The sequence below is a fragment of the Oncorhynchus gorbuscha genome, linkage group LG13, assembly GCF_021184085.1.
Source record: "Oncorhynchus gorbuscha isolate QuinsamMale2020 ecotype Even-year linkage group LG13, OgorEven_v1.0, whole genome shotgun sequence".
NCBI lineage: Eukaryota > Metazoa > Chordata > Actinopteri > Salmoniformes > Salmonidae > Oncorhynchus > Oncorhynchus gorbuscha.
Genome location: NC_060185.1, coordinates 49144031 through 49276324, shown reverse-complemented (window position 1 = coordinate 49276324; position 132294 = coordinate 49144031). Strand labels below are relative to the sequence as shown.

The window sequence follows — 132294 nt, the reverse complement described above, 5'->3', positions numbered from 1 at the left end:
GTTTGCCACCCATAATTTTTTTACAGACACCCGTTTGCTTTTTCATCAAATCAAAAGTTATTCAAGTTGAGAGTTCAGGCCATTTGATGTGCTACTACTGTACCACATATCAAATGTAGCAGAACTGGTTTGAATTGTGTAGAATTAGCTTTAAAAATGCTAAATGCTTTCAGACTCATTGCAAAATGTGTAGAATAATATGTGATTAGTTATTAAACTGCAAATGTTCTCTATGCCCCATGGCAATATGTGTAGAATATCAGTAAATGGGCTTTAAAACAGCAACATTTTCTCTCGGCCTCATGGCACAATATGTAGAGTAGCATGAGTTTAGCTATAAAATTGCACATTTTTCTCTGGTGAAATTAGTAGAATTGTAGGAAGTGAACTGTTTCCTCCCCCCAAAAAGAGCACTGCTCTTTCCTGTGGTATGCCACTGCTCCCTCCGCTAAAGCTACTGACTGCCTTTCCAAACTGCCTTTCCAAACTGCCTTTCCAAACTGCCTTTCCAACCAGACGTATGAAGTTGTGAAAGACCATCAACCGCGGCCTGCTAGATCACTAGATTTGTTTTGGATTTCAAAGCGACTTTGATATTCTTGTTTGTAAAGAAAAACACTATACAAAATACAATAATATTATTATTATTATAACCTGGAAGGTATAGAGACTCACTGGGCACACACTGAATCAATGTTGTTTCCACATCATTTCAATGAAATTACGTTGAACCAACGTGGAATAGACGTTGAATTGAGGTCTGTGCCCATTGGGGAGCAATAGTAATTGCATATTTTTTTAAGTCAATAACTACGCCATGGCTGATTGGTCAAAGCCTATGGGGAAATGAATGTTTTTTGCGGGATAAATGCCACAAATAAGGTCCGTGGTAAACACAGGCCTAGGAGATCTTATACATTTTCTTCTATGAAATCATCTTAATCCGCTAACATAACGTTTTGGGAATTCTGAAGCATTTATGTCATCAAAACAAGCACCTAAGCGCATAAAGGCTTCATAAATCATGAAGTCATGTTAACTGGCTGATATTATCTCACATAGAACAAAATGTATCTTCTAAGCCCGTGTTAAGCTCAGACTTTACTTTCTGCGTTTATCTAAAAAGCCCCATTCTGGTAGCCTGTCAGGGCAATTCCTTTGATAACTGCAGCCAAAGAGAGAAACATCTAGTATGATTTTCCCCAGCTACTTCAGAGAGCTTCTTGGGCCATTGGACATTGACCCTTAGGGCTGTAACACTGACTGTGTCTCCCTCACTTAGTTTGCCATTACAAATCTTAAGGTTAAACGGAGGCATGGAAGTCATGACCTTTTATAATGAGGTGTTTGATTCTGTTCTGCAGTCATGAACAGGCCCAACTGGACAGACATGCACTTCTGGAAAAGTGGGATAGCTGTGGTCAGATGGGATCAATCCATCTGCAGAAGCTCATGACTTACTTTCCCTTTAACCAAAAAGCCCTTGGTCAAGGGAAGTGTCTAGCCTCTATGCACCACAAGGAGTGATGTCCTCTGTTCCAAGTTACAGAAAACAGATGCCTACCTTTCACTGGAGGTTGACATATTAATCGCTGATGGTCATTATAATTACTCCATGGGGAGTCATTGCCAGGAGTCCTTGATGGAATTTCCTGGAGTGGAACACCATCTCTGTTAAACACATCACCTTAACGTAAACTAGGTAACACGAAGCATGCTGCACAGAGAGCAAAAGAGTATTGTCCCTCAAGTCAGGATATCAATCTTTGATTTTGCTTTGTTCTCGATCGAAAGTGTCCAATCAGCAATAAGGTATGATATCTATGTAGAAAACTAGAACTTCTCATTCCTGTAAAAAATATTTTAAAAAATAAAAATATTTTGATTTTGAAAATCAGTCTGGAAATAGCCACCAAAATAAAATATAACAATCATTCTGGTGTTATTAGAACACAGGATGTTCCCCCTGAAAATGCAGATCGTATTTGAAATCAGATGAAATGTGAGTCATACTCGGAGGATCATGGCCTTTTTATCAATAAAAGACAGACAAGGGGCTCCCCATGTAATAACACTTAGAAAACTGCTGTTTGAAAATCGCACTTTGGTTCATGTTCTTTTCAACATAAATTCCCTGTAAGATCAATAAGTCAATGGATTGATTTCAGATGAGAATTCCCCATAGACTCTATAATTGTACTTAAAACCCTTCTCAAACTCTCAAAGGCTTTCCTTTGCAATGTCACAGAATTACGCATTAAGGGTGCGATTCAATCCATATTGCCAAAGTTCAGCGCTATATCATGCCTGAAATTTAAAGGTAATTTCCAATTGACCCGACATATGCAGCATTTACCATGAATGCAGTCTCCTCAAACGCAGAAACACAGCCTTTACATTTCCAGCGCTCTGTAGGGCGGATCTTCAGTGCTACAGATTGAATCAAGCCCTTAGTCTTTGTATCTCTCAACACACCCCCAAGCTGAGGAGGTCAGAGGTCAAAGGATGATCACTGTTTCACAATATCATTTATCAGGAGGAAAGGGAAAGATGTCGACTGAGGCTCTCAGGTGAGGGTCAGGGTTACTGACAGATAAGGTGGGCAATTACCCCCCCCCCCCCTAATTAGAATTTGAGAAAGACTTGAGTTCTGAGGAAGAAAGAAAAAAGGAAAGACAATGAAAGAACAAGAAAATACTCATGTCGAAGTGTGTGTATACTGCTACGTATCAGTCTGGTTCATCTCAGTTCATCACTCCCTGTTCTGTTCGTCCATCCTATTTCCATCTGGTTAATCAAGTAACACTTTTAATTACAACCTCAGTGAGGGCCAGGACTGCTGTTCATTAGTGCTCTGCTTCAGATAAAGATTCATCACTGTCAAGACTCTGGTGAATCACAGATAACCAGGGTGATAGGCTTCCTGTCCGTGGAACAGAACAGGGCGCTGTTCCAAAACTAGAGCAAAGCATCCTTCCATGCTTCTGATTCTCTGTAGCCCAGTTGGTAAAGCTTGCAATGCCAAGATAGTGGGTTCAATTCCTGGGACCACCTATATGGATACACACATCTGCTAATTGGCATATAATATATTGCATTATTCATAATCGACTTGTCATGACTAAATTGACAAAAGTATTGTGATACATTAGCAATGACTTCAATGAAGGAAGGACGCATTTAGAAAATATTGTCACACTGCCGGAACGACCCCGGCACGGCATTTCAGATACAGATTTGTTTATAGGACCGTTTTATTATGTTAATGATGTTCCTGAGATGTAAAACACTTCTCCAGACATCGCAAGATGTAATCATCAGTAATGACCTGCGCCAAATGTGTATCTGGAATGCTACTGTCTCAAAAGACAGGCCTGCTGGTTTTACAGTCTTGAGCCCACATAATACAAAACCATGAGTGATTACATGAGGAATCAGCTATGTGACTAGCCTGCACAAAATGACATTCACCTCGCCCGACAAAAGTATTTGTGATAACGGTGACGATGATGAAAGACCATGAAGACAGGCAGAGGGCTTTTTGATGGTATCAGAGCGCCTGTTTCTGTATTGGCTCTTAGTGATGAATAAATCTATTGTAATCCCAGGAAATATCATCTTGCAAATGAAGGACCATCTTCAACCACTTAGTGGAATCCCATTACCGGAGAATATGACATATGGAATTTGTTGCGTCATTATGAATAAACTGTTTTTGGCTTGTAATCTTGCTCACATCCTCTTACACGTGCGCGCGCCCGCACACAAACACTGTGGTGAAATGAAGCATCTACAGTTTAATTTGCCAGTAAAGCTGCTCTACTTTTTATACGTGTTCAAGTTGTTTTTCTTCCGGTAAGTATTTGCTAAAGGAGCAGGCTTTATTTTTTTGCAGAGTCTACAGTATGTCTTGGTTATGGTTTCCTGCCCTCATTCAGATGATAGTCCCTCTGGTGAGGGATGCTGGGGTCCGTGCCAACTCTATACTGTCAGTTGTCGTTCGATGACCTCTTTTCTTTTTTTGTAGGTTATATGCTGCGTCGTTGTTATTCCGCAACTACCGTTCCTATATGCTCTGCCTGCTTCTGATACGATCTTTCGAGATGTAATATGGGGAAGTGAAGTTTTATGAATACTTTATGACTGCATATGTGTACTTACTGTAAAACCATAGAAGTTGATCTAGTCAATAAACCAACCGTTTTTTTTCTATATATTTCTAAGAATCGTAAACGTTCATGTCAACTCCCAGATGCAATTGTTTTGTGTGTTGACTGACTGGCATGTTCAAAGCAGCTATGTTGTCTAAATCCCAACTAAACCATTTTCCTATTTATCTTGTCTTGTTTTATACTTTGTCTGTAAACACACAGGCAATGTCTTAAAGCTCTGTGAATTCTACAAGACATACAGTATAGCCAGGGTAGCAGGGTAGCCTAGTAGGCAGGGTAGCCTAGTGGTTAGAGCATTGGACTAGTAACCGAAAGGTTGCAAGTTCAAATCCCCGGGCTGACAAGGTACAAAATCTGTTGTTCTGCACCTGAACAGGCAGTTAACACACTGTTCCTAGGCCATCATTGAAAATAAGAATTTGTTCTTAACTGACTTGCCTAGTAAAATATATCTATTTTTTTAATAAAATAAATTAATAAGACAAACACTGCCGGTCAAAAGTTATTGAACACCTACTCATTCAAGGGATTTGCTTTATTTTGTACTATTTGCTACATTGTAGAATAATAGTGAAGAAAAACTATGAACGAACACATATGGAATCATGTAGTAACCAAAAAAAGGGAACGAGGGAACGAACCTAATAAGACCAGCAGGGGGAAACGAACAGAAGGGAAAGCATAATGACAAGACAATATAAGACAAAACATGACAGTACCCCCCCACTCACCGAGCGCCTCCTGGCGCACTCGAGGAGGAATCCTGGCGGCAACGGAGGAAATCATCAATCAGCGAACGGTCCAGCACGTCCCTAGATGGAACCCAACTCCTCTCCTCAGGACCGTAACCCTCCCAATCCACTAAGTATTGGTGACCACGTCCCCGAGAACGCATGTCCATGATCCTACGTACCTTGTAAATAGGTGCGCCCTCGACAAGGACGGGGGGGGGGGACGAACGGGGGTGCGAAGAAAGGGCTTGACACAGGAGACATGGAAGACAGGATGGACGCGACGAAGATGTCGCGGAAGAAGCAGTCGCACAGCGACAGGATTGACGACCTGGGAGACACGGAACGGACCAATGAACCGCGGAGTCAACTTACGAGAAGCTGTCGTAAGGGGAAGGTTACGAGTGGAAAGCCACACTCTCTGGCCGCAACAATACCTAGGACTCTTAATCCTACGTTTATTGGCGGCTCTCACAGTCTGCGCCCTGTAACGGCAAAGTGCAGACCTCACCCTCCTCCAGGTGCGCTCACAACGTTGGACAAACGCCTGAGCGGAGGGAACGCTGGACTCGGCGAGCTGGGATGAGAACAGAGGAGGCTGGTAACCCAGACTACTCTGAAACGGAGATAGCCCGGTAGCAGACGAAGGAAGCGAGTTGTGAGCGTATTCTGCCCAGGGGAGCTGTTCTGCCCAAGACGCAGGGTTTCTAAAAGAAAGGCTGCGTAGTATGCGACCAATCGTCTGATTGGCCCTTTCTGCTTGACCGTTAGACTGGGGATGAAAACCGGAAGAGAGACTGACGGAAGCACCAATCAAACGACAGAACTCCCTCCAAAACTGTGACGTGAATTGCGGACCTCTGTCTGAAACGGCGTCTAACGGGAGGCCATGAATTCTGAACACATTCTCGATGATGATTTGTGCCGTCTCCTTAGCGGAAGGAAGCTTAGCGAGGGGAATGAAATGTGCCGCCTTAGAGAACCTATCGACAACCGTAAGAATCACAGTCTTCCCCGCAGACAAAGGCAGACCGGTAATGAAGTCTAAGGTGATGTGAGACCATGGTCGAGAAGGAATGGGAAGCGGTCTGAGACGACCGGCAGGGGGAGAGTTACCTGACTTAGTCTGCGCGCAGTCCGAACAAGCAGCCACGAAACGGCGCGTGTCACGCTCCTGAGTAGGTCACCAAAAGTGCTGGCGAATAGAAGCAAGAGTACCTCGAACGCCGGGATGGCCAGCTAACTTGGCAGAGTGAGCCCACTGAAGAACAGCCAGACGAGTAGAAACAGGAACGAAAAGAAGGTTACTAGGACAAGCGCGCGGCGACGCAGTGTGAGTGAGTGCTTGCTTAACCTGTCTCTCAATTCCCCAGACTGTCAACCCGACAACACGCCCATAAGGAAGAATCCCCTCGGGATCAGTAGAAGCCACAGAAGAACTAAAGAGACAGGATAAGGCATCAGGCTTGGTGTTCTTATTACCCGGGCGATTAGAAATCACAAACTCGAAACGAGCGAAAAACAACGCCCAACGAGCTTGACGTGCATTAAGTCGTTTGGCAGAACGGATGTACTCAAGGTTCTTATGGTCAGTCCAAACGACAAAAGGAACGGTCGCCCCCTCCAACCACTGTCGCCATTCGCCTAGGGCTAAGCGGATGGCGAGCAGTTCGCGGTTACCCACATCATAGTTGCGTTCCGATGGCGACAGGCGATGAGAAAAATAAGCGCAAGGATGAACCTTATCGTCAGACTGGAAGCGCTGGGATAGAATGGCTCCCACGCCCACCTCTGAAGCGTCAACCTCGACAATGAATTGTTTAGTGACGTCAGGAGTAACGAGGATAGGAGCGGACGTAAAACGCTTCTTGAGGAGATCAAAAGCTCCCTAGGCGGAACCGGACCACTTAAAGCACGTCTTGACAGAAGTAAGAGCTGTGAGAGGGGCAGCAACTTGACCGAAATTACGAATGAAACGCCGATATAAATTAGCAAACCGAGAAAACGCTGCAACTCGATACGTGACCTTGGAACGGGCCAATCACTGACAGCCTGGACCTTAGCGGGATCCATCTGAATGCCTTCAGCGGAAATAACAGAACCGAGAAAAGTGACGGAGGAGACATGAAAGGCGCACTTCTCAGCCTTCACGTAGAGACAATTCTCTAAAAGGCGCTGGAGTACACGTCGAACGTGCTGAACATGAATCTCGAGTGACGGTGAAAAAATCAGAATATCGTCAAGGTAGACAAAAACAAAGATGTTCAGCATGTCTCTCAGTACATCATTAACTAATGCCTGAAAAACAGCTGGAGCATTAGCGAGACCAAACGGCAGAACCCGGTACTCAAAATGCCCTAACGGAGTGTTAAACGCCGTTTTCCACTCGTCCCCCTCTCTGATGCGCACGAGATGGTAAGCATTACGAAGGTCCAACTTAGTAAAGAACCTGGCTCCCTGCAGAATCTCGAAGGCTGATGACATAAGGGGAAGCGGATAACGATTCTTAACCGTTATGTCATTCAGCCCTCGATAATCACGCAGGGGCGCAGAGTACCGTCCTTCTTCTTAACAAAAAAAAACCCCGCTCCGGCAGGAGAGGAAGAAGGCACTACGGTGCCGGCGTCAAGAGAAACAGACAAATAATCCTCGAGAGCCTTACGTTCGGGAGCCGACAGAGAGTATAGTCTACCCCGAGGGGGAGTGGTCCCCGGAAGGAGATCAATACTACAATCATACGACCGGTGAGGAGGAAGGGAGTTGGCTCTGGACCGACTGAAGACCGTGCGCAGATCATGATATTCCTCCGGCACTCCTGTCAAATCACCAGGTTCCTCCTGAGAAGAGGGGACAGAAGAAACAGGAGGGATAGTAGACATTAAACACTTCACATGACAAGAAACGTTCCAGGATAGGATAGAATTACTAGACCAATTAATAGAAGGATTATGACATACTAGCCAGGGATGACCCAAAACAACAGGTGTAAAAGGTGAACGAAAAATCAAAAAGGAAATAGTCTCACTGTGGTTACCAGATACTGTGAGGGTTAAAGGTAGTGTCTCATATCTGATACTGGGGAGATGACTACCATCTAAGGCGAACATGGGCGTGGGCTTCCTAACTCTCTGAGAGGAATGTCATGTTTCCGAGCCCATGCTTCGTCCATAAAACAACCCTCAGCCCCAGAGTCTATCAAGGCACTGCATGAAGCAGCCGAACCTGTCCAGCGTAGATGGACCGACATAGTAGTACAGGATCTTGATGGAGAGACCTGAGTAGTAGCGCTCACCAGTAGCCCTCCGCTTACTGATGAGCTCTGGCCTTTACTGGACATGAATTGACAAAATGTCCAGAAAAACCACAATAGAGGCACAGGCGGTTGGTGATCCTCCGTTCCCTCTCCTTAGTCGAGATGCGAATACCTCCCAGCTGCATGGGCTCAGTCTCTGAGCCGGAGGGGGAGATGGTTGCGATGCGGAGAGGGGGAACACCGTTAACGCGAGCTCTCTTCCACGAGCTCGGTGACGAAGATCTACCCGTCGTTCTATGCGGATGGCGAGTGCAATCAAAGAGTCCACACTGGAAGGAACCTCCCGGGAGAGAATCTCATCCTTAACCTCTGTGTGGAGTCCCTCCAGAAAACGAGCGAGCAGCGCCGGCTCGTTCCAGTCACTAGAGGCAGCAAGAGTGCGAAACTCTATAGAGTAATCCGTTATGGATCGATCACCTTGACATAGGGAAGCCAGGGCCCTAGAAGCCTCCCTACCAAAAACTGAACGATCAAAAACCCGTATCATCTCCTCTTTAAAGTTCAGGTAATTGTTAGAACAATCAGCCCTTGCCTCCCAGATAGCTGTGCCCCACTCTCGAGCCCGGCCAGTAAGGAGTGATATGACGTAAGCAACCCGAGCTCTCTCTCTTGAGTATGTGTTGGGTTGGAGAGAGAACACAATATCACACTGGGTGAGAAAGGAGCGGCACTCAGTGGGCTGCCCGGAGTAACAAGGTGGGTTATTAACCCTAGGTTCCGGAGACTCGGCAGACCAGGAAGTAGCTGGTGGCACGAGACGAAGACTCTGGAACTGTCCAGAGAGGTCGGAAACCTGAGCGGCCAGGGTCTCAACGGCATGACGAGCAGCAGACAATTCCTGCTCGTGTCTGCCGAGCATAGCTCGCTGGGTCCATTCTTGGTCGGATCCTTCTGTTATGCAGGTGAATGAGGACCCAAAAGCGACTTAGCGAAAACAGAGTCTTTATTCCAGTAAAACTCAAGACGAAAACAAAACATGAAAAAACTTAATTCCACTCGTAGTGACGAGGACAGACTGGAGACTCGACCATTGACTGCAGGTTGCCTCGGGAAGGCACCGACCGTAGCAGACTAAGGCACCTGCTACACGCAGCATCTGAAGGAGACAAGACACGACAGGGCGAGACAATGACACAGCACAGCGAACATAATACAAGGATCCGACAGGACAGAAACGGAAAACAAGGGGAGAAATAGGGACTCTAATCAGAGGACAAGATAGGGGACAGGTGTGAAAAGACTAAATGAGTGAGTAGGAGAATGAGGAACAGCTGGGAGCAGGAACGGAACGATAGAGAGAGGAGAGAGAGGGAGGGGGAGAGAGAGGGATAGAAAAAGGGAACGAACCTAATAAGACCAGCAGGGGGAAACGAACAGAAGGGAAAGCATAATGACAAGACAATATAAGACAAAACATGACACAGTCAATACGGAACATTTCAAGAACTTTGAACTTTCAAGTGCAGTCGCAAAAACTATCAAGCGCTATGAAGAAACTGGCTCTCATGAGGACCGCCACAGGAATGGAAGACCCAGAGTTACCTCTGCTGCAGAGGATACGTTAATTAGAGTTACCAGCCTCAGAAATTGCATCCCAAATAAATGCTTCACAGAGTTCAAGTAACAGACACATCTCAACATCAACTGTTCAGAGGAGACTGCGTGAATCAGGCCTTCGTGGTCGAATGGCTGCAAAGACACTTGGGCGAAGAAACACGAGCAGTGGACATTAGACCAGTGGAAATTTGTCCTTTGGCCTGGAGTCCAAATTTGAGATTTTTGGTTCCAACCGCCGTGTCTTTGTGAGACACAGCGTAGGAGAATGGATGATCTCCGCATATGTGGTTCCCACCGTGAAGCATGAAGTGTGATGGTGTGGGGGTGCTTTGCTGGTGACACTGTCAGGGATTTAGAATTCAATGCACACTATCATTTGTTTTTCAACAGGACAATGACCCAACACACCTCCAGGCTGTGTAAGGGCTATTTTACCAAGGAGAGTGATGTAGTGCTGCATCAGATGACCTGGCCTCCACATTCCCCCGACCTCAACCAAATTGAGATGGTTTTGGATAAGTCGGACCGCAGAGTGAAGGAAAAGCAGCCAACAAGTGCTCAGCATATGTGGGAACTCCTTCAAGACTGTATGTAAAAGCATTCCAGATGAAGCTGGTTGAGAGAATGCCAAGAGTGTGCAAAGCTGTCATCAAGGCAAATGGTGGCTATTTGAAGAATCACAAATATAAACAATATTTTGATTTGTTTAACACATTTTTGGTTAATACATGATTCCATGTGTGTTACTTCATAGTTTTGATGTCTTCACTATTATTCTAAAATGTAGAAAATACTAAAAATAAAGAAATACCTTGAATGAGTAGGTGTTCTTAAACTTTTGACCGGTAGTGTACATGCGGAAAATAATTCACACAATAGGGAAGTTACACACGTTATATATACTCTTAATCTTTATTTAGCATTTTAATATTTTTACATAGGAACATGTACAGCAACATATATATATATATATATATATATATATATATATATATATATATATATATATATATATAACATGTCTAACATATATTCACATTTGTTACAATTGATCCCAATACTGCAAGAACATATCTGACACCATATATTCTCAAGTGCAAGAAGCCAGACTGGAACACACACTGGGCATGTGGCACATCATAGCTCAGGAAACAAAATCACTACAACACACCGCAAAACACAACACAAATCACATACACAAACATCCAACACAACAGCACAAAACATCCATACAACTGAGAGAACACATAGAAACGTACACAAAAAGGACATACCACCAGCAAACACAGGACTCTTCATGCAATCACTATCAGAGGCTGCGTTTACACAGGCAGCCAGATTCTGATCTTTTTTTATTTTTTATTTTTAGTAATTGGCCTATTTAACAATCAGATCAGCTCTAAAAAAAAAAGTTGTATTTTTTAAAATCTGATGTATGTGAAAATATCAGAATTGGGCTGCCTGTGTAACCGTAGCCATAGTGACGGAGGAGAAAGAGGACAGAAAAAGCAACAACTTCAAACATAGTTTTGTGAGCTTTTTCAACGACAGAACTACAGACACAGGAGCAGTTCATATATTGACTACATTCAAACAGACTCATACAGATGTAGGATCTTCATTTGATCACTACACTGCATTAAATGCATATGACCATCATGATGTACATAAATTCACTGAAAACACACGGGTTATATTAACAGTATTGCACTTTTCATGTAGCCTCTTTTTGTTTTACCAGCTAATAGCCTATAACCACCGATCAAGAAACAATATGGACTAAACGTTCAAATCATTTTGCTACAGGATTATTTTGCTGTGACAATATAGGTCAAATGAATTAGCTTGATAAGAATGAGATAATAGGTACCCTCTTGAGTGAGTGCACTAAGGAATGTCCATACACTATATTGTACAACAGAATAGCGCCATAGACACTGGTCTCTCACAATGAGCCCAGAATACGCCCTAGATTTGATTACCCACAACAGCGTATTGATGACGGAAAGTGTTGGACGCAAAAGTTTGGAAACTGAGACATGGATTTAAGACATGTCACATGCACATGCATAGGATCCATGATCCTTTCATCCTTAAAAGAAGATAGAGAGATTGGCCCTCATTAAAACTTGACCATAGATTCAGGGGACATGCGTGAAGAAGAGGCCGTCACATTGTAGGAAAGGTGACCTGATGTGACCTAGCCTGGTACGAACCATTCTGATCTCACGCGCTGACAATCTGTTTCGCGACACGGATCCGTGCACGTCAGCTCACGAGATCAGGATGGTTCGTACGAGGCTAGCTGGGACCTGCATCCCGCACATCAATTATGTGACCGATCAGAGAGACATTTTAAAGGGCAAAGAAGTTGTCAATATAACACAGCATAACAAAATCACATCTTTCTCATTCCTGCATGTTGATTGACTACACTGTTGTGAATGTCATTTGAAGATAATGACCTGAATGACTTGGGCATACGCAAAGGCATATTGTCTGTTTTGTACATTTACAAGATGTGAAATCATTCAGGAAGTGAGGAAATCTAAATTCCACAAGGTAGTAATAGTGGACACCACCATACCGTCTTTGGTAAGCTAACAAAATTATTAGAAGATATTTTAACAGGAACATTCTCTCCCTAGCTTGGAAATGGAGTTCAGTGATACCTGGACAGAAGACCTAGTGCAATGTTTTCACGGGCTTCACCGGGTGTGTATATACTCTGCCTTCAGAAACTGTTCATACCCATTGACTTTTCCACATTTTGTTGACTCAGCCTGAATTTAAAACGGATTATGTTTTTAGAAATGTTTACAAATTCATTACAAATGAAAAGCTGAAATGTCTCGAGTCAGTAAGTATTCAACCCCTTTGTTATGGCAAGCCTAAATAAATTCAGGAGTAAAAATGTGCTTAACAAGTCAAATAATATGTTTAATGGTAAAGAATTGTCCCTGTGCCCAAGAAAGCAAAGGTAACCTGCCTAAATGACTACGGCCCCATATCACTTATGTCAGTAGCCATGAAGTGCTTAGACATGCTGGTTATGGCTCACATCAACACCATCATCCCAGAAACACTTGACCCACTCCAATTTGCATACCGCCCCAACATATCCACAGATGATGCAAATCTCTATTGCACTCAACACTGCCCTTTCCCACCTGGACAAAAGGAACTCCTACGTGAGAATGCTGTTCATTGACTACGGCTCAGCGTTCAACACCATAGTTCCCTCAAAGCTCATCACTAAGGTAAGGACCTTGGGACTAAACACCTCCCTCTGCAACTGGATCCTGGACTTCCTGATGGGCAGCCCCTAGGTGGTAAGGGTAGGCAACAACACATCTGCCACGCTGATCCTCAACACTGGTGCCCCTCAGGGGTGCGTGCTTAGTCCCCTCCTGCACTCCCTGTTCACCCATGACTACGTGGCCAAGCACGACTCCAACACTATCATTAAGTTTGCCGATGACAAAACGGTGGTAGGCCTGATCACCGACAACGATGAGACAGCCTATAGAGAGGAGATCAGAAATCTGGAAGTGTGGTGCCAGGACAACAACATCTCCCTCAATGTGATCAAGACAAAAGGAGATGATCGTGGACTACAGGAAAAGGAGGGCCAAGCACGCCCCAATTCTCATCGACGGGGCTGTAGTGGAGCAGGTTTAGAGCTTCAAGTTCCTGGGTGTCCACATCACCAACAAACTATCATGATCCAAACACACCAAGACAGTCGTTAAGAGGGCACGACAACACCTATTGAAAAGATTTGGCATGGGTCCTCAGAGCCTCAAAAAGTTATACAGCTGCACCATCGAGAGCATCCTTACTGGTTGCATCACCGCCTGGTATGGCAAACGGCTTGTCCTCCGACCGCAAGGCACTACAGAGGATAGTGCGTACTGCCCAGTACATCACCGGTGCCAAGCTTCCTGCCATTCAGGATCTCTATACCAGGCAGTGTCAGAGGAAGGCCCTTAAAAATTGCCAAAGACTCCAGCTACCCTTTCTGCTACCGCACGGTGAGCGGTACCAGAGCACCTAGTCAAGGTCCAAAAGGCTTCTTAACAGATTCTATCCCCAAGCCATAAGACTGCTGAACAGCTAATCAAATGGCTACTCTGACTATTTACATTGAGTCGCCCCCCCCTTTTCTTACGCTGCTGCTACTCTCCGTTTATTATGTATGCATAGTCACTTTACCTCTACCTACATATACATATTACCTAAATTAACCTGAACCCTGGCATATTGACTCAGTACTGGTACCTCCTGTGTATAGCCTCGTTATTCTTATTTTATTGTTGCTCTTTTATTTTTTACTTTATTTAGTAAATATTTTTCTTAAAACGGCATTGTTGGTTAAGGGCTTGTAAGTAAATATTCGGTGCATGTGACAAATAACATTTATTCCATTTTGATGGACTCACCCGTGCAATAATAGTGGTTAACATGGTTTTTACCCTACACTTACAAGTATCTGTAAGGTCCCTCAGTTGAGCAGTGAATTTCAAACACAGATCCTACCACAAAGACCAAAGGTTTTCCAATGCCTCGCAAAGAAGGGCACCTATTGGTAGATGGGTTAAAGAAAAGCTGACATTAAATATCCCTTTGAGCACGATGAAGTTATTAATTACACTTTACATGGTGTATCAACACCCAGTCAGAGAGGAAGGAAACCACTCAGGGATTTCACCATGAGACCAATGGTGACTTTAAAACAGTTAGAGTTTAATGGCTGTGATAGGAGAACACTGAGTTTGGATCAACAAAATTGTGGTTACTCCACAATACTAGAATGGACAGAATAAAAATATTCCAAATAATGCATCCTGTTTGCAACATGGCACTAAAGTAAAACTGCAAAACATGTGGCAAAGAAATTGATTTTATGTCTTGAATATAAAGCGTTATGTTTGGGGCAAATCCAACACAACACATCACTGAGTACAACTCTTCATATTTTCAAGCATGGCAGTGGTTGCATCATGTTATGGGTATACTTGTCATCGGCAAGGACTAGGGATTTTTTTAGGATAGAAACGGAATAGAGTTAAGCACAGGCAAAATCCTAAAGGAAAACCTGGTTCAGTCTGCTTTCCAACAGACACTGGGAGACAAATTCACCTTTCAGTAGGATAATAACCTAAAAACAAGGCCAAATATACTGTACATTGGAGTATCTTACCAAGATGACATTGCATGTTCCTGATTGGCTTAGTTACAGTTTTGACTTAAATCGGATAGAAAATCTATGGCAAGACTTGAAAATATCTGTATAGCAATGACAGAGCTTGAAGGATTAAAAAAAAGTATAACGTGCAAATATTGTACAATCCAGGTTTGCAAAGCTCACAGCTGTAATCGCTCAGAAAGGTGATTATAACATGTATTGACTCAGGGGGTGTGAATACTTACGTAAATAAGATATTCCTGTATTTCATTTTCAAAACATTTACAAACATTTCTAAAAACATATTTTCACTTCATCATTATGGGGTATTGTGTGTAATGGGTGAGGAAAAAAATATATCTAATCCATTTTGAATTCAGGCTGTAACACAACAAAACGTGGAATAAGTCAAGGGGTGGCAGGTAGCCTAGTGGTTAGAGTGTTGGACTTGTAACCGAAAGATTGCAAGATCGAGTCCCTGAGCTGACAAGGTAAAAATCTGTCGTTCTGCCCCTGAACAAGGCAGCTAACCCACTGTTCCTAGGCCATTACTGAAAATAAGAATTTGTTATTAACTGAATTGCTTAAAGGTAAAAATAAAGTATGAATCCTTTCTGAAGGTACTGTATGTCGACAGAGTCCTTTGCTGTTCCAGGGCTGGTTGTCCATAATGAATCCCTTAGTGGTTTCCTGCATACATCCATTTCAGTTGCTTGGAGTTTTTTTTGTTTTCAGTGTGTTTGGAGGCATAATCGCTCACTTTGCAGTCTTTTTACATGGCACTCACATGTATGAAACATGTAGCTCATGCATTGGGTATAGTCATGCATCGGGTATACTCATGCATCGGGTATACTATATGTATCCTAGTCAACAGTGGATAAGGTACTAATAATCAAAAAAGTTAATTCTCCAAACCCTAAATCCCGAACCCCTTCCCCCAAATGTCTGCTCTCCCACATCCATCCATCCCTAAATCCCATTCTCTTTCCTGCCCCGAGTCCCACCCCCACATAAGAGGCTGGAGTATAGCTTGGGCTGCAAGGAAACAGAGGGCAAGGGTTTGGGAGACTCCCTGTGGTCGTCAGGGGTTAAGGAGAAGGTGCAGTGGGCCGTGTTCTTCACCGCTCCCCCCGTGAAGCGGCAGCGCAGCAGCGAGCGGAGATGGCGGAACACGGACTTGCGGAAGATGATGAAGACCCAGGGGTCCACGATGGGGTTGAGGGCCTGGAAACGGAACGCCAGCAGGTTCTCCTGGTCGTCACCCACTGGCTCGATGGCATTGGCAAAACCGGCAATCTGAGGAGGAGAGACATAGAGAGAGAGTTAGATATTGAGGAGTTTAGTTTATTAGGATCCCAATTAGCTATTGCACATGCAGCAGCTACTCCTACTCGTCAAAATAAAATGTAAAAGAAGTTTTATGTGGAGATACACAGCAGAAAAATACAGTGCTGGATACTAAGCGGTGGGGGAAGAGAGTGACGGGAGAAAGAGAGGAGTAAGGACAAGATACTTTATAAAATCCCATCACATGCCAGTAGACAGGACAGTGCAGAACGAGCCAGGCAGACACAGACAGACAGACATCCTGGCCACAGAGAGCAGCTGGCACCAAAAGCATTTCAGCCACCTCATTCCTTTCCTCTGTCTTCAATCCCCTTATTTCCTGTGATATATTCAATAAACAGCCCCATAATTGATTACGTGGCCTGATTGAGTGGTGTCGTGTCACAGCGTAAATGTTTCCCTGTTGCTAAGGCCTGGGAGTGAAAAGTAATAACCCAAAAGACGGAGTGGGAGCAGCCCAGGGACCATTACAGGTCTGAGCCGTGCCAAATCAGCATGCAGGAGGGAGTAGGAGCAGCACCGCGCTCTCTCATCTCCACCATAGGCTAACTAGCCAAAACAGACAATGTCCTGTAACGCACTGACGGACATTATAAAAAGGCGGAGAACATTGTGCAGACACTGTCTGTGTCTGTGTTGGCCAATTGCCACAACCACAGTGAACTAATGTCTCTGTATAAATTTAGCAATGCCTTTAATGGAAGTGAATCCCCACATTGCACAACTGATGTCAAAATAGTCACACACACACACATTATTTTATATCCCCGTGGGGACCTAAAATTAATTTCCACCCAAAATCCTATTTTCCCTAACCCTTAACCTAACACTTAACCCTAACCTTAACCCGCAACCCTAACCACTAACCCTTTACCCGCATCCTAATTTTAACCATAACCCTAAACTTAACCCCAAAGCATCCTAATCAAGAGGACTAATGATGGATGTAGGGGACCACAGATATTGTAATTCATTCCATTCATAGGAGTGGAGGATTAATTATAAACACCGAATGTTTTCTCTGATTCAGCCGTTCCCTGATTCAGCCGTTCCCCGATTCAGCCGTTCCCAGATTCAGCCGTTCCCTGATTCAGCCGTTCCCCGATTCAGCCGTTCCCCGATTCAGCCGTTCCCAGATTCAGCCGTTCCCAGATTCAGCCGTTCCCCGATTCAGCCGTTCCCCGATTCAGCTGTTCCCTGATTCAGCTGCTGGTCCTAGCTTTTGGCTCACTTATTCATTCACAGTGAAAGGATGGCCTAGGGGTGAAATACGTGTCATCCAGCGTGGCGCACTGAGGGATAGTGAAATAAATCTACCATTGCTGCCATTACTGTAGCCCCAGGCTGAGTTAGAGGACGTATATGTTATATGGGCTCCTCTCGGAGTCTGAACTGCGGCAGTAAGGGTCAGACACAGTTCATAAGACAGTTGAGAGGCCCTAAACTGTACAGGCTGACCATTGTGGTCCTCTGTAGCTCAGTTGCTTCAGCATGGTACTTTGCTATGCCAGGATAGTGGGCTTGATTACCGGGACCACCCATATGTAAAATATGTATGCACGCATGACTAAGTCAGTACGTCAGTAAGTGTCTGCTGAATGGCATATATTACTAACGCGCGACCCACGTGACCACACAGCGAGCTGTGACTTCGAGAGCTGGTGAAAGCCAGACTAATATATTACAAGGCCTCTAAGAATTATGGTTACAAACTAGGAACCTGTTGAACAGTGATAGATGAATACATAATATGGTTTCATGGTGACGGTGTCCAGGTGGGATGTCACACATTTGTAACCTTTATTTAGGTGGGGAGTCCCATTGAGAACAAGGTCTCTTTTTTTGAGGAAGCCCTGCATTATAAGACCAAGCAATTATACATTCAAGGCAGGAGCCTAGGAAACATACATAGAAGAATATGTATATATTTTTAAACACAATCATAGAAAATAAAAGAAAATGCAGGAAATGTGATTTGGATGTGTACTGTGAAAAAAGCCTAAGATGGTGTTTGTTGTTACGTGTTGCCAAAACATCTCACAAAAACACTGCTACTGTTGCCACCTTCTCCTTGCCACCTTGCCACATATGGTCCTCTGGGAAGATCTGGTATCCTTTAAGAGGGACACAAATCACGGGCACTGTCACTGAGTGTGGGTTTGGAACGCAGGATAGATGAGAGGCATCAGCCGCTCGTTAAACATGCTTCATACTGATGAATGTGTGTGGTTTATAAGGCTCTGTGACAGGCTGCAGTGGCAGCACAGTCTGGGGGGGATCCATCAGTTGGAAAAGGCATATACAAGAATCATAAAACACATGCACCCACACCTAAGGGTGCATCTACCTGGGTACAGTCTGTACCAGAGCAGGGCAACATGGACCCATTATAGGCCATTTGGTGCTGTTGATGGCCTTTGCTATCAGGAAACAGGCCCCATAATGGAAGTCCATAGTGGCCTATTAGTCTCCATTTGGCTCCTGGAGGACTGTTGCGCCCCTTCTCCTTCAGATCCTGTTTCAACGGGATGATAAAGTTATGTGTCTGTTCATCTCAGAGACAGCAAAGCAGTGGATCCCAAAGAGAGAGAGAGAAAGAACCATTTGCTGTTTTCATGTATCTTTGTGACCAAAGTCTTGATGATACGGTGTTAATTTGCCGTCTAATGCTGACTACAGGTGTTCCTGGGAGTGATAAGACAGAGTGTCGAGTGACTTTCAAGTGTTTTAAAAATCAAATCAAATTTAAAGTTGTTACATACACATATTTAACTAAATGTTATTGCGGGTATAGCAGGGTGAACAGGCCGTGGCTCGGGTGGTTCATGTACTTGATTATCTTTTTGGCCATCCTGTGACATCGGGTCATCTATGTCTCCTGGAGTGTGGGTAGTTTGCCCCCGGTGATGCTTTGGGCAGACCGCACCACCCTCTGGAGAGCCCTGCGGTTGCCGTACCAGGCGGTGATACAGCCTGGTTGAAGAGGCGCTGTTGCACCTTCTTCACCACACTGTCTGTGTGGGTAGGCCATTTCAGATCGTCAGTGATGTATACACTGTGGAACTTGAAGCTTTCCACCTTCTCCATTGCGTTCCCGTCGAAGTGGATAGGTGCGTGCTCCCTCTGCTGTTTTCTGAAGTTCACGATCAGCTCCTTTGTTTTGTTGACGTTGAGTGAGAGGTTATTTTCCTGGCACCACTCTCTCACGGCCCTCACCTCCTCCCTGTAGATGGTCTCATCATCGTTGTTAATCAGGCCTACTACTGTTGTGTTGTCTGCAAACTTGATGATTGAGTTGGAGGTGTGTGTGGCCACGCAGTCATGGGTGAATGGAGTGCAGGAGGGGGCTGAGCACACATCCTTGTGGGGCCCCTGTGTTGAGGATCAGCAAAGTGTAGGTGTTTCCTACCTTCACCACCTGGGGGTCGGCCCATCAGAAAGTCCAGGACCCAATTGCACAGGGCGGGGTTCAGACCCAGGGCCCCAAGCTTAATGATGAGCTTGGAGGGTACTATGGTGTTGAATGCTGAGCTAAAGTCAATTAACAGCATTCTTACACATGTATTCCTCTTGTCCAGATGGAATAGGGCAGTGTGCAGTGCGATGGCATCGTTTGCGGATATATTGGGGCGTAAAGCTAATTGAAGTGGGTCTAGGGTGTCAGGTAAGGTAAAGGTTATATGATCCTTAACTAGTCTCTTAAAGCACATCATGATGACAGAAGTGAGTGCTATTTGGCGATAGTCATTTAGTTCAGTTACCTTTGCTTTCTTGGGTACAGGAACAATGGTGGACATCTTGAAGCAAGTGGGGACAGCAGACTGGAATAGAGAGAGATTGAATATGTCCGTAAACACTCCAGCCAGCTGGTCTGCGCATGCTCTGTGGATGTGGCTACAGATATCGCCTGGGCCAGCAGCCTTGCGAGGGTTAACATGCTTAAATGTCTTACTCACATCGGCCAAGGAGCGCCCACAGTGCTTGGTAGCGAGCCACTTCGGGGGCACTGTGTTATCCTCAAAGCAGGCAAAGAAGGTTTTTAGCTTGTCCGGAAGCAAGACCTCAGTGTCCACGACGTGGCTGGATTTCCCTTTGTAGTCCGTGTTCGTCTGTAGACCCTGACACATACGTCTCAAGTCTGAGCCGTTGAATTGCGACTCCACTTTGTCTCTGTACTGGCGTTTTGCCTGTTTGATTGCCTTAAGTGGGGAATAACTACACTCTTTGTATTCCGCCATATTCCCAGTCAATTTGCCATGGTTAAATACGGTGGTTCACACTTTCAGTTTTGCGCGAATGCTGCCATCTATCAACGGTTTCTGGTTTGGGTAGGTTTTAATAATAACAGTGGATACAACATCTCCTGTGTATTTGTCAATGTTATTCTCAGAGGCGACCTGGAACATATCCCATCAAAACAATCTTGATGCATGGATTTCGATTGGTCAGACCAGCGTTGAATAGACCTTAGCATGTGTACTTTGAGTTTCTGCCTAAATGAAGGGAGGAGCAAAATGGAGTCGTGATCAGAGTGGCCGAAGGGAGGGCCTTGTAGGAATTTCTAAAATTTAAGTAGACAGTGGTCCAATATTTTACCAGTGTGAGTACTGCAGTCAATGTGTTGGTAGAACCTTGGTAGCGTTTTCTTCATATTTGCTTTGTTAAAATTCCCAGCTACAATAAATGCAGCCTCAGGTTTCCAGTTTGTATAAAGTCCAGTGTAGTTCTTTGAGGGCCGTCGTGGTATCGGCTCGAGGGGGAATATACATGGCTGTGACAATAACCAAAGAGAATTCTCTTGGGAGGTAATACGGTCGACATTTGATTGTTAGGTATTCTAGGTCAGGTGAACAAAAGGATTTGAGTTTCTGTATGTTATCACAATCACACCATGAGTGGTTAATCATGAAACATACACCCCCGCCTTTCTTCTTCCCGGAGACTTCTATATTTCTGTCTGTGCGATATACTGAGAATCCAGATGGCTTAATGGACGGGGACAGTATATCCCGAGAGAGCCATGTTTACGTGAAACAGAGAATGTTACCATCCCTGGTCTCTCTCTGGAAGGAGATTGTGGCCCGGAGCTAGTCTACAACATTAGCGAGTAATATACTCGGAAGCGATGGATGGTGTGCACGCCTCCTGAGTCAGACTAGAAGTCCACTCCGAATGCGGCTTCTCCACCGGCTGTGTTTTGGAGCAGCCTTTGGAATAAGTTAAATCATCCTTGGGGGGTAACGATCAAGGATCCAATTCGGGAAAGTCATATTCCTGGTTGTAATGCTGGTGAGTTAACGCCGCTCTGATATCCAAAAGATATTTCCGGCTGTATATAATAACCCCCTAAAGATTTTGGACTAATAATGTAAGAAATATAAAAAAATATACAAAAAAATAAATACCGCAAAGTTGCTTAGGAGCTAGAAACAGAGCTGCCATATCTGTCTGTGCCATGAACAGGTGAGGCTATAAACCAAGGTATAGTGCATTCAGAAAGTATTCAGACCCCTAGACTTTTTCACATTTTTTACGTGACAGCTTTATTCTAAAGTTGATTTTTAAAAATGTTCTCAATCTACACACAATACCCAATAATTATGAAGCAAAAACAGGTCTTTATAAAAAATTGAAAACTGAAATATCACGTTTAAATAAGTATTCAGACCCTTTACTCAGTACTTTGTTGAAGCACCTTTGGCAGCGATTACAGCCTTGAGTCTTCTTTGGTATGACGCTACAAGCTTGGCACAACTGTATTCGGGAAGTTTCTCCCATTCTTCTCTGAAGATCCTCTCAAGCTCTGTCAAGTTGGATGAGGAGCATCGCGTGTTCGATCGGTTTCAAGTCCGGGCTCTGACTGGGTCACTCAATGACATTCAGAGACCACAAAGTCACTCCTGCATTTTCTTGGTTGTGCTCTTAGGGTCGTTGTCCTTTTGGATGGTGAATCTTCACCCCAGTATGAGGTCCTGAGTGCTCTGCAGGAGGTTTTCATCAAGGATGTCTGTACTTTGCTCCGTTCATCTTTTCCTCGATCCCAGTCCCTTGCCTCTGAAAAACATCCCAACAGCATGATGCTGTCACCACCATGCTTCACCGTAGGGATAGTGCCAGATTTCCTCCAGACGGGAAGCTTGGCATTCAGGCTAAAGAGTTCAATATGGTTTCATCAGACCAGATAATCTAGTTTCTGATGGTCTGAGAGTCCTTTAAGTGCCTTTTGGTAAACTCCAAGCGGGCTGTCATGTACCTTTTACTGAGGAGTGGCTTCTGTCTGGCCAACCTAGCATAAAGGCCTGATTGGTGGAGTGCTGCAAAGATGGTTGTCCTTCTGGAAGGTTCTCCCAACTCCACAGAGGACCTCTGGAGCTCTGTCAGAGTGACCATTGGGTTTTTGGTCACCTCCCTGACCAAGGCCCTTCTCCTCCGATTGTTCAGTTTGGCTGGGCGGCTAGCTCTAGGAAGAGTCTTGGTGGTTCCAAACTTCTTCAATTTAAGAATGACAGAGACCACTGTGTTCTTGAGGACCTTCAATGCTGCAGACATGTTTTGGTATCCTTCCCCAGATCTGTGCCTCCACACAATCCTGTCTTGGAGCTCTACGAACAATTCTTTCGACCTCATGGCTTGGTTTTTGCTCTGCCATGCACTGTCAACTGTGGGACCTTATATAGACAGGTGTGTGCCTTTCCAAATCATGTCCAATCAATTTAATTTACCACAGGTGGACTCCAAGTTGTAGAAACATCCAAGGATGATCAATGGAAACAGGATGCACCGGAGCTCAATTTTGAGTCTCATAGCAAAGGGTCTGAATACTTATGTAAATAAAGTATCTGTTTTTATTTGTAATAAATGTGCAAAAATATCTAAAAAAACGTTTTTTCTTTGTTATTATGGGGTATTGTGTGTAGATTGATGAAAATGAGATATATGTTTAAATACATTTTAGAATAAAGCCGTAATGTAACAAAATGTGGAAAAGGTCAAGGTTTTTGAATACTTTTCGAATGCACTGTATGTCACCACGGTGTAACTGTCAGCAGTCTCCAGATCTTTGGCTTTAACTCAGTGGGCAAATGCAGCAGACAACCAGAAAACCAGGTTTGATACCCAGTTAGTCTCATCTCTGTCTCCATCTTTCCTTACTCGTTAGACGTATCAGTCACCACCAATGTTCCCTCAAAACAATATTGGCACTGAGCTATTTTCAGGTCTTCTGAGCGCAAACTTGAATGTTGTGAAAACTTCCAGCTCGTGTTTACTGTGAACACTTAGGCTGTACCCACTTTAAGTTACAGTTTTAACAGTGGCCAAGTAAGCTACTGTGGCTATTTGATCATAATGCAGGCCTACCAGAGGGGCCTACCATCAAAAACTATGGAGAAAATACATCCCATAACATTTTAACATGGACATTTTCACACCTAGTCCCGCTCTGGTGCATGAGGGCGCCAGACTGCCCTTCATTACGCACACCTGTCACCATCATTACGCGCAGCAGCGCTCATTGGACTCACTCGAACGCCTTCCCTTTGTTGATTGCCCCATCTATAACTGTCTGCTCCATCGTTTGCTCTCTGTGTCTGCATTAATGTCATTATGTGTTCTTGTCCAGACGCTGTCCTGTTCCGTTCCATGTCAGTTGATAATTAAAATGTTCACTCCCTGTACCTGCTTCTCATCTCTACCAGCGGCGATCCTTACAGAAATCGCTGTTCTATCATTCAGCCAATGTGTGGTGTTCAATATAGGCCTACATTCCATGAGGGGCTTGACATGAACCTGTTTATCCACTTTATCCGACTTAACTTCCATGGGACGAAGTTAAGTTGCGCGTAACTTAGATGCCATATTGGTCGTCACAATGTATTTGATCTCTATTAGATCTGTGACTCTCCTCTTCCTCAGCCTGTTATTATGGTCCATCCTCTGAATGCAGGCTGAAAGGTTACAAACATGGGCTAACCTGTGTGTCAGTGTCAAGACAAATGTGCATGTGCATTCTATCCTGTCAAGCCCCCAAAATGAGAACGTTCCTATTCAGTGGACATTAATCTATGGGGGTCCATAGGGGTCTTTCTATACTGTCTATTCTCGGAAGCCTGATTGCTTGAGAGTTTTTAAATCTACTTAGTACTGAGAAATTGGTGTGGGTGGGTGTTGAAGGTAGCTAGACTTCATATGATAAATACCCTTTTTAACCCTATTCCCCATAGCAAAATCATTACGGAGGAAAACGTCTGTCTGATGTCTAGCTCCCAGACAAATGTGCATGTGCATTCTATCAGTATCTGTCAATTAATTAAGTCTGTCCACCAAAATTAGAACCAGTCTACACAATCCTTTTGCCATCTGTCTGGGGAATCTATCTGTCTGTCTGGGGAATCTGTCTGTCTGTCTGGGGAACCTGTCTGTCTGTCTGTCTGTCTGTCTGGGGAATCTATCTGTTTGTCTGGGGAATCTATCTGTCTGTCTGTCTGTCTGTCAGTCTGTCTGTCTGTCTGTCTGTCTGTCTGTCTGTCTGTCTGTCTGTCTGTCTGTCTGTCTGTCTGTCTGTCTGTCTGTCTGTCTGTCTGTCTGTCTGTCTGTCTGTCTGTCTGTCTGTCTGTCTGTCTGTCTGTCTGTCTGTCTGTCTGGTCTGTCTGTCTGTCTGGGGAATCTGTCTGTCTGTCTGGGGAATCTGTCTGTCTGTCTGGGGAGTCTGCCTGTCTGTCTGGGGAATCTAGTCTGTCTGTCTGGGGAATCTGTCTGTCTGTCTGTCTGTCTGTCTGTCTGTCTGTCTGTCTGTCTGTCTGTCTGTCTGTCTGGAGAGTCTGTCTGTCTGGGGAATCTGTCTGTCTGTCTGTCTGTCTGTCAGTCTGTCTGTCTGTCTGTCTGTCTGTCTGTCTGTCTGTCTGTCTGTCTGTCTGTCTGTCTGTCTGTCTGTCTGTCTGTCTGTCTGTCTGTCTGTCTGTCTGTCTGTCTGTCTGTCTGTCTGTCTGTCTGTCTGTCTGGGGAATCTGTCTGTCTGTCTGGGGAATCTGTCTGTCTGTCTGGGGAGTCTGTCTGTCTGTCTGTCTGTCTGTCTGTCTGTCTGTCTGTCTGTCTGTCTGTCTGTCTGTCTGTCTGTCTGTCTGTCTGTCTGTCTGTCTGTCTGTCTGTGGAATCTATCTGTCTGTCTGGGGAATCTGTCTGTCTGTCTGTCTGTCTGTCTGTCTGTCTGTCTGTCTGTCTGTCTGTCTGTCTGTCTGTCTGTCTGTCTGTCTGTCTGTCTGTCTGTCTGTCTGTCTGTCTGTCTGTCTGTCTGTCTGTCTGTCTGTCTGTCTGTCTGTCTGTTAGAAAGGCCAAACGCTATAGAGAGAGTTCAATGCATCCATTAAGACTTGCTCAGCAGGCTTCTGTTTATTGACTGGTAACAATAGGGAGAGTTATTACCCGGAAGGCTTAATACCCAGGTGGGGACTGGATCTGCTGTGTATGCACCAGCAACGAACTAAAGATGTATCTAAGTATCCAACTACAATATACATAGATTACCTGTTGTATACAGCCTCTAATGCACCTTTACTGGAAAGAGTATTATGCTCTGAGGGGCACAGTTATAAAGTAAGCACAATATTGATCAGGCAGGCGCCAGTACAAACATCCCATCAGTGCCTGTGGTCTGATCACAACTCTACTTAGCCTGGCAACAATGCAGATACTGGGCATTGCAGACCAGAGCTAATACAAGGTGGTTATCTCCTCTGTCAGAGGACAACTTCAGAAAGAGGGAGAGAGGGAGATTGAGAGCGTTCTCCTTCAGCTCATCACAGATGATTATGACTCACCCACTTAAGAAACAGCAATGAAGCTACATTCTCATCCTGTGCTTTCTTGGCAACTATCTGCATATTGTTGCTAAATATCTGATAATTATCATTGTATGGTAATCATAGTTAAGCAGTCTTTATAACAGATGCCTATTGAAGTAACAAAGAACATATGTTTTCCAGTAAATTTGACACTTCTCTGACTTTATAGACCCATGTTTTCTCCCATCACATTGTTTTTGAAAACATCTACTTAAGTCTTGTTTTTCGAGCCCTGGGAACATGTATGCACACACACACACACACGCGCACGCGCACGCACACGCACGCACGCACACACACACACACGCACACACACACACACACACACACACACACACACACACACACACACACACACACACACACACACACACACACACACACACACACACACACACACACACACACACACACACACACACACACACGGACACAGATGTGATATAGTGAGTGGTGTGGCAGCTTGGCTTTGACATCTTTCCACCCACTCAGAATAACCCCTTTTAATTGCGTTTCTCTTCGTTCAGTTCCCTCGCTCGTTCTTCTCCCCCTCTCTGTTTCATTCTCCATCGCTCCCCTCCTTACAAGTCTCTCCATCCTCTTATGTTCTCCTGTTTTCCATTGTTGCCATTATGATGATCTCCTCTCACAAGCTCAGCCCTCTTTCTCTTCCCCTCTCCTTCCACTCCCACTTTCTCTCACCTCAGTCCTCTTGCACTCTCCCTTTCAGAAAGCCAGAAAGCTCCTGTTCAGGTTCCAAGTCCTCTTTTGTTACCACTAAGGGCAACAGAGGACAGGGGTTGTAAAACATTTTTTTTAAAGACTTGACGTGAAGAAGCATGTGGCTCTATATACAGTACATACACTGGCTGACCCATAAACAGATAAACAAATAGATTGAAAAGTGCCGAATCTGCTATGTACCAGCCAGCACATTATCTGTTGATAGAAACCACATTAAAAGAGGAAGTGGAACCACTTTCTGGTTGCCAAAGAGGAAGACTGGGTGTTTTACAATAACAACATATTGGCCACGTTGCAATGTCAGTAGGGATGACATGCCAGCAACAAACGCTGACACTACACATCCAAGTATATCTGACCAAATTATGAAAAGACAATAATTGTACTTTTGAATTACGCAAAGTCAGTGTGGAAAAGGTGAAAAAATTATTGTTGTCTATCAACAATGACCAGCCACCAGGGTCTGACAATCTGGATGGAAAATTACTTAGAATAATAGCGGTCGATATTGCCACATCTTCAATTTAAGCCTACGAGAAAGTGTGTGCCTTCAAGCCTGGAGGGAAGCTAAAGTCATTCAACTACCCAAGACTGGTAAAAGCCCCCTTTATTGGCTCAAATAGCCAACCAAACAGCCTGTTACCAACCCTTAGTAAACTTCTGAAGAAATTGTTTGACCAGATAATGTTATTTCACAGTAAATAAATTGACACCTGACTTTCAGCACACATATAGGGAAGGACACTAAACAAGCACAGCACTTACACAAATGACTGATGACTGGCTGAGAGAAATGGATTGGCTTTGAGTAATTGATGATACAATTATTGTGGGGACTGTCTTGGACTCCAGTGCAGCTTTTGACATTATCGATCATAGTTGGCTGCTGGAAAAACGTATGTGTTATGGCTTTACACCCCCTGCTATAATGTGGATAAAGAGTTACTTGTCTAACAGAACACAGAGGGTGTTCTTTAATGAAAGCCTATCAAACATAATCCAGGTAGAATCAGGAATTCCCCAGGATAGCTCTTTAGGCTTGCTTTTTTCAATCTTTACTAACAACATGACACTGGCTTTGAGTAAGGTCAGTGTGTCTGAAATGAAATGATTGCAACACTTAACAATGAGCTGCAGATAGTTTCGGAATGGGTAGCAAGGAATAAGTTAGTCCTAAATATTTCCAAAACTAAAAGCATTGTATTTGGGACAAATCATTCACTAAATCCTACACCTCAACTACGTCTCGTAATGAATAATGTGAGAATTGAGCAAGTTGGAGGTGACTAAACTGCTTGGAGTAACCCTGGATTGTAAACTGTCATAGTCAAAAAATATTGATACAACTGTAGCTAAGATGGGGAGAAGTCTGTCCATAATAAAGTGCTGCTCTACCTTCTTAACACTCTCAACAAGGCAGGTCCTACAGGCCCTGGTTTTGTCGCACCTGGACTACTGTTCAGTCGTGTGGTCAGGTGCCACAAAGAGGGACTTTGGAAAATTGCAGTTGGCTCAGAACCCGGGCAGAACGGCTTGCCCTTAAAAGTACACGGAGAGCTAACATTAAATGACATGCATGTCAATCTCTCATGGCTTGAAGTGGAAGAGAGATTGACTTCATCATTACTTGTTTTTGTAAGAGGTGTTGACAAGCTGAATGTACCGGACACCCATGCATACCCCAAAAGACATGTCACCAGAGGTCTCTTCACAGTCCAAGTCCAGAACAGACTATGGAAGGTGCACAGTACTAAATAGAGCCATGACTACATGGAACTCTATTCCACATCAGGTAATTGATGCAAGCATTAGAATCAGAGATTTAAAAAAGCAGGTAAAAATACACCTTATGGAATAACTGTTAAGAGACACACACAAAAGGTGCAGACACACACATACGCGCACATTGTGATATTGTTGTATGGTGGTAATGAACATTTTGTGTTGTGGATATGTGGTGGTGTAGGGATGTTATATGCTATTCCGTTTTATCTTTAGCTCATTCAGTACATACATAGAGCGACTTACAACTTGGGAGGTTTCAGCAATAGGCTGGGTAGGTGTTTACCATTGGATCTTCTCAGGGGATTTTCAGATCTAATGACCAGAGCAACTTTCAACTTTCATAAATTACTCATTCCTAATTCTATGACGCCATGGTATAGTGGACAAATATTCATAATGATGAATATTTTACAAAACCACAAGCATTGGGACGAGGAGATGGTCATCGCCGACTTCAATATCATAAGGTTATCTTTTAAAATACAACATTCATGACTGAAGAACTAAGCGATCATATTTAATCATCGTCATCAAAATGCATGGTAATAATTATACTGCTATTATTCACTTAGCATTAATGTGAAAAAATTATGGATGATTTCACAGTAATTTTATGGTTTTAATTCCCCATTGAGCTCTGACCACACATACGGGATTGGTTTGGATACAGAGTGACGGGATAGCCAGTGCCATGTCGGCCAAGACTCTTTTACTCACGGGACGATAATGGGAGAAAGCTGAGGCCCAAATCACATCCAGAAGGAAGGAGGGAAGTGTGGCAAAGAGTCACAAAGGATGTGGGAAATGGGGCAGAGATCATAGCCCATCTTCTCCAGCTATACAGGGTGGGACTGGGACATACAGACACAGACCGGAAGGGACAAGAACTGACCTGGATTGACCAAGACATCCCAACAGAGGAAAATCAGGAGAAAATATTTTAACACAAGGAGGAAGCTTTCCCAATAAAAACACTCATGTTTGTTTTGTGATTGAAAATGCTTTCTCCAGTTTTGTGCCAAAATTAGACCAGAAGAAACCTGGTAGGAAATAGCAGAAAGGGGAGAATATTTGAGGGGTCACAGAGGAACAACAGACCTCCTCCAGAGTGACTTCCTCTGTAGCCTAGAATCTATAGATAGAAATCAGAACCACAGGGTTTGTTGACTGTCACTCTGATGTACAACTGTGATTACCTAGCTGGTAAACTTAGCAAAAAAAGAAATGTCTTTACATGTGCTTAGCAGGCTTCTGTTGTTGGTGAGGACCTGCCTTACAACAGGCCTACAAGCCCTCAGTCCAGCCTCTGTCTTTCAAAGATAATTTGCCAGCAGCATACCACCCTGCATACCACTGTTGACTTGCTTCTGAAGCTAAGCAGGGTTGGTCCTGGTCTGTTCCTGGATGGGAGACCAGATGCTGCTGGAAGTGGTGTTGGAGGGCCAGTAGGAGACACTCTTTCCTCGGGTCTAAAAATGAAATAAAAAAATATCCCAATGCCCCAGGACAGTGATTGGGGACACTGTCCTGTGCAGGGTACTGTCTTTTGGATGGGATGTTAAACTGGTGTCCTGACTCTCTAAGGTTATTAAAGATCCCATGGCACTTATCGTAGGGGTGTTAACCCTGGTGTCCTGGCTAAATTCCCAAACTGGCCCGCAAACCATCACGGTCACCTAATAATCCCCAGTTTACAATTGGCTCATTAATCCCCCTCCTCTCCCCTGTAACTATTCCCTGGGTTGTTGCTGCAAATGAGAATGTGTTCTCAGTCAACTTACCTGGTAAAATAATGGATCCTTTATTTTCTTTTTTATGAAAAAAATCCAAATAACTTCACATATCTTCACTGTAAAGGGTTTAAACACTGTTTCCCATGCTTGTTCAATGAACCATTAACAATTAATGAACATGCACCTGTGGAATGGTCGTTAAGACACTAACAGCTTACAGACGGTAGGCAATTAAGGTCATAGTTATGAAAACTTAGGACGTTATAAAAAGGCCTTTCTACTGACTCTGAAAAACACCAAAAGAAAGATGCCCAGGGTCCCTGCTCATCTGCGTGAATGTGCCTTAGGCATGCCTTAGACATGAGGACTGCAGATGTGGCCAGGGCAATAAATTACAATGTCAGTACTGTGAGACGCCTAAGACAGAGCTACAGTGAGACAGGACAGACAGCTGATTGTCCTCGCAGTGGCAGACCACGTGTAACAACCCCTGCACAGGATCGGTACATCCGAACATCACACCTGTGGGATAGGTACAGGATGGCAACAACTGCCCGAGTTACACCAGGAACGCACAATCCCTCCATCAGTGCTCAGACTGTCCGCAATAGGCTGAGAGAGGCTGAACTGAGGGTTTATCGACATGTTGTAAGGCAGGTCCTCACCAGGCATCACCAGTAACAACGTTGCCTATTGGCACAAACTCACCGTCGCTGGAACAGACAGGACTGGCAAAAAGTGCTCTTCACTGACGAGTCACGGTTTTGTCTCACCATTGGTGATGGTCGGATTCGCAATTAATCATTGAAGGAATGAGTGTTACACGAGGCCTGTACTCTGGAGCAGAATCAATTTGGAGGTGGAGGGTCCGTCATGGTCTGTGGCAGTGTGTCACAGCATCGTACTGAGCTTGTTGTCATTGCAGGCAATCTCAACGCTGTGCTTTACAGGGAAGACATCCTCCTCCCTCATGTGGTACCCATCCTGCAGGCTCATCCTGACATGACACTCCAGCATGACAATGGCACCAGCCATACTGCTCGTTCTGTGCATGATTTCCTGCAAGACAGGAAGGTCGGTGTTCTGCAATGGCCGGCAAAGAGCCCGGATCTAAATCCCATTGAGCACATCTGGGACCTGTTGGGTCGGAGGGTGAGGGCTTGGACCATTCCCCCCAGAAATGTCTGGGAACTTGCAGGTTCCTTGGTGGAAGAGTGGGGTAACATTTCACAGCAAGAACTGGCAAATCTGGTGTAGTCCATGAGGAGGAGATGCAATGCAGTACTAAATGCAGCTGGTGGTCACACCAGATACTGACTGACTTCCCATTTCTGTGTCTGTGAAACTTGTTCAGTTTATGTCTCAATTGTTGAATCTTATGTTCATACAAATATTTACACATGTTAAGTTTGCTGTAAATAAACAGTTGACAGTGAGAGAACTTTCCTTTTTTTGCTGATGTTCCATGTCTTTTACAATTAAAACTTTGTTACAGCACAGAGACGGCACAATCTGTCACTGTACCCACTTCACAAGCCCTGACATGGAGACTCTCGTTAAGGTTCTCCATGACTAATGGCTTCCAGAACAAACCAAACTTCTCCCTGCACATCACCTCAAGACACTACTACAGAGGTAATACAGGGGCGTGTTAAAATAAAATAAAACTTTGTCACATGCGCCGAAAACAAGTGTAGACCTTGAAATGCTTACTTACAAGTCCTTAACCAAGAGTGCAGTTCAAGAAAGAGTTAAGAAATTATTTATCAAATAAATGAAATAAATTTTTGTTGTTGAAAGTAACAAAATAACAATACAAGGCTATATACAGGGGGTACCGGTACTGACTCCATCGAAGAGTACAGGTTAGTTACAGGCTTACAGGTTAGTTGTAAATAGTCCGGTGGCCATTTGATTAATTGTTAATATAATAATAATATATGCCATTTAGCAGACGCTTTTATCCAAAGCGACTTACGTGTGCATACATTCTACGTATGGGTGGTCCCGGGGATCGAACCCACTACCCTGGCGTTACAAGCGCCATGCTCTACCAACTGAGCTACAGAAGGACCAGTCTTATGGCTTGGGCGTAGAAGCTGTTAAGGAGCCTTTCGGTCCTAGACTTGGCTGAGCTGTAGTCAGTGAATTTAATTCAAAGTAGATTTGTTTAAGACTATCAAGAAACACTCGGTCTGACCCTGATTTAGCCCATTGCAGTGGAATGTTAATAATGACCATTTTATAGAATGTTTTTTACTTATATTGTAAGTAATTATAGATTATATTTAATAGATATCTGGAAACACTGCAGTTACTTTAAGGAGATATACTGGGGGTAAGGCCCTGTGATAGACTAGCGTCCAGTCCAGGGGGTGTACTTGTACAGTCGTGGCCAAAAGTTGAGAATGACACAAATATTAATTTCAACAAAGTCTGCTGCCTCAGTTTGTATGGTGGCAATTTGCAAATACTCTAGAATGTTATGAAGAGTGAGATGAATTGAAATTAATTGCAAAGTCCCTCTTTACCATGCAAATGAACTGAATCCCCCCAAAAAAATTCCACTGCATTTCAGCCCTGCCACAAAAGGACCAGCTGACATCATGTCAGAGATTCTCTCTTTAATAATAACACAGGTGTGAGTGTTGACGAGGACAAGGCTGGAGATAACTCTGCCATGCTGATTGAGTTCGAATAACTCAATCCCAGCGTGGCAGATGTGTTGTTGCCTACCCTTACCACATGGGGAGGCCCATCAGGAAGTCCAGGATCCAGTTGCAGAGGGAAGTGTTTAGTCCCAGAGTCCATAGCTTAATGATGAGCTTTGAGGGCACTCAACAGACACCTGAGGTGATTGATCAGGGACATAAAGTATGATCCAAACACACAATTCCTGATTAACATACATCTGTGACGTAGATGACATCCCACTTGGCACATACGTCAGTTCAACGTCTGATCCACATTGGTTCAATGTACATTTAATTGAAATGACATGGAAACAACGTTGATTCAACCGGTGTATGCACAGTGTAATGGATATGAAAATAATTGTTGAGAACTCTCAATGCCCACTTCAGGGAAATGTCCTGTGCAATGTCCACCCATTACCCTCTCGACCTCTTTATTACGCATTTTTTCACTAAACCTAATGGTTTCACTAAACCTCCCCTTTAAATACAACACAGCGGCAGCCACACACATCCCTGAAGGGATGTAGTTAAAAACCAACAGTCCGATGTTAGAGCAACTATGCTTGGTTGTTTATTGTTATGTATTTAGCAATGTTAAATTGAGTATGTAATAATTCAGCTGAATTTCAGGGGAACATAATGGTGCTGCTCCCTTGGCTCCTTTTAGGGGCAGGGGGCACATAAGTAGTTTTGGCAAGGCCAGTAATGGGATGTGCAAGGGGGTGAGAGGGCTTTTAGCTGAAGCGTACTAGTAAATACCATCTATGGGTCAGTGGTTCATAAAACCCAAACCAACAAATTCCGCCATGAGTTCCTGGATGCATGGTTCCAATTATTTCCTTAGAATCGTGCAGTCCCCACTGTACGCATTCTCTAGCTCTGAGAGTTCTAGGGGCGGAACATGTATTCTCCACATGAACCGAGACTTCTAGAATGATCAGAGATTTAATAAACAGAGATTTAATAAAAACACTGCCTAAACAGCCATTAAATAAATCTGAAATGTACAATGTAAGAGATGAAAACAAAAAGGGCACCATGTTTTAATGGTATGCTTGTTTAGTAAATACAGAGATACTTAAAACCTGATATTGAACTCCAATGACATAGTATTTGTAGCTGGGGAATTTAATTTAAGCCAATTTTCCAATAGGACATGCCATTGTGAATCCTTATGACTCTGTTTAACTGTTGGAATTCCCATGTCCTTTTACAAAGGGTGTAATTTTAACTGACATGAGACAGGCTCATATTTCTGTGATGAACTACAGTAATCCTTCTTGCGTCTTCAAAATCTCTGTCACCCTTTGACAATAATGAATTTCCCCATGGTCTAGAGGTCAAAACATCTGTGTCTCCTGTGGGAGACCTGGGTTTTAATCCTGCCCGTAACATAAGGAAATCCACAAAACCTCCCACAGTTTTGTCAATGATTTAGGGAAACATTTAAATGCTGATATGAAACCCAGGAATTACTACGTTTTTTTCTATAATCCAATAGGACATGAGTAAAAAAACAACAACAACATTCAGAAATGTTGGTAAATGTGCTTTTATTCTTTAGAGAAATTATGAAGGAGATCAGTTCATTTTTCCCACTATCAAATCATGGCATGGGGTTGTTCAATGACAGACATGTATTTGTTTAAAATATACAATTTTCAAAAGAGACAAATAATCATGTTTTTTTGTTGTTGCAAAATGCTACATATCCACCACACTCTCAGATAAATAAATCCATTCAAATTGTATATGTCACATGCTTACTTACAAACCCTTAACCAACAATGCAGTTTTAATAAATGAGTAAAAAATAGATTTATAAAAAACGTTTTTTTGTTTTTGACTTTAGAGCAACAGTAAACAGGGGGTACCGGTACAGAGTATACAAGGCGTACCGGTACAGAGTCAATGTGCAGGGGCACAGGTTAGTCAAGGTAATATATACATGTAGGTAGAGTTAAAGTGACTATGCATAGATAATAACCAGAGAAGCAGCAGCGTAAAAGGGGGTGGGGACAATGCACATAGTCTGGGTAGCCATTTGATTAGCTGTTCAGGAGTCATATGCCTTGGGGGTAGAAGCTGTTAAGAAGCCTTTTGGACCTAGTCTTGGTACTCCAGTACCACTTGCCATGCGATAACAGAGAGAACAGTCTATGACTAGGGTGGCTGGAGTCTGACAATTTTTAGGGCCTTCCTCTGACACCACCTTGTATAGAGGTCCTGGACGGCAGGAAGCTGGGCCCCAGTGATGTACTGGGCAGTACGCACTACCCTCTGTAGTGCCTTGCGGTTGGAGGCCGAGCAGTTGCCATACCAGGCAGTGATGCAACCAGCCAGGATGCTCTCAATGGTGCAGCTGTAGAACCTTTTGAGGATCTGAGGACACATGCCAAATCTTTTCAGTCTTCTGAGGAGGCTTTGTCGTGCCATCTTCAGGAGTGTCTTGATGTGTTTGGACCATGGTAGTTTGTTGGTCATGTGGACACCAAGGAACTTGAAATTCTCAACCTGATCCACAACAGCCCCGTCGATGAGAATAAGGGGGCGTGCTCAGTCCTCCTTTCCTGTTGTCCACAACCATCTCCTTTGTCTTGTTCAAGTTGAGGGAAGAGGTTGTTTTCTGGCACCACGCGGTCCTCAAAGAGCATCACTAGGTGCACAGCCTCTGGATGAGCATTTTCCTGTTTGCTTATGGCCATATACAGCTCATTGAGTGTGAACTTAGTGCCAGCATCGGTTTGTGGTGGAAATAGACAACTACGAAGAATATATATAGTAAACTCTTGGTAAATAGTGTGATCTACAGCTTATCATGTGACACTCTACTTCAGGTGAGCAAAACCTTGATACTTCCTTATTAGATTTCATGCACCAGCGGTTGTTTACAAATATCCACAGACCGCCACCCCTTGTCTTACCGGAGGCGGCTGTTGTATGTTATTCATGTCGTCGTTCAGCCACGACTCGGGGAAACATGAACTGTAATGCCTTATGTCCCGTTGGTAGGATGTTCGTGATCGTAGTTCACCAATTTTGTTATCCAATGATTGTACGTTGGCTAATAGCACTGATGGTAGAGGCAGATTACCAACTCGCAGTCAGATCCTTACAAGGCACCCCGAGCTACGTCCCCGATATTTCCATCGCTTTCTCATGCGAATCACGTGGATTTGGGCCTTGTCGGGTGTCTGAAGTAAATCCTTTGTGTCCAACTTTTTAAAGAAACATCTTCCAGTACGAGGTTTGTAATCACTGTTCTGATATCTAGTAGCTCTTCTCGGTCATAAGAGACTGTTGCAGAAACATTATGTACAAAATAAGTTACAAATATTGCAAACAAACACTCCAACAATCAAACACTCCGGTGCTATTATGAGACTAAAGTATTACTGCTCGGTTTAACACAGTCAAATGTAACAAATAACTATATTTTTAATAAAGAAATGTACAAATTATACATTTGCGACATCAATATAAAAATGTTACATTTACATTTGACATTTTAGTCACTTTGCAGATGCTCTTATCCAGAGCAACTAACAGTTAGTGTCTTCATCTTAAGATTGCAAGGTGAAACAACCACATATCACAGTGAAATATACAGGATACAAACATTTGATTCCAGGTAAACAATATTGTATATATATATTTTTCATACACATCTAAAATATATGAATAAAATCTCTTGAGGACAGTAATGTTTCACACCGTCTCTTAAAAGCAATAATTTCTGATGAAAAAACATAAGTGGCAGACTTCATTAGATCATGTCCTGGCATAAGAAGGGTGAACCAACACCTCATACATGTGGCCTATTGTTCTACACCTGTAAATCCTGCCGTACAGCTTTTCTTTACTACGGACTACTATGGACTACCCCAACAACGTATATGAACATCAGCAGTATTTACACAACAATGTTGAACAACTGTTCCCCAGCTGCTTAATCAATATTTGCAATAGAAACCAATCGGTTGTAATAAGGGATTGATTCATTGTGATTTGGTTGTTACATACAGTAGTTGCAATTTTAACTCTGCTTTCTTGCAGTTATCACTTTGGCACATTTTTTCAAATGTAAGTGGTATATTTTAAAAACTCCAAGTGCAAAACTCTTAAACTGATAACATTTGTAATGCCCCCAGTCTTAGGTTCAGAACCTTTGATTGTGAATTGGGGTTTCACATCTTTCACCTTTGAGTCATTCATGCAAATCAAAGTTTTCCGTGAAATACCATGAGAACATTTTGTTTAGATACCAATACATCAGATAATGATAGGCTCACCATTTAGTCATTTTAACTAGCATTTAATGAAATAGCAAAACATACAAGATACACACTACAAAACTGTTATTTTTCAATTGCTGAATAGAAAGAATAGTGGATGGTAAATATAATTTTCTATACCGTATTTAAATATAACTTGACATGCAATTAAAACAAATATATATACAGTTGAAGTCAGAAGTTTACATACACCTTAGCCAAACACATTTAAACTCAGTTTCTCACAATTCCTGACATTGAATCTTAGTAAAAATTCCCTGTCTTAGGTCAGTTAGGATCACCACTTTATTTTAAGAATTTGAAATGTCAGAATAATAGTAGAGAGAATGATTAATTTCAGCTTTTATTTCTTTCATCACATTCCCAGTGGGTCAGAAGTTTACATACACTCAATTAGTATTTGGTAGCATTGCCTTTAAATGGTCAAACGTTTCAGGTAGCCTTCCACAAGCTTCCCACAATAAGTTGGGTGAATTTTGGCCCATTTCTCCTAACAGAGCTGGTGTAACTGAGTCAGGTTTGTAGCCCTCCGTGCTCGCACATCAAATCAAATTTATTTATTTAGCCCTTCGTACATCAGCTGATATCTCAAAGTGCTGTACAGAAACCCAGCCTAAAACCCCAAACAGCAAGCAATGCAGGTGTAGAAGCACGGTGGCTAGGAAAAACTCCCTAGAAAGGCCAAAACCTAGGAAGAAACCTAGAGAGGAACCAGGCTATGTGGGGTGGCCAGTCCTCTTCTGGCTGTGCCGGGTGGAGATTATAACAGAACATGGCCAAGATGTTCAAATGTTCATAAATGACCAGCATGGTCTAATAATAATAAGGCAGAACAGTTGAAACTGGAGCAGCAGCACGGCCAGGTGGACTGGGGACAGCAAGGAGTCATCATGTCAGTTCTGCTCACAAATTGTCTATAGGATTGAGGTCAGGGCTTTGTGATGGCCACTCCAATACCTTGACTTTGTGGTCCTTAAGCCATTTTGCCACAACTTTGGAAGTATACTTGGGGTCATTGTCCATTTGGAAGACTCGTTTACGACCAAGCTTTAACTTTCTGACTGATTTATTGAGATGTTGCTTGAATATATCCACAGAATGTTCCTTCCACTTGATGCCATCTATTTTGTGAAGTACACCAGTCCCTCCTGCAGCAAAGCACCCCCACAACATGATGCTGCCAACCCCGTGCTTCACGATTGGGATGGTGTTTTCCGGCTTGCAATCCTCCCCTTTTTTCCTCCAAACATAACGATGGTCATTATGGCCAAACAGTTCTATTTTTTGTTTCATCAGACCAGAGGACATTTCTCCAAAAAGTACAGTCTTTGTCCCCATGTGCAGTTGCAAACCATAATATGGCTTTTTTTATGGCAGTTTTGGAGCAGTGGCTACTTCCTTTCTGAGCGGCCTTTCAGGTTATGTCGATATAGGACTCGTTTTACTGTGGATATAGATACTTTTGTAGCTGTTTCCTCCAGCAACTTCACAAGGTCCTTTGCTGTTGTTCTGGGATTGATTTGCAATTTTCGCACCAAAGTACGTACATCTCTAGGAGACAGAGCGGTATGATGGCTGCATGGTCCCATGGTGTTTATACTTGCATACTATTGTTTGTACAGATGAACGTGGTACCTTCAGGCGTTTGGAAATTGCTCCCAAGGATGAACCAGGTCTACACATTTTTTTCTCAGATCTTGGATGATTTCTTTTGATTTTCCCATGGTGTCAAGCAAAGAGGCACTGAGTTTGAAGGTAGGCCTTGGAATACATCCACATGTACACCTTCAATTGACTCAAATGTCGATTAGCCTATCAGAAGCTTCTAAAGCCATGACATCATTTTCTGGAATTTTCCAAGCTGTTTAAAGGCACAGTCAACTTAGTGTATGTAAACTTCTGACCCACTGGAATTGGGATAAAGTGAATTATAAGTGTTGTCTGTAAACAATTGCTGGAAAAATGACTTATGTAATGCACAAAGTAGATGTCCTAACCGACTTGCCAAAATTATAGTTTGTTAACCAGAAATGTGTGAAGTGGTTGAAAAACAAGTTGTAATGACTCCAACCTAAGTGTATGTAAAATTCCAACTTCAACTGTATATCCAAAGGCAGATTGTGGGCATGTTGAGAAATATGTCCGTCTCATTTTCATTATCCTTATACAGTACACACATAGGACAAATCAGACAGAGTATTGTAAAGCAGTTGGCTACTGTAAAAACATTTCTGTCCCATGCCACATAGTACAAGATCACCTTTTCTTATGTGACTTGTCAACTCTGAATGCTGATTGGCTGACAGCTGTGGTATATCAGACCATATGCCATGGGTATGACAAAACAGATTTTTGCTGCTCTAATTACGTTGGCAACCAGTTTATAATAGCAGTAAGGCATCTCAGGGAACTGTGGTATATGGCCAATATACCACGGCTAAGGGCTAAACCAGGCACTCCGCGTTACTTGTACTCAGTGAAGCATTTATTTGGACTGCAATCTGAGGTCGAATTAACTCTAATGAACTTATCCTCTGCAGCAGATGTAACTCTGGGTATTCCTTTCCTATGGGAGTCCTCATGAGTGCCAGTTTCAATTTTCCATAATGATGGACCTTCGTGTCTTAAAGTAATGATGGACTTTCTCTTTGCTTATTTGAGCTGTTCTTGCCATAATATGGACTTAGTCTTTTACCAAATAGGACTATCTTCTGTACACCAACCCTACCTTGTCACAACACAACTGAATGGCTGAAATGCATTAAGAAGCAAAGAAATTCCACAAATTAACTGTAAACAAAGCACACCTGTTAATTGAAATGCATTCCAGGTGACTATCTCATGAAGCTGGTTGAGATAATGCCAAGAGTGAGCAAAGCTGTCATCAAGGCAAAGGGTTGCTAAAATATATTTTGATTCGTTTAGTAAAAAATAGAGAAAAACCCTTGAATGAGTCGGTGTGTTCCAACTTTTGACTGGTACCGTAGGTCTGGATTGAAATCAGTGCATGTCTGATCCATGGTCAGAAAGATGGTGGTACGCTATTGTATTTAACAGAATATTTACGACCCACAGCTAGTGCATTTATCTTAAAATAGTCAGGCAAGACAACCACACATCATAGTCCTATCTCAACCACGCATCACATACATAATAAAATGCAAAAAATGTCTATAAGTGTTCTTTTATCTGTTATTTTTTATCTGGTTTTATTGCTAGCTTGAGTTACCTGGGGGGCACTAATCTAATGTGTTTCTCAGCCTCTGTTCTGGACCTGGGGACTGTGACGAGACCTCTGCTTGCAGACAGTTCGGTACCTTCAACACATCAACCCCTTGCACAAAACCCAAATAGTGATGCATGTCAATCTCTCCTCAACTTTGAGCCAGGAGAGATTGACATGCATGTCATTGACATTCGCCCTCCGTGTACATCTAAGTGCAATACGTGCTGCAATGTTTTGGACCAACTGCAATTTGCGATTCGATTTGTGCTTGTGAAAATTGCACTAAAGTGATTACTGTAAACATTGACTGCTCTTGTTTGCACCAAGGTGGATCTTAGTTTTGCACGCTGTCCAAATGCACCTGTGACGAGTTGAGTTCCCACAAAAGTGAAATGGTTACACCAGTCTACAGCCACAACAAAATGCAGCATCAAATAGATGCTCATGCTTTTATCTCAGAGTTGGGAAAACAGGTGACAGTACAGGAAAATAATACAGAGTCAGATCTAATTGACTACTGCTTCCTGGATGAGACGGAGGTCATCACTTTGTGCTAGCAGCTGCCACGGTGGACTCTACACAAGCCAGCTGTGCTCCATCTGATAGCATCTCGCTCTCGCTCTCTCCCCTCCGATTGCCTCTAACTTGAATTTCTCCTGCTCACATCTCTCTCTGTGTATGCCATATTTCTTCTAAACCCTCTCAGTCTTTGTCCTCCACTCTTTGACAAAATTCAACCATCTACGGTCCTGCTGCACCCTCCACTACGTACACTGTATATACACAAAAGTATGTGGACACCACTTAAAATGGGTGGATTTGGCTATTTCAGCCACACCTATCGCTGACAGGTGAATAAAATCAGGCACACAGCCATGCAATCTCCAGACACAAACACTGACAGTAGAATGCCCTTACTGAAGAGCTCAGCGACTTTCAACGTGACACCGTCATAGGATGCCAGCTTTCCAACAAGGATGCTAGCTTCCCGGGCCACTGTCATTGGAAGAACTTGACTGGCATGCACAGAGCCCCGATCTCAACCGCATCGAACACCTTTGGGATGAATTGGAACGCAGACTGCGAGTCAGGCCTAATCAACCTCACTAATGATCGTGGCTTAATAGAAGAAAGTCCCCACAGCAATGTTCCAACATCTAGTGGAAAGCCTTCCCAGAAGAGTGGAGGCTGTTATAGAAGCAAAGGGGTGGGGACTTGGGTAAACTCCATATTAATGCCCATGATTTTGGAATCAGATGTTCAACAAGCAGGTGTCCACATACTTCTGGTCATGTAGTGTAATTTGAACCAGGATTCTGCTGTCTTACAGCAGTCAAACACCAGCAAAAGAAAACAGAGGGACAAATCCTCAAAGGTGTGGTGCTTAAAGGTGCAGAAAACACTGTGCCAACAACCTCTGTGTTGATTGATGAACAAAAGTTTCTGGAAAAATGTATATGAGCCAAAGGAGGATAAAATGAGTATAGAAATTGAGTGACAGGTTTGTGTGTGGTGTAGCATGCGTGGGAAAGAAAAGAGACAGAGGGAGATTTCACATTCACAGTGCTATGAAACTTCCCATCGGTCATAAATCTCCCCTAATCTCATCCATAAAGCCACACTTCACCTCCCACACCAGCCTGCAACACTGAGCTGGTCTTGCATCACACACAGCAGGGACGTGCCTCTGGAGAGCTTTAGCAGCTAGCTAGTGCCTTATCTCACAGATCCAGTTGACATCCCTTTTCAGACATAAATTAAGTTGACTGATAAAACCATCACTGGAAAAAAAGGATTGTGTTTTATTGCCCATTTAGTCAATTTACAACCTGATAAAAAGCTGTGGGTATTTTCAGTTTTCGGCAAGAACAAAGTATTCACACCTCTTGACTTTTTTTCACATTTTGTTGTGTTAGAGCCTGAATTTAAAATGGATTAAATTGAGATCTTTTTTTTGTCACTGGCCTAAACACAATAGCCCATAATGTCAAAGTGAAATATTTGTTTTATTTTTATATATTTACTAATTCATAGAAAATGAAAAGCTGAAATGTCTCGAGTCAATAAGTAATCAACCCCTTTACTATGGCAAGCCTAAATAAGTGCAGAAGTAAAAACGTGCTTAATAAGTCACATAATAAGTTGCATGGACTCACTCTGTGTGCAATAATCGTGCATAAAAATTATTTTTGAATAACTACCTCATCTCTGTACCCCACACATACAGATAATTGTAAGGTCCCGCAGGCGAGCAGTGAACCACAGACAAGGGAGGTTTTCCAATGCCTCGCAAAGAAAGGCAACGATTGGTAGATGGGTAAAAAAAAGAAGAAGCAGACATTAAATATCCTTTTGAGCATGGTGAAGTTATCAATAACACCTTGGATGGTGTATCAATACACCCAGTCACTACAAAGATACAGGCATCCTTCCTAACTCTGTTGCTGGAAAGGAAGGAAACAGCCCATGGATTTTAAGATGAGGCAAATGGTGACTTTAAAATAGTTAGAGTTTAATGGCTGTGGCCAAAACTGAGGATGGATCAACAACACTGTAGTTACTCCACAATACTAACCTAATTGACAAAGTAAAAAGAAGGAAGCCTGTACAGAATTAAAATATTCCATGCATCCAGTTTGCAACAAAGCACTAAAGTAATACTGCAAAAAAATGTGACGAAAGCAATTCATTTACTGTCCTGAATATAAAGTGTTATGTTTGGGTTATGTTACGCTTGTAATCATTTTTCACGATAAAAAAAGAAGAAATGGAATGGAGCTAAAAAAGGCTAAATTTTAGAGGGAAACCTGGTTCTCTGCTTTCCACCAGACCCAGGGAGATGACTTCACCTTTCAGCAGGACAATAAGCTGAAACACAAGGCCAAATATACACTGGAGTTGCTTTCCAAGCTCACATTGAATGTTCGTGAGTGGCCTAGTTACAGTTTTGACTTAAAATCAGCTTGAAAATCTACGGCAAGACTTAAAAATGGCTGTCTAGCAATGATCAACAATCAACTTGACAGAGCTTGAAGAATAAAATAAATAATATGCAAATATAGTACAATTCAAATGCAATTCAAATGCTCAAATTACTTTTGATATGATTTGCTTTTCTTATGTTAAAATAATGTAATTATTACCAAATCCAACTGCTCTTAATTGCTGATCACTTAGATGTTTGGTAAACGCCATTTTAAAAGTAAACTGGTTTATCTACTACAGATTTTGAACAATATGCAAATAATCCAGAAACTCCAAAACAAGAGAGAAATGCATCCCCTAACACACAGTAAACATGTAACTACACTAAACTGTAGTATTTTATGTAGTGTCTTTGCGGACATTACTGTAGAATTTACGATAGTGTTTTTGTTGTATTAACTTTGACACAGACGTGGAGGCTTTCTCCTTCAGGACACTTACTGGAGAAATACTAAACGAGCAAATATTCCAGAACCTGTAGGACTGGGGCGGCAGGGTAGCCTAGTGGTTAGAGCATTGGACTAGTAACCGGAAGGTTGCAAGTTCAAATCCCCGAGCTGACAAGGTACTGTCATTCTGGAAGTCAGTTAAGAACAAATTCTTATTTTCAATGTCGGCCTAGGAACAACGTTGAAAATAAGAATTTGTTCTTAACTGACTTGCCTAGTTAAATAAAAGGACTGGAGTCTGTTCAGAGTGTCTGCTCTTTTTTGTGTGTTCGTTTTTTAAAGTTTTTACCCCCTTTTCGTGGTATCCAATTGTTAGTAGTTACTATCTTGTCTCATCACTACAACTCCCATACGGGCTCGGGAGAGACGAAGGTTGAAAGCCATGCGTCCTCCAAAACACAACCCAACCAAGCCGCACTGCTTCTTAACACAGCGCGCATCGAACCCGGTTAGCGTGCACTGCGCCCAGCCACAGGAGTCGCTGGTGCGCGATGAGACAAGGATATCCCTACCGGCCAAACCCTCCCTAACCCGGACGACACTATGCCAATTGTACGTCGCCCCACGGACCTCCTGGTCACGGCTGGTTACGACAGAGCCTGGGCGCGAACACAGAGTCTCCGGTGGCACAGCTGGCGCTGCAGTACAGCACCCGGGAGGCCCCGAGTTTCTGCTCTTTTCAATTACCTGTAGGGAACACAATATGGTCTACACTTCACATGTAGGTTTCACAGTTATAGCTGGTATAATTTGCGATATGGGGAGGGGAATGGGCAGGGTATATGCAAATTAAATACTGTAGTAAAAAAAGTAGTGTTTTCACAGACTGTAGTTTTTTTGCAGACATTACTGTAGTATTGTGTTTTTTACTGTAGTATTTTACAATATACTACTACATTCTATAGTAAGTACTGCACATGAACGAGGGATACTACAGTGTGTAGTTTTTATTTTACAGTATACTTCAGTACTCTGCAGTATTTTTTCATGTTGGTAGTTCTCTAGAGGGCAAATGGGGGACGCATGGGAGAGGGACAGGATTGTGGGTCAATGAGGTGAGGCACATTACAGGTAGGCTATTCGTCTGGGCCTGTCAGATAAATGGGCATGTGTTAACCAGGTGGAGGTAATGGAAGTGGGTTGGTTCCCTCTTTCAAAGAGCACATCTACTTTACAGAAGACTCCAAACTAAACATGAAAAATTATGAAATGTGTTCTACCTCATGGCAAAATGTGCAGAAATGCAGGACATTAGCCTTGAAGCTGCAACAACAAAAATATCTGTCCCATGAAAAAGAGACAGATTGAAAATTGCAACAACAAAAACTTCCCAAAACGTTGTCTGGCCATGCACTGCCAAAGTCAAAATGCAACTCCTTGTATGCTATTTTTATGTCACTCGGGTGGTTTTCTGATTATGAGGGGGTCCATGAAGAATTTGCTATCACAAAAGGAGTTCATGGCCCTAAAAATCTTGAGAACCCCTGGTCTAAGATCCCTCCCAATGTGTTTTCCAATTTGTCATATCCTCACAAGGGAAGGGTGCCGGCATATTGAAAACAAGCAGGGGTGGCAATCATTTTGACCTCTATCTTTTTCACAGATAAGAGGTCAACTTGTAAACTAAGTCTCTTTATCAGACCAACTGTACTAGTAAAACTGGCATACAATGTTGCTCAATATTTGTATTATTAATTTGATGCAGTCTTTTTTCAAGGGTGCCAATAATTTGGGATCTGACTGTACATATACACAACATAGAGGCTAATGTAAACAGTGTGGCATCATGCTTCCAGCTGTTATGCGGGCATGGCTCATGGTGATGTCTGATCCACCATAACCATAACTGGAGATTTATGGGGAGTAACAATCAGGTTAAAAGGTCCTTTTTTAGGGTTAGGTTTGGAAAGTGTCCCTGGATCACCTCTATCTATTTCCATCTGAGACGTTTAATCTAAAACAGCTTTCTACACGAGAGAAGTGTTTTCAGGAATCTCACAATATGGAAACGATCAGCCAAGGGCTATGGAGGCACGTTGCATTATGCATGCATATTAAAGGGCCCGACGTGGAGACTGTCAGGGGTCAGGTGACAGACCGAAGTGAGATATTTGCACACAGGGTTAGGGAGTAAATGATTAGATGTAATCAGTTACATATACTCTGATCACAACAAAAGGCCAGTTACACGCATTCAGATTGCTTTGTTTTTACTGATCTGTAGTCAGTTACGGCACAAGAAAAAAACAGATTACAGACTTTTTTTTAAATGTTCTCTCAGTGACATTCAACTCAGCGTTGAAAACCTGAGCAAAATCTATGGAGTGATGTTTGCCATTGTGATGACTGACTGGGAAAATGAAACGCATCTCGCTCAGAAAACAATGGCTTGGGGATGTCAAGAGAAATTACTTGTGTTTGCTCTTTCTTTCTCTCTTCCCGAGTGAGGATGCCTTTAAAGTGATTGTGATCTCAGAGAGGAGGAAGAAGGTTGAGCTCTCTCCCCCTCTCTCCCTCCCAAAACCTCAGTTTCCCTCTCTTTCTCACTCACTCTCTGTGCCATATCTGTTCAAGATCTTCCTGGACTGGCAATTATTCTCTTGATGCCAACGATAAAGGGTGGGTGGTCATTTATCCTGCAGGATATATCTTTCCTGCTCCTGTGATACGGGTACGTTAATCCCCCCTGTGCCACACGTTGGAAATGTGGGTAGAAAGTGACGCACCAAACATCACATCTGTGGTGGCTGAGTTTGTGCACTGCCAAACCCTAGTTGTCTGTTAGCAGTTAGGTATTTAGACTAAACAGAACATTGTGTTTCACCGAGCCATAACACAACAACATTTAAAGACAACAGCTGGGCCTGGAAGTAGTGATGTAAACTACTTAAGTAGTACTATAAGTATTTTTACTTAAGTCGTTTTTGGGCATATCTGTTCTTTAAAATGTATATTTTTGACAGCTTTTGCCTCAATACATTCCTACAGAAAATAATGTACTTTTTACTCCATACATTTTCCCTGACACACAAAAGCAATTGTTACATTTTAATGCTTAGCAGGACATGAACATTGTCCAATTCACGCACCCTAGTCATCTCTACTACCTCTTATCTGGTGGACTCACTGAACACAGATGCTTTGTTTGTATTTGTTGGGGTGTGGCCCTGGCTATCCATCTGGTTTGCTTAATATAAGGAATTTGAAATCATTTACACTTTTGATACTTAAGTATACATTAGCAATTACATTGACTTTTGTTACTTAAGATTTTTTTTTTAACACTTTTACAGGGGACTTTCACTTTTACACATTTTCTATTAAAAAAAGGTATCTTTACTTTTACTCAAGTATGACAATATTGAGTACTTTTTCCACCACTGCCTGGGAGCCTTTGGGCACAGCAATTACCACTAGATCTAGAGGGTGGAGACAGACACAGAGACTCCGCTATGCTGGTGCGTGTGAGTCCTAATTCATCCAGAGAGGGAATTCTCATTGTTCAGGTCACAAAAGCTGGCTTTGTATCATTACACACTGACCTTTTCATTAGAGACTTGGATACGCCTGACAATAGGGTTATCTATTTCTAATCAGCCCTGCCTAGAGCACCTGGGACTAAATGGAGGCTCTGGCTTGTGTAAGTATTTCAATCACCCTCCCCTTTACAGCATTTGACCTTTAAAATGGATGAATGGATGATTGGATGACTTCTCCACACACATGCTACACTAGCGGTTATTGACAGGTAAATGCCAGTTGGCATTACATTACCAGAGAACAGAAAACACCTCTAGATAATCTTTGACCAAAGCAGCCTCAGTGTCACTGAGATTTTGACTTCTTTCCCACTCAGATCCCACAGTCGGTATCTGCTTAGTTCATGTGATTACATGGTATGCAATCTGGTTTCCGTTTATGGGTGTGTCACTGCAACCTTAAAAAAGGTCCTCAATGATGTCACCATTGCCTTTGATTCTAAGCAATCTTGTGCTGCTATTTTTATTGAATTGGCCAAAGCCTTTGATTTGTTTTTTAAAAACGTTTAACTAGGCAAGTCAGTTAAGAACAAATTCTTATTTACAATGACTGCCTACCCCGGCCAAACCCGGACGACGCTGGGACAATTGTGCGCCACCCTATGGGACTCCCAATCTTTGCCAGATGTTATGCAGCCTGGATTCAAACCAGGGACTGCAGTGACTCCTCTTGCACTGAGATGCAGTGCCTTAGACCGCGGCACGACCACTCGGGAGCCCAAGTGATACTGTATCTCGAGTGATAAGGTAGACCATTCCATTCTTGTGGGTCGGCTAAGGAGTATTGGTGTCTTTGACGGGTCTTTGGCCTGGTTTGCTAACTACCTCTCTCAAAGAGTGCAGTCTATAAAGTCAGAACATCTGCTGTCTTAGCCATTGCCTGTCACCAAGGGAGTACCCCAAGGCTAGATCCTTGGCCTCACGCTCTTCTCAATTTACATCAACAACATAGCTCAGGCAGTAGGAAGCTCACACATCCATGTATATGCAGATGGTACAGTCTTATGCTCAGCAGGCCCCTCCCCAGATTTTGTTTTAAACGCTCTACAACAAAGCTCTCTTAGTGTCCAACAAGTTCACTCTGCCCTTAACCTTGTTCTGAACACCTCCAAAACAAAGTTCACGTGGTTTGGAAAGAAGAATGCCCCTATCCCACAGGTGTGATTACTACCTCTGAGGGTTCTGAGGTAGTCATCTTATACAAGTACTTGGGAGTATGGCTAGATGGTACTGTCCTTTTCTCATCACATATCAAAGCTGCATGCTAAAGTTAAATCTAGACTTGGTTTCTTCTATCGTAATCGCTCCTCTTTCACACCAGCTGCCAAACTAACACTGATTCATATGACCATCCTACCCATGCTAGATTACGGAGATGTAATTTTTAAATCGGCAGATAAGGGTGCTCTCGAGCATCTAGATGTTCCTTAGCCTTCGGCCATCAGATTGGCCACCAATGATCCTTAAAGGACACATCACCTCACTCTATACTCCTCTGTAAACTGGTCATCTCTGTATACCTGTCGCAAAACCCACTAGTTGATGCTTATTTATAAAACCCTCTTAGGCCTCACTCCCCCTATCTGAGATACCTACTGCAGCCCTCCTCCTCCACATACAACACCTGTTCTGCCAGTCACATTATGTTAAAGGTTCCCAAAGCACACACATCCCTGGGTCGCTCCTCTTTTCAGTTCGCTGCAGCTAGCGACTTGAACGAGCTGCAACAAAACACTCAAAGTGGACAGTTTTATCTCCATCTCTTCATTCAAAGACTCAATCAAGGACACTTTTACTGGCAGTTGCAGCTGCTTTGCGTGATGTATTGTTGTCTCTACCTTCTTGCCCTTCGTGCTGTTGTCTGTGCCCAATAATGTTTGTACCATGTTTTGTGCTGCTACCATGTTGTCTTGCTACCATGTTGTTGTCATGTTGCGTTGTCATGTGTTGCTGCCTTGCTTTACTGTTGTATGAGGTCTCTCGTTATGTAGTGTTGTCTCTCTTGTCGTGATGTGTGTTTCGTTCTATATATTTTTATTTATTACTTGTTATCCCAGCCCCCATCCCGGCAGGAGGCCTTTTGGTAGGCCGTCATTGTAAATAAGAATTTGTTAACTGACTTGCCTAGTTAAATAAAGTTATTTTTATTTTTATGTGATTTCCAGACTGAGAGATAAGGACATTTTTCAGGCTGGCACCCATGAATGACCATGGCAAGCTAGCCTCAGTGGCTGTACAATCACTAGAACATTCATTGGAACATTACAAAAGCCAGGAACCTATCCTGTGAAAGTTACGGAGGTCACAGACATATAATTGCAGACAAACAGGTCAATATTGTTCTGCTGAGCAAGGCACAGTACGAAATGTCAATCTAGAACCTGAGTCATTCAACCAAATCATATTTTGTCTGTGTCCATAAATAGTGGTTTGGACCGATGTTGATAGCTGTTTTGCGTATGTGGGTGACAATGTGAACATTTCAACACTTTTGAACTTACTGTACACTAAAGTGTTATGGAAGTGCCTAGGAGCATCCACTTATCCCACCCCTTTCCTAATTTTAACCCTGCCCTCTACTGATCTCTGTATTGATGAGTAACCTGAAGTGCCCACACTGCTGCTTCACCCACATGATAAAATTACAATAGTATAATAGTATATATAATAATAATAGTATATATAATATATAATATAATAATATATATAATAGTATACACTCTAAATTCCAAGCATCTGCCTCTAACCCTAGGAAGCTCTTTGCCACCTTCTCCTCCCTCCTGAATCCTCCTCCCCCCCCTCCTCCCTCTCTGCAGATGACTTCGTCAACCATTTTGAAAAGAAGGTCGACGACATCCGATCCTCGTTTGCTAAGTCAAACGACACCGCTGGTTCTGCTCACACTGCCCTACCCTGTGCTCTGACCTCTTTCTCCCCTCTCTCTCCAGATGAAATCTCGCGTCTTGTGACGGCCGGCCGCCCAACAACCTGCCCGCCTATCCCCTCCTCTCTTCTCCAGACCATTTCCGGAGACCTTCTCCCTTACCTCACCTCGCTCATCAACTTATCCCTGACCGCTGGCTACGTCCCTTCCGTCTTCAAGAGAGCGAGAGTTGCACCCCTTCTGAAAAAACCTACACTCGATCCCTCCGATGTCAACAACTACAGACCAGTATCCCTTCTTTCTTTTCTCTCCAAAACTCTTGAACGTGCCGTCCTTGGTCAGCTCTCCCGCTATCTCTCTCAGAATGACCTTCTTGATCCAAATCAGTCAGGTTTCAAGACTAGTCATTCAACTGAGACTGCTCTTCTCTGTATCACGGAGGCGCTCCGCACCGCTAAAGCTAACTCTCTCTCCTCTGCTCTCATCCTTCTAGACATATCGGCTGCCTTCGATACTGTGAACCATCAGATCCTCCTCTCCACCCTCTCCGAGTTGGGCATCTCCGGCGCGGCCCGCGCTTGGATTGCGTCCTACCTGACAGGTCGCTCCTACCAGGTGGCGTGGCGAGAATCTGTCTCCTCACCACGCGCTCTCACCACTGGTGTCCCCCAGGGCTCTGTTCTAGGCCCTCTCCTATTCTCGCTATACACCAAGTCACTTGGCTCTGTCATAACCTCACATGGTCTCTCCTATCATTGCTATGCAGACGACACACAATTAATCTTCTCCTTTCCCCCTTCTGATGACCAGGTGGCGAATCACATCTCTGCATGTCTGGCAGACATATCAGTGTGGATGACGGATCACCACCTCAAGCTGAACTTCGGCAAGACGGAGCTGCTCTTCCTCCCGGGGGAAGGACTGCCCGTTCCATGATCTCATTTACATTTACATTTAAGTCATTTAGCAGACGCTCTTATCCAGAGCGACTTACAAATTGGTGCATTCACCTTATGACATCCAGTGGAACAACCACTTTACAATAGTGCATCTAAATATTTTAAGGGGGGGAGGGGGGGTGAGAAGGATTACTTTATCCTATCCTAGGTATTCCTTAAAGAGGTGGGGTTTCAGGTGTCTCCGGAAGGTGGTGATTGACTCCGCTGTCCTGGCGTCGTGAGGGAGTTTGTTCCACCATTGGGGAGCCAGAGCAGCGAACAGTTTTGACTGAGCTGAGCGGGAACTGTACTTCCTCAGTGGTAGGGAGGCGAGCAGGCCAGAGGTGGATGAACGCAGTGCCCTTATTTGGGTGTAGGGCCTGATCAGAGCCTGGAGATCTCGCCATCATGGTTGACAATTCCATTGTGTCCTCCTCCCAGAGCGCTAAGAACCTTGGCGTGATCCTGGACAACACCCTGTCGTTCTCAACTAACATCAAGGCGGTGGCCCGTTCCTGTAGGTTCATGCTCTACAACATCCGCAGAGTACGACCCTGCCTCACACCGGAAGCGGGGCAGGTCCTAATCCAGGCACTTGTCATCTCCCGTCTGGATTACTGCAATTCGCTGTTGGCTGGGCTCCCTGCCTGTGCCATTAAACCCCTACAACTCATCCAGAAAGCCGCAGCCCGTCTAGTGTTCAACCTTCCCAAGTTCTCTCACGTCACCCCGCTCCTCCGCTCTCTCCACTGGCTTCCAGTTGAAGCTCGCATCCGCTACAAGACCATGGTGCTTGCCTACGGAGCTGTGAGGGGAACGGCACCTCAGTACCTCCAGGCTCTGATCAGGCCCTACACCCAAATAAGGGCACTGCGTTCATCCACCTCTGGCCTGCTCGCCTCCCTACCACTGAGGAAGTACAGTTCCCGCTCAGCCCAGTCAAAACTGTTCGCTGCTCTGGCTCCCCAATGGTGGAACAAACTCCCTCACGACGCCAGGACAGCGGAGTCAATCACCACCTTCCGGAGACACCTGAAACCCCACCTCTTTAAGGAATACCTAGGATAGGATAAAGTAATCCTTCTCACCCCCCCTTAAAAGATTTAGATGCACTATTGTAAAGTGGCTGTTCCACTGGATGTCATAAGGTGAATGCACCAATTTGTAAGTCGCTCTGGATAAGAGCGTCTGCTAAATGACTTAAATGTAAATGTAAATGTATAAATACTGACTTTCCTGTAGTACTTACAGTTAACTCTAGTATAAATAGGGTTGGGAGCTGTACCAGTATTGATGCATTGACCGGTTTGACTTTTTACTTTACCTTCTATAACGGTATTTCAATGTTTGGTTTGTTAAAAGTGATACTCCGGCTACGGATGCAAAGGGTTGGAAACTTTCCGGGAAATTTACAGAAATTTTCCATGGGAAGTTAAGCCCGGGAATTTGGGGAATTTTGCTTAAATTCATTAAAAAAAGTTAAGCTAACATTGAACCTTTTTTGTGGGATACACATAAGGCAATTCTAGGTCTTGTGGCATATTTTGGTTAAACTATCCCCAATTCAATGGAATTTGAACCCTCTGCATGTGTTGCTGATGTGAAATTGTTAGCTAGTTAGCGGTGGTGCTCGCCAGTGGCGTTTCAATCGGTGACGTCACTTGCCCTGAGACCTTGAAGTATTGGTTCCCCTTGCTCTGCAAGGGCAGCGGCTTTTGTGGAGCGATGGGATAACGATGCTTCGAGGGTGACTGTTGACGTGTGCAGAGCGTCCCTGGTTCGCGCCCAGGTCGGGGCGAGGGGACGGGCGTAAAGTCTATACTGTTACATTGATGCAGTTAACCCGGATCACTGGTTGCTGCGGAAAGATGAGGAGGTAAAAAGGGTGGTGAGTGTAGCCGAGTGTTAATTTACTTGTTTCCACAGGTTTAATTTAAAAACATTTAAATTAAAGGAGTTGTTTAATCTAACTGCTTAACTATTTATCTGTACATGGAAATGTATTTGTTGGTTTTTTTTACTCATTTTTTCCCTAATCTCTACAGGAAACTGTCACGGGCACTATCTGATGTGTGGAGACATTTCACTGCATCTAATGTAGAATGAAAAATAAATAAGAATAAGAATTTGTTCTTAACTGACTTGCCTTTGTAAATAAAGATAAAATAAATAGAATCCTCCAAATCCCACTAACATCAGCTGCCTCAAAGCATGACTGGTACTTGATTGGGAACACATACACCAAAGCATGAAATAGGCGGACCAATACAAGTGTTGAAAAATTGGTGGCCACCCGGGCAAATTTGAGGCTTTTTGAGCCTGACTACGAGCCATCCTCAACAAGGATGGAAAGTGACAATGAAGATGAGCCCTCAGAGTCTTGATGTTCAAGAGGTCCAGGGAGACCAAAGATTTAGCTTAGACTATCATTTTACAGATGTATGTTGAAAATGAGATGCGATGGATCATTGGTAATCATTCAATATTCCCTTTCTTTTGTGGTTCAGTGAAATCATCCCATGTGAATGAGTCAACTCATTTAATTGAAGTTCAATTCGTAAAACATATTATTTTATTTTTCTCTATTTAAAAGATTTTATCATTTTCAATTATGTCTACTTATGATAAAAAGGTAAAATGGTGAATGATTTTCTCCATATGTTATGGTAAATATATCCAATGCACAAAACATCTACATTTAAATGGTATTAATATTAAATTTGCATATATTTTTGTTAATTCCCATGGAAAGTTTCCACCTCTGAATATCCCCCAAAATGTGCAACCCTAACTCCGGTGCGTATAATGTCAGTTATTATAGTTTACACCGTTTGCTACTTGAGTCATCTCTCTCTCGCTGCTCTGCTGCTAACCACACCAAGCACTGCTCCCTGCCACTGAAGGAGAGAGCAGTTGCTCGACCACAGAGTCATGAGCACTTTCTTTCTGTTCATTCTGCATGGTCAGATGGATGCAACAACGTTGGTGACATGCTGCTTTCCACAAGTGTTCTATAAACTATTGGTTTGTGTATCTGTCTGCAAACTACTATCTGCTAGTTGGTCTTTTCTTAACAATTTGTGTTAGCTGCTAATGCTAATCGCTAGTTGCTACATGTACTAACGCCTCAATCACACGGACAGCGTCATTGCATTTTGGTAGTACATTAATTTCCAACGGGATGCTGCTTTTGCCTTGCAGCACTGCGTTGCAGGGGCAGTTGCATTGCGTTCTGTGTAATGCATACGTTGGATTTATCGAACGTATGTGACAGAAATGGTAGCAGAAGGTGAATGTTGAACTTTTATTGTTCGCATATCCAGATGATGCGGCATACCATTTTGCCTAATGACGCTGTCGGTGTGATCAAGGCATAAGAGTCAGTGCAAACGTAACTAGCTAGCTAATACTGCCGGGTACCAGTGCTGGTGTATGCCTAGATAAGCATGTTTGTACAACGATATCTTTTTTATTTTACCTCCTTTTGCGTGGTATCCAATTGTTAGTAGTTACTGTCTTGTCTCATCGCTGCAACTCCCGTAAGGACTCGGGAGAGGCGAAGGTCGAGAGCCATGCTTCCTCCAAGCCAGGCTGCTTTTTAACACAGCGCGCATCCCACCCGGAAGCCAGCCGCACCAATGTGTCGGAGGAAACACTGTACACCTAGCAACCTGGTCAGCGTGCACTGCGCCCGGCCCGCCACAGGAGTCGCTAGTGTGCGATGCCCACTATATTCCAAACTATTGATTCCATTATTTCAACAGTTCACCAATTAACTAGGCCTATATTGTTATGCCAATATCATGCTGCGTGGCAGAGTGTGGAAAGGATAATAAAAGTGCCGAAAATACAGAAAAAATTGGTTTGGGGTTGGATTTGTTAGGTTCTTATTTTTCAGAGTAAATAACCCACGGACACCAGAGCAGCTTTAACCAAGTTTAATTCTCCCCAAAGGTTCTGTACATCAGTCAGCAAAACATTTCTCACCATCACAGTTATATACATCCTACTTAAAAACACTCCTCTCCAATCCTTACATTTTATGGCTCTACAGGAAGCTAATAAAGAGGGTAACAGGATACCAAACCTCTATTGCTCCTTTAAGAGAATCTGTCCTCACCTCCTGACCTCAACCCCTCCTTCATCTAATTCACAGATGTCCATCTGTCTCCCGTTTCACACATTGCTCTCCTCTCAACCAACACATTCCACAGCTATCGGTCTTTCTACAGAGACCCAGTCTCTTTCACTCCTTAATATACTATGCGTCTGATCTCTCATGTCTTTAATATCTCAATCTTCAAAATGTCAAATCCAACAGATTGAACAGTATAAATGGAGATATTGAAATCACTTAAGGTATGTGTTGCCACTCTAGAGTCATGAACTACTCAAAGCATATTTACAACTTTTGTTATTCAAAAACATTAAATACTGTCAAATATATTGTGATATTATATTTTGTCCATATTAGAGGTCGATCGATTCTGATATTTCAAGGCCGATACCGATTATTGGAGGACCAAAAAAACTGATACCGATTAATTGGCCGTTTTTTATTTATTTATTTGTAATAATGACAATTACAGCAATACTGAATGAACACTTATTTTAACTTAATATAATACATCAATAAAATCAATTTAGCCTCAAATAAATAATGAAATATGTTCAATTTGGTTTAAATAATGCAAAAACAAAGTGTTGGAGAAGAAAGTAAAAGTGCAATATGTGCCATGTAAGAAAGCTAACATTTAAGTTCCTTGCTCAGAACATGAGAACATATGAAAGCTGGTGGTTTCTTTTAACACGAGTCTTCAATATTCCCAGGTAAGAAGTTTTAGGTTGTAGTTATTATAGGAATTATAGGACTATTTCTCTCTATACCATTTGTATTTCATTAACATTTGACTATTGGATGTTCTTATAGGCACTTTAGTATTGCCATTGTTACAGTATAGCTTCCGTCCCTCTCCTCGCTCCTACCTGGATTCTAACCAGGAACACAACGACAACAGCCACCCTCGAAGCAGCGTTACCCATGCAAAGCAAGGGAAACAACCACTCCAAGTCTCGGAGCAAGCACGTTTGAAATGCTATTAGCGCACACCACGCTAACTAGCTAGCCATTTCACACCGGTTACACCAGCCTAATCTTGGGAGTTGATAGGCTTGAAGTCATAAACAGCTGCTGGCAAACGCACGAAAGTGCTGTTTGAATGAATGCTTACGAGCCTGCTGCTGCCTGCCATCACTCAGTCAAACTGCTCTATCAAATCATAGACTTAGTTATAACATAATAACACACACAAATACGAGCCTGGTCGAATCCAGAATCATCTCGAAAACAAGACGTTTATTCTTTCAGTGAAATACGGAACCGTTCCATATTTTATCTAACGGGTGGCATCCATAAGTCTAAATATTCCTGTAACATTGCACAACCTTCAATGTTATGTCATAATTACGTAAAATTCTGGCAAATTAGGCGGCCCAAACTGTTGCATATACACCGACTCTGCGTGCAATGAACGCAAGAAAAGTGTCAATTTCACCTGGTTAAAATTGCTTGCTAACCTGGATTTCTTTTAGCTAAATATGCAGGTTTAAAAATATATACTTCTGTGTATTGATTTTAAGAAAGGCATTGATGTTTATGGTTAGGTAAACATTGGAGCAACGATACGCACCACATCGATTATATGCAACGCAGGACACGCTATATAAACTAATAATATCAACCATGTGTAGTTAACTAGGTATTATGATTGTTTTTTATAAGATAAGTTTAATGCTAGCTATCAATTTACCTTGGCTTCTTACTGCATTCGCGTAACAGGCGGGCTCCTTGTGAGGCAGGTGGTTAGAGTGTTGGACTAGTTAACCATAAGGTTGCAAGATTGAATCCCTGAGCTGACAAGGTAAAAATCTGTCGTTCTGCCCCTGATCAAGGCAGTTATCCCACCGTTCCTAGGCCGTAATTGAAAATAAGAATGTGTTCTTAACTGACTTGCCTAGTTAACTTCTTCGAGATAGGGGGCGCTCTTTTAATTTTTGGATAAAAAACGTTCCCGTTTTAAACAAGATATTTTGTCATGAAAAGATGCTTGATTATGCATGTAATTGACAGCTTTGGAAAGAAAAAACTCTGACATTTACAAAACTGCAAAGATATTATCTGTGAGTGCCACAGAACTAATGCTACAGGTGAAACCAAGATGAAGTTTCATACAGGAAATGCCCCAGATTCTGAAGGCGCTGTGTTCCAATGTCTCCTTATATGGCTGTGAATGAGCCAGGAATGAGCCTGCCCTTTCTGTCGTTTCTCCAAGGTGTCTGCAGCATTGTGACGTATTTGTAGGCACATCATTGGAAGATTGACCATAAGAGACTACATTTACCAGGTGTCCGCCCGGTGTCCTGTGTCAAAATTATTGCGTAATCTCTAGGTCCATGCGCGTTCCATTTCTTCAGAAGAGAAAGTCAACTGCCACGAAGCATTTATCATCGATAGATATGTGAAAAACACCTTGAGGATTGATTCTAAACATCGTTTGCCATGTTTCTGTCGATATTATGGAGTTAATTTGGAAAAAGTTTGCGTTTTAATGACTTCATTTTAGTTTTTTTTCTTACCCAAATGTGATGAAGAAAACGGAACGATTTGTCAACACAAATAATATTTTTGTAAAAAGTGAACATTTGCTATCTAACTGAGAGTCTCCTCATTGAAAACATCTGAAGTTCTTCAAAGGTAAATGATTTTATTTGAATGCTTTTCTGTTTTTTGTGAAAATGTTGCCTGCTGAATGCTAACGCTAAATGCTACACTAGCTATCAATAGCTATCAATACTGTTACACAAATGCTTGTTTTGCTATGGTTGAGAAGCATATTTTTGAAAATCTGAGATGACAGTGTTGTTAACAAAAGGCTAAGCTTGAGAGCTAGCATATTGATTTCATTTCATTTGAGATTTTCATGAATAGTTAACGTTGTGTTATGCTAATGAGCTTGCGGATAGATTTACACAATCCTGGATACAGGTTTTTTTTCGTAGCTAAACGTGACGCAGAAAACGGAGCAATTTGTCCTAAACATATAATCTTTCAGGAAAAACTGAACATTTGCTATCTAACTGAGAGTCTTCTCATTGAAAACATCCAAAGTTTTTCAAAGGTAAATGATTTTATTTGAATGCTTTTCTGTTTTTTGTGAAAATGTTGCCTGCTGAATGCTAATGCTAAATGCTACACTAGCTATCAATACTGTTACACAAATGCTTGTTTTGCTATGGTTGAGAAGCATATTTTGAAAATCTGAGATGACAGTGTTGTTAACAAAAGGCTAAGCTTGAGAGCTAGCATATTGATTTAATTTCATTTGCGATTTTCATGAATAGTTAACGTTGCGTTATGGTAATGGGCTTGAGGCTGTAGTCACGATCCCGGATCCGGGATGGCTCGACGCAAGAAGTTAAATAAAGATTAAATAAAAGGTGTTAAAAAATATTTTAAAAAATTGTCCAAATCGGTGTCCAAAAATACCAATTTCCGATTGTTATGAAAACTTGAAAATCGGCCCTAATTAAATCGGCCATTCCGATTAAATCGGTCGACCTCTAGTCGTTATCACCCAGCGCTAACTATAAATACTGTAATAAAAGAAAACTGTAGTATATACTATAGTAATTCATGTAGAATTTTTGGAGATTGTAGTATTTACTTTAGTGTTTTTGTGGACTATACTGTAGTATTTACTGTAGTGTCTTTGCGGACTATAGTATACTGTAGGATTTACTGTAGTGTTTTAATTTTTTTAAATGACGTTACGTTATAAAACAATATTTTTTTCGTTGATCACACAGTCTTCATAGATCGATATCTAGGCTATATATGGACCGATTTAATCGAAAAAAAAGACCCAATAGTGTTTATGGGACATCTAGGAGTGCCAACAAAGAAGATGGTCAAAGGTAATGAATGTTTTATATTTTATTTGTGCGTTTTGTGTAGCGCCGACTATGCTAATTATTTTGTTTACGTCCCCTGCGGGTCTTTTGGGGTGTTACATGCTATCAGATAATAGCTTCTCAAGCTTTCGCCGAAAAGCATTTTAAAAATCCTACTTGTTGCCTGGATTCACAACGAGTGTAGCTTTAATTCAATACCCTGCATGTGTATTTTAATGAACGTTTGAGTTTTAACGAGTGCTATAAGCATTTAGCGTAGCGCATTTGCATTTCCAGATGTCTAGATGGGACGCCTGCGTGTCAGGTAGGAGCAAGAGCTTAACAAAAGGCTAAGCTTGAGAGCTAGCATATTGATTTCATTTCATTTGCGATTTTCATGAATAGTTAACGTTGCGTTATGGTAATGGGCTTGAGGCTGTAGTCACGATCCCGGATCCGGGATGGCTCGACGCAAGAAGTTAAATAAAGATTAAATAAAAGGTGTTAAAAAATACAATTTTTTTTTGTCCAAATCGGTGTCCAAAAATACCAATTTCCGATTGTTATGAAAACTTGAAATCGCCCCTAATTAAATCGGCCATTCCGATTAAATCGGTCGACCTCTAGTCGTTATCACCCAGCGCTAACTATAAATACTGTAATAAAAGAAAACTGTAGTATATACTATAGTAATTCATGTAGCATTTTTGCAGATTGTAGTATTTACTTTAGTGTTTTTGTGGACTATACTGTAGTATTTACTGTAGTGTCTTTGCGGACTGTAGTATACTGTAGGATTTACTGTAGTGTTCTTGCAGACATTACTGTAGTATTTACTATGATTATATATTTTATATATATATGTAAATAGTTTACATAGAAGGCTTTCTCCTTCAGGACACCTACTGGAAATATACTAAAAGAGCAAATAATCCACAACCTGTAGGTAGGTAGGACTCGTTTCTGAACAGATAGTTCAGAGTTTCTGTTCTTTTCACGTAGATAGTGAAAGTGATAAATGCTGTTGCAGATTATTATAGCATTGTCCATAGAGCTGGAACCTTTGCATGCTAATCCTGAAAATGTATGCTTTCTATGATTACATAAGACATTTATTGTTACAGTGACCTCAATGTGGCCATGGCTTGTTACTCATTTTAAAGGTTGAATAAATACAGTAACATTAGTTTGTAAGATAGCCTGAACTATAGGCTATTTAAAGCTGCAATGTAACTTTTTTGGGGTGACCCGACCAAATTCACATAAAAATGTAAGTTATAGATCGGTCAATCTAATTGAAACCATTCTTAAGTTCAGTTTTTTGCACCCTTCACTTTAGTACACCAGCTTCAAACAGCTGAAAATACAATATTTTTGATTATGGAAAATATATTTCACAGCGGTTTACATGGTGCAATGATTCTTTACACTATAATTACTTGTTTTGTCACAAACTGGAATTAGGAACTATTAGGAACTAATTAGGAACTATAGAACTACTATAATTTTAGCAACCGGGAAATGGAGGAGCGATTTCTGCATAATGCATCTTTAACCCCCTAGAGATGATGTCCGCGCCTCTGCGGAAATCAAATTAGCATAAAATAAAAATCCCCATAAAATCCATCCGTTTAAGCTAGAGATCTGTTTTTTGCATTGGATGCGTCTCAATTCATCCGCATCCGCCAATGTTGCACTTCCGCCGCATATGCGGTGAAAGGGGAACAAAGCTAGAGCAGTGTTTATCAGACCATGAGACATCAAAATCGGTCTTCTCACAAAATCATCTGTTGCATCCAAACGGTTTGGCCTATAAACTATTATGACCCCTAGATAGGAAATATGAGACTCATGAACGAGATGGTGTTTTGCTCTACAACCACCACAAGTGTTTTGGGACTCGTCTGAAGTCGGAACAGCCAATCTGCCAACGTTTGTGTAGCGCCCAAATATTTTGTGCTACACATTAAAATGAAAGGTGAGACTCCCACAAACACATACATGTTGGTTATTTTGCTGTAGGGCGCCCACAAAGCCCCACAAGACTGAATGTCTGAATGTCCCCCGGTAACAGTTGAAAAGTTTCAAATGTAACCTTTATTTAACTAGGCAAATCAGTTAAAAACAAATTCTTATTTACAATGACATCCGACCCCGGCCAAACCCGGATGCCGCTTTGCCAATTGTGCGGCGCCCTATGGGACTCCCAATCACAGCCGGATGTGATTCAGCCTGGATTCGAACCAGGGACTGTAGTGACGCTTCTTGCACAGATGCAGTGCCTTAGACCGGGTTTGGCCAGGGTAGGCCGTCATTGTAAATAAGAATTTGTTCTTAACTGAATTGCCAATTAAATAAAGGTTCAATTAAAAAAAATATTGGGGGCATGTGACAAATACAATTTGATTTGTAATGTTAATTAAAACAACCACATTTCTGTCTGGATGAAACATACAGTTGGGGAACAAGACTGATTCTAACCACTATTGCACTCAGAAACTAGTGCAGAGAAATTAACAGAATGAAAGTGAGACTCGTATTTTTTCACTGTATTGCAAAATTAAACAAACCACACAACACAGGGACCACTTTGAACATTTTCCACTGAAATCTTTACAAAAATACATTAACTCAAAGAACAGTACAGTTGTACAGTTTGGTTACAGAATTACGGTAAAATCTCCCTCTGTTTTTTATGTGACCACGTTTTCCAAAAACTATTAAATATTTACATATACTCTGAATTAAGATTCAAAGATGTCTGCAGAAAGAATGGGGTGCTAGCTATGACACATTGAGTATAAATAAATTTTGGTTATTGAACTACAGTAAGCGAAGTGGATTAACATCCAATAACACTCGTCAAACTCATTCCAAGGAGGTCTGAATGTCTGCGGGTTTTCGCTCCTCTCTTGAACTTGATTGATACATTAAGGTCACAATTGTATTTATTTAAATGACGTTGAAACAATGTTGATTCAGAGGGCTATGATTGGCTCAGATTTGAACTGACCAAATTTCAAGGTCCATTTTCAACATCGGGTGTCAGTAGGTGAACGGTCTGGTTACAGTAAATGGAAAAAGAGGGGGCTCATGGGTAGGTGTCGGTTAGAGATAGGAGAGGTGACATTAAATGGAGAGGGAGAAGAGACACTTGTTTTTAACCCCCTGCAACAGAAAGAAAACAGTTATGAGCACAGCATAACAGTCAAAGAAGAAAGGACAGTCAAAGGTGACCCAACTGTGGTTTGTGACTACTATGAATTCCAGTTGTAGCCATTTCAGTCGCAGTCATTCTGTTACTGCTTATTTGGTCATTCTGTTACCGATTTGGTAACAGAATGACATTTGAATCACCTAATAAATCATAAAGTAAATTGTTATCAGTAAAAACACTATAACTAATTGGTAGGTCTACCTTTACTTGTTACTTCTGTAAACTTTAATTATTTCTGGTGACAGAATGACAAGACAAAAGCAATATTTCTTTTCCATCTAGTTGACCAGAAAGACTTAACTTATTCCACATTTTTAAGATGGAAAATGGTTGAACAATTGATATATGCCTTAATAAAAAAATATGTCTTAGCTTTCAGTTGACACCAAATTTGATATGCTCCTATAAACTTCATGTTAGTGGTCATGGAGCCTTTTACATGGAAATGCCCGACACTGTATCAAGCAGCATCAGTCCAGGGAACTCATCTCTCTCTCTTTCTGGTTTTCAACCTCTCTCTCCTCCCTCTCTCCCTCACCCCATCCATCCGTTGCAGAGTAGACAGACTGAAAGCAAACATCCCCATGTTATCAGCCAAACGCACCGTATTTATCTCTTCTTTCCATCTCTCTCAAATTCACTTGTTCCAGCCAGCCTCACAAGATCTTGTGGCTTGCTGAAAGCAGACCGCTGTGAGAAAAGCATCTATTCTTCAGCGCCTGGCATTGTGCTCTACTGTATAGTGTTACATCAACATGTTTGCATTCCATTAATAAGAACTGGACAGAGAGATGGCGGCCTGCCTGTGAGTCTGCGTGTGTGTGCTCAGTATTGACAGAAGTGGTAAGAGCATTACATAAACTAGACTCTCTCATTGCCACTCCTATTTGCCATATTTTCCATTTAAGCCTACTAGAAAGTGTGTGCCCCCAGATCTGGAGGGAAGCAAAAGTCATTCCCCTACCTAAGAATAGTAAAGCCCCCTTTACTGGCTCAAATAGCCAACCAATCAGCCTGTTACCAACCCTTAGTAAACTTTTGGAAAGTATTGGTGTTTGACCAGATACAATGCTGTTTTACAGTGAACAAAAGGACAACAGTCTTTTAGCACACATATAAGGAAGGACATTCAACAAGCACAGCCTTACACAAATGACTGATGATTGGCTGAGTGAAATTGACAATAAAAAGATTGTGGGGGCTGTTTAGTGCGGCTTTTGACATTATCGATCATAGTCTGCTGCTGTAAAACGTATGTGTTACGGCTTTACACCCCCTGCTATATTGTGGATAAAGAGTTACCTGTCTAACAGAACACACAGGGTGTTCTTTAATGGAAGCCTCTACAACATAACCCAGGTAGAATCAGGAATTCCCCAGGTTCAGTTGTCTAGGCCCCTTACTTTTTTCAATCTTGACAAAAGACATACAACTGGCTTTGAGTAAATCCAATGTGTCTATGTATGTAGGAAGACTGAACACTGTTCACGTCAGCTAATACTGTTATGCAAATGAGTGAGGACCCAAAAGCGACTTAACAGAAACTGAGTTTATTTAAGTCCAAACAAAAATAACATAATCCTCAATCCTTTACAGGAAATGTCCAAACGGGGATAACAGAAATCCTCTAGTAGTAGAGGGGAATTGCAGGATAAGCGGCAACCGACTGCAGGTCCCTTCGGGTAGGCGCGGGCCGTAGCTGACAGAGGCACCTGCTCACACGCAGCATCTGATGATAGGCAAAACACGACAGGACGGAACAAGAACACAGTAAACAGCAAACAAGGATCCGACAAGGACAGAAGCAGAAACAGAGAGAGAAATAGAGACTTAATCAGAGGGCAAAATAGGGGACAGGTGTGAAAGAGTAAACGAGGTCATTAGGAGAATGAGGAACAGCTGGGAGCAGGAACGGAACGATAGAGAGAGAGGGATAGAGAGAGGGAAAGAAACCTAATAAGACCAGCAGGGGGAAACGAATAGAAGAGAAAGCACAGGGACAAGACATGACAATATATGACAATACATGACAGTACCCCCCCCACTCACAGAGCGCCTCCTGGCGCACTCGAGGAGGAACCCTGGCGGCAACGGAGGAAATCATCGATCAACGAACGGTCCAGCACGTCCCGAGATGGAACCCAACTCCTCTCCTCAGGACCGTACCCCTCCCAATCCACTAAGTACTGGTGACCACGTCCCCGAGAACGCATGTCCATAATCTTCCGGACCCTGTAGATAGGTGCGCCCTCGACAAGGACGGGGGGAAGACGACGGGGCGCAAAGAAAAGGCTTGACACAGGAGACATGGAAGACTGGGTGGACGCGACGAAGATGTCGCGGAAGAAGAAGTCGCACTGCGACAGGATTAACGACCTGAGAAATACGGAACGGACCAATGAACCGCGGGGTCAACTTGCGAGAAGCTGTCGTAAGGGGAAGGTTACGAGTGGAGAGCCATACTCTCTGACCGCGACAATAACTAGGACTCTTAGTCTTACGCTTATTGGCGGCTCTCACAGTCTGCGCCCTATAACGGCAAAGTGCAGACCTGACCCTCTTCCAGGTGCGCTCACAACGTTGGACAAAAGCCTGAGCGGAGGGAACGCTGGACTCGGCGAGCTGGGACGAGAACAGAGGGGGCTGGTACCCAAGGCTACTCTGAAAAGGAGATAGCCCGGTCGCAGACGAAGGAAGCGAGTTGTGAGCGTATTCTGCCCAGGGGAGCTGTTCTATCCAAGACGCAGGGTTTCGAAAAGAAAGACTGCGTAAGATGCGACCAATAGTCTGATTGGCCCGTTCTGCTTGACCGTTAGACTGGGGATGAAAACCGGAAGAGAGACTGACGGAAGCCCCAATCAAACGACAAAACTCCCTCCAAAACTGAGACGTGAATTGCGGACCTCTGTCCGAAACGGCGTCTAACGGAAGGCCATGAATTCTGAACACATTCTCGATGATGATTTGTGCCGTCTCTTTAGCGGAAGGAAGCTTAGCGAGGGGAATAAAATGAGCCGCCTTAGAGAACCTATCGACAACCGTTAGAATAACAGTCTTCCCCGCTGACGAAGGCAGACCGGTAATAAAGTCTAAGGCGATGTGAGACCATGGTCGAGAGGGAATGGAAAGCGGTCTGAGACGACCGGCAGGAAGAGAGTTACCTGACTTAGTCTGCGCGCAGTCCGAACAAGCAGCCACGAAACGACGCGTGTCACGCTCCTGAGTAGGCCACCAAAACCGCTGGCGAATAGAAGCAAGCGTACCCCGAACGCCGGGGTGGCCAGCTAACTTGGCAGAGTGAGCCCACTGAAGAACGGCCAGATGAGTAGAAACGGGAACGAAAAGAAGGTTACTAGGACAAGCGCGCGGCGACGGAGTGTGAGTGAGTGCTTGCTTTACCGGTCTCTCAATTCCCCAGACAGTCAACCCGACAACATGCCCCACAGGGAGAATCCCCTCGGGGTCGGTAGAGGCTACAGAAGAACTGAAGAGACGGGATAAAGCATCAGGCTTGGTGTTCTTAGTGCTCGGACGATAAGAAATCACGAACTCGAAACGAGCGAAAAACAACGCCCAACGAGCCTGACGCGCATTGAGTCGTTTGGCAGAACGGATGTACTCAAGGTTCTTATGGTCAGTCCAAACGACAAAAGGAACGGTCGCCCCCTCCAACCACTGTCGCCATTCGCCTAGGGCTAAGCGGATGGCGAGCAGTTCGCGGTTTCCCACATCATAGTTACGTTCCGACGGCGACAGGCGATGAGAAAAATACGCGCAAGGATGGACCTTATCGTCAGAATGGGAGCGCTGGGACAGAATGGCTTCCACGCCCACCTCTGACGCGTCAACCTCAACAATAAATTGTTTAGCGACGTCAGGAGTAACAAGGATAGGAGCGGATGTAAAACGCTTCTTGAGGAGATCAAAAGCTCCCTGGGCGGAAACGGACCACTTAAAGCACGTCTTGACAGAAGTAAGGGCTGTGAGAGGAGTTGCCAATTGACCAAAATTACGAATGAAACGGCGATAGAAATTTGCGAAACCGAGAAAGCGCTGCTACTCGACACGTGACTTAGGGACGGGCCAATCGCTAACAGCATGGACCTTAGCGGGATCCATCTGAATGCCTTCAGCGGAAATAACAGAACCGAGAAATGTGACGGAGGAGACATGAAAAGCGCACTTCTCAGCCTTCACATAAAGACAATTCTCTAAAAGGCGCTGGAGAACATGTCGAACGTGCTGAACATGAATCTGGAGTGACGGTGAAAAAAATCAGGATATCGTCAAGGTAAACGAAAACAAAGATGTTCAGCATGTCTCTCAGTACATCATTCACTAATGCCTGAAAGACAGCTGGAGCATTAGCGAGACCGAACGGCAGAACCCGGGATTCAAAATGCCCTAACGGAGTGTTAAACGCCGTTTTCCACTCGTCTCCCTCCCTGATGCGCACGAGATGGTAAGCGTTACGAAGGTCCAACTTAGTAAAGAACCTGGCTCCCTGCAGAATCTCGAAGGCTGACGACATAAGGGGAAGCGGATAACGATTCTTAACCGTTATGTCATTCAGCCCTCGATAATCCACGCAGGGGCGCAGGGTACCGTCCTTTTTCTTAACAAAAAAACCCCCCGCTCCGGCGAGAGCCTTACGTTCGGGAGCGGACAGAGAGTATAGTCTACCCCGGGGGGGAGTGGTCCCCAGAAGGAGATCAATACTACAATCATACGACCGGTGAGGAGGAAGGGAGGTGGCTATGGACCGACTGAAGACCGTGCGCAGATCATGATATTCCTCCGGCACCCCTGTCAAATCACCAGGTTCCTCCTGTGAAGAGGGGACAGAAGAAACAGGAGGAATAGCAGACATTAAACATTTCACATGACAAGAAACGTTCCAGGATAGGATAGAATTACTAGACCAATTAATAGAAGGATTATGACACACTAGCCAGGGATGACCCAAAACAACAGGTGTAAAAGGTGAACGAAAAATCAAAAAAGAAATGGTCTCACTATGGTTACCAGATACTGTGAGGGTTAAAGGTAGTGTTTCACATAATATACTGGGGAGAGGACTACCATCCAAGGCGAACATGGCCGTGGGCTCCCCTAACTGTCTGAGAGGAATGTCATGTTCCCGAGCCCAGGCTTCGTCCATTAAACAGCCCTCAGCCCCAGAGTCTATCAAGGAACTGCAGGAAGCTGCCGAACCGGTCCAGCGTAGATGGACCGACAAGGTAGTACAGGATCTTGATGGAGAGACCTGAGTAGTAGCGCTCACCAGTAGCCCTCCGCTTACTGATGAGCTCTGGCTTTTACTGGACATGAAATGACAAAATGTCCAGCAGAACCGCAATAGAGACAGAGGCGGTTGGTGATTCTCCGTTCCCTCTCCTTAGTCGAGATGCGAATACCTCCCAGCTGCATGGACTCAACACCTGAGCCAGTGGGGGGAGATGGTAGTGATGCGGAGAGGGGGGACACTGTTAACGCGAGCTCTCTTCCACGAGCTCGGTGACGAAGATCTACCCGTCGTTCTATGCGGATGGCGAGTTCAATCAAAGAATCCACGCTGGAAGGAACCTCCCGGGAGAGAATCTCATCCTTAACCTCAGCGTGGAGTCCCTCCAAAAAACGAGCGAGCAACGCCGGCTCGTTCGAGTCACCGGAGGCAGCAAGAGTGCGAAACTCTATAGAGTAATCCGTTATGGATCGATCACCTTGACATAGGGAAGCCAGGGCCCTGCAAGCCTCCTTCCCAAAAACTGAACGATCAAAAACCCGTATCATCTCCTCTTTAAAGTTCTGATACTCGTTAGTACACTCAGCCCTTGCCTCCCAGATTGCCATGCCCCACTCACGAGCCCGTCCAGTAAGGAGAGATATGACGTAGGCGATACGAGCTCTACCCTTTGAGTATGTGTTGGGCTGGAGAGAGAACACAATATCACACTGGGTGAGAAACGAGCGGCATTCAGTGGGCTGCCCAGAGTAACATGGTGGGTTATTAATTCTGGGTTCCGGAGACTTGGAAGCCCAGGAAGTAGCTGGTGGATCGAGACGGAGATTGTGAAACTGTCTTGAGAGGTCGGAGACCTGAGCGGCCAGGGTCTCAACGGCATGCCGAGCAGCAGACAATTCCTGCTCGTGTCTGCCGAGCATCGCTCCCTGGATCTCGACGGCTGAGTTGCGAGGATCCGTAGTCGCTGGGTCCATTCTTGGTCGGTTCCTTCTGTTATGCAAATGAGTGAGGACCCAAAAGCGACTTAACAGAAACTGAGTTTATTTAAGTCCAAACAAAAATAACATAATCCTCAATCCTTTACAGGAAATGTCCAAACGGGGATAACAGAAATCCTCTAGTAGTAGAGGGGAATTGCAGGATAAGCGGCAACCGACTGCAGGTCCCTTCGGGTAGGCGCGGGCCGTAGCTGACAGAGGCACCTGCTCACACGCAGCATCTGATGATAGGCAAAACACGACAGGACGGAACAAGAACACAGTAAACAGCAAACAATGATCCGACAAGGACAGAAGCAGAAACAGAGAGAGAAATAGAGACTTAAGAGGGCAAAATAGGGGACAGGTGTGAAAGAGTAAACAAGGTCGTTAGGAGAATGAGGAACAGCTGGGAGCAGGAACGGAACGATAGAGAGAGAGAGGGATAGAGAGAGGGAAAGAAACCTAATAAGACCAGCAGGGGGAAACGAATAGAAGAGAAAGCACAGGGATAAGGCATGACAATATATGACAATACATGACAAATACAGCGACTGAAATGACTGCAACACTTAACAAAGAGCTGCAGTTAGTTTCAGAGTGGGTGGCAAGGAATAAGTTAGTCTTAAATATTTATAAAACTAAAAGCATTGTATTTGGGACAAATCATTCACTAAACCCTAAACCGAGGGATGCACGACATAAAAATCAGTGAACATATCGGAATCGGGCGATATTAGCTTCAAATGCCAACGTCGGTATCGGCCGATGTCTAGTTTCCTAGGAACGCGAAGCGAAGCGGCCATCTCTGTCGGCGCCGGAAGTAGTTTAACGCCCCGATGTGCAAAACCGATGTCAAAGCTGACGTAGGTGCATGACGTAATGACGCCAAGTAAAACTTTGCGCTATACATGCAACACAGCATTCCTAAACGAGCCCACAATGTCTGCTGTGTGGATCGAGTCAACAAGTCGACCAGTCATTTAAAAGGGTAGCAAAATTTCAGCGAGATAACTCAAAGGCGAAATCCATTAAAGCCAAGATAATGCTATTCATTGCCCTTGACAATCAACCGTTCTCTGGCACAGGTGATGTTGGCTTTCGCCAACTGGTCAAGCACCAGATGTTGCCCTACTGGAGTTACACAGTAATAGCGTCACTGCCATTAGCTTCACAATATACATACTACGGAACGCTGTTTGGATCTTTGCGTGTCAAAAGGCATACGGTAGCACTGTCAAATCTGTACAAAAAAAGTTGGCAAACAAGCAAACACCAGCCACAAACTACAGTGCCTTGCGAAAGTATTCGGCCCCCTTGAACTTTGCAACCTTTTGCCACATTTCAGCCTTCAAACAAAGATATAAAACTGTATTTTTTTGTGAAGAATCATCAAGTGGGACACAATCATGAAGTGGAACGACATCATATTAATACCATATTAAAGAGGGAACTATAGTTCCAAAACTAGTTTCTTTCCTCCATCCTGCATCTCCTGTTGCTCAGGTTTCCGTCATGTTCCAACAGTCTTTCAGCTCCAGAAAGGCGGGCAGTCTTACACTCTAACCCCACATCCTAACTATAGGCCTGGGGCTGTAGGCAAAGCAGCTGGGTTTAGCTGGGAGGAGATACTACTGTTTTGACATGCACTGTGCTGAACTCATCTCATCCGATACACACTCCTCCATTACCTCGCTCTCATCCATTCATAGTCATATTCACATACAGATGCACGCACTCGCAGGTGCAGGCGCACACACACACCCCGGCATGTCTGAGGTGTTGTGTGAGTCAGTTGGGTGATTCCTTAATAACAAGCTAATAAATTATTCACCAGATTAACAGCCTTGACATGACACTCTGGATGTATCCTGGCTTAAATTTCCATCAGGCAGAGCCGGCACTAGCCTTTTTGGAGCCCTAAACGAGATTTGGCGTATCTGGTTGGTATTCAGCCACGATTACTGCAAGTTTAGATAGCTGGCCAGACTAACTTACCAATTTAAAAAATGATGAGCGGTCATTGCTAATTGAGTGCATGTCAGTGACTGACATAACAGAAAAATTGCTGATGCACAACCAAATGTGACCCGTTTCAGGACACTAGGCGTACAGTTGATGTCGGAAGTTTACATACACTTAGGTTGGAGTCCTTAAAACCCATTTTCAACCACACCACAAATTTCTTGTTAACAAAACTATAGTTTTGACAAGTTGGTTAGGCCCAAATTTGTGCATGACACAAGTCATTTCTCCAACAAAAGTTGACTGTGCCTTTAAACAGCTTGGAAAATTCCAGAAACTTATGTCATGGCTTTAGAAGCTTCTGATAGGCTAATTGACATCATTTGAGTGGATGTATTTCAAAGCCTACCTTCAAACTCAGTGCCTCTTTGCTTGACATCATGGGAAAATCAAAAGAAATCAGCCTAGACATCAGAAAATAAATTGTAGAGCTCCACAATTCTGGTTCCTCCTTGGGAGCAATTTCCAAATGCCTGAAGGTACCACGTTCATCTGTACAAACAATAGTACGCAAGTATAAACACCATGGGACCACGCATACCGCTCAGGAAGGAGACACGTTCTGTCTCCTAGAGATGAACGTACTTTGGTGAAAAAAGTGAAAATCAATTCCAAAACAACAGCAAACAACCTTGTGAAGATGCTGGAGGAAACAGGTACAAAAGTATCTACAGTGGGGCAAAAAAAGTATTTAGTCAGCCACCAATTGTGCAAGTTCTCCCACTTAAAAAGATGAGAGGCCTGTAATTTTCATCATAGGTACACTTCAACTATGACAGACAAAATGAAAAAAAGAAATCCAGAAAATCACATTGTAGGATTTTTTATGAATTTATTTGCAAATTATGGTGGAAAATAAGTATTTGGTCACCTACAACAAGCAAGATTTCTGGCTCTCACAGACCTGTAACTTCTTCTTTAAGAGGCTCCTCTGTCCTCCATTTGTTACCTGTATTAATGGCACCTGTTTGAACTTGTTATCAGTATAAAAGACACATGTCCACAACTGTAATCTGGAGACAGGTGTTTTCTCCATCTCCTTAGCTATCATACTCTTATTCCACTGATTTTAAAAAACTCGGTCCTCCAGAAAGTGGAGAGCAACACTTAAGCAGTTCTACTAAGCAAAATATATATATATTTTTAAAGCTACGTTAGACAGGATTACCTACAAATATTAACCAGCTCAAATGGACAGAAGTGTGCTATATGGAACTCATCTCTCGTCATGTCCAGCCCACTCATTATCTTAGCCAGTCATGGCTAACGGGAAGGTTGCTGACTTTTTCTGTGGCTAAATCAACTAGGCTCGTATTTTAACCATTTTATTTGTGTTTCGTCACAAACATTGGACAGTTTAATATAATGTAGAATAAAGTAATCATTGTTAATATTTGGTCACATATCCTTTGCATGCAATGACTGCTTGAAGACTGCGAAGCATTGACGTCACCAGACGCTGGGTATCTTCCCTTGTGATGCTCTGCCAGGCCTGTACTGCAGCCATCTTCAGTTCCTGCTTGTTTCGGGGACTTATTGCCTTCAGTCTCCTCTTCAGCATGTAAAATGCACGTTCAATTGGATTCAGATCCGATGATTGACTCAGCCAGTCAAGGATTTTCCACTTTTTGGCCATCAAAAACCCCTTCGTTGCTCTAGCAGTATGTTTAGGGTCATTGTCTTGTTGCATGATGAAGTGCAGGCAAATGAGTTTGGAGGCATTTGCTTTTATCTGAGCAGATAAAATATTTCTGAAGACTTCAGAATTCATTGTTCTACTTCTGTCTGCAGTCACATCATCGATGAAGACAAGTGAGCCTGTTCCACTGGCATCCATACAGGCCCAAGCCATAACACCCCCTCCACCATGTTTCACGGACGAGGTGGTATGCTTTGGATCATGGGCATGTCTTTTTTTTCTCCACACTTTCCTCTTTCCATCACTCAGGTACATGTTAATCTGTCTCATCTGTCCACAAGACTTCTTTCCAGAACTCTTGGGGCTCTTTTAGGTGCTTTTTAGCCAACTGTAATATCACCATTCTGTTCTTCAGGCGTATCAGTGGTTTGCATCTTGTAGTGTACCCTCTGTAGTCCTGCTGGTGTAGTCTACGTATGGTAGACTTTGACACATCTACACCTGCATCCAGGAGAGTGTTTCTGATCTGTTGGGCTGTTGTCAGGGAGTTTTCTTCACCATAGAGAGTATTCTCCGGTCATCCACTACAGTGGTCTTCCTCAGTCTACCGTGTCTTTTGACATAATTAAGTTCACCGGTTGTTTTTATTCTTGTTAATTATGAACCAAACTGTTGACTTGGGCCCAGGGTTTTTGCAATGTTCCTGATTGATTGATTTTCATTTATGAGCCTTATGACAGCCAGCTTCATTTGCATCGACACTGCTGTCTTCCTCATGTTGTCACACCCCAACAACAACCTCCAAAGGCAATAGCAAAGTCTAGAATCAATCCTCTTCATCAACAGCTCTCCTGCATTCACTAACGACACAAATCTGTGAAGCCAATTCAACAAATACTTGTAGTACCTTAAAATGGGAGGACCATGTACAAAAGGTGCTGTCATTTCTAAACGGTTCATCCGATATGTATGAAAATACCCTCAAATTAAAGCTGACAGTCTGCACTTCACCCTCTCAAACTCAAAGTGCTAGAGTACAGAACAAAAATATCAAAGGAATGGTCACTGTCCAATGAATTATGGTGCTCACTGTAATATATATATATATATATACACACACATGTACGTATGTATGTATGAATGCAAGCATGTATGTATGTATTAGAGGTCGACCGATTAATTGGAATGGCCGATTAATTAGGGCCGATTTGAAGTTTTCAAAACAATCGGAAATCTGTAATTTTGGACGCCGATTTTGCAGATTAAAAAAATATATATATATTTTTTTACACCTTTATTTAACTAGGCAAGTCAGTTAAGAACACATTCTTATTTTCAATGACGGCCTAGGAACGGTGGGCTAACTGCCTTGATCAGGGGCAGAACGACAGATTTTTACCTTGTCAGCTCAGGGATTCAACCTACCTCACAAGGAGCCCGCCTGTTACTCGAATGCAGTAAGAAGCCAAGGTAAGTTGCTAGCTAGCATTAAAATTAATCAATCATAATCACTAGTTATAACTACACATGGTTGATGATATTACTAGTTTATCTAGCGTGTCCTGCGTTGCATATAATCGATGCAGTGCGCAGTCGCGAAAAAGGGCTGTCGTTGCTCCAACGTGTACCTAACCATAAACACCAATGCCTTTCTTAAAATCAATACACAGAAGTATATATTTTTAACCTGCATATTTATCTAAAAGAAATCCAGGTTAGCAGGCAATATTAACCAGGTGAAATTGTGTCACTTCTCTTGCGTTCATTACACGCAGAGTCAGGATGGGTATATGCAACATTTTGGACCGCCTGGCTCATTGTGAACTAATTTGACAGAATTGTACGTAATTATGACATAACATTGAAGTTTGTGCAATGTAACAGGAATATTTAGACTGATAGGTGCCACCCATTAGATAAAATACGGAATGGTTCCATATTTCACTGAAAGAATAAACATCTTGTTTTCGAGATGATAGTTTCCGGATTTGGCCATATTAATGACCCAAGGCTCGTATTTCTGTGTGTTACTATATTATAATTAAGTCTATGATTTGATAGAGCAGTCTGACTGAGTAGGTAGTAGTAGGCTGGTAGGCACCAGCAGGCTCATAAGCATCCATTCCAACAGCACTTACGTGCATTTTGCCAGCAGCGCTGCTGTTTATGACTTCAAGCCTATCAACTCCCGAGATTAGGCTGGTGTAACGATGTGATGTGAAATGGCTAGCTAGTTAGCGGGGTGCGTGCTAATAGAGTTTCAAGCATCACTTGCTCTGAGACTTGGAGTAGTTGTTCCCCTTGCTCTGCATGGGTAACACTGCTTCGAGGGTGGCTGTTGTCATTGTGTTCCTGATTAGAGGCCAGGTAGGAGCGAGGAGAGGTACGTACGGAAGCTATACTGTTACACTGGCAATACCAAAGTGCCTATAAGAACATCCAAAGGTATATGAAATACAAATGGCATAGAGAGAAATAGTCCTATAATAACTACAACCCAAAACTTCTTACCTGGGAATATTGAAGACGCATGTTTAAAGGAACCACCAGCTTTCATATGTTCTCATGTTCTGAGCAAGGAACTTAAACATTAGCTTTCTTATATGGCACATATTGCACTTTTACTTTCTTCTCCAACACTTTGTTTTTGCATTATTTAAACCAAATTGAACATGTTTCATTATTTATTTGAGGCTAAACTGATTTTATTGATGTATTATATTAAGTTAAAATAAGTGTTCATTCAGTATTGTTGTAATTGTCATTATAACAAATCAATTTTTTTAAATATCGGCTGATTAATCGGTAGTGGCTTTTTTTTGTCCTCCAATAATCGGTATCGACGTTAAAATCATAAGCGGTCAACCTCTAGTGTGTGTGTGTGTATAAATATATAGTATATAGTCACTTAGCAGCCTGGGGCCCTAAGTGACTGTTTATGTCTCTTATGCGTGGAGCCGGCCCTGCTCAGGTATCACAGGCCCAGGTCCAATCTGCAGGGGAATGTTTCTTACCGTCTGTGTAACAGTATACTTTTAAACCGTCCCCTCGCCCATACCCGGGCGCGAACCAGGGACCTTCTGCACACATCAACAACAGTCGCCCACGAAGCATGCCGCGGCCCTTGCAGAGCAAGGGGAAACACTACTTCAAGGTCTCAGAGCAAGTGACGTAACCAATTGAAACGCTATTTAGCGCACACCGCTAACTAAGCTAGCAGTTTCACATCCGTTACATCTGCATGTGAATCAAGCTGACTACCTACACATTTAGAAGTATTTGGTTAGCTTTGGATTTCAACAGGTATGCCAAATCATTGCTGGAAGGTGGAGGAAATTCTACCCCCACAGATACCGTATGGTCGAAGGAATGACTCAGGAGCCAGGACGTGCCTGTATATTTCCCTCAGATATCAACCACAGATCTACCCCCACTGAGACTACACTAACAGAGTTCCTTAAAAACCTCCCTGTCAACTTCCTGTCTCATCATGGAGTATCACCCACAGGTAGCAGAGAGACCTCAGGGAGATGGTTGGTATTGAATGACTTAAAGAAAAAGGGAACAGTTGACATTACAGTTAATTACCCTCATTCCTTGTAGGTACTCTAACTACTTTGGTAACTGGAATGTCCTTAGTTGAACAAACCAATGATTGATTCAAGTTCAAAGGAAACTGACAAGCTTATTTAGTGTGTACACTCAAAACAATGACTTTCAGCAAAACATAGATTGTTTTGGTATCAACCCTCACTTTATCTGTAGTTCTATAAATGTGTGTGTGTGTGTGTGTGTGTGTGTGTGTGTGTGTGTGTGTGTGTGTGTGTGTGTGTGTGTGTGTGTGTGTGTGTGTGTGTGTGTGTGTGTGTGTGTGTGTGTGTGTGTGTGTGTGTGTGTGTGTGTGTGTGTGTGTGTGTGTGTGTGTGTGTGTGTGTGAGACAGCCAGAGTCAGGGACAGGAAACTTCCTCCAAAAGGTCTGTGTCAAACCCAGTGAACAACACCCACAGGTAGGGATAGCCAAACAAGGGACCCGACCAATGGCCCCCTGGAAAGGGAGGGAGGGGCCAGATCCAAGTCCTCCAGGGCTGACAGATTTAGCACACACCTCTCAATTAGAGGGGCAAAACATCAAGGTTCAGTTTTATTTACTATCCAAATAATGACTGTCTGGTTATGCAACCAAGGGATAAACCTCTCTGGGGAGTGGATATGTTATAATGAATGGCCTCATGGGAGTAGAGGAGAGGAGACTGGCCTGCTTGTTTTTTTAAACCGTTTCCTCCTGGGAACAAAGGTTTCCCCCAGATCTGATACTCTTTTAAAAACAGGGCGGTTCTCATTTCACTTCAATATCAATGCCATTGTTTACACAGAACGCTAACATGACGTGTGCATGGAGTGATATCAGGAGTTGAGAGAAGTGGTTTTGAATGGCTAATAGACACAGTATGACAGTGTACTAAGAGTTAAGAGTTAGTCAGAGAAAGACGTCAGTCACAGGGAAAGTAAGTGAAGTACGCACACATAAACATGCACACACAGGGATATGGGTCAGAGAGAGAGAGAGAGAGAGAGAGAGAGAGAGAGAGAGAGAGAGAGAGAGAAAAAAAAAAAAGATCAACTCACAGTGAGCGGCAAGGAGCAGACAACGAAGATGACCGTCATGGAGGCCAGCAGCATCAGGTGGTCCATCTCCTCCTCCCCCTGTCCGAACCAGCCCAGACTCATCTTCCTCTTCCTCCCTCCGTTCACCACCGAACCACGCCGTGTCATCTGGCTGCGGTGCATCCGGCACAGGCTGACAATCACAGAGCCATTGCACACAAACACCGCCACGATCAGCAGCGCCATGAGCGAGGCGTAGGACAGAGAGAACGCCAGAACCTTCCTCTCTTCGTCCACTCCCTCGCCTGCCGCCTCCATCTTGATGAAGCACCACGTGCCCGGGCAGTACTGCTTGTGGCGGCCAAAGCCGAAGAATGGCAAAACACAGAAGGCGCAGGTGAAGATGTAGATAAGCAGGAGGGCCACCTTGGCGAAGCTGCGTCGGACGCACTTGGAGTAAAAATAGGGGTGGCTGATGGCCAGGCAGCGCTCCACGGCCATGGCACAGAGGATGAGCATGGAGGCCAGGCCAAAGAAGGTCATGGCAAAGGCAAAGAGGCCACAGAGTCCCTGGTCCCCAGTGAGCCCCAGCAGGGATCGCTGGCGGGCATAGCACACAAACACCAGGGGGCTGAGGAAGCAGGTTCCCAGCAGGTCAGTCAGGGCCAGTCCCGTCACCAGGATGCAGAAGACAGAGGACTTGGTGCGTCGCTCCTTCTGGTGGACCCCCAGGATGGCCAGGGCGATGAAGTTCCCCATCACCCCCAGGATGAACATCACTGTGCTCACCACCGGGTTCCCGTCTGTGTGGATATAGGTGCTGTTCTCACAGCTCTCGTTCGACAGCATGCTGAGGTTCAGTGTGTGTTTGTGTTGGTTGTGTGTGTGTGTGTGTGTGTCAGGCTGTAAGGGTTGTGTTGTGGTGTTGCCCCCTCAAGCTCTTGAAGTCACCCTTTTTTTGCCTAAATCCAATGACATGGTGGCATGTTGTGTTGAATTCACGTTAGTGATAACTCAACCAAATGTAAATCACAACTAAACATTGAATTGACGTCTGTGGCCAATGGGATGGCATTGCTGAATCAGTGTTGATTCAGTGGATTTCGCCCAAATTGTGTCCGTTAATCTCGTTGCTCTTCTGCTAAATTTCAAAAGTCTCCAGGGTCTAAAAACGATTCTATAAATCCTATTTTTTTTAAAGAAAATATGTAACTATTTAGGGCTCCATTGCGCAAAATGTATATATATTCCTATATAATCCAGAAAATCGACGTAAGGGCAGTTCAAATGATATTCGCATTCATGAGTAATAAATAACACCTGTGTATAAGAACGAAACAAGCTCTCAACGCTTACCAGACGGCTCTCAATTGGCGACAAATGTCAACTGCCATTCCTTATATTTTGCTCAGTATGTCCTACTGACCCCGCTAGCGACAGTGCAAACGCTAACGTTTCATATCCTTCTTCTGAAACTCAAACTCTCCGACTGTCGCACGCATCTGTCTGATATCTACTGATAAACGAGGTAGTGCGCGTGCCACTTTCAGCTCTCTCCTTCGCGCCCACGCGTAGCCCGCTCCCCCTTTCTCTCTTCTACGCACTCACATTCATTCTCTCTCTCGTTGTCTCCGAGACGGTTAAAAATACTACTTTAGGTCAGATTACTTATTAGAAATGATACATGACCGTCCGTTTTTCGAGGTAATTTTTGGTGGGTTTTTAAAATGTTTCATTATTTGCATATGGCAAAATCTTATTATTCTTTATTTTTCTCTAACCATTACGCAACAAATAAAACATTAAGAGGGCACGGCCACCTATTGATGAACAACAAGAACCACCGTGGACTATTTTCTATCATTTTTTAAAATAAAAAACATGTAATTACTTACAAAGTAATATATATTTTGAATCTATTTGAAATAAACCGAATTTATTTTCCGGGAAATGAATGGTTTATAAATTGTATGCCTAATTAATGGGCAAGAATTGTGTCCAGCTATGTATAACGTGTCTAGGATTTTTTTTAAATATCGTTCTAAAATCTTTTGAGATTTTAAACCAGAATACAGAATTCAACCCACAATTCAAATCTCATTATGATGCAACAATTAGGCAAGATTCCTTGGCTAAATATTACAACTCTAGAATGTTACAACAAACAGAAGAACCAAAGAAAAAAAAACGTAATCATTCACTTAACCATAACTTAATTGTATACTTTTTAAACTTTGTAATTGGACGAAATTTGCGGAGGTGAGACTGAATCTGGAGAATGAATTCCAATAGCTGGTCAGAAAAATCTGGCTTTTAAGTAAATCAGTAAAAGTAGGCCAACTCACTAGCATGTACTAGATTATACCAATTACCCTGAGGGTAACTGAAGTTTGAAATCTGGCATGGTCTAACAGTTTTAAGAAAATGACAGGAACAAATAAAAAATAACTACTACATGTTTCTCCATATATCAATGCAGAGATGGGAGAAATGGGAGAAATAATTGACTGAAAGTGAGGAGATGGAGAAAGGCAGCACGATGAGGGAGGAATAAGAGAAAGAAAGTCAAAGAGAAATGGAAGCGCTGCTGACAATGAGAAAGGAGATTAAGACTTGTAACAAGGTAGACCACAACCGATGGAAGCTGGAGAGAGAGGTGTTGGAGAAAGTCAACAAGGTGAGGATGGATCCAGAGCTAGCAAAGAGAAAGGCTAATTGAAGAGCTGCTGAGGCAGATAAGGGAGACTGAGGCTCCTATTGAGGTACACCACTACCAATGGAAGCTAGAGAGAGAGTTGTTTGAGAAACAGAGAGAAAGCGTAGTGTCAGACAGAAAGAAGATGGAGCTCAAGATGGCAAAGCTGAAAGTGCAGAACATACTGAACTTGGCCAAGATAGGGAAGTTGACCGTGGAGAACACGAGGCTGTTAGCAGAGAATGAAAGGCAGCGAGAGGTGTTGGACAAACACAGAGAAAGTGCAGCTGCCGACACACAAACCTTCATGGGCAAGGTATCAAAGGTGAACATGTCCTTGGCCAAGTTATGGAGGTTGAGAGTGGAGAACAAGAAGAGACTGTTAGCTGAGAATGAAAGGGTGGTGAAGGAGAGGGTGAGAGAGAGGAATGGATGGAACCTCATAAGAAATGGTTTGAAGGCAGATTTGGCCAAAGCAGACCTGGAGAGGAATCAGACCTTAGTAAGCTGGAAGGAGGACAGGGGGAGATGGGCCAAGGCCAAGGCTGGCCTACAAAGAATCTGGGATAAACAGGGGGAAAGATGGATGAAGGAGGAGATTAAGAGAAGGAGCACACAGGCAGCAGAGGAGTGGATGATTGAACTGAGAGAAAAGGAGAGAGCGATAGAGGCCCTGGAAAGAGAAAATATGAGGATTTTTTGCCTGCATGGACAAGAGAAGAAGGGATGGGAGATGGAAAAGGAGAGGTTGGCGCTTACATGGGAGTGGGAGAGAACGAATAGTGCAATTGAGAAAATGCAAAGGGAGAAAGACAGATGGCCAATAGAGAAGAGAGATATGGTGGAGAGGATGAAAGAGGCATACATAAAGCTGTACCAGATGCAGACTGCCCTGAGGTTCGGAGAGCAAGAGCAGCCACAGGTACAGTACTCCGTTTAACCAGTCACACTTCAGGGCGGTCACAAGTCACCTCCTAATGGTTATACTATCCGATTCAATAGATTAAGTTGACTGCATGCTAGAGAAGGACTGATAATAATATCTCAGATCACTGATTAACATGTATGGACTTTCTCTTTCAGAAGGAAACTAAAACTGCCCAGAGAGTCAGGGCAAAGCTAGAGAAGAAGAGGAAAGAAAGAGAGATGTTGGAGAAGAACAAAGTGAAAGAGCTGTTTAGAGCTAGAAAAGCAGAGAGTAGGGAAGAAGTGAGGAAGAATAAGGAGAGGGTGAAGGCCCACATGGGCGAGGTGACAAGGAACTGCCGCTCCATTTTTCATGTATCCATTTGTTTTGTCTTGTTCCCTGCACACCTGGTTTTCATTCCCGATTCAATCTACATGTATGTATTCCTCTGTTCCACATCGTGTCTTTGTGTAAGATTGTATGTGTTACGTGTATTTTGTCTATTGGTGTTTTTGTTACGCGCCAGACATCTGTCTATGTTCCGTGTTTTGGCCACATTGTTTGTGCTTTTGATATTTTACCGGAATAATGTGTGCGCCTGTTCACTTCACTCTGCTCTCCTGCACCTGACTTCGCCTCCAGTACACATCAAGTGACCATAACGAAAGGAAACAGGGAGAAAGAGAGAGAAAAGCTGTTGAAAAAAAGCACATGACAAAGAAAATCACATGGCGTACATCCCAGACAACTGAAGAAGTCAGAATGCAACACAGATGGAAAAGTAAATACCGTCAGCTGGCACTGGTTAAAATTTAAAATCTGTCTTCTTTAATTTAGTGGAATACTTCATCAATTAAATATTATGAGCATTTAAGTTATTTGTTCGTATCTATTTCAAAATGTGGTTACTGAATAATGCAATGAAAGGTAACTTGACTGACGTACTGATTCCATTTGAAAGACTGTACTTCCGAGTGCGTGTGAAGTTCTTATCACAGAAGGGAGAACTGAACTTTACCTCCACCTGTTTGATCAAAACATTACTTTGCTTCTTCCTATACCTGTCTCATCTGCACCCCGGGGCACTAGTTTGTCCCACAGAGCTCATTTTTGAACAACATCTATTACATGATGTTGCCAACAGTAGGATACACACAGTCTCCAGGAATGATCAGTCTGCCTGGCGGCCTATTTGCCTATCGAGGCCTGTTACATGCACTCATTATAAAAGTTTATATGCCCACAGAGCGTGTTGGAATTATTTGGAAAAATCAAAAAATCCGCAGCAGCTTCACACTAAGTGCACCTGCTGCCGTTCGCCATAGTGTGTCCTTTTCCATTGCGGAACGCTGCCGTCAAACATAACCCGTCATAGCTGCCAAATGAGTCATAACATTTGGGTAGCTCTGTTTCGCCTCTGCAGCATTGTTTACCTTTCACCTTTTAAGCAGTCATTTTCTGGACTGTATAATGCATTGAATGGTGGACCAATTTTTCACCCAATGGTTGTTGGGTTGTGGTAAGAGTTTGTTTCTAGAACCTACGTCCCATCACGCAGCTAACTGTTTGTCATTTGAATGGGCTGGCCCTGCTTCTTCGTTGTGTGACACAGCATTTCGCTTGAGTTACTGCCCCCCCAAAAAAAGATGCTGTGAAATGTTACAATAAAGGGCCTGCACTTTGAAATGCCCGAACACATGCAGTACCTTTGATGTAGCAACAAGATGTGGAGCATTTTCCTCATGTCGGCCATGTTCTCTTATCAAACGTATAAGCAGAGCACGCAGTAAAGAATAGCTAAGGCCTCTACCCCTTTCCCCTGATCTGTCCATCCAGTCTCGCTATCATTCCCCTGTGCTCCCTGGCACCATGAGAGGGGAAAAAGCCCTCACAGATTATCGCCGAGAGGAGTGTTTACAAGTCGACTGCCCATAAAACAAAACACAGTGGCATCTTTTAAATAAACACCACCCAGACAAAGCCATTGAGAAGGGCATGGGCCACAGGGAGAATAGGCATGCAGAACCAGGGAAACTAGCATAAATATACCAACTACACCACCCATGTCATAACTCTCATGTTATTTACATAGCCCCATATTGAGATAGATGGTTGCAGACAGTTGGGGCTATATGTTGATTCATTGCAGTGCCTCCGTGTTCGTTGGAGTCCTGGGTCTTTAATTAAGTGATAATGCACGAGAAGCCGATGTTTGGAAGAGATATGGGCATGGGTGTTGTTAGCAAACCGTGCCAATATTAGCAAACCGGCAAGCTGTGCCAATATATCCTCCAAACACTGGCTTTGAGGACATTATAACTTTTATACAACGGGTTACCAACATATTGAAATAACTGTTGACATATTTTCATTTAAAAAAATGTATTTTGATTAATTTATTCATACTACAGTATTTCATCCTTCCTCAAGATATATCCACGACACAAATCTAGGGTTGCTACCCTAGATTCTAATGTTCCATTGACATACTGGCTGGGAATGTTCTTATCCCTTGCTTGCTAGCTAGCTAGCCAACTACGGCTAACTTACAGTCACGTCAAACAATGCAGCCAGAACAACAACAGTAGCTGCATTTGTATTTGTTTAAGCCGTTTTCTAGTGGTATTTATTTGGATATATCCATAACAATGAGTTAATGAGGTGTGATTTCGTCTGGCTTAGAAAATGTGCTCCCTCATTAGGACACCGTTGTTCAGAGGAGTTAGCCAACAACACAGCTAACACAATCACTTCCAACTGAAGCTGGAAAGACTGCAAACTAGCTGCACTTCGTTTCGTTTGAACTTTTTTCAATTTACATTTCTTTGTATATGTCCGTAAAAATGATGCCAGCTGGTTCATGATTTCGACTGGCTGAGGGAAGCTGCCTGCCTGTCCCATCCCGACTCCTGACACATTCAATGCTATGAAACAGCTGGAGAAAGATTTTGAATATTGAGTCAATGTTGCAAATGTCTATGTGAGAGACGGACAGCGAGGTTTATGCAAATGTCCTCTGTTGAAAACAAAATGTTAATCTAAAAGAAATGTGAGATACTGTCTAGATGCTCTTTTATAGTGGAGATCATGTTTACAAATTGCCTGACTGGGCTGATGAGACAGTGGATTGCGCAGTCAGATGGAACAGAGTAAATAGGCATTTTAACATCATAGATTTAGCCGGTGGTAACTTGTGGAATAGACACCGGCTGGAATGCAGTTTTAACCAATCGGCATTCAGGATTAGACACAACCATTTTATGATGTACAGTAGCTTATGAGTAAACTGAGGATAATGGTAGAGGTAGTGCATGTTAAACCTATGCCTGTTTCCCCAGGATCATAGGGTTTACTCTCGGTGAGGAACATGTTCGAAGAACATACTGTACATTATTGATTGGCATCTATTGATGTCTTCAGTTATTGCTGTTATGCTTCATTGCTTGAAGAACAAACAAGTTAGGTAAGTGGTCCAATGGCATGATAACAACCTCCAGCCAACAGAATGTGACCTTGTGAAGTCGCTTTTGTCTTGAATTTCATAAGGTTCCACTGTTACAGCTGCCCTGGTCTGTAATGGGTTCAGTGCCTGTTTGGATACTTTCACCAGAGACCAGAGGAGAAACTGAAATAGAAACGTGAAGTGGACTATCGGAAATAAAATGCGGAATTGAGGCCTTTGACAGCCACATTTTTACATTACTGACGTTAAATATCTCTCTGAAATTATTTTAACAAGAGCCCTGGCCTGGGACGTCAGTACTGACGGTAATAGCGTAAACACCAAAGCACTCTGTGTGCATCTCCGGTTTGGCCGCACAGCGATGGTGTTCCTGGCCGGGAGTTATCCTGGGAAAAACCAATCTCCAGAAGAATGCTGCTGTTTCTTTGAAGTCTGCTCAGTGATCCGCTCTGCTCACTCATAGAGAGTGACATCGCACCTGTGATCTGTTCTAGTATATTAAGACTGGTTTGTCATGTTCTTCAGCGGGTAGAGGTAGAAACTAGTCAAGGTTCGCAGTAGCAATAAATGCAGCAGGTCTGAGACATCTGGTGATATCGTGCACTCTCTTATGCATGCAAGCCCACACAAGCACACACACAGGCATGCACATTTGCGAGTACACACACACACACAAAGACAGATGTTGGTGAGCCATTCAGCGATTAACCACAACAGGAGTGTGCATTCTAATGGTATGATGCAGACACAACCGCATAGCAAGAAGTCTCTATCTCCTATCTGGCCAAGGAGAGAGCATTGGACTGGTATTCTTTATAAAGGCCACAGGACATCAGTCCTTAACAGTCGAAATTGAGGTTGACAATTGAGGCTAAACAGGAATATTAGACAGGACGTGGGCATGTGACTAAAACTGCTCCAGATGATCCCGGAGTTGTTTATACCCTCAAACATACCCGACTGACTGGAGCTGCTTCGACCACAGATTGAAAGTCCTCTAAAGAGCTGTAATTGGATTTACGTATTGTTTCAGTGCCATCAGCCCAGGTCCCTTTACGTGTGTGACGTCCCTCTATGAAACTGTTCAGTCAGAACTGATTGATTTACTCTCTAATGGATATTACAGTGGTTTCAGGCCACAACCCTCAAACTCATTAACTTTTTGCCCCAATACCTCTTTGTTTGCCACACTACCTGACCGTTCAGTACATCTGAGTTGAGTTAGATGATACATCTAACAAGTAGCTCTAAAGGTATCACTGTTCATCATAATGTCATGAACATCAAGCCAATTGCTTTGTCTTGGCTCAGGCATAAGCAGTGGCTGTGTCTGTTTTCTGGCCCCTGTGTTTGTTCAGTCTGTGTTGTGGTTGAGTTTAAGATAGATCCCCCTGTCTGGTAAACATTGTTTCCCTGTCTCGGCTGTGTCAGAATCAAAACAGGCCCTCAGTCAAGATGGATTACGTGGCACATGATGAGATTGATTTATGAAAGGTTGACCACCTCCGATCACAGACAGACAGACAGACAGACAGACAGACAGACAGACAGACAGACAGACAGACAGACAGACAGACAGACAGACAGACAGACAGACAGACAGACAGACAGACAGACAGACAGACAGACAGACAGACAGACAGACAGACAGACAGACAGACAGACAGACAGACAGACAGACAGACAGACAGACAGACAGACAGACAGACAGACAGACAGACAGACAGACAGACAGACAGACAGACAGACAGACAGACAGACAGACAGACAAGTCAAGAGGAATGGCCATTACTATTATGAGTTTAAGATCCTCAATGGAGATGACTGGAAATTGGTTTGTTTTACAGTTTATCGTCAGTGGTCTGGATTTACTTTACCTCTCTGTGAATTCCATTTCTGAATTGAAATGAAAACAGTAAATCAGCTGGTCTGGATCTGGGTCCATGCTTGACAAGTAGTCTTTCATACCACTTACCTGGAAGTGGGCTTTTATGAAGTGTTATATTACCTGGTAAACATATTTGTTAACACTTTATTTGGATAGTCCATCTGTAGATGCTCTACAGACTCGGTAGCATTTCAACTAACTATCTACTAACCCTTAACCCCAACCTTAACCCTTATCGTGACCATAAACGTAACCCTTACCCTTACCCTAACCCAACCTTAACCCCATACCCTAACCCTTATTCTAAACCTAACGCTTACCTTAGGAAGCAGTTGCTTATCAACAGATAGTGTGTTGATAGTATGACCATCTGCAGCATCTACAGATGGAACATTCTGACTATCCAAATAAAGTGGGACCACATATTTATAGCATATGAATATCGATTTAGTGAAAGAGTGTTATGAAACTGTATGATAAAGCAATAAGATACTACTATCTGTGACATATTCACAGTATATTAGAACAGCCCCCAATTACTTGTTCAAACAAATACTTCCTTGTTGATGACACATCTCTTTTTAAATGTGTACACAACATGTACTGTAGATGAGGTGGCCAAGCAAGACTGACTCAGCGTTAAATGTAATTTAAGTCCCTGGTTTACTGGGCACTTCCCTCAGCTCAATTTATTAGCTAATGTCAGAAAGTGTGAGGTTTAATATAAAGAGAGTCATGGTATAATATAGAGGTTTAATCATGGTTTTATATCATGGTTTAACATATTTAATATCATGCATTTCTGGATGTCACAACTAGGTAATACATCATTTTGTGAGAATGGATAAAGAGCGAGTTATATTTCAACCTTGAAGAGTGTGATGGATAGAATGGAAAATGTGCTGTGATGTGGTTCTATTGCCTCTTCTGCAATCAAAAGTAGATTGTTATTGGGGACACAGAGATACATCTCATACTGTAGATACTCAAAGTTTCCAGCATTGTGGAATCTTCCAATGACAGACATTCCAGTTGAAGAGAATGTAAAGCGACAAGGGACTGTATGCTTTTTCTTCAGTCTGTCTGGGAACTGCAGTTGGACTATTATGGACAATAATATGTTTTTGTTCAAAGACTTCCAAAAATAAATTTGATCAAAATGAAGTAAATGTGGTCTTTCCCATGTCTGTGGTGAAATCTATTCTGCTGTTGAGGCTGTCCTGAAGAAAGGCTATCAGGTTGCTTAATTTGGGGAAAACCACACTATGACGTTGCATATATTTTCTTTCTTCTATTACATTTATTTTCCTGGGTTTGTTATTTGGAAGATAAGAATCAGGTTTAGGATATAAGTCATGGAAATATTCCGCTTGAGCGTGCACGCACGTGTGCATGTCTTGTTGTTGCGTGCATGTCCTGTTGTTGCGTGCATACCATGTCTCTGTGTTTGTGTTTGTGTTTGAGCATAAGAGAGACATATGGTCAAATGTGCTATCTTGCCAAGCCCAAAGAGAAGTATCTTGCCCCCCCCCCCAAGAAAAATATATAAATGGATCTTTACGGTAAATCTTAGTGCAGTCTGGGCCACATCAGGACAAGGAGGAGAATTTCCTAAGAGATGAGGGGCAACAAAAGTTTTCTGTGGCCCACTACAATAGGAGGATGGCGAAAGGGGAAAGAGTGGAGAGAACATGGCTTGTCTATTCCAAGCAAAACGATGCAGCCTTCTGCTTTTTTCCTGCAAATCTGCTCTGGTCATGGAATCAGGGACTGAAAGAATCTGTGCCACCTCCTCAGCTCGTATGAGAAGTCGTATGACCACCTCGATAGATTACAGATGTGGAAGGAGCTGGAGATCAGGCTGGTGTCCAAGCAAACTCAGATGATTTGATTTCAGGACAATGGACAGCTACCGAGAGAAAACATCGCAGACTGCAATGCAGCACCTCTCACGACTTCCTCCGAAGTCGGTTCCTCTCCTTGTTCGGGCGGCATTCGGCGGTCGACTTCACCGCTCTTCTAGCCATCGCCGATCCACCTTTCATTTTAGATGTGTTTTGTCTTGTTTTCCTGCACACCTGGTTTACATCTCATCATCATTACTATGTGTATTTAGCCCTCTGTTCCCCCCATGTCTGTATGGGGTATTGTTTATTTGTCAAGGTTGGCACGCTTCCGGGCTGGTTTGCGTCGGGTTTTGTTTTATGCTCGTGCTTTGTGGCAGCCGGTACTTTGTACTTGGGTTTTGTACTTTGTGCTGCCTCACTTGTTCTTTGGGCATTTGTTTTGTGACGCGGTTGTGTTCTGTATTATGATTGCCTACAGCCAAATACATTTAAACTCAGTTTTTCACAATTCCTGACATTTAATCCTAGTAAAAGGTCCCTGTCTTAGGTCAGTTAGGATCACCACTTTATTTTAAGAATGTGAAATGTCAGAATAATAGTAGAGAGGATGATCTATTTCAGCTTTTATTTCTTTCATCACATTCCCAGTTGGTCAGAAGTTTACATGGAATCATATAATTAGTGTTTGGTAGCATTGCCTTTAAATTGTTTAACTTGGGTCAAACGCTTCGGGTAGCCTTCCACAAGCTTCCCACAATAAGTTGGGTGAATTTTGTCCCATTCCTCCTGACAGAGCTGGTGTAACTGAGTCAGGTTTGTAGGCCTCCTTGCTCGCACACACCTTTTCAGTTCTGCCCACAAATGTTATATAGGATTGAGGTCAGGGCTTTGTGATGGCCACTCCAATACCTTGACTTTGTTGACCTTAAGCCATTTTGCCACAACTTTGGAAGTATGCTTGGGGTCATTGTCCATTTGGAAGACACATTCACAACCAAACTTTCTGACTGATGTCTTGAGATGAAGCTTCAATATGTCCACATAATTTTCCTACCTCATGATGCCATAACTTTTGTGAAGTGCACCAGTCCTTCCTGCAGCAAAGCACCCCCACAACATGATGCTGCCACCCCCGTACTTCACGGTTGGGATGGTGTTCTTCAGCTTTTTTATGACGGTTTTGGAGCAGCGGCTTCTTCCTTGCTTAGCAGCCTTTGAGGTTATTTTGATATAGGACTCGTTTTACTGAGGATATCGATACTTTTGTACCTGTTTCCTCCAGCAACTTCACAACATCCTTGCTGTTGTTCTGGGATTGATTTGCACTCTTTGCAACAAAGTACGTTCATCTCTAGGAGACAGAACGCGTCTCCTTCCTGAGCGGTATGATGGCTGCGTGGTCCCATGGTGTTTATACTTGCGTACTATTGTTTGTACAGATGAACGTGGTACCTTCAGGCGTTTGGAAATTGCTCCCAAGGATGAACCAGACTTGTGGAGGTGTACAATTTTTCTGAGGTCTTGGATGATTTCTTTTGATTTTCCCATGGTGTCAAGCAAAGATGCACTGAGTTTGAAGGTAGGTCTTGAAATACATCCATAGGTACACCTCCAATAAGACTCAAATGATGTCAATTAGCCAATCAGAAGCTTCTAAAGCCATGACATTATTTTCTGGAATTTTCCAAGCTGTTTAAAGGCACAGTCATCTTAGTGTATGTAAACTTCTGACCCACTGGAATTGTGGTACAGTGAATTATAAGTGAAATAATCTGTCTGTAAACAATTGTTGGAAAAATTACTTGTGTCATGAACAAAGTAGATGTCCGAACCGACTTGCCAAACTATAGTTTGTTGACGAGAAATTTGTGGAGTGGTTGAAAACAAGTTTTTATGACTCCAACCTAAGTGTATGTAAACGTCCAACTTCTGTATATTTGCACGCGTGCACAAACATTTTTTACGGGCAAAACATAGACTTACATATATATTGTATTTGACTAAAACCAGGGCTTGAATTGAGTGAGGGTATCACATACTCTTTGTTAAAGAAAAGGGCAAAAATGAAATCTATTGTTTGCTGTATATTTTGAAATAAATACTTAAAACGTATCCAGATTATATCAAGCGTTCTTATCAGAACTCAGGATAAGACCCAGATGCAGACAGCTAGAGTCACCGATGTTTATTGACCCAAACAGGGGGCAGGCAAAAGACATGTCAAAAGCAGGCAGATGTCCATAATCCAGGGCAGAGTCAATAAGGTACAGAACAGCAGGCAGGCTCGGGGTCAGGATAGGCAGCGGTTCGTAAACGGGTCAGAGTCAGGCAAGTACAGAACGGCAGGCACACTCGGGGTCAGGGCAGGCAGAATGGTCACAACAAGAGAAACTAGGCAACAGAACTTGATAAAGCAGGGAGACGGGAAACATTACATTACATTACATTTAAGTCATTTAGCAGACGCTCTTATCCAGAGCGACTTACAAATTGGTGCATTCACCTTATGACATCCAGTGGAACAGCCACTTTACAATAGTGTATCTAAATATTTTAAGGGGGGGGGGGTGAGAAGGATTACTTTATCGTATCCTAGGTATTCCTTAAAGAGGTGGGGTTTCAGGTGTCTCCGGAAGGTGGTGATTGACTCCGCTGTCCTGGCGGCGTGAGGGAGTTTGTTCCACCATTGGGGAACCAGAGCAGCGAACAGTTTTGACTGTGTGTGAAACCACGCTGGTAAGACCTGACAAGACAAGACAAACTGGCAACAAGACAGAGAACACAGGTACAACAACACTGGGGATAATGAGGAAGATGGGCGACACCTGGAGGGGGTGGAGACAAGCACAAAGACAGGTGAAACAGATCAGGGTGTGACAGTTCTGTAACAATAGTTAACCTGTGATGTTTTTATGGTATAAATAAGCTCTAATGCCTGCGAAAGACATGACTCCGATGCATATGGGAATATATTGATTCATCTATGACGATCTGAAGTTAAACTGCGGCCTATAATATTCAAGGAGATAAAGACAATGTACTTTGCTATTCTATTCATATTAATTTACCGTTTCTCTTTCTGAAAATATTTTTGTTTAAACCCGGGCAGCTTTTAGGGAAGCACTTTTGTTGTTTGGTTATACAACGGACGAGTAGCCAGCAGTTGAAGCTTACATTTTTCTGCGTCAGTAGAGCCTCTGTCTGGGTGTAAAGTTAACTTTTGAAAGTGCCATGCTTAGATTCATAAGGATGTTTAAGATGCAATTATTTGCAAACAGCATTGCAAACAAGACACTCTGGCTTGACATCGAGAAATATGGTAAGAATGCCTATTTCTCTGTCCATTACTCCCTGAAACTTATATTTCCATTATCCACCTTATCCACCTTTTGAGACTTTCTCAGCTCAACATTATCTTGATTGCAAAACTGTTATCCCCAATCCACACACAAAGAAATATAAAAACTAATTTAATTGAGACATTGGTGATTTTATCAATGTAATCGGATTGAAAATATTAGGCTGTTATATTTACATTGAACTGATTATATAGCCTACTAACTAGATGTGTTAAACATCGGCAGATTTTTGTCTCTCCTAGGCCTGCAGATTGTACAGGTCTGGCCCCGAGACCCATGTTTCTAATGTGTGATGGTACGCAGATTGTGTTCCTCCATACAATACTGGCATGATTCAGCCAGGCCAGCCTCACTTGGCCATGTCTAATTCAAATAGCAAAATATAATGCAATTTTTTAAATACAAATGTAGCTTTCCCAACAGGAAGAAAGTACAATCAAAATAACATGCCCTGTGTATAACAATGACCTCTTCTGGGAGCGCAGTTTGTTATGGACGACGACGATGCACAGTGTGACGAATTGGATTCCATACCACATGCTCGCCTGATTTGAAACATGAGAGAGAGAGAACAGGCGTGCCATTATGTAAAACCTATCCTTCCTGAGAAATTGAGGTCACAACGGCTGCGTTTACATTAACAGTCACATATTTTATTCCACCAAATAATATTTTGACCAATCACATAAGATCTTTACACATTAGATCTTTTTCAGAGCTGATCTGATTGGTCAAAAGACCAATTAGTGAAAAAAGACTTGTGCTGCCTGTCTAAACACAGCCATATTGACCCCTTGGGTTTTGGTAGGTATGTGATATGTAAGAACTGTAGGGAAATGCCAGACACATTGGCTGCGTTTACACAGGCAGCCAAATTCTGATTATTTTTCCCACTTATTGGTCTTTTGAAAAAAAAGTTCAGCTATTTTGTTAATAATAACAACAATCAATCCCACAGTTGTGTCAAATTGGCTGGATGTCCTTTGGGTTGCCCATTCACCCTCTGAATGTCACACATACACAATCCATTTCTCTGTCTCCCCTTCATCTACACTGATTGAAGTGGATTTGACCATTTCACCTGGTCAGTCTATGTCGTGGAAAGAGCAGGTGTTCTAAATGTTTTGTATACTCAGTGTATATCTCAATATACAGTTCTGAGGAATTGGAGGGTGTTGTGGGTTAGCTGGTACAATATGGTTTTGGTATTTTACTATGTCCGTAGACCTGGTTGGTGATTGGAAAATATTAATTGTACACAGAAAGAGGCAGATATTAATGGAAACCTTGAATATTACTACCGGAGAAATTAAAGGAGTGAGAATTAACAAATTGAGGAGTAATGGTCAGAGATTATGAGTGCCAGCAGTTTGGGTTAAAGGTAAGAATAGTTGGGTTTACAGCAGGTAGTTCTTGATCATGTGACTGTATAAGGCTGCATTTACACAGGCATCCTAATGTTGTGGGGCGGCAGGGTAGCCTAGTGGTTAGGCTAGTAACCGGAAGGTTGCAAGTTCAAAAAGCCCGAGCTGACAAGGTACAAATCTGTCGTTCTGCCCCTGAACAGGCAGTTAACCCACTGTTCCTAGGCCATCATTGAAAATAAGAATTTGTTCTTAACTGACTTGCCTAGTTAAATAAAGCTTTAAAAAAAAATGCTGATCTTCCACTAATTGGTCTTGTAACTCTGTGTTGTCTGTTCACACTGCTTTATCTTGGCCAGGTCGCAGTTGCAAATGAGAACTTGTTCTCAACTAGCCTACCTGGTGAAATAAAAGATCAGCTCTTTTCTCAATAACTACACTGTCTAAACACAGCCGAAAGGCTGTTTCTTGAAAGCACTCTTACCAGGTTCAACTAATTCATGATTGTTTAGATACTGATATTAAATTAATGGGTTTGGCTCGTTTGAAAATCATAAATGTACCATTAACACGTTATACCCTTGGGGCCACACAACACAAAGTGTGAATACTATGGCAGTGCCCTGACTTGTGCAATAGCACCCCCCTGTGGCTGACCAACTCACACCAAACACAGTAAAAGACTTCAAGGCAGCAGCTACTCTTTGCTGAGGTCCAGCCAAATTAAGGCAGTTTATACAAGTTTAAAGACATTACAATAATTCAGATGTCACAACACACCGTTTGCCCTCCGGCCCCCTACTCCACAACTACCACATATCTACAGTACAAAACCCATGTGTGTGTGTGTATGCGTGTGCCTATGTTGGTGTTGCTTCACAGTCCCCTTCCATGAGGTGTTATATTTTTTTTAAATCTCATTTTACTGCTTGCATGAATTACTTGATGTGGAATAGCGTCCCACTCGGGGTTTTCCCGTTTCTTACATAGGCTTGCTACCTCGGTGATCAAGGAAGCCACCTCAAGCCTATAATCCTCGGCAAGTGAACAATTTCTGTATTGGAACTTCCGAGTGATCCGGTTTGTCCTGAAACAAAGTGTAGTAGATACAGCTCCTACAGCGCTGGAAACGTTCATTTATTTCCCCAAAGAGAGCTCCATTGCAAAACTCATATGTTACCAATTTCGTTAGCTTGATGGCTAGCAGTTCAGCGTCTCTGTCAAGTAGAGTTCAACCTGTCTGTTAAACGGGATTCCGGGACAGGAAATAACAGTACTAGCTGTTTAAAGCTAACCGCGTCTCGGAATCCACGCAAAAACGAGTTCTGTATTGGTTCTGTCAAGACAATTGGGAACTCGGGGGCGTCGTCATATTTATTTCTAGCTTTTTTAAATCCACAACAAGAATTGGAAGGGATGATTAGAGCAAAAAGGAAGTGTATGTGTTAGGTTGTGTTTCAAACTGCTTTGCTTTTTGGCACAAATATATAAAATCACTCAAAGCAGTAAGGTACAATGGAAGAACCAGAAACATGTGAGACCTTCCCACCAATCATTGTGGTTGATTCAGTGATTTACTGTGCGTTTCACCACATTACCCAGCTACATACCTCAGGATACATCATACAATGTTGTTTCTCAAGTGAAAGATATTGAAATCAACTGTTGAGTCAAGTGTTTGTTACTCATGATAGGTTACAGTAAACTGCCCATGTTCATACAGTCAGCCCAATTGTGTTATTTTGTCACCCATTGGTCTTCTGACAAATCAGATCAGCTCTGCAAAAGATCTGCTGTTATTGGTCAAAATACCAATTGATGGAAAAATATTGAATAGGGGTGACTAATCTCAGCCACAGTCTTTAAATTCTCTGCCAAGTGTTTGCATTGTAGTCCAAATATTTGGCACCCTCTTAAGTTAATGCCGTTTGTGACATGGTTAACTTAATTTAATTATTTATTATTTTAAGAACGTTTTGACATTTTGATATAGCCTCAAACCAAAAAATAAGGAATAGATGGCTAAATAGTTACCATTTCTGCCTAGTTATCCTCCCCTGCACCCAGTCCTAGCCCCTCTCACTCTGCCTAATGCCCCAGACCACAGGCCCTAGGAGGAGTAGCTGTCAGACTCAAACAGTTTGATGACTATGGCCTCCTCTGGCTGGAGCCTCAGTGTTTCCAGGGAGGTGCCGCCCAGGCGGTCCATCCCTGTGCTGGTCACAAACACCCCAGCAGTGGGAAGGCTGGGAGCCCATGCTGGGTCCAGGGCTTGGGCCTCAGGCCCAAGGTTGAGCAGCACCAGGAAGTGGACACAGCCCCAAGAGCGCAGGAAGGCTAGCACAGGGGCTGATGGGGGAGCCAGGGTGGAGTTGGAGTAGGGGAGGAGGGAGGTGGTGTTGAAGGGGAGAAAGGTGAAGCTCCCATAAAGGAGAGATTCTTCTCTGAGGCGAGAGCCACTGAGGGAGCTGAACAGAGCCAAAGCGGAGCGTTTGAGCTTCCTCTGTTCCTGAAGGAAAGAACAGAGGTGTCATAAATGGAGGAACAGATCAAAGGAAAAATAGGCCTGTCATTGAGAGACTGTGGTAAACACCCTAAACCACTTGACAACTTTCCTAGAACCACTGAGCTCAGATATGGTAATACTGTGTGTATATGAAGACTAACAAATTTGATATTATTTTAATTAGAAAACTCACCCCAACAGAGTGGTTCAGTCCAATGGTCTTGTCTGTCTCACGTTCCCAGCTCATGTCTGCAGACGCATTCTTCACCACAGAAAGAAAACGATTCAATGGTGTTCCACTGTACTAAAGCATGAGCACATCAGATGCAGGTAGTCTGTATTGCATCCCTAGGACTCGGGTCTCTTACCGGCGAATGAACTATTTCTTCTCCATATTTGACAACAGGTGATCCAGGTAGTGTCATCATCAGAACCAGGAGTATTCTGTGCAACATCGGTGATGCTTCACCGCCCACCTGGCATCATACACACACCATATTGATGTCATTTTGCCAATAAATAAGGAGTTGGACACCATCCTATACTTTGTGATAGAATGAACAGAAAGAATGTCGGGTCATTACCGTCCAACTGGGCCAAAGTTCGCCGTGGGATGTCGACAGGTGTCTCTCCACAGCAATGGCCACTTCCTGTCCGGACAGGAGGTGCTGCTCGTGTGGCAGTAGTGACATCATAACCAGCTCCACCAATGAGCTGTTGACTGACGTGCTAGAGGTATTCAGGGCAGGTAGAGACTCTCCTGTTTGTTTCACCACTACAATCCTGCACAGACGACACACAGGTTTCATTCCAACGACTTTGCGATAAAACGTGAACTACATATTCTTATTTTCAATGACGGCCTAGGAAAAGTGGGTTAACTGCCTTGTTCAGGGGCAGAACGACAGATTTATACCTTGGCCAGCTCGGGGATTTGAACTTGCAACCTTCCGGTTACTAGTCCAACGCTTGTCTAACAGTATGTGAGTTGTGTATCATTTGGTCTGTACTGTATGTTAGAAGTGTTCGCAGTGCACACACAGCACCTCTCATCATCTGATGTGCTGAACTCCTTGACCAGAACTCTCCACTCGGTCAGGGTCTAAAACGAACAAACGTTTAACTGAATGTTATCCATTCATGCCGTCTGCGCTGATAACGAATGAACTTGAAATAAATTGGTCTGGCTTTGATTGGATGGCAACCAAGTTTGAGCATTGCTCAACAGTCTGACCTTTTCGGAATATGCAGCATCTGTGTCACAGATCCCAAATCCTGCCACACCCTGTTCCAACCAAAATCGGAGTGCATACTGGGGAAACAAAACAATTATTAATACTCCATTATAAAGTCTAACATTTTAAACCAAGATCTAGCCATTATACTCATGGTGTCAGGCGAGACCTATCCTACCTGTATTGAGCCAGTGAGGTCAGAGGGCACAGCAGAGTCGTTGCCTACTGAGTCTTTGGGTCCGAACAGGTCCAGATCACAGAAGTCAAACACTACTTTGATGCCTAAAGGAGGGAGACCATGTGAATAGTGGATCAGAACATACAGTAAGTTAAGTGCATCTTTCAAGAGCTCTGGAAATGTCCGTGTGAGGATACAGGCTAGCTGGCCTCGGTTTAGGGGCTCAATTGTGGTTTTAGAAGTGGGGGGGGGGGGGGGCATAACGTTTAGTATCATAGCAACAAGAAAAACACAATTTCAGAATGGGGGGGGGGGGCATGTCCCCCAACCCCAGTGAAAGTTGTGCCCCTGGTAAGGGCAATGATTTCTTGGGTACATACCTGCGTTGTGGCTCTCCATGAGCAGTTGTTGGATCTGAGGCACTGTACCCACTCGCTCAGCAATCTTACTGAGGTCCAGTGGGGACACGTCCTGGTGAAACAGCCCCTCCAGAAGCAGAGCCTTTACACCCAGGGACTTCAGGTATGGTAGCTGCTCACACACCACTGACCCAGCAGAAGAATACCACAAAGCTCAGAAACTAGCTTTACAGATATGACAAGTTACTTTTTGTAGCAGGTTAGGAGAATTTTCGCAGCAGCATAGCCGCGGGAAGTAGGGGTGTTGTAGCACCCCCCAGATTTAAAAAATAATAATAATAATATTTTCCACAAAAGTAGTGTACTGGGCCTGTAGTCTTGTGTTAGCTGACGATATAACTGTCTGTAGTGAGGACAAACAAGTTTTTACAGCATGTCTGCAAATTATATTTTTTTGCAGCACCCCAAACAGAATTGTGTGGACACTTGCTCATCTCATTCCAAAATCATGGTCATTAACATAGAGTTGGTCCCCCCCCTTTGCTGCTATAACAGCCACCACTTCTGGGAAAGCTTTCTACTAGATGTTGGAACATTGCTGTGGGGACTTGCTTCCGTTCAGTCACAAGAGCATTAGTGAGGTCGGCACTAATGCTGTGGCGATTAGGCCTGGCTCGCAGACAGCATTCCAATTAATCCCAAAGGTGCTCGATGGGGTTGAGGTCAGGGCTCTGTGCAGGCCAGTCAAGTTCTTCCACACCGATCTCAACAAACCATTTCTGTATGGACCTCACTTCTTGCACGGGGGAATTGTTATGCTGAAACAGGAAAGGGCCTACCCCAAACTGTTGCAACAAATTTGGAAGCACAGAATCAACTAGAAAGTCATTGTATGCTGCAGGGTTAAGATTTCCCTTCACAGGAACTAAGGGGCCTAACGCAAACCATGAAAAACAGAGGATGTTTGGAACTCAGTAGGTAGTGTTTGTTGCACCCGAGGACAGAAATATTTTATGCACTACACGCTTCAGCACTCGGTAGTCCCGTTCTGTGAGCTTGGGTGACCTATCACTTCGTGGCTGAGCAGTTGATACTTCTGGACATTTCCGCTACACAATAACTACACTTACAGTTGACCGGGGAAGCTCTAGCAGGCCAGAATTTTGATGAACTGGCTTGTTGGAAAGCTAGCATCCTATGGACAGTGCCATGTTGAAGGTCACTGAGCTCTTCAGTAAGGCCATTCTGCCATTTTTTGTCTATGGAGATTGCATGGCTGTGTTTCATACACGTCAGCAACGGGTGTGGCTGAAATAACCAAATCCACTAATTTGTGTCCACATACTTTTGTATAAATAGTGTATATCAGTAGAATTAATCAGTGTATATCAATTGTGGATTAATTAATTTCTACCGATGCCTTATATAAACGTCTAAGATTGCATTGTCATTTTTAGTGCATTAAATAAAGTGCTTGAACTGAAGGCGCTACTTTACATTGTGTAGACAGAGTAGTCTATATAGTGCAGGCATTGTATTCTTGGGTGTTTAGGTCGCCTGAACGCCCTCTTCCTTTAACTCACCGTCGATACCATCTGGCACCTCGTTCTGGGCGTCCATGAGCAGGATGGGCTGTATGCGGTAAAACAGCGCCCTCTGCCACCACAGTAGCGGCGGTGCGACCGGCCGAGGGCTCTGCACTATGATGTCGATAGAGGCGCCCAGCAAGGCCAGCCAACCCAGCCAGAAGACCACCATCAGGCAGGAGCGTATTTTTCTCCACCCCGGGCCCCCGGCTTCGAGCTCCAGCTGTTCCTTGGACATGGGCTGCCATTTCGGAGTCTCTGGTTCGGGGTCCGTGATTAGCAGTGGGACCGTCTCAGAGTCGCCCAGACTGCCCGACATCCCAGAGCCCACTGCCGTGCTGCCATAGCCACCATCCATGTTCAATTGCATTCCAATTCGGCTACTGCAGTGTCAATTACAGATATTTAGAAAAATGCCATAATCTAATATTATTTACATACAACGAAACTATCAAATAGTTGATAGTCCTACAACTAATTACACGTTTTTTCAGGTATGTCCAGACAGTGACCCTGTCGTCTCTAACGTGGCGGGTGAGTGTACGCACTTCCCATGTCATCTTGAAAAATTCCAACCATGCGTTTTTAAAAAAATAGCCAATTTACCTTGTCAATTTGAATTCTAACTCCATCAATTAGCTACATTTACCAACGTTTAATTTAACCAATATTGATCAGATGAAATAAGACAATTCCTGGGCTACGGTCTATTTTCCTGGACAAAGCAATAGTCTGACCACCTGACAAACACAACGCAATTTCCCTACATCAATAGAACAATTGTAAAATTTAAAAAGATTAATACATAAAATGACCTACCCTAGGCGCTCACATGTCACATCCACATGTTTGTGAATAATTTGCTAAACGTCATGTTCGAGGCATAAAAATGCTGAATTATGTTATCTATAATATTGATCGATTTATAGAAAATCTTGGCTATTACATCACATCATTTCTTGTTACAAAAGGCATAAACTGCTAGTAAACATTGTGGCAACCAACACCAGACTGAAATCCAACCCTGTGAGTTTGATGGTTAAAAAAAAAGTTTCCCATTAACACAATACATTGGTATTTCTATTACTGTTGAAAAGAGTCTTGCAAGATTTTGGTGCTGAGAAATACACACCAGAGTAAAGTGGCAATCCGCATCGGTCTCCCCGAATATCTGTCAAATCCAATGCAACGATCTCTAAAAGCATCATAACGCACCTGATAACTGGCAACAGTCTGGTCTTTGAGCTCTTGTCTTTCCACTGTTCTTTGTAGTATTTATCCTCTGCTGCACTTGCTTTCTGCAGACCAGTTCTATCCAGTTGGTTGTGTTTTTTTTATTTTTATGCCTTTTAAGTGTTTAAGGGGTATGGAGGTGAGAGGGACACTGTCTGTCAAATGAAATCTTGGCGGGAGCAATTAGGGTGGAGGTGTTGAGTCTTGACACACCCTGACAACACATTCCCAGAGAACCCGTGCTCAACGGGTCTGAGGTCTTGTTAGGGCTTCATTAGAGCAAGGGCTCCCTACTTCGTTTATATCACTGTGTCAAACACGTTCCACGGAGGGCTGAGTGTCTGCAGGTTTTTTGCTCCTCCGTTGAACTTGATTGATGAATTAAGGTCACTGATTAGTAAATAAGTCCCCTCACCTGGTTGTCTAGGTCTTAATTGAAAGGAAAAACCAAAAACCCGCATTGGACGCCCCTGGTTGAGATGCATACAGCTGGCCAAAAGACAGTTGTGGAACTGTCTTGTAATTCTTCTCCCTTGGTCCTTAGTCTAACCCTGTAGTGCTGTATCTATCAAACATTTTAGCAGTAAGAGCCCACTCCACTCTTATCAAAAATCCCAGAATGTCATTTTATTTAATTCATTTATTGCCCCTTGGGTCAGTTAAGGGCTTAAAATGCGATGCCCATACAGTCATCAAATCACTGACATACATTTGTGAAAGTCCTCATGGTAACCTGTTGCGCTCTTGGATCCCACTTCCTCCCGATTTCATAGGATTCACAAGGACATGCCGCAGCAGTGTTTGATCTCGAGTCTAGCTCTTTTTGACCTCTGACCTCTGTCACGGAATACAGCTACTATGTCCACCCGTTTGGTGTGATCCGAAGGAGGAATTAAGTAACCGTACAGCAACAGAGAGCTTTGTAAGGCAGCACAATGACATGTAATCGAAAATAAAAAAACGTGCCAACGGCAAAAACACACTTATTTTCAAAAGCAGAAGAACATTTGACCTGTAGCTGTACTCCTTTACCTGTCACACGGGTCTCAATCGTGTCTAACTGTCAGCGTCTGTGCTCCAAACTGCAACAGGTTACAGTGTGTGTGCTAATAATCCCCCAGCCCATGTTATCCACTCACACACACACACACATTCACACACCCTTGGACATATGATGTGGTGTCCATCATCGTCATGACACACACATCTATTCCTGTCACCTATGGTCCCTCACAGGATTATGCAGATTATTTAGTGTAGGCCATGCCATCACAGGACACATGCATATCGGAGCCTTCACTGGGTTTTTTTTCAATTGAATTTGATGCGGCATTTTAAATGAAGTAACATGATTAGCCTTATTCATAAGCTTCTAGTCTTGAAGAAAATTAACTACCCAGGCACTGTAAAGTGTAAAGTAAGAAAGTTAATAAATATTATATCTAATTATCATGTTTTGGAATATGTAATTCTTCCCTTACTGGAATAATGCTAACTATTTGCTATTCTCTGATGCTCCAGTAGACTTATTGATAGACAGTGCAAATGAGGAACAGAGAAGAGATGATTGGCTAAGGACAGGCCCAGGTCACACCCCCTCCCACCATAGTTCTTTATTTAGCTATTGGCTGTTTGCTCAGCTGAAAAGCGGAGGCCCCAATTCTAAATGGTCGCCATGGATACGAGAGGCTGAAGAACACATTTCCATGGACACGACTGGTTGGACTCTTCAGATCCTCCGATGTCCTGGAATGCGACGCGTCAATTACGTGTCAGGAGTGCAAGAGCGTGCCCTCTATGTTTGGTCTTCTCCTACCATTGGTTCCAGAGATCTGAAGGGCGTTACAAACTTCTGATATGCAGAGATGACACAGTCTCTTCTGCAAAAAGGAAAAAGAGAAAAAGTTATGACAAATGATGAACATAAACAATTACTCATTTATTCACACGGATCTAGGCCTCTTGGTCACTTTTTGACCCCTTACTGGTGAGTCATGTGATTGAGTGACTTACTTGCTGGTGACTCCTCCCCCTGGTGGCAGGCCAGGTATGTCCTCAGAGACCAGAAACTTCATCACGTACAGCAGGTCCGGGTCCTTGTCCCGCGACTTTAGCAAGTTGACAATCTCTACACACACAGACAGAGAGAAAGGGAGAGAGTTACGTAATGATCGGTCCCTGTTGTCGGAGGGGAGAATTAAGCTGCCATTGTCTCAGAGCTCTTGTTATTGTTATCAAGTTTCGTTTTGATGTGGTGTGATGCCACATTAATATGGAAGCCTATTGTGAGCGAGGCCAAGCCAAGATGGTTTCAAGTTGCATAGTAAGCTTAATCGCAACTCAAGCCCATCGAAATACCTACCTTCCACTTTGGCTTCGAGGATTGTCTCTAGCTCGGCCTCTTTTTGTAGGGCCTCTTGTGACACCTGGGGTGCACCAGGGAAGGTCACGATGATGATGCTCATGTTGTCCAAACTACCCTGTGGGGGGCGACAAAGAGGCAGTGCAGGAATAATGCCTTTGCTGGATATAGGCACAGTTCTATGAGCTCTTGTAAGAGAAGCATAAGCCAATATTTTATATGAATAGGAAACATTGTTGGCGTATGATTCATTTCAATAATGTCATTTGTTACCCCAAACATTGAAAAGCTAAATGAAATGTCACGGGGGAGAAAAAGCTGTCATATTGCTCTCATATTGCTGCCACTATTGCTGGTTTACTTGAGGAATAATGTGACGATGAGGAATATTCTTTGCATGCTTAATGATAATGTGAACAGAGAATAAAATAAGTGTCATTATGACATCACAATGGAGAACAGGACTGTGAAGTCTCAAAGTGCACGGTGTCATGGAAAAATATTTTCAGCTGGGAAGATTTGTACATGGCCCTGCAGGTGGAGGGAAATTGTGATGTCATAATTGTGTACTGACAGAGAGCAGAAATTAGAATTTTGTAAACGGGTCACAATGGAATAGTGGGACATAGAATTAAGAATTAGAATACCAGAATGGACATAAGTCGCTATGGATACTAAATGGCTAAAATATAACGATGGTCCAAAGTTCAGCCATGGTTTGCCAGTGCTGTGATAAGATATTGTGTAAAACAATGAATGTGAAGAATTTATCTGCACTGTATGTGTGTTAGCTAGCTAGCCAGCCTGTTTTAGAGGAGTGATTCCATTATATGCCAATATTCCATTCAAACAATGCAGTCAATCCACAGCCATACACTGGTTCAAATCAGTTGATGATAGGTCTTATACAAGTTGTAAACTCAACAAGTACTGATATTGTATCATATAATAGCGCTCGCAGCTTTCCCCAAAAACGAAATCTGAGACATTTATGTCTGTTTACATATATTTGAGTCTATTCATACATTTGTATAAACCCATATAAACAGTATTTATTATTATATGACAATATTTTAGGTTGACTATGATTCTATTACACAATTTATGAAACATCACATCTTACATTTACATTCCTTCATAAGTAGAAGCAGGAAATGCATCACCTATGTCTCTACTGCCATTCATTCCAATTAGACTGGTTTTGGATTTCTCCCTGACCAAGATGGCTGCCATTTCACCCCATTCTGGACTTGTGATTGGTCATGACATAGCCTCTCTAGGAATTTAATAGGATCTCTATGGGGACTAATTGGTTATTGTGATGTCATGTCACAGAGCTGAGAAGCTAGGTTCGCTGTGTGCTACAACAAAAAACCCACCTAGCTGAAGTACAGACTCCAAGGAGGTAAGCCTGTTCTGTTGCCATTGATAAAGTGAGGCTCATCATGGCCAGGTTAATAGGCCTTAGCTCCCAGCTGGTGTGGCCTTGAGACCCTGACAGTCTAACACACACACACACACACACACACACACACACACACACACACACACACACACACACACACACACACACACACACACACACACACACACACACACACACACACACACACACACACAATCCACTGTGTTGCCCTCACCTCTGTCCCTCTCTCCCTCCCTCTATAGCTCCCTCTCATAATCCTGCTATTTAGAGGACAGGCACAGGTTGTGCCAAGGTAAGTCCTAACCAGCCTAAGCAGACCTGAATAAGATAACTGCTTACATAATGCTTGGTACATTAGGTATGTAATGATGTAGGCCCTTCAACACACACCCTGTCCAGTGATGAGTGCCATCATGTACTCCCCTTCACAAAGGTGGTGACCCTTGTGACCTAAATCATTGGAGCCCAATTTCTAAACTTTCTTGCCTAGCTAAAATATTAGAATCCTTGATTAATTCTCAGCTAAGATCTTTCTTATCTTTCAAATGTATTCTAAAAATGTACATCAGTCAGGTTTAAGACCAGGTCATAGCACCATCTCTGCTGCAACCCTAGTTATAAATGATGTGGTTAACTATATGGATAAAAGGCAACATTGTGCTGCCCTATTCATTGACCTGTCAAATGGTATCGATACTATTGATCACTCACGGCTAATTCGGAAGCTTTCCTCAATTGTCCTAGACCAGGCTGCATGTAACCGGTTTAAAAATGAAATGATATATAGAACTCAATATGTATCTACTGATGGTGTTAAATCAGGTTTTCTGGATATTACGAAAGGTGTCTTGCAGGAGTCAATTCTGGGTTGTGTACTTTTAACTGTTTACGTTAACAAAATCAACTCGTCTGTTAAAAAAAAGTGCTACCTGTGCTGTATACCGATGTTGTGTATGCTATTACCCCCGCGGTTGACCAGGCTCACTCTGAACTACAGTCTGCCTTCATTTTATTACAGAATCACTTTATTGACCTGAAATTAGTATCGAGTGCAGGTAAAACAAAGTATATATTGTTCTCTACACTCTTAGAAAAAAGTGCTATCTAGATCCTAAAAGGGTTCTTCGGTTGTCCTCATAGGATAACTCTTTGAAAACACCTTTTTGGTTCCAGGTAGAACCCTTTTTAGTTCCAGGTAGAACCCTTTTTAGTTCCATGTAGAACCCTTTTTAGTTCCATGTAGAACCTTTTACACAGAGGGTTCTACCTGGAACCAAAAAGGGTTCTCCTATGGGGATAGCCGGATAACATTTGTGGACACCTTTTGTGTAGAGTGCATAAATATTTAAGAATATGTACTTTAGATGGTGTCCATATTGATCGTGTCCCTTAGAAATATCTGGGCACCTGGATAGATGAAAGGATGTCTTTTAAAAAGCATATTGATGAGTTAGTTAAGACGCTGAGAATAAAAGTGGTCTTCTTCGACAGAAATGGGTCCTGCCTCTTTGGCTAAATAGTAGAAAGCAGAACATTCAGTCTATAGTTCCTTTGGGTCCTAGAATATTGCGACATCATCGAGATGAACGCAGCTGCCACTCCATTAAAGCCGCTAGATGCAGTTTGTCATGACGCACCTCGCTTTATGACGGCCGACAATTTTAGCACTCACCACTGCATTCTCTACCAGAAAGTCGGTTGGCCCTCTGTGATGTCATCACTGCATTCTCTACCAGAAAGTCGGTTGGCCCTCTGTGATGTCATCACTGCATTCTCTACCAGAAAGTCAGTTGGCCCTCTGTGATGTCATCACTGCATTCTCTACCAGAACGTCGGTTGGCCCTCTGTGATGTCATCACTGCATTCTCTACCAGAAAGTCGGTTGGCCCTCTGTGATGTCATCACTGCATTCTCTACCAGAAAGTCGGTTGGCCCTCTGTGATGTCATCACTGCATTCTCTACCAGAAAGTAGGTTGGCCATCTGTGATGTCACGTAGGTTCATACATTGCTATGTTTTCATTTAAAAAAGCCCTTTTCACAAAAAGGTCCCACTCTACCGGACATCATTACTAAACTTTAGACATTCGAGTTACCACCCCCGGGTCTCCTTTGGTCTCTACTGAGTTAGGTACATCTGCTTTTACTTTTCTTACACCTCATTTGTGGAAGAATCTTGAGAATGTTCTTAAATGGGATGTGATTGTGCCTCTGGGGCAATTCAGAGAGCTGTTTGGGGATGTTAATTACTGATCAATGTCTTGTTTTTTTATGACCACGTTTTTCTTTCTGCTTGCATTTTGTATTTATATTTTGATGTGTACATTTCCTGTCATTCGGGGCTCCTCTGTAAAATAGACCTTTGTCTCAGTAGGACTCCATGATAAAATGAATCAAAAAAGAATAATCTTGAATCAAAGACAATATTTAGATTGTATGTAGAAAAATGGCCATTGCTTATCGAGGAGACTCCCTGCAGTGCAGCGTAAGTCACCTTGCTGTACCAACCTGGCTGTGTCCTGCTGTTAAATCCTCTGCCTGATCTAAACACTGAGAATTGGAATGGTATTAGTCTACAGGACTCCAGGAAGGGAGAGGACAGCCAAGGCCGTGGGGATGATATCACTGCCTGAAGATACTGCCAGAGTCCTCTTAACCCTCTCACCTCCAGCACCCTCTGACATTCCATACAATATCCAGTTATGGTCATTGTCAATTTACTCACTTTGGCAATTATTGAGTGTGAGTGTACCCCTTTTGAATTTTATACTCTGGTCCTGCATATGTACCCATATAGAGAAGGCAGGTTTAGGATCAGTGTGACTCTGCATGTAGTGGGATCTGATCATTTATACACTGACCTTATAGAGGCAGAGGTCAATGACCTGGTTGCAGATCTCCCTCAGGTCATCGCACACCTGCAGGCGACTGTGGACGAACGCACACAGCTCCTCGTTGCCGATGGCGTCCCACACTCCGTCACAAGCCACTATGAGGAACTCGTCTTGCGGGGACCTCTCCAGCTCGTACACCTCTGGCTCTGGGGAGACCAGCTGCTCAGTCTGGGACCTCCAGTCCACCTCCTTAAAGTCAAAGTCTCCCAGGGACCTGGACACGGCGAGGGAGCCGTTCACCCTATGCTGGGTCACCGAGCCGCCCGCGTTCTGTATCCGCTCCTTCTCCCTGGGGTTGAAGGGCTTGTGGTCCTCCGTGTAGAAGATGACCTGGCCGTCGCGGCAGAGGAGCGTCCGCGAGTCGCCACAGTTGACGAAGTAGACGTACTGCGGCGAGAGCATGACGGCGGCCGCCGTGGAGCCGCTGCGCTCCCAGCATTCCTGGCGCGTCAGCGTGTGCATGTGGCTGTCAATGGCCAGGAAGCCCTCGACGATCCCCTCCTTCACGTCATCAGGGTCCTCCTGTGCCTTTACGCGCCCTGGAGGAGAGATCAATACGAGTTAACGACCTGGCCTATATGTGACAAATAAGCATAATTAGGTCTCGCTGCCTAAAATTGACATGCAGAAGTTAACTACAGTCTGGCCAACTACAGGATAACTACACATAGTTACAATACAATTGTTTGACCCCCAGCCTTACCAGCTTGGTTCTAGGGGACAAATGCCCACTGTGCCCTGCCAGAGCCCAAACCTCAGAGCTCAGATTGTGTTGTAGTCCTCTGAGGTGACTGTCTGTCTTGCTCGTGGCATTATTTTTAATCAATGCCATGTAGGTTAGGATTAAACGTTTGTCTTGAGTTAAGTAGCAGACACTGTAGGCTCAAGTGTCAGATTAAGTATCTCATACTTCGGGCCAAGAATAAGGATCAAGAGGTTTTCAACAACAACAGCTGTTAGCCATGTTGTGCTACCATGTTTATGTTTAGAAAGTAAAACCAAGAGAGATAATGTCTTTGGTATTCAAGATCAAGATCACGCTCTCCCTCATACACCATACACATAGCCTAAAGCACAACGGCACCTTGTCATTGCTCAAAATGAAGACACCCATGCCTAGGACAAAGTTGCTCATTGATTTATCAAACAATATCTGTCTGTGGAACACACACTGGAAATAAGTGTCGTAAATGCTTCCCTGCTTGCCCAAATAAATGCTTGCACATATTCCCTTCAAGTGAAAATAAATGAGGCTGCCAACAAAGATTATCCATCAGTTAGTCAAAGTGCACGGCCCAATTTGGTACCTGTAGCGAGGATGTGTTGCAGCAGGTTATGGGAGCAGTACTGTGCCACCGTGTTGCCAGCGTGTCCATCAAACACTGCATAGTAGCCCCACTCCGCCAGCTCCCCTCCCATCTCCGGCATGCAGGCGTGGGCGTCCTCCATCTGCGCCCTCCAGCCCTGCATGCTGGCCGTTGCATAGTTCACCCCCCACTGAGACCTCCCCTCGGCCGTGTGTTTATCCAGGACGGGCCGGTCCAGGTAGACGCTCGGCCCGTTATCCTCATCACTGGAGTCCTCTTCGCTCCCCTCCTGGCCATCTCTCTGCCCCCCCTTAAAGAAGAAGGTGACCATCTTCTCTGTCTCCTTGGCCAGCTGGCGGAGGAAGGAGGGCACCTCCACGGTGCTGGCCCGCCTGGCCGTCCTCATGGCTCCTCGGAGGCGCCGCTCGAGTCTCTTTCCTGACCTGCCGCTGGTCCTCTTGTTCCCCTCTCTCCTCCTTCTCCCAGTCTGTGTCCCCCCGCAGCAGGTCCAGGGCAGTGGGTTTAGCTGGACACGCTGAGCAGGTGGACAATGTGTCAACTCCGGACTGTAGAGTTGTGTTCAGGTGGGCTTCACTAGATACTGGCAGAAATCGTGGTGGCCATCCTTGTCTTTGTAAAACTAGCTTGTGGGCGTAGTTTCTGGATTCCTAGCGTTTGTCTCAATGTGTATGTGTTGTCTGTATGGCGCCCACTCTCTCTCCTTCTATTTCTCTCCTGTCCCTGGCCAGTGTTTGCCCTGTGATGCTATTGGCCTAAATCGATGGTCACTGCCTCTCTCTCGCGCTCTCTCTGCTACTAGTTCATCTCCAACCTGCTAGGGATCTTAGATTAGCACTGCATGACCGAATGAACCGTATGGATTATGAGCCCGTCAGCGTTCCATAGCAGCACGGTGGACAGATAGAATGAGCTCTCCCAACTCTCTAACTAGATCCCTGCAGTTTATGTTCAGAACTGTTAGCAATTTATTCACTGAATAGTCCGCAACTCTCTTTCTCCTTTTCTCTCCTTCTCTTTAACACGATGCCACACACACATGGTATAAATGTAGGCATTTCCTCATCCACCTCTGCTGTTTTTCTCAAGATAATTACCTGGCGTGCATTTGCAGTTTCTGACCTATTTTAGATGCAGTCATTCTGGCGTGGTCTTGTAGATTACTGGATTTAAAGTTGTGTATACATGAGGTTGGGAGCTGATCACGCTATCTATAGAACCCGGTATATGTCGCGTTATGTGTTCAGGTTGGGGATGGGACCCGCTCTATGGTCGTGAGGTACAGAAGTGAATGAGTAAGTAACCTACACGTGCACTCGTATTCTGTATTTATTTGGACAGTGAAGCTAAACGGTGTAAATTTCGCTCTATACTCCCACGTTTTGGATTGGAGATCAAATGTTTCAGATGAGGTGACAGTACAGAATGTCACCTTTTATTTGAGGGTATTTCTCACGTGTTTTACCATTTAGAAATGAGCGCGCTTTATCTATTCCCACCATTTGAAGACGTGTTTTTATTTTTTTTACACAAATTCACTTGTATATTAAAGTAGTCGAAACGTTAGTATTTGGTCCTATATTCTTAGCATGTGACTACATCAAGCTTGTGGCTCTACAAACCTGGATGTATTATACAGTTTATTTTGGTTGCGTTTCGGATTGTACGGATGTACGCTGAGAGTCGGGACGCAAATTCGGGGAGTGAATACGTTTAAGAAATAAATGAACAAAACCAGAAAAACAAACAGCGCATCGACATGAAACAGGAACAATGACGACTGGGGAAGAAAATAAAGGGCAGGTAATCAAGGAGGAGATGGAGTCCAGGTGAGTGTCATTATGCGTGTAACGGTGGTGACAGGTGTGCTCTAACGAGCAGCTTGGTGACCTCGAGGCGGGAGAGGGAGCACACGTGACACGGATTATGTTTTGCCCAATAGGAACTGAATGGTGAATAATGTATCGTGTCATAAGAAGAGAAGATGTCTCTGAACACTTCTACATTAATGTGGATAATCCTGAATGTATTGTGAATAATGATGAGTGAGAAAGTTACAGAGGAAATGCAAATAGTCCAGGTCGCCATTTCATTAATTGTTCATTAATTGTTCAGCAGTCTTATTGCTTGGGGGTAGCAGAAAGAACAGTCTATGACTTGGGTGACTGAAGTCTTTGACCATTTCTTGGCCTTCCTCTGGCCTTGGCCTTCCTCTGACACCATGTAGTATAGAGGTCCTGGATGGCAGGAAGCTTTGCCCCGGTGATGTACTGTGCCGTACGCACTACCCTCTGTAGCGCCTTACGGTTGTATACCAAGCAGTTGCCATACCAGGCAGTGATTACAACCGGTCAGGATGCTCTCGGTGGTGCAGCTGTAGAACTTTTTGAGGATCTGGGGACCCGTGCCAAATATCTTCTCCTGAGGGGGAAAAGGCATTGTCGTGCCCTCTTCACAACTTTCTTGGTGTGTTTGATATGATCGTTTGTTGGTGATGTGGACACCAAGGAACTTGAAACTCTCGACCCGCTCCACTACAGCCCCATCGATGTGAATGTCATGTTCGGCCCTCCTTTTCCTGCAGTCCACGATCATCTCTTTTGTCTTGTTCTTTTGCCACACTGCCAGGTCTCTGACCTCCCTATATGCTGTCTCATCGTTGTCATCGAGGCCTTCCACCGTTGTGTCGTCAGCCAATTTAATGATGGTGTTGGACTTGTGCTGGACCTATACCCCGTGCTTTTTTTCACACTCGACAGTTGCCCTTGTGTATCAAAAATGGTCCACCACCTTAAGGACATCCAGCCAACTTGACACAACTGCGGGCAGCTTTGGAGTCAACAGGCCAGCATCCCTGTGGAACACTTTCAACACCTTGTAGTCCATACCCTGACGAATTGAGTCTGTACTGAGGACAAAAGAGGGTATAACTCAATATTAGGAATGTGCTGACACAATGTGTTGTACACTCAGTGTATTGCACCTGCCAGAAAGTGCACTTTATAGCCTCATTAAATGTGTGTTTTTTGAATGGAGAAAATGTCTATATTTCATGTCATTTCCCCCTTATATGTTGCCCAAGCCTGAACAGTCAGTGACGTACAGGAGCAGGATGATTTAGCTGACACGTCATGTGACCACTCATTTGCAGAAGCAGCTTCAGGAAGCACACCAGGGCTACAACGAGCCGGGTTACAGTATGTGCTGCTGCTACGGCTGCTGACTGCCGCCAGGCAAATCTACAAATGCACCCTTCTGCTTTACCTAGCAGTCTAACACATGATGGTTATTCAAAACACCCAGTAAGGCATACAGTATGTCTGTCTGTGTGTGGGAGGGTGCAAAAGGACATGTATTTGTAGTGAGCTCTCTGTTTCCCTTTGTCATGTGTATGCAACAAGGCCATGCCCACTATCACCACCACTACCAATCATCTTGGACCCCAGGAAGGGGATCCCTGATAAATACAAATAAAAAATACAACGCCCCGTAAAATGCAGATAGAGATATACTCCACTCGGCTGGATGCACACACTAATGATTAGTCATGAATGGAAGGAGGGAAACGCACACACACACACACACACACACACACACACACACACACACACACACACACACACACACACACACACACACACACACACACACACACACACACACACACACACACACACACTCTTTCTCTGGCTCTGCCCTGCCTGTGCTTCTCCCCTGCCGTCATAGTGATGTGAGAGCAAGAGAGGGAGGGAGGGGAAAAGAGAGAGCAGGAGAGGGAGGGGAAAAGAGAGAGCAGGAAGAAGGAGGTAGGGAGGGGCCCGTGAGCCAGAGAAGGAAGGGGAGGGTGCATAGAGGGAGAGCCAGAGAGAGAAACAGCAGTGCTGCATCGGTGGAACGAGGGAGGGAGGGAGGTGGAAGAGGGAGAGAGCGGCGAGAGAGAGAGAGAGAGAGAGAGATCCAGAGGAAGAGAGGGGGGCTTCCAGACTGGATGGGCCCAGCAGTGCCTTGATGGAGCATGGGCCAGGTTCTAGGATTCTCCCACTGCAGTGAGTGTGTCAGCTTTTCTCTGACTGTCTGTCTGTTGTTCGCATCCCCATATATCTGTACAGCATCTGTAATAGCCATATGCGTGGCCATCGATCTCCCCTCTCCCTCTCTTTCTCTCGCTCCCTCCCTTGATGAACACACGGTTGAACGGATGGATTGATGCAGTGTTGTAGCAGACACACCTTTTTCTTTTCCTTTGTAGAGACCTATTGCAGATGTGTGTGTGTGTGTGTTCTCGGGGTGTGTAGGCTGTGTGTGTGTGTTTTCATTGACTGAGCACCGGTTGTGTGTGTGTGTGTGTGAGTGTATGCAGGTGTTTTCATTTTAGCCAGGGCTTCTTTTACAGTTACCAGCTGCTTGATTTATTGGATGTGTGTAGTTAAGACCTCCCCCCTGCCTGCTCTGCCAGAGCTGATCTCTACTGTAGGAGAGGGGACATAGTTAGCTGTTAGCATAACGTATACAAACACCAATGAAATTGCTTTTAAAGACTGGGTAATGGCTTAGAAAAAGGCTACTCAAATACCTGGATTTGAGCCATGGATTCTCCTAAAAAATACAAATGCAACCATTTTTTATTAATTCTCTCAATCTCATTTTAATGTATTGAGACACTATAGAAACACATTTATTTACATGATTGGAAGCACGTAATCTGTCTGAGAATAGGCTATGTGTGGTAATGCTTTCGAATGTCATACAATGCTTTATATTGAGAGGGAAACTTATCTCGGTAGTGTCTGCTCTCCAGCCTTACATGCAAATAGGCCTTGGTGAAAAGTTGCAGACATAGAAATAGAAGGAAGAGAGGAGTTGTAGACATAGAGGTTATAGAAGTGTCTCCAGTTTCACATAAGAGTGGCCAAACGGCAGTCCTTAATAAGTTTTTAAGGTACAAATGGTCTGTTTTGCACTGTACATTTCACAGCTGTGGTTATGATAGTTCCCCAGCCAATGGTAATATGCACATCTCTGATTAATCTTGTTATTTTTCTTCCAGAGGAATATGGTTCTGTCTCCTCCACGCCTGATTCAACACCTCCCTGCACTGACGGTAACATCACACAATGCATACATACAGTAGAGGTTTAGAAATGGACCGTGTGAATGATTGGACTTTGTATGTGAGAATCATCATTTGGAGAGAAAAAAAAAGCATACTATGACATGTCTACACGTCTGACCTGAAGTTGATTGTGTCCATTTCTTTGCTTGAATGCTTTTGTAGCCTTTCGGAATAATGAGATCTGGAAAGATTACTCCCATCAAAAGTGTCTTGCACCTTTTTGGATGTTGCCCTCTCATTCAGACAAAGCATGTTGTGCTTCATTGGGCTTTCAACTCGGCGCTCAAAGACATCAGAGGATATGTAGATGAGAAAGCGACGTCAAACGGCTCCTCCGTAGACATTAACGCCACAGAACATGTGATGTGTCTATGGAATGACATTGCGTGCTTGTATAGCTTTCTCCTAGGATGAACGATTTCGCTGTAGTCTATAGCTAAATGTATAGGTTTTCTGTAATGAAAGCCGACACAATTTTCAACATATTACATTGACACAGGACCAAATCAATATAGGTTTTACTTTAAGGCTTTTCCTGTGCCTGTTCTCTCCAGGTGGGAATGAGGAGTCTGAGCTGTACGACCTGCAGACGGCCAGGGAGTGGTCTGACGAAGAAGACGGGGGTCCGGAGGATGACGACGGTGGAGCTTCATCCCCCTCCATTTGGGGGACCCCGAGACAGAACTCCTTCGAGCCCACCTTCTCCTACATCGCCATCGCCGAGGCCGAGGCAGGCGGAGCCTCACGACATCATCGTGACTCATCGTCAGGGAGCCGGCGGAGGGGCGGGGCCAGGGGAGGCCGCACCTCCCTGATCCGCACGGACACCGTGGAATCGCTCCTCCCCCTGGACTCCCCCGACATGGAGTGGGACCCCCACATCTTCCTCACCCTAGAGGATGAGGAAGAGAGGGAGAGGGAGGAAAGGGAGAGGGACCCCCACATCTTCCTCACCCTAGAGGATGAGGAGGAGAGGGAGAGGGAGGAAAGGGAGAGGGACCCCCACATCTTCCTCACCCTAGAGGATGAGGAGGAGAGGGAGGAAAGGGAGAGGGACGTCCACAGACAGCCTGTGACAGTCCAGGATTCTCTCCTAGATACTGAGATTGAACCTCAAGAGAGGGACACAGAGACCCAGAGAGAGGAGCCAGAGCCCCTGGAGCCCCAGCACTACAGTCCCTCTGACAGCCACCAGGGTGAGCCCACTATGGGGCAGTGGGGATGGGGTGGAGCTATCTAGATGAGTGGGTAGATGGATCAGGGTAGATATACCTGCATGGAGCTACATTTATAAAAGCAGGAGATACTGCATCTTTTCAGGCTTTCTAGACCCTGAAATCACACTGTGGGCGAGCATATTGCTCCAGGGTAAATGGGTGTAACCTCCATGTTTGAAAATGGGAAGTGTGTCCCATTTGATAGTACATAACTGTGACAGTGTGTGTAAGTGTGTGTGTGTGCGCGTGTGTGACCACAGATGAAGTCAGACACCACTGTGCTTTAGACTCCCTGGACAGCATGCTCTCTCCTGCTGTTTAGGATCAGGATGAACACTTTTGTTAATAAGATTGCTAAATCACTGCTCATTGTAAGGTAGGTGAGGTTCAGGTAAATAATGACGTCGTTAGATAAATTACATTTGTAGTTGATCTATTGCGACCTGCCTGTAGACTAACTTGATGCAGGGCAATGACCTCGTCACAATTACCTTGTGTCCTGTTTCTCAGCAGCATCACCACCCCCTGAGCCTGAGTCCCTCGTAACCATGGAAACCACCGTCCCACTGCTCACGGCTGTGCGACCAAGAGGCGGCCTCACCGATGACGTGTCATCCACTTCCTCCACCTCCATTGGTCGAAACACTCAGGAAGAGCTGGTTAGCGAACAGTGGTTTTCGGTGCTCAACCTATCAGGCCCTATGATATGCACCCACATAGCAGGTAACGTTTGTAGCACTTCTTACCTATTTTTATGTGACTTTCCTATCTTGGAACTACCTTTACAATTTGAGCATCTACCATCCCCTTGCCCGAATCAGTCTGCTACATTATCTTACGTCCGATAGTGCGTCTGCACTTATGATGCCATCTGCCGGAAGACAGTGACCCCTACCCCGTTACCTCCCTCCCATCTCTGTCCTCGATATGCTGCTGAGAGCACAAAGCATTCCCTCCCACTGCCTGAGTAACATAGACCCTGGAATATATTTTTGCTGTGAGCCCTGTGTGTTTCATTGTGTCAAGGGGTAATGGGCTAATTCCACCAAAAATCATTCCTGCTCTGTCTGTATGTATGTCTGCTGGGAAATACACGCTGACACCTTAATCTTTCCTTATCCCTTGGATCACTGTACACATGATAAAGAGAATGTGAGACAGGGCAGTGAAGGAAAGCGGGAGAGAGAGAGAGAGAGGGAGAGACCAAGTGTGAGACATTAAATCTATCTTCTCTGGCCTCCATGGTCGATATGGATGACTCTTCAAGGGGGATGCCACTCAATATGGACCTCCGCCATATTCTCCAATCTTATTATAGTGGGTGGACTGGGGGATGGCTGGCTGGGTGGACTGGGGGCTGGGTGTACTGTACTGCCCACCCCCCTCTCACTGACCCTGGGTGATTAATGACTGGTCAAGCTGTTGACAGGCTTTAAGGGTTTCTAGATCAAGTGTTTCTAGATCATGTAAAGCAAACCATCTGGTTTCTGTATCAGATATGTCAGAACACATTTGACTCCCCGTGTTTATTGTGAGGTTAGACTAGCTGGTTACAGGTTAGACTACCGCTATGCATATCTGAATAGAGGTTATTTGCGCACGCATGCCATCTAGAACCTAAAAGGGTTCTTTGGCTGTCATAATAGCAGAACCCTTCGAAGAAGCCTTTTTGGTTCCAAATAGAACCCGTTTGGGGTTCCACGTAGAACCATTTCCACGGAGGGTTCTACCTGGAACCAAAAAGGGTTCTCGTATGGGGACAGCCGAGGAACCCTTTTGGACCCCTTTTTCCCTAAGAGTTTGTACCTACTGGTAGGACGGTACTGTTTGTATCTCACAATAATGTGTTTTTACTGCTATACTTTCTCCTTTGCTAGCTGTTGTCTGTCCTGTCTCTGCTTACATAAGTGTGTTATGTAATTCTCCGTAATGTCCGTTTTCCGTCTCTGTGTGAGTGTTTTTTCCTCTGAATGGGCTTGTGTGTCGTCGTTGTCTGTGGTTATGTCTCTTTGCGTCTCTATGTTATCCACCATGGCTATCTATGTGTATGCCAACGTGTGTGTCTCAAGATTTGTCTCTGTCTCAGGTCAATATATACAGTATATGCATGTACTACGTGTGAATAAGTGCATATATCTATCTTATCTATCTATGCTGTAGTCTACATGAGTCTTGAGGGGGGCGGGCCCTATTGGGCTGATTATTTTGGAGTGAAAAGTCTCTGTACTGCTGACGGGGCAGGGGAGGCCAAAAACAGCTCAGCGTGGCAGGGAGAGAGCAGGGGGACTGAGAGAGAGACAAACAGAGAGAAGGGGGCATCGCCTGAGCAGCAACCAAAATGGCCAACATTAACGGTAAGACCCTGGGCTCAGAGAGACAAGATGGAGATATTATGAGACGGTGTCAGCCGGCACAATGAGATCTATCAGTGAATGGACTAGGTGGGGAGGCAGGTGACCTATTGAATGGGCAAAGCAGTGTCTCGTTTCAGACATTGGCACAGTTAGAATTACAGTACCTGTCGTCCTCAGCCGTCGGGGCGTTTCCACATGTAGGGACTGACTGTCTGTCCAGTGTAGAGCCGTGCATTTAGTGACCGTGACTTTGGAGAGGAGTCTGAACGTCAGGAGACCAGCTACAGCCGAGGGTCTTTGGGGAGATTTTGACCACTCACTGACCAACTTTGCAGAGGTGTGTGTGTCTGCCTGCATATTGATGGGATTGTTTCAGGCGGGTTAAGAGTGTCCTAAGGAGTGTTTTAGATGGTGGCGACTAGGGTTTTGACGATACCAGTATCGTAACATTTTTTCCATGGCACAAAAATTCAACTCTTTGATCCTTTGAAAACCTGCTCATTCTGGCCTTAGTGGTGACCATCCAGAGTTGTGTTATAGCTTGTTACAGCATGTAGGGACCATATATGTGATTGTTTGTGTGTAGGTAAGAGGCTAGTAGTGTAATGAGCTGATCTGTGCCCCATCCGACAGGGTTACCTCTTTGGGCAGCAGGGTTGACAGAGCCATGGTGTTTCACAGGGCTACTCTGGGACTTCCTGCATGCCCCATAGTGTTAAAATGGCTGGGTGGTGGTTTTGGTTGTGGTGGTAAAATAAAATGCCAGGTCAGGCTGTGAATTGGTTGACTGGTGATTTTATTATGTTGTAGTAAAGATTGAGTCAGTCAGTCAGTCATTCAGTCATTCAGTCATTCAGTCAGTTAGTCATTCAGTCAGCCATTCAGTCATTCAGTCGGTCAGTCGGTCGGTCGGTCATTTGGTTATTCAGTGCTCAGCTCTGTGGTGGTTAGATCAGTCAGAGGAGGGCTGCATTGTATTTCCTCATGGTGTAAGAGTATACGGAACTTGGCAGAGATAGAGAGGTTTCTCTAAGATTATGGCAAATACAGCTTTTAATTTGGTGTGTGTGTGTGTGTGTGTGTGCGCGCGTGTGACTCCCCCCTTCCCACTTCATATTGTCTCTACTATTCTCAGAGAGTTCATTATATCACTATATTAACATTAACCAATATAGTCGTGACTTAGTATAGAGTCAATCTATTGGACCGTCAAATGAGGGGTTTGTTTTGCCCCGGCGTCAGTATAACTTGTTGTGGTATGTCTTCCTTTTCTTAGTGCACTTAGTCTGTGCATTTAACAGTGTTACAATGTGCTGGTCATTGTCGCAAAGTGCCAACACATCAGAGAGCTGTATGCTACTGTACTGTAGTTCCAGCTGTTGGGACAGTGGGCAGATGTGTGTGTGTGTATGTACCAGAGGCTTTGAGGGTATTAATAGTGTGTGGTAATGTTTATAAATAGTCCTCCTGCTGGTCAGGTATATCAGTGCACTCTATTCTAATTTCCAGGGCCAGGCTCACTCATAACACTGATAGCCTTGGAGTAACGACCACATATCTTTGTCACTACAGTTTACCACCTCCGAGTTCAGCTTCATTACACTGTGCTATCAGTGTTTTGGCTGTAATTACTCTGTTGGTTAGGAGCTACTGCTACTTATTCCATGGAGGGATCAGGCCAGGGGAGCCTCCATTTTGGCTCTGAGAGGGCCCAGTCGCAGTGGCTCCAGTTGCTGGGTGACTGATCGAGGGAGATGGACAGGGTGCAGAAAGGGGGTGGAAGCGGGCTTGAAGATTGTCAGCAGGTGCTCTCCGGGGCAACATTTAAATTCAGGGTTCCTGCTCCCTCCTCTCCTCTTTTCTTTCCTCTTCTCTCTCCTTTCATCTACACAGTGCGCAGGCTATATTAAGCCCAGGCCTAGACTTGACATCTCCCCCTGCTCCTGTCTGTGTTTTCTCTCTGCCTGGTGATCACTGTCCCTCTGCTCTGCCTACGCACGGCTGAAAGGCCTTCTGGCCCACTGAGCACTGGAGAGTCAGAGACAAACGTGGACTGACTGGCTGGTGATGCTGTGGGGTTTTTGTTAAAGGCACATAGGCAGGAACAGGGAGGAGGAGAGACTCTTGCAGCTCTGACTGTCCCAGCGGCCGTTAGCAACCAACTAAAATAATCTGAGGATGTGTCAGATGCATGGGCTTGTCCCCTCCCTCACCTTGCCTCAATGAAGACCATGTTGGCTTCCACTCTGTTTCTCATTGGTTTATACTTGAATTGAACATGTAGACAATGCATCTAACTTTCTTATTTTTCCACCTATTCTCCCTCTTGTCGATTCCCCTCTCCGTCCCTCAATTCCCCTCTCCGTCCCTCAATTCCCCTCTCCGTCCCTCAATTCCCCTCTCCGTCCCTCTTACTGTCTATCCTTCTCTGGCTCCTCTGCTCTCCCCTCTTCTCCTCCTCCTCTCCTCAGTGATGGATCTGATCTACTGGAAGGACACAGAGCGTACAGGCATGGTATTCACAGGGCTGGTGGTGGGTTTGCTGTCCTTGTTCCAGCTCAGCATCATCACAGTCATCTCCACCATCTCCCTGGGGGCCCTGTGCTTCACCGTCTCAGTCAGCCTCTACTATAAGATCCTGCACATGCTCAACATGGGAGACGGAGTGCCCCCCTTCAAGTGAGTGGCTGGCCACCTGGCATGAGATGGGATAGAATGGGGGTGGGGAAGTGTTCCTATTACACCTGGAGGGGGTTCTCTTCTCTCAATGTAATCATGTTCTCTCCTCTCCATTCTCGTTGTCTGTCCTCTTCTCTGCTCTTTTAAAAATATTTCCTCTTTTGTCCTTTATTCCTGTCTTCTTCCTCTCCTCTCCCCTCCCTCTTCTTTTCCTATTTCTTCTCGCCTTTCCTCTCCTATTTCCTCTCATCCCCCACTCCCTTCCACTCTTGTTTATCTCCTCTCTTCTCTAATAACATTGTGGGAGTGGCATTCAGGAATAGGTTCTTTATTGGCTGGATTCCCTCACCTCCCAAAATAAATCCTGTCTGGGATCACAGTCCAGTGGGCTTGTCTTTAAGAAAACGGCAGGTTTCTTTTAGGTTAACCACTGCTGTGTGACAAAATAGTTGATAGAATTCATCCATCGTGATCCGAAAGGACATTTTGACTTGAATATCTGTGCTGATGAAAATCATTGAGGCATAAGACGACAAACCGTGTTCTGCGTCATGACGCTCGTGGCGACAATCGCTCATTTTCCATCCAACATTGCCTCTTTCCTCCTTTCCCATTGGTTCTGAACTCTATCTCCCTCTTCCTCCATCACTCCCCCTCTATCACTCTGTCTTTTAATGCGTCCTCCGTTTCTACCCACCTCTCTTTCTGTCCTCAGGGCGTATCTAGATTTGGATATCAGTTTCAGTGGGGAGCTGGCTGACCAATACACGCAGAAGGTCATCGTTGCAGTCGTCTCTGCTGCTAACTCACTCAAGAATCTCTTCCTGGTTGGAAACCTCTTCAACTCTCTCAAGGTGAGGCTGCCTAGGTGTTGGATCTCATCGATCTTTGTCTAGAAAGGGCCAGAATATGGCAGTACCTTTTTTTATATGCTCTACTTCAAGAGCTCCTCTCAAGTCTCATTCATTCACTTAAAACTTCTTCAGGGTTGGTGGGTCCCGTGCGGGACGGTTGAGCTAACGCGGGCTAATGCGATTTGCATGAGGTTGTAAGTAACAAGAACAATACCCAGGACATAGACATATCTGATATTGGCAGAAAGCTTAAATTATTGTTAATCTAACTGCACCAATTTACAGTAGCTATTACAGTGAAAAAAGACCATGCTATTGTTTGAGGAGAGTGCACATGAAAAGTTATTAATAAGTCTTGATACAAAATTTTGAACAGAAATGCAATGGTTCATTTGATCAGTTTAAATCTTGGCACATACACTGCTGCCATCTAGTGGCCAAAATCTAAATTGCACCTGGGCTGGAATAATACATTATGGCCTTACTCTTGCATTTCAAATATGATGGTACCAGATCTTTTACCAGATCTATTGTGCTATACTCTCCTACATTCCTTTAAAATTTTGACAAACTGCAAGGTGTTTCCTTTCAAATGGTACCAATAATATGCATATCCTTGCTTCAGGGCCTGAGCTACAGGCAGTTAGATTTGGGTATGTCATTTTAGGCGAAAATTAAAGGGGCCGATCCTTATTAAGGTTCACATTTACATTTATATTTACATTTAAGTCATTTAGCAGACGCTCTTATCCAGAGCGACTTACATATCACATAACTTTTTACACAAGGAAGCTCTTCAGAATGGCATAGACGTTTTGTCCCTCAAAACATGCCCTTTCTCTCTCTGCCTCTCTCGCTCTCTCTTTTCATCTCCTTCTCTTCTCCTCCTTGTCTCTTGAACCCAGTCCATGAGGCCATCTTGTCGTTGTGGATTTACTTCAACCTTACTACATCTAGCTGTCTGTTCTCGACTCCCTTTCCTTCGAGCAGACATCCCTCCCTCCTCTTTCTCTATCCACCTTTTTCTCTTCCTCTGCTCTGTTCTTGCATCAGCCTGCCTCCCCGCTCACTGGAGATGACGACGTTGTCATGCCCACCGTCGTCAAATGGCAAATGACGACTGTGTTTCCGAACAAGACCACTATCAAAGACCGCTGCCGTCATACCCTCGCTGCTGCGGTTCATATGATTGTGATTATCGTTTACATATGGTCCCGCCGCTTTCAGCGTTCCCTGGTTTCTGTGGTCATCGGAGTGTGATGCAAGCAAACTGGCAGCAAGCGCAATTGCAAGTTTGCAGAACGTTGGGATTTTATTGAATTGGCATCGGGGACGATGTGTCACATTGTAAGGGTAGCAATAAGAAAGTAATCCAACTGTATCGTCCCATTACCAGTGTACCTGAGAGCTCTCAAAGCATTGCAACGGTGTCCTTTTTTTGGGGGAGGCTAAAACAACATAGTGCTCACGCAAAGGTTACTTTTAACAGTAGGCCAAAGGCCCTCGTCCTTTCCCTCTCCCCATCCTATGTATGTGTTTCATACAGAACATGTATGACATTTCTCTGTGTGTATTTCAGTTACACCCTAGGTCAGTCCTGACATATTGATGAAGCGTGTTCCCTGGTCGGAGTCACACAACATGTACGGCAAACTTCCGACTAGTTAATTCAATCAAATTCAACTCTAATCTGAATCTCAGTTCGTTACGAAATGATACAACGTTTCTGCTAGAAACCTTCTTTTTCGACTTCGTTCATTTTCTCTCCAGTTTTCCCGGGACAGTAGAAGGAAAACATTGGCACATTAAATCAACAACAGTCATGTGACTTGCACCATAATGCTTTAGGGTTCAATGTAAATTTACAGCAGGAGTACTTAGTGTGACTTATCACAGTTAGTGAGAGCCAGTGTGACTGTACCACGTAGCCTTAAGCCTGAGCCCCAGAAGCCGCAGAGCCCCCTTGGTCTCAACCCTGACCTGGCCGGTATGTGACATGGGACACAGGTGGCTGTTAACCCAGTTACAGGGTACGAGAGGAGTTTCGTCTTCTCTGAGAGGGGGGTGTCCCGTTTCAGGATGGGGGCATGGGCCCTAAGTGACAACCCACTGCGCTATTACACCAACACCACAAAGGTTATGGTGGATGATCTGGGAAATATGTACTCATTCATTTGTATGATGCGTGCATTTCATTGACATTTTACATTTGAGTCATTTGGCAAAAGCGCCTATCCAGAGAGACTTACAGTTAGTGCATTCATTTTAAGATAGCTAGGTGGGACAACCACATATCTCAGTCCTAGTAAGTACATTTTTTTCCTCAATAAAGTAGCTATCGGGAAAGTCAGAGCTAGTAAGGAGGGGGGAAAAGTTAAGTGTGAGTGTTAGTTCACGAAAGGTTTTGAGGGGGTGCGGGGGGGTTGCTGTGGGATTATTTAAGATACTCTTTGCAACACATTTACCGCAAGCTTATGCATTCTAAGTCTTTGGCGGTCCTGTACCACTCAGTTGGTAGAGCATGGCGCTTGCATCGCCAGGGTAGTGGGTTCAAATCCCGGGGGCCGCCCATACTTCAAATGTATGCATGCATGACTGTAAGTTGCTGTGGATAAAAATCGCTTGCTAAATATATTTATATTTTGATGGAATTTGCTTATTGTAGAGAGTACATTCAAATTGTGCGTTGTGTATGTGGAGCTCACTGTGTTTCCTCCCGTTCTTCTCAGCTCCTGGCTCTGATGTACCTGGTGACTTTCCTGGGAGACCTGTGTAATGGCCTTACTGTGCTCATCATTGGTGAGAATCACAGACACAGTTGGAATCAGTATTCGAAATAACTTTATTGAATTGCCATTCAATAATCATGATGGCCATTTGTCCTGCAGAGGCTGATACCATTGGCTGATGCATGCCAACATTGTCGAATATTGCACTTCTAGTATTCCAGTTGAAGACGGGGCTTATATTGCTTTATCAACAGCCTTTTGATTTGAATAAAAGGGCATGCCATGTGGTTAGTCTGAAGAAGCTACTTACTCAATCAGAAAGCTTAACACATGCCATCTCCTCCCCTTCTGTCCTCTTCTCCAGGTGTGATCGCTCTATTCTCTCTACCGCTGGTCTACAGGCAGCACCAGGTAAAACCTCACTCACGCTGCTGACAACCGCTCTCCTGATTTATTCACTGAGTTGTTCAAATGAAGTGAGTCTCTCGCCAATACCTCTTTTGACGTTCCAGGCAAAAGTGGACGGCTTCGTTGCAGGAATTCAGGCCAACGTTGACAACGCCAAGGACATGTGAGTATGGCGCCATCTTTCGTCACGGCGGTGGAATGCAACATTCCTCTTTCCTTCCTGTAGTTTTCCATTGCAGCTCTGCAGACCCTGAACTTATTTCTGAATAACTGACATTTACTCAATTTGTAATGGCTGGCAGTATTGGAGAAATGGTATGGAAAAAACCTATAACCTTTTGTCAAATGACCAAAGTAAATGAGATCATGTGATATTGACCCCTCTCTTTAATACAGTCTCCACAGAATTGCCCAAGGTGGTGGTCCCACCCCTGACACAACCCCTGGCGGTGCCAAGCCCAAAACACAATGAAGAGTCATGGCGGACAGGAGAGGAGGATGAGGGGCAGAGAAGAGGAGGAGTTACAGGCTGTCACTCAGATGTCTTACTAAGCAGTCTGTTCTCAGAGCTCCAGAATGTGGAGTTTGAGATTGGGGGGGGGGGGGGTCAAACCATGGGGTTGGGACATGATGATACTGTATACTGTATGGTGGGATAGGGTAGCTTGCTAGTGGGTGAGGATGAGGGGACGGGAGTGATATCTGGACAGGAGTTGTTGCTGTTTCGAAGGAAGGTTTAAGACACAGCTCAGTGTTAAATGACCTAAATGGGTGATTGTGGCTTGAATGATAGAGACTGTGGCAGTCCAGTAAAGTTATAAGACTGATTGGAACCTCGAACTCTAGGAGACCTGTGTGTTCCTTATTGACAGCTGTATATCTGAACAGAGGGAAGTAAAAACTTCAGAATAGAGTCCAGCGGGACTGGAGTTCACCAGGAGCTAGGACAGGGTCAGGCCCGGGTCAGAGGTTAGAGTTCACCAAACTAGAGTTCATCATTATTCATGGCAGCCTAACACTTGGAGTCAGGATGTGTGTGTGTGTGTGTGTGTGTGTGTGTGTGTGTGTGTGTGTGTGTGTGTGTGTGTGTGTGTGTGTGTGTGTGTGTGTGTGTGTGTGTGTGTGTGTGTGTGTGTGTGTGTGTGTGTGTGTGTGTGTGTGTGTGTGTGTGTGTGTACACAGTATGTGTGTACACAGTATGTGTGAGTTGACATGCAGCTTGCTGATCTGAACCTGTTACCTGAGAGCTATTAAAACCACAATTTGTTATTTTAATTTCAAATGTTCTGTTTCTTTTTGCCCACATGAATCATCCACACGTCTGAGATTTGTGTTCATCAACGTTGAACGTCTTCCATTCTCATTTCACCAGTCTATACAAACCAGTCAAGTTTCTCAAATTAGCCCCACCTTCAACTGTAGGATGCAACAGCACAGTCTGAACCAGGCCTCTAAATGCCCTATCTGGATGAATGAATGATTGAAAATGTACACAAAGATTGAGGTAAAAATGAATTTGGGCAATACAGTACTGAGTATTGAAGGTAAAACCAGATCTCTGATGATGGAGTATTGAAACAATTATATGAATCTCCTTCAACGCAGAGGCACACATATGTTCTTCTGGTCATGCATCAGAAGTATTTATGCAAAGGAGTTTAAAAAATAAAAGGTGGAGAAATCAGAAGACCTATGAAGGGGGTAGTATTACCCAAACATTGAACCCCAATCACCCACACAGAGGGTACCTCTAGCCTAACATCTCGTGGACAGATGCACGCAACATAGGATGGTATCGTAGTCTGTCAACAGACTGCGGGATGCAACGACTAACAAGGAACTTCGTTCCAGTGTGCAGATTTTTTCATCACTAATAATTTGGACAAAACAAGATTTCAAGGGGGTTCGTATCTTTCAAATTTTGGAAGGGGAGGAGACATTTACATTTACATTTAAGTCATTTAGCAGACGCTCTTATCCAGAGCGACTAGACATTTGGCCCATGCTTGAGCTGAGAGTTTCCTTTTAGGGTTGTGGAGACTGTGATAGTTTCAGTATCTTTTCTTATAAACTCAGCAAAGAAAGACACGTCCCTTTTTCAGGACCCTGTCTTTCAAAGATAATTCGTAAAAATCAAAATAACTTCACAGATCTTCATTGTAAATGGTTTAAACACTGTTTCTCATGTTTGTTCAATGAAACAAACCATTAATAAACATGTACTTGTGGAACGGTCGTTAAGACACTAACAGCTTACAGACGGTAGGCAATTAAGGTCACAGTTATGTAAACTTAGGACACTAAAATGCCTTTCTACTGATTCTGAAAAACACCAAAAGAAAGATGCCCAGGGTCCCTGCTCATCTGCGTGAACGTGCCTTAGGCATGCTTCAAGCAGGCATGAGGATTGCAGATGTGGCCAGGGCAATAAATTGCAATGCCAGTACTGTGAGACGCCTAAGACACAGCTACAGTGAGACAGGACGGACAGCTGATCGTCCTCGCAGTGGCAGACCACGTGTAACAATCCCTGCACAGGACCGGTACATCCGAACATCACACCTGCGGGACAGGTACAGGATGGCAACAACTGCCCGAGTTACACCAGGAACGCACAATCCCTCCATCAGTGCTCAGACTGTCCGCAATAGGCTGGGAGAGACTGGACTGAGGGCTTGTAGGCCTGTTGGAAGGCGGGTCCTCACCAGACATCGCTGGCAACAATGTCGCCTATGGGCACAAACCCACCATCGCTGGACCAGACAGGACTGGCAAATAGTGCTCTTAGTTTTGTCTCACCAGGGGTGATGGTCAGATTCGCGTTTATAGTTGAAGGAATGAGCGTTACACAGAGGTCTGTACTCTGGAGCGGGATCGATTTGGAGCTGGAGGGTCCGTCGTGGTCTGGGGCGGTGTGTCACAGCATCATCGGACTGAGCTTGTTGCCATTGCAGGCAATTTCAACGCTGTACGTTACAGGGAAGACATCCTCCACCCTCATGTGGTACCCTTCCTGCAGGCTCATCATGACATGACCCTCCAGCATGACAATGCCACCAGCCATACTGCTCGTTCTGTGCGTGATTTCCTGCAAGACAGGAATGTCAGTGTTCTACCATGGCCAGTGAAGAGCCCGGATCTCAATCCCATTGAGCACATCTGGGACCTGCTGGGTTGGAGGGTGAGGGCTAGGTCCATTCCCCCCAGAAATGTCTGGGAACTTGCAGGTGCCTTGGTGGAAGAGTGGGGTAACATCTCACAGCAAGAACTGGCAAATCTGGTGCAGTCCATGAGGAGGAGATGCACTGCAGTACTTAATGCAGCTGGTGGCCACACCAGATACTGACTGTTTCTTTTGATTTTGACTCCCCCCTTTTTTCAGGGACACATTATTCCATTTCTGTTAGTCACATGTCTGTGGAACTTGTTCAGTTTATGTCTCAGTTTTTGGAATCTTATGTTCATACAAATATTTACACTTAAGTTTGCTGAAAATAAACGCAGTTGACAGTGAGAGGACGTTTCTTTTTTTGCTGACTTTATATCTCCCCAAGAACCTAATTGAGCATCTGGCACAATTTACGTTAAATATTAGTTCTGGGTTTCCGAGATTACGTCTAGCCTGACAGTGTGTTTGGGAGCAATGACTCAATAGGTGCCCTTCTAAGAACAGTCGCATTAATGTGTGAATGACTTTGCTGAGCTACCCAAACTCCTTGCCAAACACTACGCCACTTCCACAGATGTTAGTTTCTTCTCTGTAATGAGTACATCCCCAACATTTTTTAGAACGTAAACACATTCTAACCATTCTGATTGGTCCCAGAAACCGATGGGTTGGGCCAGAGCCAGAACACACATGGGTAAAGCGGTGTTTGGAAAATGTGTCATTGACTTTGATACTGGGGGTTCGAGACGATCCAATCGCTGATGACTTTGTTTTGTACAACACCCCTCGTTTTGAAGTCACCACAAATGACTTAAACGATGGCAGTCTCAGACTGAAGTATGTAGCGGACATAGAGCAGTGGAACAATTCAATTTGAGTTGTCAGGGAATGAATCACTAGCTAGATAACTGATTCTAGACACCTTCTGTAACAAGCCATTCAAGTTAGACTAAAACCAATCATTTTTTCGAGTCATTTCACAATAATGTAAAATCATCATCATCATCCATTTTGGTGTAAAGAAATATTTCAGAACATGCTGCCACTGAAATGCCCACCATCTATTACTTTAAGGTCCTCACCACAGCTTGGCAGTGTGCTTTAGTCGGGCACTAAACTTTTTTTTTATGGGTACATTTTCTTCTGCCTTATAATTATTGTATGTTCTGACTCTGTGTGCAATAATGTTGGACTTGTATGTTAAGAATTAACTTTATCCCAGGACATGATTAGATGTGGCTGATCACCTACACTTGACATCGCCCTCCCTTCTATAGTATGTTGCACTGATCTCACTACACAATCCTGGGGATGCCTGATGGCCCAGAGACCTGAACCCTTGGTAGATGGTGAATTGGAGGATGAGAGGTGAGATGGGTATGGTTCACAGGAAGAGTTTAATAACTAATCCCTTAGAAGAGGCAAGGACAGGAGAGCAAGTCTTATCAAACCTCAAATTAAATGTCATTACTTGTATTATACATAGACCAACATTCATTATTTTGTATGATCAAAAATCAAATGGGTACCCAAACGTTTAATTTTGCAATAAGATATTAAACACAAAATCTTGACAAACAAATCAACATTTTTATGAGTCGTGTTTGATTCCTTTATGTGAAAGAGAGAGAGAGAGAGAGAGAGAGAGAGAGAGAGAGAGAGAGAGAGAGAGAGAGAGAGAGAGAGAGAGAGAGAGAGAGAGAGAGAGAGACAGAGAGAGAGAGAGAGAAAGAGAGAGAGAGAGAGAGAGAGAGAGAGAGAGAGAGAGAGAGAGAGAGAGAGAGAGAGAGAGAGAGAGAGAGAGAGAGAGAGAGAGAGAGAGAGAGAAAGAGAGAGAGAGAGAGAGAGAGAGAGAGAGAGAGAGGAGAGAGAGAGAGAGACAGAGAGAGAGAGAGAGAGAGAGAGAGAAGAGAGAGAAGAGAGAGAGAGAGAGAGAGAGAGAGAGAGAGAGAGAGAGAGAGAGAGAGAGAGAGAGAGAAGAGAGAGAGAGAGAGAGAGAGAGAGAGAGAGAGAGAGAGAGAGAGAGAGAGCGATAAGAATCCCGAGTTTTTTATATAAACGTTTTTAAGCTAAACTAAAAGAAAGAAGGGAGTGTTATCGTTGCCATTTGATGACTAGCTTTTTACCACAGGGAGGCGACAAAAGCCAATCCATGTACTGCAACAGTAATACCGTGTCACAGATTAATAGTGAAGGTGTCACTCCATTTTGATTTTGAATACGACATTTACACTTGATTGACTGTGACTCTGCAGAACCTAAATGTGCAAATATCCGCGAGGCTGAGATATCTTTGGAATTGATGATGGTAAAATTAACCAGAAATTACGAAATTGACTGGAAGTGCAGTACTGCTTGCCCAGGCCTCATAGTATAGTGCAGTAGGTGACATATAGTGCAGTAGGTGACATAATGTATGGGCCGAGAGCAAACTCGACCATGGGCCTTACTGGCGTTTCAGTTTGTGCATTTCTAAAAGAAATCGACAAGTGACAGAAGGAAATTGGGGCATTTAAACTGGTTTACCTTGACAAGTCTCAACATGCCCTTACCTCAAACTAGGCGTTAAATGTGTATTAGTTCCGGGTTGTAGGCATATTGGCTCTGTATTTTTGTTTAGTCTGTTCTCACTGTAGGACATCGCAATAATATTGCATCAGCCTAAATCTGTTAAAGGTGTGCCACAGTTCACTTTCAAACCAGCTGCTTGACAAAGCCGATTAATGTGAACAGTTGAAGGGTTGGGCCTAGTTTTTTTGTAGAATGATGTTTTGTGTTACTGGCCCTCATTTTAAATAGTTAGTAGGTAAATTGTCAAAGGGGAAATGCGTGTCAAAGTCCTCCAAAAGTTGCCTTTCAAGTTTTCCCTTCCTGTTATATATTCTAAAATGAATAGGAACAGGGAATGGTGGGCTACACAATGCATCTCTATTAATTATTGGAGGTGTTCAATATACTACATGTGAATACAGTACACCAGGGTTGTGAGCAAACAAACAAAAAACATTTTAATTTTTATAATTTTCGTTGTTAGACATAAGACTGTAAAATCACCAGGAAATCAGCTCAAAGTTATTTTAATTTAGAATATATCTTACCAAGTGTACAAATTATTGATAACTATGTCCAGGCCCCCCGGTTGAATAACATTGGAGACCACCAGTGCAGTACACAAACCTCCAGGTACATGCATGTGCAAATTTTTCCACTGGCAAGAAGGCGTGTCTATCAACTCGCTCCTTTCAAAACGCAGTAGTGGAGGAGAGGGGAGGGAATAGTCTAATCACGCTTGATGTTATAAAGCAGACCATCCTCCTCCAATGTCTAACAGATTAGAGTAACGGATTGGAGCATTCAAACCCAGGAGAAGTGACTGTTTTCAATAGTTATTATTCTTTGGGAGATCACAAGACCGCTACTTTTGAATTATATATATATATTTAAAAAATGCTATAGACCAACCTGTCTACTTGACAAATATATTATAGGCTACAGAAGACATTCTCATGGTGCTCTCTTTATTTGCTCCTACTGGAGTAAGGAAAAGGTGTTTGTAACGAGTGCCGAATGTCACCTCCAGTTCCAATGGATTATAACAAGACCATGGCTCCTCCAGTGCCGCCGCACAAACACCAAACTCCCCGGCCAGGCGAGGCTCAGGAGCGGGTGTTGAAGTGCGTATTACTCGGCGATGGAGCGGTTGGGAAGACCAGCCTGGTTGTCAGCTACACAACAAATGGCTATCCAACGAAATACGTCCCCACCGCGTTTGATGACTTTTCAGGTGAGTCAGTTAACCATTTATTGTGGCACTATTCTTGGACAAAAAATGATACATTTTCCTCCTGTCGACATGAAATCTGCAACTTCCCAGCCAGATAAAATAATAAACATAAAACATGTTTTCTGTTGCACATTGCTAAGTTTTGATTTTGACTATGGGTAAACACCCTTATATTGCACATTGCAATAAAGCCTTAACTGACCATAGTGAATGAACATCTGTTATATTGTAAAGGTGAAACGCGCTGGCTCTCCCTTGCAAGCCACCCATTCTGCGGAACGAATCACCGAACTTGACTTGCGCTGGAGGCTAACATCAGCGACTCTCTGTTGCAGGTCTTTGTATTGTTTCACGCAAACTATACGTCCTGGCTTGTTGTATGTTCCAGTTGGCAGAGTTCCATTTTCCAAAATGCTGCCACCAGCGATGTTTTGTCTAACGTATAAAACAGTGGAAAACTTCAACAGTATACTAGTTGAAACTAACCTCCTTTGGCAAGTGATGAAAACCGCGGCACACGGTGACGTGATGTCATTATCACAGGAGAGGCCTATCCTTCCTTTTGAAGTTTTCCCTATCAACTTTGATCTGAGGAAACCTCCACCAAAAACACAATGTCTGAATTCATCTAAACTTGCATGACGTGATGAGGTTTGATTAGGAAAATGTGACACCCTCTTTGTGCCCATCCAAAATGATAATTCGACACAGCTGCCCTTCCTTATGCGTTCATCAGAATAATAGAATGGTTGTAATGGATGCATATTGCTGAACACCTTACTAGACTTCTTCCAACTGCCTTGGGAAGGTTTTGAATGAGAATATTGCATATTTTGATAGGCTTATACACACACTAATATTATTAATATTCATCCCTTCCTCACTGCCCTCAGAAATTGAAGTTGTAGGCCTAAACTGAACAGAACATGCTTGTTGAACATGTGCCGACATGGTTTTTGATTGCACAACTCTGGCCATTATTGTCAGCCTTGACCTAAAAGCCACGTCTCTGCTATAGTGTAATGGGGACATCTGTTGCAATGGCTCTGAGCTGAGATTGTCTTTTTTTTTGCCCCAGTGACAGAGAGGGATTGTGCAGTTTGGGGCCCCCATTTGATGATGTCATGTATCTGTCCCTGGAATCGGAGCCCTCTTTTGAAAGCTGATTTCTGGGCAGTTATGCAATTTCACAGGTGACTCTTGGGGTAGAGGAAAGAGAGGGGGAGGGCAGAGTTTTGGGCCCAAGTAGAATTCAAGGAAGATCACATGTCAGAGATTTGGGAAGGATTGCACAATGTGCGCTGGGTTTAATGAGGAGTAGTCCCTGCAGCTCTTTGATCAGGGGGCGTGACCGTATACCCCGGGCGCATTGTAAACGCTTCCATAAGCTTCACCACATTTGGCTCTTTTGAAACATGGCCTATAATGAAACTGCTAGTGGCATGACTCATAGCACTCTTCCAATCTGGAGAGTGTAATTGGGAGAGTCACTAAACAAACAGATCGGCTTTGTTTTCCTCTGTAGACAGCTTGGCAGGGGCTTTCAAAGCTTGAAAGAACACAGAATGTGATATGAAAGAGTAGTTATAGCCTCTACTTTAACTGGGCGAGTGGGTGGTCGAGACAAGGCCCCCACTCTGAGAATTAGGGGGATGGGTGAGGTTTCTGTCCACTGTGTGTCCAGTAGGTATGAAGTATGTCAAACTGGCTTGTCAGAGGTCTCTCTCTCTCCCTCTCTGTGTGTGCATGTTTGTTTAAAGTGTCTGGTGGAGTAATGGTGAGGCAGATGGGGCAATAGCTCTGCTGACAGCAGGTGATTTAACTCTCTCTCTCCCCTACAGCGGTGGTGCAGGTGGACGGACACCCTGTGAGACTACAGCTCTGTGACACTGCTGGACAGGTGAGAACAACAGCCGCACATCAACATGCAGCAGAGCAACCCTCCACATACTACATGCAGTGCTTCCACATAGTATGCTTTGCCAGTTGGTGCTGCATCGCTGCGTCCATCGTTCTCGGTCACATGCATGTATGCCCAGAGGAGAAAGGATGCCGAGCCCCACTGAACTCCCCCGACGGCCGTTCTCCTTCTTCTGCTTGGTTCTCATGCATGTCAGGTAGTGTCAGAGACCGTGTTTGGCTTTCGTCCACCACTCTTGCATGCCGTCTTTGCTGGCGGGTATCGCTCAGGGCAGAATTCTGTGGGCACAGTCTTCTTTCACAAGGCTTTCCCACAACTCTGTGGCAGCTGTGGGGCCCGCTGGTGTCTCCTGGGAAT

General features: G+C 43.7%; 5 protein-coding genes across 10 annotated transcripts in view; 2 read left to right on the top strand and 3 right to left on the bottom strand.

Moving 5' to 3' along the window:
* Positions 1-15466: 15466 nt before the first annotated feature.
* On the bottom strand, positions 15467-78626 carry LOC123993068 (prostacyclin receptor-like). Its single transcript, XM_046294832.1, has 2 exons — positions 77105-78626; positions 15467-16260 (listed from the first exon to the last, which is right to left on the bottom strand). The coding sequence occupies exons 1-2, from the start codon at positions 77930-77932 to the stop codon at positions 15934-15936; spliced, it is 1155 nt and encodes a 384-aa protein (XP_046150788.1). The 5' UTR covers positions 77933-78626; the 3' UTR covers positions 15467-15933.
* Positions 78627-93237: 14611 nt separating this feature from the next.
* On the bottom strand, positions 93238-100064 carry si:dkey-202g17.3 (4F2 cell-surface antigen heavy chain). Of its 2 annotated transcripts, none has more exons than XM_046294823.1 (10): positions 99603-100064; positions 98468-98853; positions 96906-97070; positions 96526-96629; positions 96347-96424; positions 96159-96214; positions 95697-95895; positions 95481-95588; positions 95306-95374; positions 93238-95115 (listed from the first exon to the last, which is right to left on the bottom strand). In XM_046294823.1, exons 1-10 carry the CDS (start codon positions 99623-99625, stop codon positions 94717-94719), a joined length of 1587 nt encoding a protein of 528 aa, XP_046150779.1. In that variant the 5' UTR covers positions 99626-100064; the 3' UTR covers positions 93238-94716. The 2 variants fall into 2 exon arrangements, with proteins under 2 accessions (XP_046150779.1, XP_046150780.1); XM_046294824.1 differs by having other exon boundaries at positions 99686-100059.
* Positions 100065-100310: 246 nt separating this feature from the next.
* On the bottom strand, positions 100311-109495 carry LOC123993067 (protein phosphatase 1A-like). The gene is made up of 5 exons (XM_046294831.1): positions 107692-109495; positions 106352-106923; positions 102066-102183; positions 101717-101831; positions 100311-101583 (listed from the first exon to the last, which is right to left on the bottom strand). Exons 1-5 carry the CDS (start codon positions 108095-108097, stop codon positions 101499-101501), a joined length of 1296 nt encoding a protein of 431 aa, XP_046150787.1. The 5' UTR covers positions 108098-109495; the 3' UTR covers positions 100311-101498.
* rtn2a (reticulon 2a) lies at positions 108986-124338 on the top strand. Of its 5 annotated transcripts, none has more exons than XM_046294827.1 (10): positions 108986-109004; positions 112757-112810; positions 113377-114018; positions 114550-114762; positions 118865-119072; positions 119788-119926; positions 122656-122725; positions 123020-123066; positions 123168-123226; positions 123460-124338. In XM_046294827.1, exons 1-10 carry the CDS (start codon positions 109001-109003, stop codon positions 123533-123535), a joined length of 1512 nt encoding a protein of 503 aa, XP_046150783.1. In that variant the 5' UTR covers positions 108986-109000; the 3' UTR covers positions 123536-124338. The 5 variants fall into 5 exon arrangements, with proteins under 5 accessions (XP_046150783.1, XP_046150782.1, XP_046150781.1 ...); XM_046294826.1 differs by lacking the exon at positions 108986-109004 and adding an exon at positions 111603-111755 and having other exon boundaries at positions 114553-114762; XM_046294825.1 differs by lacking the exon at positions 108986-109004 and adding an exon at positions 111603-111755.
* A 5237-nt stretch (positions 124339-129575) lies between these two features.
* Positions 129576-132294, top strand: part of LOC123993063 (rho-related GTP-binding protein RhoU-like) — an 8735-nt gene continuing 6016 nt past the window's right edge. The window contains exons 1-2 of the mRNA XM_046294822.1: positions 129576-130016; positions 131858-131916. Of these exons, the coding sequence (XP_046150778.1) occupies positions 129800-130016; positions 131858-131916 (276 nt within the window). The 5' untranslated portion in view covers positions 129576-129799. The remainder of the gene's footprint in view (positions 130017-131857; positions 131917-132294) is intronic.

Bases quoted from the DNA above. Each gene is read 5' to 3' on its own strand.
- LOC123993068 (XM_046294832.1), bottom strand. From the start codon at position 77,932: ATGCTGTCGAACGAGAGCTGTGAGAACAGCACCTATATCCACACAGAC. The intron at 16,261-77,104 runs GTGAGTTGATCT...TCTCCTCCTCAG, and splicing joins TCTGCTCCTTGCCGCTCACT to ATTGCCGGTTTTGCCAATGC.
- si:dkey-202g17.3 (XM_046294823.1), bottom strand. From the start codon at position 99,625: ATGCGGATTGCCACTTTACTCTG. The intron at 95,896-96,158 runs GTGCTGTGTGTG...TCGTCTGTGCAG, and splicing joins AGCACATCAGATGATGAGAG to GATTGTAGTGGTGAAACAAA. The intron at 95,375-95,480 runs GTAAGAGACCCG...TCTGTGGTGAAG, and splicing joins AAGAAATAGTTCATTCGCCG to AATGCGTCTGCAGACATGAG.
- LOC123993067 (XM_046294831.1), bottom strand. From the start codon at position 108,097: ATGAGGACGGCCAGGCGGGCCAGCACCGTGGAGGTGCCCTCCTTCCTC. The intron at 101,832-102,065 runs GTAGGTATTTCG...CTGTGTGTGTAG, and splicing joins CCTCGAAGCCAAAGTGGAAG to AGATTGTCAACTTGCTAAAG. The intron at 101,584-101,716 runs GTAAGTCACTCA...TCCTTTTTGCAG, and splicing joins GGGGGAGGAGTCACCAGCAA to AAGAGACTGTGTCATCTCTG.
- rtn2a (XM_046294825.1), top strand. From the start codon at position 111,725: ATGGGCCAGGTTCTAGGATTCTCCCACTGCA. The intron at 111,756-112,756 runs GTGAGTGTGTCA...TTTTTCTTCCAG, and splicing joins TCTAGGATTCTCCCACTGCA to AGGAATATGGTTCTGTCTCC. The intron at 119,927-122,655 runs GTGAGGCTGCCT...CGTTCTTCTCAG, and splicing joins ACCTCTTCAACTCTCTCAAG to CTCCTGGCTCTGATGTACCT.